Source organism: Sorex fumeus, unplaced genomic scaffold (genome assembly GCF_029834395.1).
Source record: "Sorex fumeus unplaced genomic scaffold, SorFum_2.1 ptg000315l, whole genome shotgun sequence".
Classification (NCBI taxonomy): domain Eukaryota; kingdom Metazoa; phylum Chordata; class Mammalia; order Eulipotyphla; family Soricidae; genus Sorex; species Sorex fumeus.
In genome coordinates, this window is record NW_026606372.1 from 53,802 (window position 1) to 197,980 (window position 144,179).

At 43.4% G+C, this 144,179-nt stretch overlaps 1 protein-coding gene across 1 annotated transcript; it reads left to right on the forward strand.

Moving 5' to 3' along the window:
• The first annotated feature begins 47,449 nt into the window (after window positions 1-47,449).
• Window positions 47,450-106,385, forward strand: LOC130018881 (cytochrome b5 reductase 4-like). Its single transcript, XM_056109557.1, has 16 exons — window positions 47,450-47,582; window positions 54,862-55,015; window positions 62,144-62,244; window positions 66,163-66,244; window positions 73,475-73,504; window positions 76,902-76,962; window positions 77,387-77,447; window positions 79,773-79,866; window positions 82,078-82,107; window positions 83,561-83,683; window positions 89,003-89,143; window positions 91,173-91,325; window positions 94,775-94,925; window positions 95,216-95,302; window positions 103,497-103,661; window positions 105,786-106,385. Exons 1-16 carry the CDS (start codon window positions 47,508-47,510, stop codon window positions 105,838-105,840), a joined length of 1,563 nt encoding a protein of 520 aa, XP_055965532.1. The 5' UTR covers window positions 47,450-47,507; the 3' UTR covers window positions 105,841-106,385.
• Window positions 106,386-144,179: the final 37,794 nt, after the last annotated feature.

The window sequence follows — 144,179 nt, forward strand, 5'->3', positions numbered from 1 at the left end:
ATATATATATATATAGATAGATTAATATTTTGGATCTAAAGTCTTAAATTTTATTCTAGTTTTACTGAAAGAACATAAATGTAATAACCAAATTTGTGTAGCTGAAAGAACTGGCCCAAATTTATATAGAAGTATTCAGTTTTCAGGAAATAATAAACCTAAGAAGAAATTGCCTAACCCTGAAATAACTTAAGGCATGAAGATCACGTCGCTTTGAGTTGCAAATACTGAGCTGTTTGGGAGTGGAGAAACAGATGCCCCAAGCAGAAGTAGAAACCGAGGCATCATCCATGAAGGGACCCCTTCAGAAAAGGAGAAGCTCCAGAATCTAAAGTTTATGATAAGAATGTGAAAGCACCTTCCAGAGTCCAAGAATTTCCCTGTGACAACACCCAGATTAACTTTTATGGATGCAAAGAACTCCAGACCAAGATAATTTGGAGGAACTGTTTATAATCTTCTCCCAAAAGCCGTTCATTGTCTGTTTTTTCTACTTTGGAGAAACTCATGGTCTCTCCTAAGCACACACCTCTCTCTTGAGCGTCTCTTTCTCTCTCTCTTTTTATTCTCTCATATTTCTCTAAGCAGATGTCTCTGCATAAAACTGTCTTCAAAAAAAGAAAATAAGGGGCTGGAGTGATAGCATAGCGGGTAGGGCGTTTACCTTGTACATGTCAGACCTGAATTCGATTCCCAGCATCCCATATGGTCCCCTGAGCACCACCAAGAGTAATTCCTGAGTGCAGAGCCAGGAGTGACCCCTGTGCATTGCCGGGTGTGACCCAAAAAGCAAAAAGAAAAGAAAAGAAAAGAAAAGAAAAGAAAAGAAATATTCAAATTTTGAACTGTCCAAAATTTATGCTATGACTTACTAGTCATAGCATAAATACTGATGACATTATAACAGTTTTGCTATAACTCATGAATACCAGAGGTACTGTAGCACTGTAGCAACTGTCCTCCCATTGTTCATCGATTTGCTCGAGAGAGCACCAGTAATGTCTCCATCGTGAGATGTTGTTACTGTTTTTGGCATATAGAATACGCCATGGGGAGCTTGCCAGACTCTGCCGTGTGGACGGGATACTCGCGGTAGCTTGCCAGCTCTCTGAGAGGAACAGAGAAATTGAACCCCAGTCGGCCGCGTGCAAGACAAACCCCCCCTACACGCTGTGCTATCACTCCAGCCTACCAGAGGTACACTGAAACAAAAGAAAGGATATTAAGTAGGTTGTTAACTTTTGGTGTGTACTATCCACAACAGCTGCAGTGAGTATCACCTAACAGTGATGGTAAGTTTTATACGTTTTCAGTATGTTCTTTAGTTTTGTTTTCCACAAAGGGGAAAGGCTAACCCAAACTGAAACACACTATATGCTCTCTTCATAGTGTCTACAGGATCTTTTGAGGCTAACAGTTATACACAATTTTCAGGCTCAGGTGAGATCTGTGGAATGAGTGGGGAGGGACAACAACGAAAATGGTTACAGTGGTTTTACAACAGCTAGTGTCCACGACTGCTTTTTTGATATGTAGGCTCCGATTCATTTTCTTAGATTGGTGCTTCCCATGCGGTTATTCTCATCAAGAGAGTTGGAGACCATTAGAATCATCATGTGGTTGTTCGAGAAAACATTCTAGGTAAATTACCTAGCTTCATTCACTAGGCTATGACCTGAACTTTTCTACTTGTTTCCTTTTCTGTGTAAATTGGTCACATCAGTAACTATCCCATATGATCATTAAATTGAAGGCACATTAAAGGAAAGTATTATGGGTTATGTAGCTTGTGGTAATCACTGAAAGTGTTAACTGCGATTATTTCTGTGATAGTGCTGGAAGAGAATGGGCTGTAGGAAAGTGACTTTTTAAAGCATTTTGCAGACATCATCCATTCACTCATTTCTTTCACTTAAAAGCAACACCTTGATCATTGCACTGAGTTCTCACCACATTGGCATATGCATTATGACCTTGGACGCAACACAGGATCTTGAAAAATCCCAACTATCTGAAGTTTATTTCTGATATTTCTGACCATTTTTTGCATTGTGCATAACAATGTTTCTCCCACAGCACCTGTAGTTCAGAACCACTCACCAAGCACACCTTTACAGGTAAAACCGTCACCTTCACAGTCTCCCACCAAGTTTTCTCTGTAACGTACCACTTCCTAAAACGATTTTTTGTTGGTGACTGGTTTTATCCATGTCAAAGGTGTTCCATTTTCTGCTGTCTTGGGGCATTGTATCAATATTTCAAATAATAAGTTTTCATTTTATTTATTTTAGTTTTGTTTTTTTAAGCTGGAGCGATAGCACAGTGGTAGGGTGTTTGCCTTGCATGCAGCTGACCTGGATTTGGTTCCTCTGCCCCTCTCGAAGAGCCCAGCAAGCTACCGAGAGTATCTCGCCCGCACGGCAAAGCCTGGCAAGCTCCCTGTGATGTATTCGATATGCCAGACACAGTAACAACAAGTCTCACAATGGCGACATTACTGGGCCCACTCAAGCAAATCAATGACCAACGGGAGGACAGTGACAGTAACAGTGACAGGTCACAGCCAGCAATGATCAGGTGATCCTGGCTCTGTACTCAGGAATCACTCCTGGTGGGGCTCGGGATAAGATGCGAGGGATCTTATAAGATGCCAGGGATCGAATTCAGGCTGACTGTGATCGAGGTAAGCACTATATCTGCTGTATTATTGCTCTGGCCTATGAGCTTCCATTTTATTATTATTATTATTATTATTATTATTATTTATTTGTGGTGCCAGAGATCAAAGCAGGGCTTCAAACATATCAAGTACTCTCCTACTTAGCCAATTCCCTGGTTTTTGTCTTTGAGGGTTTTTTTTTTTAATTTTTTTTTTTATTAGTGAAACACCATGAGGTACAGGTACCATGAGGTACAGACTTATAAATTTTTGTGCTTGGGTTTCATTTATACAATGATCAAGTACCCATCCCTCCACCAGTGCCCATCCTCCCCCACCACGGGTCCTAGCATCCCTCCCACCCCCCATCCCCCCCGTCCCATCCTGCCTCTGTGGCAGGGCATTCCCCCTTGTTCTCTCTCTCTTCTTTTGGGTACTGTGTTTTTCAAGAGAGGCATTGAGCTTTCATTTTAACAGAAGACTGGGAAACATACCATGCTGTTGCATGAAGGACTCTTCATGCTGAAATTTTGGAGCTCAAAGAGGACCCACAGGCTAAAGATGTTAGGGAAGATAAGATGTTCGGCACTTCTCAAGACAATCTGTGTAGAAATTTCTATCATTATATAAGGATTAATTTTTTAAAAAATATTTATTTTATTTATTTATTTGTCTTTTGACTGAATCACTGTGAGCTACAGTTACAAAACTTTCATGTTTGAGTTTCAGTCATACAATGATCGAACACCCGTCTCTCCACCAGTGTACATTTTCCACCACCAGTATTCCCAGTATCCCTCCCCATCCATTCCACTCCTCCCCCTACTTTTATGGCAGACATTTTTTCCTCTTACTCTTTCTCTACTTATGAGTATTATGATTTACCAAACAGATAGTGAGAGGCCCTCATGTTCGGTCCTTTATAGACTTTCTGCACACATCTCCTATCCTGAGTGATTCCTCCAACCATCACTGATCTAGTGGTCCTTGGCAAGAGGTTATGAGATCATCTTATAATCTCAGTTAATTCTTACTATTGAATCTACAAGTACTTTATCAATTAGTACACTGAGGCTTAGTAAGTAGGAATAGGTGAAGTGTTCAAGGTCTTGGAAGAATTAGGTTCAAACCAAATTTCACACTCTGGATAGGAGGAATAAACTTGAAGTGTGTCTGGAAGAATGTTTAGAAATAAATAAATAGGGGCTGGAGCAATAGCACAGTGGATCGGGTGTTTGCCTTGCTCACGGATGACCCAGGTTCGATTCCCAGCATCCCATATGGTCCCCTGAGCACTGCCAGAAGTGATTTCTGAGTGCAGAGCCAGGAGTAACCCCTGGGCATCGCTGGGTGTGACCCAAAAAGAGCAAAAGACATAAATAAATAATAAATAAATAAATAAATAAGAAGCAAAATAAATAAATAAATAAACTTGGGAGAGTATCTGAACTTCCTAAGTTGAGAAATTTTTTCAAGACCAGCGCAGCTTATAACCAAGTAAACTCCAACATGTAGTAAAGGCATGCGAGAGACAATGCACCTTTTAAGGCCAGTGGTGGTGGATGAGCCCTGCATATACAGATTGATAATCACTTTAAGAGTTACTCGAAGCATTGATATTTTATAAAGGAGGCTTTGGGGAACCCAGGTAGGTCATTAAAAGATTTTGTTTCCATTTTTAAAAAATTTTTAAGAGTAGGGGCTGGAGAGATAGCACAGTGGGTAGGGCATTTGCCTTGCATGTGGCCTACCCGGTTTCAATTCCCAGCATCCCATATGGTCCCCTGAGCACCGCCAGGAGTAACTTCTGAGTGCAGAGCCAGGAATAACCCCTGTGCATCACCGGGTGTGACCCAAAAAGCAAAAAAAAAAAAAAATTTAAGAGTACCTTATCATAATTGATCTGAGATCTAACTTCTGTCATAAAATGTCATTTCATTTGATTAACTAGTACACTGCAGTCAAAGATAACAGGTGAAGTTAGAGTTACATAATCTAATAGGAACAAACTCAGACTATGCTTCAGTGTTTCAGATCATTCAGGACATTCAAAAGCTTTGGAATAGTTCAGGTAAACAACAAGCAGATGCCTGTAACCAGTACTCTCCAAACCCACAGACTGACCAACTTGTAGGCCCCCAGAGAAGTGTCTATGCAATAATATCCACTACACAATGCCATGTTGGTGCTTCTGCCATAGGTTTCCCATTTGGTATCAGTACTGATAAAACTTTAAATTAACTCTCCCCTCTTTTTTCATTTTTGGTTTTTGGGCCACACCCAGCACGGTGCTCAGGGGTTACTCTTGGCTCTGCACTTAGGAAATCCCTCCCAACAGGCTCAGGGGACCATGTGGGACGCCAGGGATGGAATCCAGGTCAGTCAAGGGCAAGGCAAGCACCTTACCCGCTGTGCTACCATTCCAGGTCCTCTACTTACCTCTTGATTGATTACCCTGTCGCCTCTTTTTTTTTTATTAGTGAAACACCATGAGGCACAGTTATAGACTTACAAATTTTTGTGCTTGGGTTTCAGTTATACAATGATCAAGTACCCATCCCTCCACCAGTGCCCATTTTCCACCACCACGAATCCCAGTGTCCCTCCCACACCCCATGCCCCCATCCCACCCTGTCTCTGTGGCAGGGCATTCCCCTCTGTACTCTCTCTCCTTTTGAGTGTTGTGGTTTGCGAAAGAGACAATGGGTGACAATCATGTTTGGTCTAGAGTCTACTTTCAGCATGCATCGCCCATCCTGGGAGGATCCTCCAAACACCCTTTTTTTGGTGCTCCCCTCTCTATCTGTCTCCTCTTTAGATGATTCTACTATTGATTACATGATTTAGAAATTAAAATAACGTGTTAAAATAAATAGAGCATCACAATTTTCCTTCGACAAGGTTTTTAAAAAGAGGGGGTGGGGGGCGCAGATGCTGCCCAAGCCCCTGTGCTGGTTGTGTCCCCTTGGCCAAACACATGTGGCCCCTGAGCACATGTGGTGCCCATCTCCCCTTTTGAAATGTGTACTGGGGCTCTTTCTGCCTTTGGACAAGCTCTCCTCCTCTCTGGAGTCCATAACTGTTTCTCCTTCTTCTCCCTTTTTCCTTTTCCTCAAAAAGCCTCCAAACAAAATCTCTTTTTTTACTTCAATAAGTAAATAAACAAATAAATAGAAGGAGACTGGAAGTTACGAGGAGATTGAACTAGACAAGAAGGAAATCTTAACTCAAATATAAGTGAATGTTTGACTGTCAATGGTAACAAAGTGGAATTTACAGGACAAGACATTGTAAATCACAAGCAAAGAGAATCCAATGCACACTAGTGAAGAACAAAAAATTAATGTCAGCAACTATTCTAACGTACCACATTAGCAAGATAAAACTGATAGCTGGTTCTGTGTGGGAACACCAGTATCCCAGGTATTTGTGTGAGTAACACCTGCCTGTCACAAACCGCCTGAACGTTGTGGAGCGTTCATTAGCACAAACAGGCAGCCCTCCAACCAACACCAGAAACTTTCTGTTTACTTTAAAGGAAGTGCGAAATATAAACGTCTACCAAATCTGGACTACACAGCATAGCCTCCAAAGAGTTTGGTTGTGGTTTTAATTGTTTTCTTCAATGTATTTTGATAAAAACCAGAGAAATCTGAGAAAGAAAATGCTAAACTGACTTCATACTCTATATCCTATGAGTCAGGTCCTAAGAAGGGAAAAAATTGACAGGAATTTTCTTATCAAAGACAAGAACTCAATAATATCATAGCTTATAAAGCATACAGTTCAGTTTTGAAGGTGAGTGATTTTCAGTTATTTTTTTCCCTAATGGTCTCATCTTAGAAAAAAAAAACAACAACATACAAAAACCTCCTTTTGGCAAAGAATATTTATGTAAAGATGAGGTACTAATGGAAACAACTGGGAAGCATTTGCTGGTGCCAGGTCTGATATCTGGAGCATTTGTTTCCCAGAAAGTGTGGCAAGATTAAGTGAGCTTTTTCTTCCTGGGGATCCAAAATACAGATGCCTGACAATTGCTCCTGTTTCAGTAAAGAGCTTAATCAGAAATAGAACCCAACAATAAAAACAAAGATTCTTTGTAACAGAACATAGAAAGAAAACATCTTCTTACCAAAAAAAAAAATTCCTTGTCTTTTTTATGTATAAATTTTAAATATATTTTATATGAATACATACCTTTGTTTATATAAATAATTATATATAATCATATATATACATATGTATATATATATGACTGGTCATATTTAGCAAGATCAAACAGCTGAATCTATTTGACCTCCAAAGTTTTTATAAAAATACTTATGTACCTTTAAAATATTTATATGTATCTTTAATGATCTAATTCCAAATTTTAAAAAAGTCTATAAGAAAGGTTTTGAAAATTGCAGGTAGGCATTGGCTTTTCTAATTCTTGTCTTATTTAAAATACATTTTTTCTAAGAATAGCATCATATCAACATGCTCAATGGTTGGTTTGATTCCAGTCAAAAAAAAAAAACCTCTTTAATCATTATTTTTTTCTTTTACTTTTGATATCATTTTACTTTAACTATACTATTTTCTTATTTATAGTTGGAAAATATGAATGTTCTGAAGAAACAGAAAATGTAGAAGATTATTAGGAAATTAAAAGATCATCTAAATTGCATCCCGAGAATTAATAAACTTTAAATGTAAGTCTATAATTTTTAGTCTGTCAACATTTGTATAAATGCATATAAGTATATAATATTTCTTTATTGGTTTACTTACAAATTGAATTTAAACTTTTTTTTTCCTTTTGTGCTTTTTGGGCCATACCTAGCAATGTTCAGGGGTTATTTCTAGTTTTGCACTCAGGAATTAGTCCTGGTGGTGCTTGGGGGACCACATGGGATGTCGGGAATTGAACCAGGGTCGGCCATGTGCAAGCCAAACGCCCTACTGCTGTACTATCGCTCCTGCCTGAATTCAAACTTTTAAAGATTTTTTCATCCCTGCTTTCACTGAGCACAGTTAGACTTTAATGTAATTAAGTTTTCTTTGAGTCTAATATTCGAAATGACTCCATAGTATTATTTCCTAAATTATTTCAGGGTTATTGACCATGAGGATTGTTTCCAGTTGTTTTTCTTATGATTGACATACTAGTGAGGATTTAATACATAAATTTCTATTATATTTTCAATTAATTTTGATACTTTAAGAATCAGGCTGGAGCGATAGCACAGCAGGTAGGGTATTTACCTTGCACGCGGCCAACCAGGCCGACCCGTGCTCGATCCGTCCGCCCTCTCGAAGAGCCCAGCAAACTACCGAGAGTATCTCGCCCACAGGGCAAAGCCTGGCAAGCTCCCCGTGGCGGATTCGATATGCCAAACACAGTAACAACAAGTCTTGCAATGGAGACATTACTGGTGCCCGCTCGAGCAAATTGATGAACAACAGAGGACAGTGCTACAGTGCATTGCTCCTTTAAGAATTAGAATCGCTAAAAAAAAGTTCTTTTAAGATTCAGAACACACTTTGACTTTGCCCTTCTGAGTGAATAAGCCAGTGTAAATCGCATCCCTGAAGTTATGTGTGACTCCGTAGCCAGGTCCTAGGAGTCAGTAGTTGTTCAATAGCTCACATGTCGAATCTAGTGCCCAGGACTGTGGATAAGCCTCTGGCCCTGAGAAGATTTTTAATCCAGAAACAAACCAAAATCCAGGAACACAGTGTGATCGATTAGGGCCAAAATCCCTAATAGATCAGAGAGGACGTGAGTGTTGTCCTACAGTGCAGTTTCACTGGGCCTCTATTTTTTGTTTAGATTTCCCAGAAGCAAACCCTGAAACAGAGTCAAGTCTTCAGAAAAGATTTAGGTTCTTTTTCAGATTGGCTGAAGCTGTTCCAGGCTGTGATGTAAGATCTTTCTGACAGAAAGATCTAGGACCTCCTGGTCCCTTGGGGATGTTCTCTCCCCGCTCTGCTGACAATGTCATATAAAAGCACATATATAAGGTTTAACTTAAATCCAATAATGATATTATTCAATGCCTTCTTACTATTACCTCTGGTCTTATGATCACTTAAAAGCAGGGGGAAGAAGTATAAGAGACAGCCTGACTTTTCACTTTTGAACTTGAAGCCCAAACCAGCTGCAAATCACTTCATCAGATGAGACTGCTAAAGATTGCTTTTTGGGGCTGGAGCAATAGCACAGCGTGTAGGGCATTTGCCTTGCATGCGGCAGACCCGGGTTCAATTCCCAGCATCCCATATGGTCCCCTGAGCACCGCCAGGAGTGATTCCTGAGTGCAGAACCAGGAGTCAGCCCTGAGCATCACTGGGTGTGACCCCAAAAGCAAAAATAAATAAATAAATAAAGATTGCTTTTTTTTATACCTAAATAAAGTGTTTATGGAAAACTATATGAAATTAAATTACTCTCAATTGACTTTTCTCAATAACTATTGCCGTTTGGTTATTTCTCTAAACCTTGAATACCTAAATGATGAGGCTGGAGAGATTATGCAACGAACAGGGCACTCACTTGCCTCTCATGCAGAGCACCCAGGTTTCATCCCCAAGACCAAACATGGACCCCTACGCTCAGTCAGTCGTGCAGAGCCACGAGCTAGGTCTAAGCACTGTCAGGTGTGATACTCCTGCACACAAAGAAGGGGGAAAAAGACATCTGAGGGCTGGTTCATTCTGGATACTCCAGGAAAAAAATCCAGTTGTGGTCTTTTCCGGTTCCTAGAAGTTGCTGCTTTCCTTGGCTCTTCCTCCTTGGACTCCCACCTCTTGCTCCCATCATCTCCTCCCACTGTTTACTGCTCACCGCCTCTTAAAATAAAGTGCAAATAAAATTTAAGGCTTCAATTCATTTCTTTAAATGTTTGCATTGGTTGAGGTCTTGTGATTTATAATTCATAATACTGTTAATGATCGTTTCCCTTGTACATAATTTCAAGACCAAACCCATCCCCAGTGTACCCACCTCTCCCTCCCCTAGAATTCCAATTGCTCCTCCCTTTTCATGTCCCTCTCTCCCAACTCAGTTGTGTGCATCAGTTTTCTCATTGTGTTGCCTTCGGCCCTTTGCTACCTTACTGTTATCTTTAATTCCTACATAAAGGAGAGATTTTTCTGTATCTATTCCTTTCCTTCTGACTGACTTTATTCAGCACAATAACCTCTAGTTCCATTCATGTTCCTGCGAATTGCATATTTTTCTTTCTTGGTGCTGCATAGTATTCCATTAGGTATATCTAGCAAAACTTCTTGATCCATTCATCCGTGGTGGTCATTTGGGTTGTTTTCATACCTTGGTTAGTGTACTAAGTGTAGCGATCAACACTAGTGTGCATGTTGAATTGATGTTCAATTGAATTAATGTTTTTGTGTTCAGGGACAGATTTCAAGAAGTAGTATCACTGGGTCATGTGGGAGCTGTATTAAAGTTTCAATGTATATCTTTTGTTAGTTTTTTTAATTCTGAGTCTCACTGATCTGTGTTTTCTACATTCTTTTTGTATCTCTTTGATTAATTTTCCTGAGTTCTCATATATCACTTTTAATTACCTTTCTGAGTTTTCTTTCATTGCTTTGAGTTACTTTACTGTGAATTTTAAAAATTCCTTATGTGATAGGGAGATCTAATTTTTCATGTGTTTGAGGGTTCAGTTCTCTTTTTATAATACCATATTTACTTGAGATGTCAAATTTATTATGTGTTACATTTCTTTTATCTATATTACTGTTTTAAATTCATGATACGTATTTTTTTTAAATTCCTATCTGTATCAGTAACTATGAGACTTGAACAACTTCTTACATTTCTAACAGTGATGACATATAGTTGGGTTAGATTATGGCCTGTTAACTGTTTATTGTGGATACTAATGCACATTTTGAACATCAATTCTATACAGCAGTGGTTTCAAGAGTAATATTTAAACAGCCTATTTCATTTGGGAGACAGGCTACAATCTTTCCTGTCTGAAACAGTGCCTCTATCCTACCTTGCCCATTACTTGAGTTCAGTTGTCCCTTTGGATCTGTGGCCCCTTAATATACATTCAATAAACTCTGTTTTTCTAAGTCAGTGAGACAAAACTGATAGAAAAAAATTCTGAATAAAACAAAGTGGGAAGCGAGGTGGTGAAGGAATTGTACCATCACCTACCCTGAATAATTTTTTTAAAAAAATTTATTTTATAAGGTGGTTCACAATATTGGATTACAGTTAATGTTCAAGCACCAATCCCACCACCATTACACTTTCCCACCACCGAATTTGGGATGTTTCCATACCAAGCCCCGATCACTGTCCCAAAACACAACCGAAATAGTATATTTTGTATTGTCTGTTATGGAAAACTGTCTTATGAGGGGTCGTGCAGCTGCAAATGCGGCCGTGCGAGCCAGAAAGGCATTCACACGTACGTGAGACTTGGCTGAGTGTGTGGGGAGCGGTTGTGAGCAGGTCGGCAATTGGGTTTTGGAGGTTTTCGACTACCGGAGCTGGATCCCTTGGGGCGGGGAGGGCTCTCACCTACTCCCCTGCCCCCCTCTGGGGCACCCGGAGTGAAACAGCCTGGCGCAGAGTCCAGTGGCATGGCTATGGAGGGCATCATGTTGCTCCCATGTGATCTGGATGGTGGCCGATGAGGAGATTCTACTCTGGATAAATCTTAACTCCTATAACTCTACACTAATATGCTTAGCCAACGACTGTATTCAACATCCAGTGTATGTAAAGTGAATTAGAAACACACTTTTTGGTAGAATCAAATTGACAAAAGAAATGAGTCATGCTGAAAGTAGACTATAGACCAAACATGATTGCCACTCAATGCCTCTTTTGCAAACCAAAACACCAAATAAGAGAGAGAGAACAAAAGGGAATGCCCTTCCACAGAGGCAGGGTGGGATGGGGGGGATGGGGGGGTGGGAGGGATACTGGGACCCGTGGTGGTGGAAAATGGGCACTGGTGGAGGGATGAGTATTTGATCATTGTATAACTGAAACCCAGGCACAAAAATTTGTAAGTCTACAATTGTACCTCATGGTGTTTCACTAATAAAAATTTTTAAAAAAAAGAAAAAAAAAAAGAAATGAGTCAACGAATTTTTCTAAAAGTGATGTGAGGAAAATAAGTCTTCAAATTTCTACATCAGCAACTTTGCAGCAGTAGTCTTAACAGAACAAGCATACACGTGTCAGGTTATACTGTTAGGGCACGGATCGTGATCTCCCTTTAACGACAAAGAAACTCCAGAGACTGCAAACAGCAAGCAAGGTTTATTGTAAGACTGGCTAGCCAGGGTCAAGCCGCCTACACAGACACGCAGGTCAGTTAGGTGAGGCAAGACCCCGAACCTCTTCAAAGGGGATCTTATATAGGCCTTCACTGGCCGTTACAGCAAAGCCCACGCATTTCATAGCCAATAGATTTGTAACGACATATGCTTTCTTAACCAATCCAATTAAGGGTACATCACTTCTTAGCCTATAGATTCAAAGATCAGCATTTACGTACATAGGCATTGTGACTAGTGGGCATCAGGTAACTTGGACATTTGGTTATCACCTTGCTTCCTCTGATTCTCAGCCCTGCATTCCGGAGGTGGATAAGGGAAGAGTTCTTAAGGGAGGTAACAGATAAGGAGGGCAGGAAAGGGAGAGTTACTAATTTATAGAGTTTTAACTCTGGAATCTCCCTCAGGGTCCCTAGGGACCTAACATTCCTCCCTTTCTCTACTTCATATTGAGGAATCTTCCTCAGTGGGCTCTTCATACAGAGGAGTAATTTCCTCAGTGGGCAGAGTCCAGTATTGTTACCCAGAATTAGGAGGATTTTCAAGACTCAACCCAATTCTCCCAGGCCTCCCTTTCTCTCCGACGTTGTTCAAGGCCTTCCCGTAGCTTGGCCATGGAGTCTCTGACAACTTCAGTGTGGTCTGCATAGAAACCGCATTCTTCCACCAGATCAGTGCAGAACCCTCTGTTCTTGAGGAACAACAGGTTGAAGGTCGAGTCCTCTCAGGTTTTGGGAAGACTATCTCGGGCAGGGATGTTAGAGATTTCTCCATGCAGTCTTAAAAAGAGTTAAAGCAACAGAAACCAAAGCAACATTGGCCAATTCACACATTTACCCAATCATCTCTGTAGAATTAGAATCTGATTCTTACAAAAAGAAAGTTACAGAAACATGGTTTTCTCTCCACCTTCATTTTAAAACTTTGCAAGATAGCTTAACAAACCTGGCTTGTTCTTTTGCATAAACACAGTAAGATTAGAGAACTCTCCATTTGGGATACCCCATTATTTACTGAGAAGTCCTGGGGATCGGCTAAAGACAGGAGACACACCAATAGTGGCATTAATCTGATTTGGCACGTCAGAGCTACCCAGGCCTGGCCAGAAGATGTCCCACGACGAACTGGATGGCCTCGAGCCTTCGGGCCTCATTTTCCACAGAGATGTCCTGGCAGAAAGGAGTCCAGGGCTGGGAGAAATCCTGATTTCCAGGTTTTTCCTTGACGCTGAGAGTAGGCCCAGACTGAGATAGTCATTGCAGAGTCCTGGATTCCTCATTCTCCATAGCAGTGATGATTTCCGGTCTTTCCTTGAGCTGGCCTGCCTGTAGGGTCGCCCTGAGGTTTGTAGGGTACTTGAAACAGTACCCGTTAAATCCCTGCTCCTGTCATTTAGACAGATCCCCTGACTGTTCCCTGAAAGAGGGCTTTGGGGTCCCATAGTTGGTTTTTCCTGTCTGCATGAGGGGTAGACCCTATTACAGAGAGGAAAGACTTATCTGGATTTATGCAAACCAACATAGTGCCATGAAACATCAAAAAACATACTGAAGGTACAAAAGAAGAGAAAAGCAAGCATTTCACTTTACTCACAGAGATGTAATACACCCATTTGCTGTGGGTCCTAGTCAGAGAAGCTAAAATCTGTAGACATAAAGCATACCGTTTAACATGTTTTTCAATCCCACATGGAAAAACTTTAACTTCCCATTAATAAGAGCACTGTACCAGGAGTCCAGTGTACAGTTTAACATGTCTAATTCATTTAACCCCATGTCAAAAACCCTTGATGTCCTGCAACTTTTGAAAAATTCAATTATCTTAAGAGCACTATAACAGGAGTCCAGATAATCCGTCCAGTGTCTTTCCCGTAGATCTTACAAAAAGGTACTAGAACAATTCTGCATGTGATTTAAAGAGTTTCTTACAACAAAACAATTTGATCAGTTCCTTTTCTTTAAAACAACCTCAAACCTTCTACACATTCCTTTACATACATTCTGTAACTTTCATTCATTTAAAAATCAACTTCACTTTAACAGAATTCCTTTCCTTTTTTCTCCACTGATGATATCTCCATCCATTATTTTTCTGATTTATGACATACATCTATAGTAGTACAATGTACAATGTGATCTCCCAAATTTAGACACAAGTTACCAACCATCTCACTTAACATGACAAAGCTGTACTCTGCATTGCTATTTCAGAAGCATTAGATCAGTTCTATAGATATTCAAAAAGCCTTTAAAATGCTCACAATTAAAGCTCTTACAAGGTATATTCACTGGGCAAAAGATCACTTTACATTAGAAATTAACCAGGAGACATCTTAAAATTCTGATTCACAGGAAAACACAAATACAAAAAGATTAAAACACTCATAGATTATCATGAAACAGAAAGCATTTCACATTTAGGTACAAAGTTCTGTGAATGTCAGTACTAGGTTGATACCTGGAGACAAAGCTTGGCATGAAATAAAATTATCAAAATAATAGCATGCACTTTTAAGCAATAGACAGGCTGATTAACAGCATAGTTAGTAAAATTTCCCACATTTTCCATGCAATTCTCCATTCTCAGAAACTATTACAGAAGGCTGACATCTGAGGTGAACCCATTTTATAACTCTTAGTAGTTCTAGAAATTTTAGTTAACCAAGAGTCTCAGAGATCACATAGAACACTGGTAGGACAAACTTTGCAATCAATTTTATAACTCTAGAAACTCAAGTTTAAACTAAACCATTACTTTTTGAACCTGTTTTCATGTGTCATAGTTATTTTAACTCCTTCTAGGTCAAATATTCTAATCCAATGCAGATACAAATATGTACATTAACATAACAGCATAAGACCTATAAACAATCAATTTTTATAAAACACGATAAAACCTTCTTTGGCTTAATTTTAATAGTTCTTGTACCTTAATTATTTAAAATCATGAGCTTTCTATACCAGACATTTTTAACAATTCCACAAAAATACAAACATGCTTTCAGACACAGAAAAAGCCCTTTGGATTTTTTTTTTTTTTTTACCAAACTTTGATATCAGCATAAGAAAATATTTGAATTGCTGTGTGAGCACAAAAAGGATGGCGACAATCTATCTTTCCCACCGCCCGCGTTCGGTAGTTTCCCCCACTCCAGGGAGGTAGATGGAGATGGGCAAGAAAAGGAAGGAAATCTTATGGCCAGGCTGCTTGATCTTAGTTGCAGTTTATTCCAATCCTCTCTCCATTCACTCTCGTATCTCTTCTGCCTCTCCTAGCCGCCCATTCTTACAGTCTCATTATATCCCATAAAAGAAACTCAGGTTCTCTCAAGCATGTTTTCCCCTGTTCTCTCAGACCTCCTAGTAGAGAGGCCCAAAGTCTCATGGTACTTCTAAAGGGGCAATACAGTGATGTTATCAAAAGGAGAAAGAACATTGAGGCAGCAAAACATACACCTGCAGGCCAGTAATTTTGGCCTCCGAAAAGAAGATATAAAACCAAACTGAAACCTTTCCCAAAGACAAGTATCTGAGCTTTGCATCCCAAAGACTAGCCTGACTAGAGCTGGGAATCTATGTCCCAAAGATCAGGCCTGGCTAGCACCTGAGATCTGCTCTGTGAGATAAGGGAAGCTGCCTCTTGCAGTATACTGAAATTATTTACTGAAGGCAGTTTGAAAGGGAAAATTGTTTAACCTCATCCAAATTAGTCAGGACACTCTTCTAGGACAGATTCTCACTTAGCAGATCAACTCACAATTTACAATACAAGTTCAGTGTCCTGGAAGGATCTGATCTCACAAATTAACAGATTCTAACTAGGGAGAAAGCTGATTAACTGGCTAGGGAGCAGAGCATAGAGAAGTGGTAACAGAAAAACAAAGGAATGGAAGTGACTCAGGAGCACTGTGATGGGTGTAACAGGATAAACCTTAGCTCCTTGTGTCAAGGGAGAATGGACAGATCCAATTGTTATCCTATAAATTGCCACTGTTTAGGAAAATAAGGAAACTTCATTTTAATGGCTTCTGTACCTCTGTAGTTTGTAAAAGCGGCCTAATTTTTCATTAAAGTTAGCTGAGGCTTATAAGATAAGGTCTTGCTTTCTCTGAACTCTTATTTCACTTAAGTTTCAGGCTCTAGTTCCATAGCTCTTCTAGATAGTACAAGATTCTTAAGTTCAAAAGGATTTCAACTGTTAATCACATAATCATTAACGTTCTTCTAATAAGAAATCAAGATTGAGAATTCTGCTTTCTCTGTAGGCTCAAACTTCTGATAAGAAATCTTCGTTTAAACCTTGTCTAGCAAGTTCCAAAAACAACTGCATTCCTTAAATCACTGAGTTGCATATCACTGACTTCTCTAGAATTTCTACTTCTGATTTCAGCCTGGTCCCAACACTCTAGCGTTTCACATAGAGAGACAGATAGACAGACACAGACAGACAGACAAACAAGACAATGAACTGACTAAAACACCACACATACATGTGCACATATCTGTAGTTGATCGATCAATCTGACCCTTCAAAAAAAATGGCAGGGAGAAACTGATGGACTAAGAAAGGAAGGGACTGTCCCCAGGGCGAAGAACCCTTATCGCTGATTGGGAACTCTGCTCCCCATTTCCCAGTCTCCCGCTTGTTAAAAATGGGTCAAGAAAGCGCTTTTGTTGATATAAGCCGGCAAAATAAACTATGACAAAGATGTTACCATATTTTGGCCAAGGCTAGTTCTGAGGCAGGGAGCTAGTATCATGATCTTGCATTTTCCTGCCTCCTCTGCTTTGATAATCCTATTTCTTTTGTTACCTATGAAGATCTGACTGCAGAATGATCTGGTAATGCAAACTGCCATTCACTGTATATCCTTCCCAATATTCTAACTTACACTCAGGCCACGTGGTATTACAGAGGTCAACAAGATACCCCTTATCTAAACCATCTACTTGGAAGCTCTTCCGGTGTTTTAACGAGCAACCCAAAGGAGAATATTTAGGTACTGATGTAGAATTTCCCATATCTCGTAAGTGTCAGCAATAACCTATGAAAGGGAGGGAAAAGAAAAATCTAGGGTAGGATAAGTCCTTAGCATGCTCTCCTCCTAATAGTTTCTAGTGTTGTGGTTCTAGAGAGAGCACGGACACGACCACAACTGCATGCCAGCCCATCAGAAAAATCTCTCTTTAAAGGATGTCTCCTTTAGAGATTTCTGAGTCACCCTAGGAATCCCTGGGTCCTGCCTCCCGAGCGTCCACACAACCATGGCTTGCACATGTGGAGCCATACCTAGAGTGCCATGGGTTTCCAAGAAGCCTATTAAGGGGAGAAGAGAAAAGTTCTGCCTTTCTTAGCTTGCCACATATTCCAATGCTCCCTACTGACACTTTCTTCCACAAACTTCTTGCCTGTCTTTTTACCTCTTTTTTTTTTCTGCTTCACTTTGCCTAGGGCTAAACCTGCTGACTGCCTCCATTAGCATTTGAATTGACCTCTAGCTGATTCTGCTGGTTAGAATGCTTAAGAAAGGGATTTCTACCTAGAAATTGATCTGCCTTAGTTTCCCAGGATCTTCTCACTAGTGGGCTCTCCTCCCATACCTCCCATAGTGGACGGTGACGCGAGACAGACAAAGGAGGGGTGCCTCTTTGCAGAGACCATTCAGATGCTTGCCTGCCCGGTGGAGAACTTAGCCTTAGTGGTTCAGCGTTGTGACTTGCGACCGGTAGCTATACCAGTGCCACCATTGACCGTATGTTCTCCGTGGAGTCGCAGGCAGCCCACTCGAGCTCCGTGACTTTAGAGGGACTTTAAGAGTGCCAGGTCGTGGAGCTACAAAATCACGCCCGATAGGAGGACCTATCAGGGTGCTCAGACACACACACATTCACACAGAGGTTATCACATTCCTCCCCCAGTCCCCCTAGAGATTTCCAAGGGAGCATACCTTCACAGCAGATCTTCCACAGATTGCCTCCTTTATCCGAGCCACAAGGTTTGGAGAGAAGGAACCTCCTGGGGGCCAATCCACACCAAAGGAAGGCCATTCTGATGAACAATAATTGGCAAACTTACCTTTCTTGATCATCAAGCCCAGATTCTGAGCTTTCCTGTGGATCTCAGAGAAGTGATCAAGAATTAAAGCTTTGGGGGTCGATTGATTCTGACCCATATTAAACAATCTCAATAAACAGAACTAAGAGAAGGATAATAAGACAAATACACACACTAAGGACACACGCACAGATCACACTCCTGCACTCGCTCGGACCGGTCCACTCTCTCACACGGGTGCGCACCACACTCACCAGTCACCCTGGGACTCCCGAATATGCCCAAAGGGCGTGCACGTGATTTTCACCTCCGGAGGGTTCAGCTCTTCCAGGTCTTCTCCCGGCGCCGGATTTTCCAGAACAGATGAGGCCTCCAGAACAGACAGACGAGGACCCGAGGAAACCCTATGTCCCCCCAAGTCCTCCCAGTCAGGGTTGGCCACTTCCCTGCCGCGGTCCAGAACAGACGAGGCCTCCAGAACAGACAGACGAGGACCCGAGGAAACCCTATGTCCCCCCAAGTCCTCACAGGGTTAGCTACTTCCCTGCCGCGGTCCAGAAGGGGACACTGTCCCCCCACAGAACAGACGGAATATTCCCCAGAATTTTTTTTTTTTTTTAAGGCCTTTTCAAAACCCGCTCTCTGGGCCCGTTTGCCGTCGGGAGATCTCGCTGGGGCCTCCAAATGTTAGGGCACGGATCGTGATCTCCCTTTAACGACAAAGAAACTCCAGAGACTGCAAACAGCAAGCAAGGTTTATTGTAAGACTGGCTAGCCAGGGTCAAGCCGCCTACACAGACACGCAGGTCAGTTAGGTGAGGCAAGACCCCGAACCTCTTCAAAGGGGATCTTATATAGGCCTTCACTGGCCGTTACAGCAAAGCCCACGCATTTCATAGCCAATAGATTTGTAACGACATATGCTTTCTTAACCAATCCAATTAAGGGTACATCACTTCTTAGCCTATAGATTCAAAGATCAGCATTTACGTACATAGGCATTGTGACTAGTGGGCATCAGGTAACTTGGACATTTGGTTATCACCTTGCTTCCTCTGATTCTCAGCCCTGCATTCCGGAGGTGGATAAGGGAAGAGTTCTTAAGGGAGGTAACAGATAAGGAGGGCAGGAAAGGGAGAGTTACTAATTTATAGAGTTTTAACTCTGGAATCTCCCTCAGGGTCCCTAGGGACCTAACAATACTAACCTAGAAAGTGTTCTTTGTTCTGCTTCACTCTAATTTATCCAAAATTAACTCAGGATATCTGGAAATTTTGATCATACACACATCTTTGCCTCATTTGTTTGCAAAATCCTCTTTTCAAATGACGGTATAAAAGAACAAAGAGGTTTACTTGCTCAAGGACAAAGAGAAAAGGAGTAAAATGAAGGACCAGAAACTGACTCATCAGTCTGAAGAAAGCTGACACCTGAACCAGCAGTGGGAGAAGGCAACAAGCTGACTCACGCTGCAGAATCCTGCAGCACCTGGAGCATCAGAGGTTCACATCAGAGGAGAATGCAGTGAGGCTGAAAACAGAAGAATTCCTTGAAAGCCTGCATGTGCAGTGATTCAACTCTCTTTCCGGAGGAGACACATCAAGCAAACAGTCTTCTCCCACCACTGCTGAAAATTTAGAAAGGTCAACCCTGACAAGATGTGGAATTGAGGACCACGGGCACAGCTGAGCTGTGGGTGAAGCATTGTGCTAATGTGGCAGATGGATTATTATAAGGAAATCTTTTACGCTAAAACTTGCGAATCACCCATCATCATCATAGAAGTTAGACATTTCTTAACATTGACGTGCTCTTTGAGTACAACCTCTATTAACGCTCAACTACAAAATTATAACTTCAAGTGAGACCTGCCTTGCTCTTGGTAATCCTTTCTGGAAGAAAACGAACCCATGACCATGCACTGCCAACCAGAAAGAAAAATCTATTCTCCACATTAACACAGTCACCAGACACTGTACGTTCTATGTAGTTTTTCCAGTGTTATTCTCTAATTGGGCTGGAGCGATAGCACAGCGGGTAAGGCATTTGCCTTGCACCCGGCCGACATGGCCGACCCGAGTTCGATTCCTCCGCCCCTCTCAGAGAGCCTGGCAAGCTACCGAGACTATCTCTCCCGCAGGGCAAAGCCTGGCAAGCTCCCCATGACATATTTGATATGCCAAAAACACAGTAACAAGTCTCACAATGGAGACGTTACTGGGCCCGCTCGAGCAAACCAATGAACAATGAAAGGACAGTGCTACGGTGCTATTCTCTAGTTATTGAATTGTTTGGTTCAAATTTTAGCTGTTTTAGTCATTTACCTGCTAAGCAATTTTGGGCAGGTTACGGAATTTCCTAGATCAGTTTCATTATCTAAAAGAATAATGCTTCCAAATATTTGATAATTATCATGTACCTAGGATTTGTCTTGAAGTTCCATTTTAAAAAACCATTAAAATTAAATCATACTTCAAAACATAATTTCAGAACCATCATATAAGGGAGTGAACGTATCTCCTTCAAATTCATGCGTTCAAAGTATTAGTTTAAGTGCAATGTTGTTGGGCAGCGGGTCTTTGGGTCATATTTAGAAGTTGATGGTGGGACTTCTATTAGTGAGGGTTGTGTCCTTAGAAATGAGACCTCAGAGGACTCTCCAGCCCTTTCTCCTTTGTATGAAAAATACACATCTCCTTTGTAGATACGAAAAATAAGGTCCTCTGCAACCTAGGAGCAGGTCTTCACCAGAAACCTGGTACACTGACACCTGACTGCAGACTTCCAACCTTGTGAAGAATAAATTTCTGTTGTTGATAAATCTATCAGACTAGAATCACTTGTTATAGAAGTCTGAACATACTTCCATTACTAACACTTCCTTCGCTAAGCCATAGATTTTTAAAATTCTTTTTTATGCTGCATCGGCTATCAAACTGAATTTTGAATCATAGTATTTTTTTATTTTGTTAACCAAAGTAATTTTTCCTCAACTTCTAAAAATGCATGTAAAAGGAATAATGAAAGTAGAAATTCATCATTTTGAAACCATCATCTTGTTTTTGGCAAGATTCATCATTAAATGCCAAAACTATTGGTAAATATTTGGTGTGAAATAGCATTTACGTAGTCTCAAAGTATTCCCAATATCTTCTCATTAACTACAAAGGGAAAAGTGCATTATAGATGTAGACCTGGCAAATTCAGTACAGCAAATTTAACCACCAATAATAGGACAAAGCTACATCATGTACCCTGATTGGGAAACAGTGAAAAAGATACAATTGCACTGCTGACTTACTCCCCCAAATTTCTTTAAGCCAAATTAGTCATCATAAATATTAGATAACTTTAATTTGTGAGAGTTTCTACAGTATAATTAGTCAATTCTCTTAAATTAAGATCATGGGAGGCAAAAGAAAACTGATTAACAGTCACAATTAAGAAGGACTAAAGGAAATATAAATGTAATAATGTGTAATAGTCCTGGCCCCGAGAAATGGTGGTGGAGGTTCAGAGACTTTGTACACCAGAAGCATTAACACTACTATAACTACTGTAGCTTGATAATAATCATTGTCACTGTCACTATCCTCCCATTGTTCATCGATTTGCTCGAGCAGGCCCAGTAACGTCTCCATTGGAGACTTTGTTGTTACTGTGTCTGGCATATCGAATACTGTGTAAACACACAAAAAATAAAACGGCCGGCGGTCTTGCCGTTTCCCCACTCCAGGGAGGTCGATGGCGATGGTCAGGTGAAGGAAGGAAACGAGGCCAAGCTAGTTGGTCTTAGTAGCCGTTTATTACATGGAAGAGATGTATGTCATGGAGGCCTCAGGAATCCTCGAGCACGTGCGCCTTTGTTCTCTCCGCTTCTGTCCTCAGCCCCATCTTCCCAGGTTCTCTGATGCACGTGTCCCCCGGTTCTCTGGTGCACGTGTCCCCCGAGAGAGCCCTGGAATCTCCCTTATATAGATCATAGTACCTCTAAAGGGCGCAATATAATGATGTCATCAGAAGGAGTTACAGAAAGAACGTTGAGGCGGCAAACCATACATTGTTTCCTTACATCCGCAGGCCAGTAATCCTGGCCTCACCTTTTCACAAGCTACAAGTACTTAGATTAGCACAACAAAGACCAGTCTGCTAGAGCTTGGAATCTACATCTCCAAAAAAGCAGTCTCATCCAAGCTAGTCAGGACACACAGAAAACTGCTTCTAGGACGTGTTTCTCCTCTCCTTGTCCAAACAACATATAAGTATACATAATATTAATCATTTCGTATGGACACAGTAAGAAATACTTTGAGCTTATAGAATTGCTCTCCTAGGGCCATCTCGATCTCAGACTGCAGTGCTCAGGCCAGATATCTTTCCTATTCCTAGCAGCAGGGCCCTAGTCTCGTCGTTACTTTTGGATCATGACATCATTTGCCTATGATCAAACTCTTAACTTATAGTTAAGAATCGTGGCACCTTGGCCTGGCCCATCGCGATGCCAGGGTAGCACATAACTTACCGGCTTGCCCTGGTTCCATCCAGTCCCACGTCGGGACCCTGCCCTTGGGGTGCTAGGAAGTGAGGGCAACTGAGGCTTAAGTTGAGAAGGCAGATGCCCAGGAGTGAATAACATTCAAAGCCAATCAATTCCTAAGTTACAGAGCACATTAATTAATTGTCTTCCTGTATCTATACAAAAGGATATTGCATTAAGGTAAACTGCTCAAAAGACATAAGGAGAGGAGAAAGGCAATATTGACTTACAGTACAGCTTCAGTCTAAGAAGGATGAGACCTTACAAATTGGTTGGGAAAGAGAGCATAGAAGTGGTTACAGACTGACAAAGTAATGGGAGTGACTCGGGAGCACTGTGATGGGTACAATCTGATAAACCCAAGCTCCGTGTACTCCAACAGAATACGTCACGGGGAGCTTGCCAGGCTCTGCCGTGCGGGCGAGATACTCTCGGTAGCTTGCCGGGCTCTCCGAGAGGGGCGGAGGAATCGAACTCGGGTCGCCCATGTTGGCTGCGTGCAAGGCAAACGCCCTACCGCTGTGCTATGCTTGATAATAATATAATGTTTAAAAGACACTTGTATTAGAACAATTGATCACACCTAAATATTTACAGGAAATTAGATTATAATTATTCAATTAATGTAGAATGTGCAGATGTGCTGTGTTGGGGATATAAAATAAATTATCTTGGATTTTAGGATATTCTTCCTAAAGTGCTTAGAGTAAAGGGAATGTCATAATTCACTCTCAGGTAATTAAGAAAAACGTGGGTAAATAAACATGAACAGAGAACAATAAATCGAGGAGGGAATATTTAACAATTGGTGAAACTGGGTAAAGGACATAGAGGAGTTCTCGCAACCTTTTCAAAATTCTGAAATGATCTAATATGAAAACTTAGAAAACTAACATATTGCGTCTAAAAGATGGCTTCTTCTACACACTCTCTTCTGGCGCATTAGATAATAAATGTGAACTCAGAATACCATTTTAACTTCTCATCTACCTTTTTCAAACTTATAAAAATATTTCAAACCATACCATTGCTACGATCAAATGAAAGACAGAGCTAAATTCCTTAAACCCATTTATTCTGCAAGTATGAAAAATGATTCAATTATTTTTTATTCTTATAAAATTTCTTGCAGTAGAATCTGCAATAGTACAAACCAGCAACAAAACAGAAGTTACTAACTGCCAGGCAAGTATTAATCTAGTCATACTACTTTGTGAATAATCCTGTTTTTTAGTTAACCATAGCTTGCACACAATAAAGGTTATTTTCACAGATTCCCTTGCAGTGAGTTGTATGCAGAAACAAGAGTTAAATAACAAGGTGCTTCCTTAAACAACACCTCCTTAGCACTCTCAGTCACAAGTCCTTTTACTCTCATTTCTTTTACCATAATATTACCTAGAGTCTAAATACCACACCTTTCTCTCTAGGGTTTATCCTAAGCAGCAAAAAGCACAGTCCATTATCCAAGGGACATTAAGCGAGATAGTCATCAAGGAATGAGGTGGGAGTTTTAGAGAGAGTTCTGTGGATGAAGACCTGACAGGTAAAGAAGCTATTTGTATGAAAATCTGCAGCTTGAGTCTAGAGTGAGGGATGTCAGTAGTTTCAGTTTAGAGTACCGAGTTTCTGGGTAAAGAGCTACCTCACTTGGGTTTTTGTGCACCATTTATTGCCTGAGCCTCTAGTAATTTCTGAGTGCAGAGCCAGGTGTAGCTTCCAAAATACAAACAAAAGCATTTTTTTAAAAAAAAAAAAAAACAAAGAGCCACCTTACCTGATTTGTTAAAAAGTGACTAAATTTTCTGTGTTTAAAATAATTTTAGGGGCTGGAGACATAGCACAGCAGGTAGGGCGTTTCCCTTGCACGCAGCCGACCCGGGTTCGATTCCCAGCATTTCATATGGTCCCCTGAGCACCGCCAAGAGTAACTCCTGAGTGCAGAGCCAGGAGTAACCCAGGTGTGACCCAAAAAGCAAAAAAATAAAATAAAATAAAATAAAATAAGTTTTAAACCAATCAAGCAAAACCCATATCTCACTTGAGATGAAATGTTAAAAAAAAGGAAAATTAAAAGTTGGTTCTTGACTAGAAAAATCCATTATTCCAATCCTAGAACAAGTACATTCTAGGACTTATATTATCTAAGGATATTATTTTTATATATGAGAGAAAATAAACTTATGTTTCAAGTGACTAATTTGAGTTTACTTATGCATCATCAGACAAATGGTATTAATATTTTTAATGAGGGACTGAATTTCATTCAACTCATTTTCTCTATGAAGTTCTGGGAAAATTATCTTTTACATAAGGATACAGTCCATCAATATGTCTCTCAAGTCAAGCAGTGTTCAGTTGCAATTGATGAATGTTTTGGGATGAATGGAGATTTTTATACTAACAACTCCAAAATTTTTTCTATTATATTAAAATAAATTTTGAAGATAAAATTTAAAGATAAAAGAGATAAAACTAATTCGACATTATCTTATGATTGTAATTTGCTTTGAATGTCAAGTACATGTATTTCTTTCCCAATATATCTTACATAGTTAGTCTTCCACCTTTTCAAACTACAGAGAATTCTTTTTATGAGCTCAATTCAATGCATTATTCACTAATACATTATAAAACAAAGTGAATCAGCTAGCACAAGCTAAATTGTGGCATAGGAATAAACAATCCCTAAGTATCTTGAATACAGACAAAGGTTTACTTCTGATTGGCAGGGCCCTGCTGTTTTTGTTTTTCCGCTCAGACTGTTGGGATCTCCTCTACCCAGAGAGAAGGGAAAGGAACTTCTCAGATTTCCCATTTGTTTTTAATGCTTTCATTCAGAAATGAGACCTAGCACTCCCATTAACATATGATTGCTAAGGAAGTCACGTGGTCATTCCTGACTTCAGGGCAGACAGGAAGTCCACTCTGATATACCCTGGGGGCGAGCACAATAATTGAAGAACTCTGCTAATCTAATCGCTTAGTGTTTGATTGCGACTGAATTATGGAAACCAAAGCAAGTCTTCCCAAACGATTGTTGGTAGTCTAGTCTAATTATCTTATCTTGAATCCTGGTTCACTCAGTGTGAAGGACTCCTGGAGATTCTCAAGACTTCAGTTGTAAGGACTCACGAAATGCCTCCTTCTTTCCCAAATGTTTCTGAGATCTGATTTTCTTTATTCACTTCAACCAAGACAACATATTGCAAGAAAACGGAAACAGAGCAGACAAAAAACACCCTTTGTAATCTCTTTAATTCAATCATTATTGTCAGATATTTTAAAAAATTTCAAAAAAACTATGTTTAGGAAACAGCTTACTTTTATACAAATAAATATCTTATGTTAATATGTTGATTGTTACTTTTAAAGGAATAAATATTTATAATTAAAATTTTCTATCTTAAATTTTATGTAGTGAGTATTTTGTCAACTGAATCACAGTGAGATACACCGTCACTGTCCTCCCGTTGTTCATCGATTTGCCTGTCTCTATGGCTGATGCTCTCTCTCTCTCTCTCTCTCTCTCTGGCTCTCTTTCAATTTCCTTTGGGTATTATGGTGTTTGCAATACAGATACGGAAAGGTTATCATGAAAGTGATCATTTCTAACTGATCCCATCTCTATACTATCTTCCTATTGCCCCACACATACTTGTGGCAAGCTTCCAACCATTGACCATTTTTCCAGACCCTGTTTTTCTTGGTCTTGGCTATTAGTCTCATGTTATTTTTTATATATATCCCACAAATGAGTGCAGTCATTCTAATCTTTCCCTATCCTTCTGACTCATTTCATTCAGCATGATACTCTTCATGTCTGTCCATCTACAAGCAAATTTCATGACTTCGGAGCGATAGCACAGCAGTAGGGCGTTTGCCTTGCACGCTGCCAACATGGCCAACCCGAGTTCGATTCCTCCGCCCCTCTCGGAGAGCCCGGCAAGCTACCGGGAGTAGCTCGCCCCCACAGCAAAGCCTGGCAAGCTACCCATGATGTATTCAATATGCCAAACACAGTAACAACAAAGTCTCCAATGGAGACGTTACTGGGCCCGCTCGAGCAAATCAATGATCAACGGGAGGGCCTTTACCTTTACCTCAGTTTATACGGAGGCATATGCAACTCTAGTTTTTCCTGACATTTTTCCATTGTGTAGTTGCTTATCCATAGTTTCTTTATCCATCCGTCTGTTCTTGGGCACTCAGGTTGTTTCCAGATTCTAGTTATTGTAAATAGTTCTTCAATTAACACTGAAGTGAAGAGGTATTTTCAGCTGTGTGCTTTTGGGTCCCCAGGATATAATTTCCAGAAGTGGTCTTGCTGGGTCAAATGGGAGCTCAATTTCTTGGTTTTTGAGAAATGTCCATATTGTTAAACACAATCCACAGAAACATTTGGAACTTTTGGGGACCCTAACCATTTAAAAATTTGTTGAAGCAATTAAAAAATGATTTTTGTTGTTTGGTATTGGGGGTCTCACACTTTTTGTGCCAGGTGCTGGACTCAGTAATGAGGGGCCATGGTATGGATCAAACTCAGGACTTCACTCGTGGAGAAAATACAACTCATCAATGACCCATATCTCTTAGCTCTATGCTCCATAATTTTTATAAGTTTTGAGGAATTTTCTGACAATAAGGTTTGGGAAACACACTTCTTGGTAAATTTTAATTTAATCTTTCAAATAACTACTAAATAACTTTTCTCTACAGTGAAGGATTTATGAATCTAGTATTGAACAGATGTATATTCTTGGCAACTTTGAAATATACAGTTTATTAATTATAGTCAATAAGCTATACTTAAGCTTTAAGACTTATATATTTTTAACTGGAACTTAGTGCCTTTTGTCCTTCACCATTTCACATAAACTAACTCATAACAGTTCCACAAAAAGTGCGTGGATTCCTCTCCTTGGCATCTTCACCAAGATTGCCTTTCTGCTCAACAGTAGTTACTCTAGTTAGTGTCATTGTGGAGTTTTTTTCATATTTAACTGACAATTAGTGATGTTGGTCACAAACTCTACTTAAATTTTCAACTCATTTTTTAATTGAAGCGAGACTGTTTTGCTTTCAAGATGTATAAGTTCTTTTTTAAAATTTAATTATTTTATTCATTTATTTTTGCTCTTTGGGTCACACCTGGCAATTCTCAGGGGTTCCTCCTGGCTCTGCACTCAGGAATCACTCCTGGTGGTGCTCAGGGGACCATATGGGATGCTGGGAATCGAACCTGGGTCTGCCGCGTGCAAGGCAAATGCCCAACCCGCTGTGCTATTGCTCCAGCATAAGTTCTTTTTTTCAATGTTAACCCCCATCAGATATATGGTGTGTAAATATTTACTTGCATTCATTGCACTCAATGAATTCAGTGAATTCATTGCATTCATTCAAGTAAGTTGCCTTTTCATTTTCTTTGCCGTGCAGAAGCTGACACTTCATTTATTTTTGCTATGTTTAAATTTTATTTCAAATATAAATTAACACCACAATTGATATCAAAGGATTATAATATAATTTTTATTCTACTGGTTTTATAGTTTCAGATCTTATTTTCAAGAGTTTAATTCATTTTTTTTTAGTTTATTTTGATATATGGGATAAGTTAGGGGCTCAGTTTCATTCTTTTTTATGTGACTCTTCAACTTTCTAAACATAACATATTGAAAGAACTTCTTTTACCTACTGCTCTTTAAAAATAATTTATTTGATTATGCAGGTGTAGGCTCATTTCTGAAATTTCTATTCTGTTTCAGATTTTTGTGCCTGTTTTTTATTCTCGTATCATGCTCTCTTGATTATAATGGCCTTTTAACGTAGCTGAAACCTGGAAGCAGGATACTTCCAGCTTTCTTCTTTTTTTCCCTCAAGCTTGATTTGGCTAATCATGGTACTTTGTAGCTTTATACATACAAATTTAAAGATTATTTACTCTAGTCTGGACTTTTATTTTGAACAAAGTTTTTAATTATATATTCAGTTTCTTGCAAATATTTGGTCTGTTTCAATATTCTTTTTCTTCATTATTCAGTGTTCCTATGAACTAACCTATTTCTAAAAAATACATACTTTATGTAAGATAGCAACACGATTTCTATAACACATCAGTTGGGAGCAAAAAAAAAAATCAACATTATCTATTAGGATTTTTTTTTATCCCTGGAACCACTTTACGGTCCACTGAACACTGCATACAGAGATCTGAGCATAGAACCAGAGGTAAGTCCTAAGCACTGCTGGGTATAAACCCCAAAGTAATATATATAATGTTACTTTTAAATTTATTTTGCATTTTATGATGTTATATTTTAAGTAATTTTAATAGGCATTTATTGGACACCTATTATATTTCAGACATTGTTATAGGAATTTGAGAAATATTTAAAGAACACAAAAATAGGCAGGTAGTTTTCTTTTCTTGTGGTGTCTTTGTTTCCTTTTGGTATTAGAGAGATATGGGCTTCATAGAAACTGTTTGGGAGAGTTTCTGTTTCTTCAATTTCCTGGAAGAGCTTGAGAAGAACTGGAAATAGGTCCTCTTTAAATGTTTGGAAAAATTCACTAGTGAATCTGTCTGGACCTGGGCTTTTGTTTTTGGGAACACTTTTGATTGCAGTTTCAACTTCCTTGATGTTAATAGGTCTATTCAGGTACTCTAGATCTTTGTGATTCATCCTTGGGAGATTATAGGAATCCAGGAATTTATCCATTTCTTCTCAATTCTCTTGCTTCGTGGCATACAGACTTTTAAAGTAGTCTCTGATGATCTTTTGAATTTCTTTGGTTTCTGTTGTGATATTCCCCTTCTCATTTCGGATTTGATTTGTTAGGGTTCTCTCTCTCTCTCTCTCTCTCTCTCTCTCTCTCTCTCTCTCTCTCTTTCTTTGTGAGTATTGCTAGTGGTTTATCTATCTTATTTATTTTCTCGAAGAACCGCCTCTTGGTTTCATTGATCTTTCGGACTGTAATTTGGTTTCCATGTCGTTGATTTCTCTCAACAAAATACTAGCAAATAGAATTCAACAACTCATCAAAAAGATCATACACCATGACTAAGTGGGATTCATCCCAGGGATGCAAGGATGGTTCAACATTCGCAAGTCAATCAACATAATCCATCATATCAACAAAAGATAAAACCATATGATCATATCAATAGATGCAGAGAAAGCATTTGACAAGATCCAGCACCCCTTTATCATGAAAACCCTCACCAAAATGGGTACAGAGGGGATTTTGCTCCATATAGTTAAAGCCATCTACCATATAAACCTAGAGCAAGCATCATCCTCAATGGGGAAAAACTGAGAGCCTTCCCCCTAAGATCAGAGACGAGACAAGGATGACCACTCTCTCCACTGCTGTTCAATATAGGAAGTCCTTGCAATGGCGATTAGGCAAGAAAAAGATATTAAGGGCATCCAGGTAGGAAAGGAAGAAATCAAGCTCTCACTATTTGCAGATGATATGATGCTATACTAGAGAACCCTAAAACCTCTACCAAGAAACTTCTAGAAACACTAGACTTGTATAGTAAAATTGCAGGCTATAAAATCAATACTCAAAAGTCCGTGGCTTTCCTATACGTAAATAGTGAGAGAAAAGAAAGTACATAAGAAATAATCCCCATTCACAATTGTGCCCCAGAAAATCAACTACTACCTAGGAATTAGCTTAACTAAGGAAGTAAAGGACCTGTACAAAGAAAACTACAAAACTCTACTCAGGAAATAAAAGAGGATACAAGAAAATGGGAAGATATACCCTGCTCATGGATCAGGAGAATTAACATTGTCAGAATGGCAATACTTCCCAAAGCATTGCACAAATTCAATGCGATCCCTATAAAGATATCCCCATGACATTCTTCAAAGAAATGGAGCAAACACTCCTGAAATTCATATGGAACAATAAACCCCCACGAATAGCTAAAGCAATTCTTGGGAAAGAGAAAATGGGAGGAATCAACCTCCCTAACTTCAAACTCTACTACAAAGCAGTAATAATTAAAAGAACGTGGTACTGGAACAAAGGCAGAACTGCAGACCAATGGAACAGGGTTGAATACACTGACATCTCCCCTCAATCAGATGATCATCTAATCTTTGATAAAGGTGCAAGAAATGTGAAGTGGAGTAAGGAAAGCCTCTTTAATAAATTGTGTTGGCATCACTGGACGGCTACATGCAAAAAATGGGCTCAGAACTCTGCCTAACACCATGTACAAAAGTAAGATCAAGATGGATTAAAGACCTCAACATCAGACCAGAAACCATAAGGTACATTGAAGACAAAGTTGGCAAAACCCTCCATGACATTGAAGCCAATGGTATCTTCAAAGATGCCACACCACTGACTGAGCAAGTGAAAACAGAGATATATAAATGGGACTATCTTAAACTAAGAAGCTTCTGCACCTCCAAAGAAACAGTGACCAAAATACAAAGACTACAGAATGGGAAAGGATATTCGCCGAAAACACATCTGACAAGGGGTTGATATCAAGGATATACAAAGTACTAGTTGAACTCCACGAGAAGAAAACATCCAATCTCATAAAAAAAAAAATGGGGCAACGAAATGAACAGAAACTTTCTCAAAGAAGAAATTCGAATGGCTAAAAAGCACATGAGAAAATGCTCTACATCATTAATCATCAGACCAAAACAAAAATGAGATATCATCTCATACCAGAGACTGGCCCACATCCAAAAGAACAAAAGCAACTGGTGTTGGCGTGGATGTGGCGAGAAAGGAACCCTCCTTCACTACTGGTGGGAATGCCAACTGGTTCAGTCCTTTTGGAAAACAGTACGGAAGATTCTCAAAAAATTAGAAATTGAGCTCCCATTTGATCCAGTCATACCACTCCTGGGAATATATCCAAGAGGGGCAAAAAAGTATAGTCGAAGTGACATCTGCACTTGTTTGTTCATTGCAGCACTCTTTACAATAGCCAGAATCTGGAAAAAACCTGAGTGCCGAGAACAGATGACTGGTTAATTAAACTTTGGTACATCTACACAATGAAGTACTATGTAGCTGTTAGAAAAGATGAAGTCATGAAATTTACATACAAGTGGTACTACATGGAAAGTATCATGTTAAGTGAAATGACTCAGAAAGAGAGGGATAGACATAGAAAGATTGCATTCATCTAGGGAACATAAAGTAACGAAATAGGAGACTAACACCCAAGAATAGCTAAGATAAGGAGACTTATTCCATGACTTGGAGGCCACCTGCACGTGCTAGGGGAAAAGGCAGCTCAGATAGAGAAGGGAGCACCAAATAAAGGGAGCTGGGAGGATCCTCCCAGGATGGGAGATGCATACTGAAAGTAGACTACAGACTATAGACCAAACATGATTGCCACTCAATGACTCTTTTGCAAACCACAGCACCCAAAAGGCAATGCCCTGCCATAGAGGGAGGGTGGGATGGGGAGATGGGGGGTGGAAGGGATCCTGGGATCCATGGTGGTGGAAAATGGGCACTGGTGAAGGGATGGGTACTCGATCATTGTATAACTGAAACCCAAGCACAAAATTTTGTATGTCTACAACTGTACCCAATGGTGTTTCACTAATAAAAATTTTAAAAAATAAAGAACACAAAAATTCCTATTTTTATAGAAATTAAAATCTAATAGACATCTAAGCCACACGCTTTCATATTTTCCTTTTTATTTATTTATTTATTGTTTTTTGTCCACGCCCACAGTGATTGGTGGACCATGTGGACCATGTGGTGCTTGGTTGAACCCAGCGGGCTCCTGCATTCAAAGCTTGCACTCCATTGAGTTATCTTACTGGCCTTTCCCACCTTTCAATTTTTGGGGGGGCAATGGTTCTCAGGACTTATACCTCCTGGCTTTGTGCTCATAAATCATTTTTGGCAGAGCTCAGGGGGACCATCTGGGGTACAGGGTATTGAGTCTGGGTTGACTACGAGCAAGGCAAGTACCCCACCTGCTATGCTCGCTCTCCAGCGCCCCCTGCCCAACTTTTATATTTTACTCAATGAAAGCATTATAAATTTCCCTTACACTTGATGCTTGACTACCTAACATGCTCCCAACACTTCTCCCCTTCCCTCATCTTTGGATTTAATGTGCTACTACAAGATAAAAGCAAGAATGAATGAAAAACACCAATACCACATAAAAGCAATGGGAATACGTTTCCGTATTATCCAGGAAATAATAACCGACAGAAAAAAGACACTTGAATGAGGTTTCCATTTTGACTGTGACCTTATGTCGCCCGCTCTTTTCCATGGGCAGGGTGACCTCACCTAGGGTATGACTTATTCTGTACTTAGAGACCAAGGCGAGAAGCAAAAGTGTGAAGGAATGAAGCAAATACAATGACTCACAGCTGCTTCTGCCACCACTTGCCTCCTGGATAACGCTGGTTTTGCTTATACAAAAGTAGGGCCAAGTCTCAGTTCATACTCGTGCCTTTTTTCATGATTTTGTGAATATTGTTTAAGGTATACTGCATATCTGTTTAGCTAGCTAGCTTGCTTTTAAAAAAGACTATGTACATGTACACATATACAAAAATATGATTCTTTCTAGAATTATTTATCTGTTTCTGAACGATGTCAGAATCAAATTTCATTTTTCATTTCATTTCATCATCCTGTTATTCGTCGATTGCCTCGAGCAGGCCCCAGTAACGTCTCTTTCATCCTAACCCTGAGATTATATTCAAGGCTCTTTAGGAGAATGAGACCCATCATTGTTACTGGTATTTGGCATATTGGGTACGCCACGGGGAGTTGCCAGACTCTGCCCTGTGGGCAGGCTACATTCGAGAGCCTGCAAGTTAAGAATCAAATGTTATAGATATTTTTTGGTTTTCAGACAGAAAATAATATAGAATATAGAATCCTAAATATAATATTTACAAGGGATCTATTTGGAGAAATTGGCTGTACTAAAATTGGTAGTGATGATTGCATAATTCTGCTATTTACTAACTTACCTTAATATGTGCAGTTAAAATGGCTGAATTATGTGGTATAAAAGCATATCTTAATATGAAAACTTTAACATGATTTTAGAAGATTAGTTTCTAATCATGTCTTGGTCAGAAAAACTATATGCCCAGTCAAAGTCAAGCCAACTTTAAATGTTTCCTAATTTGGGGTTTTAAAAAACTTGTACCTTTGATAGAAAAGACACTTCTTATAGAATTTGCTTCAAAGAAGACATTCTATTTTTACCGGTCTCTGGTACTTTCAAGAAAGCACAGTTTCTCTGAGGCTCTGATGGAAGGTGCTAGGGCAAATTCTTCAGGAAAGACCATGTTAGATCTGCAACAAGAAGCTAGGCCTCCTCTCTGAAGCACAGCAACTGTCAGATCTTACCTAGTAAATTCCCCACTACCCCTGATTTGTCAGAATCCAGTACTTCACACTAAAACTGTTTATCAAAGTAGCTTTTATATCACTTTGACTTGGGATTTGATTAAGGAGAAAGCCATGGGCTCGCGTGACTAGGAATTTCATTTTGCATTTTTTGAAAGATAAACACATGAATGTAACTGAAACTAGTAAGTTAGAACACATTTTTTTTCTTACAATGGTCCTAAACATCTATAGTCAACATTTTTTGCCTATATGATTTCATTTGAGATAGTTAATATAATAAAATCTGTTTTTACCCTAAAAACATTCAACTTTTAGAAATTCAATTCCTCGTGAAAGGTGGCATTTCTATGCTTCACACATTTGAGAATCTTCCCAGGTTTAAGATAAAGATAACAGTTGTGGTAAAAACTGACTCAGACCCAAGCAGGGCGAGCTCATGTTGTTTTAAACTAAGAAGGTGCTCACAGATGGCTCAGAGAGAGATTTAGCAAGTTTGTGCTAATCACACTCATACATGGGAATATCTCCTACTGAAAACAGCCAGACTTCATTGTATCCCTCAAGTCATTCTCTTACTTTTTGAATGATCACAATGAAGTATAACTAGAATATTGCACTTTAAAATATCGTTATACTTGGATTCATCCTATTAAAGTTGAATATTTAAATAAAAAATATTTTCATGCTAGCTTTGTGCAAAAAAATATAGTTATATCTTAAAGGTTTCACATTTAGACATTTTTAAAAGTTTGTGATATCCCTAGTAGGTTAATTTCTTATACATAATAAGTCACATAAAATAAAATTTTATTTTATAGAGAAAGGAAACAAAAACAAACAAATACTGTCCACCCATTGTTCATCGATTTGCTCAAGTGGGCCCAGTAACGTCTCCATTTTGAGACTTGTTACTATGTTTGGCATATTGAATACATCACGGGTGAGATACTCTCGGTAGCTCTCCGAGAGGGGTGGAGGAATCGAACCCGGCTTGGCCAGGCTGGCTGCGCGCAAGGCAAACGCCCTACCACTGTGCTATCACTCTAGCCCATAGAGAAAGGAAATATAATTATATGCTTAATATAAAAGACTAATCTTTTTCCTTTATGAAACTGTTTTCACCACGTTTATATCTGACTTTTATGTTATTCACTAAATAATTTTAACATTCTGTATTATCCAATAAACAGATATCTCTGTGTCAGTCACTAAGTACAAGGCACTGCATGAGTATCATCTGAGAGTACAACATAGAATAAAACCTGTTTTTATTCTATAAAGCATATTATTTTTAGATTTCATAGTGCATGCGTTCTATTTGGAGCATAGAAAATGACAAATACATGAAGAAAAGAATTGCAGAACTGCTAACCTGCTGTATAAAGATTAGAAGAGAATTTAATACAAAGTAATTCAAAGTGGTCTCCTTTAAACAGGACAACAAGGGAAAGCATCTAAGAGAAAACCGTGAAACTAAGAGTTGAGGGAAAATTATTGAGAAGTATTTTCAAATGATCTATAAATCATTCCTACTACAGTCAGTCAGTATATACAAAATCATAACAGAAACCATCGACCTGAGCCGGTTGGTTCATAATATCAGTGGGAGTCCAGACAGCTGGTATGGTGGCTATTCCAGGGAAGGACAAACATATTTTTTTAGGACAAACATATTTAATAGTATTTTTTGTCACAGCTGTAGGGCGTTTGCCTTGAGCGCAGCCAGCCCAGCAGAGCCAGGTTCGATTCCTCCGCCCCTCCCGGAGAGCCCGGCAAGCTACCGAGTATCTTGCCTGCACGGCAAAGCCTGGCAAGCTACCCGTGATGTATTCAATATGCCAAACACAGTAACAACATGTCTAAAATGGAGACGTTACTGGGCCCGCTCAAGCAATTCGATGAATAATGGGAGGACAGTGACAGTGACAGTTTGTGACTTGTATTAATTACTTAAACTAAATAACAATTTATGTATAAAATAAAATTTATATTATTTAAATATGCATACAGACCAATTTAATTGGAAGCCAAATTTGACGCAAGTATTAAATTTAAAAGGTGATGCACAATAGCTTTAATAAGGTTTAAAAAGTGCAGTTGTATAAAATTAGATTGACTATTATTTTTTATGAAAATATATGGGAATATATAGAAGACAGCAATTTAAAAATAAACCGTTAATGAGTTTGTATAGTTAACAATGTCACCAATTCACTTAGAACCTAAGGTTCTTAAGATCTACTAATTAACTGAAAAAAAAAGTACGAACAAGTGCAAACTTCATAAAATTCTAAATTTTATTCATCGTTCTGTGTTTTGTTGTTGTTTTTGGGGGGGCCACACCTAGAGGTTCTCAGGGCTTGATCCTGGCTCTGCACTCAGGGATCACTCCTGGTGGGACTCAGGGGACCGTGTGTGGTGCTGAAAATTGAACCTGAGTCTGCTGGTGCAAGGCAAGTACCTTATATGCTGAACCATTGCTGTGGCCCCACTGTTCATTACTCTTTGAAGCCTAGATGATATAATATAACATGATTCTCTGAGAATCTACTTTTTGGCCTACTACCCACTTCTCTGTTTTTGCTGAAGCAGTTCCAATTTTGTGCAGATATCAAAACTTCAACTGCTTTTGGAAAAACTAAATTCTCTGTATTCCAGATAAGTTAAATTGGCCCTGGCCACTGTAGGCGTCAGCTTCAACATTTGTATAAATAAGTGATTTAAGCTACCGAGAGTATTCGATATGCCAAACACAGTAACAACAAAGCCTCCAATGGAGACGTTACTGGGCCCGCTCGAGCAAATCGACGATCAACGGGAGGACCTTTACCTTTACCTTTACCTTTAAGTGGAATGTATGCATAAAGGGGAGATTTGGGCTCGAATGTTTTAATATTTCCAATACTCCATATCCATATTTTTTATTTTAGCTAAATCTGATCCAACATAAATCTTGCTAGATATTTATTGGTTTCCATTTTTCCCTCCTAGTAATAAATTCCCTTTTCACATGTTTGAGACAATGTTTTATGGATTTATGTCACATCTTCACATTATAACTCTCCTTCCCCAACACCAGAACTAGGGAACTTGACTAAATGTATTTCTTCAACGTTCTCATACTTGGATTACTATCATCCCTGATGTATATTTTCCAAGCACACCAGAATCCTTCCCAGGGTTACTGATCTCATTTCTTCCTTCCTCCCAGGGGACCTCCAGCCCTCATCTCATCCCTTCTCTCTAAAGGCCTGTTGTTTCCTGACTTAGAAATATCTTAGAAACATTCTCCTGTTTTTGCATCCCAAAACAAAACCTCTAGAGTCCCTCCTTGAATCCCTTTCTCTCCATTCTCCCTGGAAAAGGGAAGACTCCGCTCATTGTCTTCATTTCTTAACGATTTTCAGTTAGTCTTAGTGAAAATGGCTGCACCCATTAAAGTCATCTATAACCCCTTGTTTCTCAAACTCAGTTAACCCATGACCTCTTATTTGTTACAACAGACTTTCCATCCAAATTGGAATTCGTTCTTCCCATGTTTACACCCACACAAATGCATCAGATGACGACCCCCAGACCTTTTGTCTCCTTCACCATTTTTCCCTTTCACACTCTTACTTTACAATGAAATAGTGCTCTTCAGCGCTCTGTCCTTGGTCCTGTTTCCAATGCTACATTTCCCTGGGAAAATAAACCAACTCCAAGTACCTTAATCGTGGTAGGTTTTTGTTTTGTTTTTATGATTTCTACATTTCAAGCTTCAACTCTAAGCTCTCTGGATAGAGTAAACCTCCAGATGTTTTATTGCTGGATGTCCCCTGGATATCTTCTCCTTCTAGGTGTTCCCACGCTTCTGAAATTTATTAAGTATATTTCCTTCCCCTATTATGAATACTGACAATGTTCCAGAGCAAAGAGCTTCTAACCTTAAATGAAGATGATATACAACATCTTCCACCAACCAAAGTGGATATGTGGCAGGTGAGAGAAACAAGCCTTTTATCTTAAGCTATATTTTAGTTATTTATAAAACTATATTATACAGCCAGATTGGGTTTACTAGAGATCCAAAACTAAATTCTTTGATTTAAATCTTTTTTGTCAATAGTCCCTGTGAACTATTAACAGGAAAATATAAAAACATCTCACCTGTTCTTCCTCAGTTTCTGTTTTCTGTGTTCTTGATCTATCATCTCCTACTCATTAAACAGGCTAGAAACCTGGGCACATGTCTGGAATCCACTTCTGAGTCTGACGCAAGTGAGGCAGAAGTGGGGGTGTCAGGTCTCTGTTCTTTGTAATTCCCAGTTTCTTCAACATTTTCAAGAATGAAAATATTTAGTATTAAAGATGCTCAGACTCAAAGTTGGAAAACAGAAAAGTCTATTGGAGAGTAGAAGAGAAAAGAAAAGGAGCTCCACGACTGTGGAAGAACTTAGTACAGGACTAAGCTAAAAGTAAGTTTTGTATAGGCCTTTTAAAAAGCCCTTCTCATCAATCAACAAGTATCACAGAGAACGAAGAAGGAGCGTGTGGGGAATCTCTACGGTAATCACTCTGGTTTATCTTTCTGGTCACCTGCCTCCAGTATTGTCTATTGTCTTAGTTTCCCTGAGAGCCTAAGCTCTGGGGCAAACTTTAAAGATGAACAATTTTTGACTCTCTGTTTATCAGAAAAGCCCCAGAATTTGCAGGGAGTCAAAAGTATAGGATGGGGCAGCCAAAAGCAGGACTGCTCACAGCAGTTGGCATGGGTAAACTGAAGCATCCTCTTTGAATTAGTCCACATTTTGTGATTGAAGCAGTTTTGTAGATTCCCAAGTACTCAATAAACTCTTTCCCTTATATCTTGTATGTACATTATATTATTTCTTGACTAAACTATGATCTGCTTGTCTCAAATACCAATCTTCTCTAAATCTGTATTTTACACGACTGTCACAATGTTGAATATATTTTATAGCAAACATTGACCATTTTACACGCCTTTTAAAAATCTTTCACCAGCCAGTTCTTACAAAATAAAGCAAAAATGCTTTATCATGGCATGTAAGGCTTTTAAATAATCTAAGCCCTTTTTATCTCCTTAGCCAAGTCTCTCCTCCAGCAATACCTAATCCTAGGAGCACTATTCCTTTCCTTACACCCTAACACTATGCACTTGCGCATACTGTTTCCTGCCTGATTTTTCTAGCTATTCCTGAGCTCCCCTGCCCAACACACACACACACACACACACACACACACACACACACACACACACACGCGGTGGGGCCAAGGAAGATAGCTCAAAGAACTGTAGTTCATGCTTGACTTCCTGGTGGTCCAGGTTCAATTCTTTGGCACTACAAGGCCCTCTAGCAGTACTGGGAATGACACCCTAGCACTGAGCTGAAAGCAGTCCTGGAGCACTGCTGAATGTAGCCCCAAGACAAATAGACAAGGTTTTCCTGCTAGCTCCCATTGGACTTATTAATGCCCCTCCCTGTTCTATTTGTCTGCTTAAAACATGCTTTATTATTGAAAATGGCACTTTAAAAAGCTTTGCAATGGTCACAGTGACTGTAATATTCCCTACTTGGCGATTTACAGAAACACAGAAAATACTTGTGGAAAATGCTTGTGCAAAGGTAAGTCTTTTTAGCTGTTAATAAGGGCTAATTTTTTTTAATAGCTTAAGATTTATTGCGAGAGGCTGGAGCAATAGCACAGCTGGTAGGGCATTTGCCTTGCACGCCGCAGATCCAGTTCAATTCCTGGCACCCCATATGTCCGCCCCCCGCCCTAGCACCGCCAGGAGTGATTCCTGAAGAGCCAGGAGTGACCCCTGTGCATCGCTGGGTGTGACCCAAAAAGACATATATATATATATATATATATATATATATATATATATATTGCAAGTTTACTATGCACCATTCTTACTTTGGACAACCTGGCAAGTTACCGTATGTAACCTGCCCACATGGCAGAGTCTGGCAAACTTCCCGTGGCCTATCCAATATGCCAAGTATCAGTAACAGTGATGGGTCTCATTCTCCTAACCCTGAAAGAGCCTTGAATATGGCACTTTAAAATCTCAGGGCTAGGATAAAGGAGACGTTACTGGTGCTTGCTGGAGGCAATCAACGAACAAGGGGATGATCATGATCATGATCATGATCACTATGCACCAGGCATTAAAGCAACCATCCTACAACATAATCCTTTATTTCTTGTTATTGGTGTTGGCCTAACAATATTTCTAGGGCATTGAGCCCTGACCAATGTGCCAGGTGTGGCTGCCCAACCGAAAAAAAAGGAAAGATGAAAGGGTAACTCGTCTATTTAAAAATCAAAAAAAAAAAAAAAATGAACAACCCTCTGTAAAGAATCCATGTTGGTAATCCATCTATAATTTAGCCCAAACCAGGCCATTATTCTGTTTCACCAGCATCTCAGCTTTTTAGAATACGGGATGCCTATGCCAAAGACCCCCCAAAAAAAACAAACCCAAAAGTCGTGAGATGGGGGTAGTGTGCAGCAGCGGGCTGGGGCTCTCGATTTGTTTTGCCAGCAATCAACCAGCCACTTGGCTCCCCCAGAAACACACAAACCGTGCGGAAACCCTCGCATTCCCCCCTCCTCGGGAAACCAGGCTGCTCCTGGCCAAAGCTGCCCGGGGCCCTCCCCGCCCTGCAGGCCATGTGTCGCAGAAGCCTGGACACTTGGCACCAATTGCCCCCCACCCCGGGCGCCCGGGCCATCTGGGGGCTGCACGCGCTCCCGCCGGGACCCCGCGGTGCCTTCGCGCGCTGCCTTTTTGCTCCCGGGGGCGGGGGGCGGCGGGCGGGCGGGCATAAAAGGGGCGCGGGGGGCGGCCGGGCGGCGCGGCCAGGCGGGGCCGGGCCGGACCGAGGGAGCAGCCGCCGGAGTGGCCGGGCCATGGACAGCGCGACGCGGCCGGAGCGCCCAGCGGCCGCGCGCTCTGGGTAGGCGCCTCCCGCCCCGCTCGCTCCGCGCGCGCCTCCCCGGACCCCCGCGCCCCGCGATCGCGCCCCCGGGCCGCGCTCCTCTGACCGCCCCCTGCTTCCCCTGCTCCCCTCTCCCCTCCCCAGCAGGTCGGCGGGCTTCTGGAGGCCCTGGCTGGACACTCCCGGGGACGCCCGAGGACGCGCGCAGCCCCGCGCCCCGCGGGAAGTGAGTGCGGGGCGCCCCGCGGGTGGCACCTCCCGGGGACGCTGCGCCCGGGCGGGTCGCGCCTGCCTGCCGGGGTGCGGCGGGTGCGCCCGGGGACGTGGACCTCCCCGGGAGGGTGCGGAGAAAGAAACCCACCACCCCCAGGACTGCTCCGGGCAGCGCGCGTGCAGTTTCTGCGGCGCGGACGCGAGGGCTGACCCCCGGCTGCTCTCCTTTCCCGCAGGTGCCCGCCGGCCCCGGGAGCGGCGGAGCCCCCCGAAAGCTTCCCCAGTACCGACACCCGGTCAGGTGAGTAGTGAGAGGCTCCCCGAAAGGCCTTCTGCACCTCCACCCCACAGCCCAGTTCCTGAGCGAACGCTGCAGTTTTTTTCCTTGGGAGGAGGAAAAACAAAAAACCCAAAGACCTAGGTTCAAGGTTATTTTATCCTCCCTGTTCCAGAACCCGTGAACTCTCGTTCAAGGAGGTACCAGGATGAGGAGCTAGAGATGTGTAGCAGAATTTCGATGCTCACAGGGCAATTTTAAAAGTAGGAAGCCTGTTTCCAATGCTAAAGGGACCGAGTGAAATTGATTTCACTAGAGGCTCTGTGACTTACTGCCTTGGAACCCGTTAGGAAGAAGTTGTGCAGTACAGCAAACGAAGCTTTGCAGATTGGAGAAGAATAATATTTAGTGAGAAGTGTGGAGAGGACTAGGCGATCAAAAGATATTTAAGATATTTGATATGCAGTGAGGGCCTCGTTTTCTGTTGAAAGCCACGGGAGGAAAGCCTTTCCTTTGGATCCTTGTAACTTGATTGCGGTGCCAGGTTACTTCTGCGGTTTGTTTGCTTTGGAAGCTGTTTGGGTGAAAAGCCAAAGGATGTTTGTAAAGTCTGTGTCTGTATATTTAAGTAGAATGTAGCTGTCATTCATTTTCTCGCGCGTTTTGACTCATAAAGGACAGGGAAGATGAGGAGGGTCCTGCGACAAGGATGTGATGAGGTAGACATTCTTCCGTTTATGAGTACTACAGAACTGTGAGTTGTCTAAATCTGCAAGAGGGAGGTCCGAAGTTTATCCTGGGTTTTCTGGGATGGGGTGATGCGTCTTGAGGGCAGTCAGGATGGATGGTAGCAGGGAGAAGGGCAGAAAGAAATGGGACACAAGAGATGCAGAATGGTACGGGTAGAATTTTGTGCTGATCCGGTATTTGGCATTGACACCCACAGACTTTATTTTGTAGAGGATATAGGGAGGGAAGAAGGAAGGTTAAAGAATTTTAACCAGTCAAGTGGTGTAATCAGATGTATGTTCCAGGGAAAATCACTGAGGAGATATATGTTATAGGCTTGGTTTGAACATGGAAAGTAAAATTAGAAATTATTTTTGTGGTACAGGCAAGAATGTTAAGGAGCCAACGCCAAGACATTGAAAGTAGAAGTGGGTGCAAGTGGGGAATAAGTTTGCTGATAATACACTGGGCTTATCATGTATTGAATATGAAGAAGACAGGACAGGGGCCCCAAGTTTGTGGCTGAAAAAGGTGATGCTATACTATGGGATAGAAATGAGGACTTGAGACAGACTTGATGGCAATACAGCCATCTACTTTTCATTCTTTTTTTTTCTTTTTTGGGTCACACCCAGCATTGCACAGGGGTTACTCCTGGCTCTGCACTCAGGAATCACTCCTGGCGGTGCTCAGGGGTGCTGGGAATGCTGGGAATAGGGGATACTGGGAATAGGGGATGCTGGGAATGGAACCCAGGTCTGCCGTGTGCAAGGCAAACGCCCTACCCGCTGTGCTATGGCTCCAGCCCTTCATTTTTCATTCTAAATGGGATTCGAAAGTATCCAAACAGCTGCATAGGTCACGGGCTCAGCGGGAAGATCCCAGTAGAAAATACAGACTGGGGAGCTTTAGGTAAGTGAACAGTTGGGGAAATAATGGCAGAGAGTCAGGTTGTCCCAGAGAGAGAGAGAGAGAGGAGAGATTTTTCACTCTTGCTAGAATTCTGGGGGAAGGTCAATTTCTAACCTCTGTGCAAAGAAGGAGCTGGCTGTGGAAGGAGACTGACAAGAATCATTCAGATCAGAGGGGTAACTCAAGAAAGTGTGGAGTTCTAGAGGGGAAATGACCAATTAAAATTCTGGCTCAAGGGGCTGGAGCTATAGCATAGGGAATAGGGTGTTTGCCTTGCACACGGCCAACCCGGGTTCGATTCCCAGCATCCCATATGGTCCCCCGAGCACTGCCAGGAGTAATTCCTGAGTGACGAGCCAGGAGTAACCCCTGTGCATTGCCGGGTGTGACCCAAAAAGAAAAAAAAATTCTGGGCCAAATGAGATAGTAATAATAATAACAATAAACAACAGTCTTCAAGTTTTGGTAATTCCAATGGCACATAAAGAGTGAGTTATTTGCCATATTAGCGGTTTTCCTTTTCCTGGGCTACTGTAGTAGTTTATTTGTACCACTTTTTTGTTGCTATTGTTATTGTTTTGGGTCACATGTGGTGATGCTCAGGGGTTACTTCTGGCTCTGAACTCGGGAATTCAGAGCAGTACTTGGGGGACTATTTAGGATACCCAGAGGATTGAACCTGGACCGGCAGTGTACAAGGCAAGCAGTCTACTTGCTGTACTGCTGTTTCAGCACTATTTTTACCACTCTTAAGTTTATTTTTTTATTATTAATTTCTAACCTATAAGACTGCATGCTTCAGTTCTTTTCATTTAGCTCTCAACTTCTTGAGGCCAGAAAACATGATCTCTTCATCGTTGAATTATCAATTATTCCTGGCACAACAGATGATTACAATATATATTAATTAACTAAAATATTGATGGCTACTTATCTAGTCTCAAATCACAAACATTTCTTTTTACTGATTTTGCTAGAAACACTTATAAACTTCATTAAACATGAAAGCTTTGTAAGTGTAGCTCACAGTGATTCAATAAAAAATAAAAAACCAAAAAGCATATATTTTTAAAAATATGTAGTGTATTGAACATATAACCTTTTCATTCTTAGAACTATTTATATACTCTATTATATATTTTTTTACATTGGGTGCTATTAATAATTAAGTGACTATATCGTAGTCAGTGATTCAGCCCTAAATCCCATTTTTTCTTTACCATAGATGAAAAGTGAAAGACTAGATACATATTTGTCAGAAAACTTTAATTTGGGGATAATTGTGCTTATGTGCAGAATTATTGTAGAAAGTCAGTATCATTCTCACAATTTCAAGTGGTACTAAATTTACATGGGCTGGGAAAGGGGAGAGAGATGAAATTAAGTTGGAATTAGAGGTGGTCATTCTATACCTGAAATTGGGTGTACCCAGACAAGCTATATGTTTACTTATTCTCATGAAGAATTAGTGGGTTTCTTTAAAGAATATTTTTGCTTTATCCTTTTGTTTGGATAAAGAAACAAAACCAATTCCTTATACTTTGTCAAGAATAATCCATGAAAGCTGATATAGAATTTTCACTCTCTTAAAAGGATGTATTTATTCAAATGGATAAACCAATTGTTAAATATATCACACTCTTGAAATTTGAACATTTCACGAGTAGAAGGATTTTGAACCCAAAAAAGTAAAATAAATCGTGTTGTATGCTTCTTTCAGACTATTTTGGCCAAAATCAAAGTGTTATGATTACTTATATCAAGAAGCAGAAACTCTACTGAAAAACTTTCCAATTCAAGCCACAATTTCTTTTTATGAAGATTCTGATAGTGAAGATGAAATTGAGGAGCTGGTCTGTGAGAATGAATCTGATTAGTTACTGTTAATAACATTCAAAGCTTGTAAGGTTTAAATATAGTGTATAAATGTATCATAATACTTAAATTATTTGTATATAATTTATTAATAAAATAAAATATTTTATAATTGCTATAGTAGTTTGAACTTCTTTATCCATACACTATAATTCAATGATACAATTTATAGTCACCATTTACAAATATTTTGGCTATATTTTCACCACTTAGGGTTTACAAAATATAGTTTTGATCTCTTTGTTTTAATCTCTTTAGTTTTGAAATCAAATTACAACTTTATCTTTAATTTATTACTCATTTCTTTTTTAGATAATAAGGTATATTTGATTTTAAGCAGTTTCTGAATTCTTACATATTTTCCAGCAGATATGTATTTGTCAGTTGAAGAATACCTTAACTCACTGAAAATAGAAATAAACTTTAGGCTATTTTAGAAATCTTGAATGAATGATGAGTCAAGTAATTCTCACTTAAACAGTTTTCTGCTGTGCTTAAATGCAATAGAAAAAAATAGTTTGGATGTTCACTCTTGATGACTACACAGAGAATTCCAGATTAAAACAGAGTGTTTAAATGGGAATGATTTAAGTTGTGTCAAAAAAAAAGGGACCGCAAAAAAAAAACAGTATTTGATAGTATTTTTCTATTTTTGTCTCAGTGGTAGTTACTAAGGCATTTATTTGCCAGTTATAAAACACAATACCTTCCTAAGTTCTGGTTTCTATTCCTTTTAGGCTTGTAAATTCTCAGTGATGAGCTTTTCTTGCATAGATTTATAGAAGGCATCATCGATTAGTGAAAATAGGAACACTTTGCAAGTAAAGGTTACATACTAAATATGGTAATAAATTCTATTAGCTTGAATCTAAGCTTTTCACAATAAACGTCATAACTGCATAAATACTCCTGATAGGCTCCAGGACCACATGGGATGCAGGAAACCTGGGTCAAGCCTGCATCACTCTGGACCTAGATCGCTGAGTTACTTTGTGAGGAACGTTTTCCATACGAACCTGACTCATTTTTTGTTTCCCTGCTAAGAAACATTTTCCCAAAGTCTAACTCTTAAACATAGCTGTTCAATACTACAATTCGGGGCGATTTCATTTTTGACTTTCAGGGAAAGTAGAATGAGGAGAAAGGAAATAGGAAATTTGAAGAGGGGAAAGAACTTTTCTAAAAAAAATTAATTAGTGAAACACCGGGCTAGAGCGATAGCACAGCGGGTAGGGCGTCTGCCTTGCACGCAGCCAACATGGCCGACCCGAGTTTGATTCCTCCGCCCCTCTCGGAGAGCCCGGCAAGCTACCGAGAGTATTCGATATGCCAGACACAGTAACAACAAAGTCTCCAATGGAGACGTTACTGGGCCCCCTCGAGCAAATCGATGATCAACGGGAGGACCGTGACCGAGGACCATGAGTGAAACACCATGAGGTACAGTTGTAGACTTACAAATTTTTGTGTTTGGGTTTCAGTTATACAATGATCAAGTACCCATCCGGCCACCAGTGCCCATTCTCCACCACCAATGATGCCAGTATCCCTCCCACAACCCCCCTCCCCATCCCCCCATCCCCCCATCCCATTCCTGCCTCTGTGGCAGGGCATTCCCTTTTGTTCTCTCTCTCCTTTTGGGTGCTGTGGTTTGCTTAAGAGGCGTTGAGTGGCAATCATGTTCGGTCTATAGTCTACTTTCAGCGTGCTTCTCAAGAGGGGAAAGAACTGTCACTGGAGCAACAGGAGACAGTTCCATAAGGATCTTTTGGTTTGATTTTGTGGCCGCATCCAGCATGACTCAAGGCTTACTCCTGGTTCTACCTCCAGAAATCACTCTTGGAGGTGCTTGGGGGACAGGAGGTGGTGTCAGGGATCAAACCCGGGTAGGCAACGTGTGAGACAGCCACCTTATCCGCTATACTCTATCACTGCCTCCCCGGAGCGAGGATTTCTTAGAGTGAAGTTTTCTCTTTGTTTGCCAGTCACAGCCCACAGGAGTGACTGCATTTGGCACTGCAGTTCTCTAGAGGCTCTTTGCAGTGTATGACCTCGTCCCTTTAAGCAGCTTCGGAGCAGCAATCGGCCTGCCTCGGCAGCCAGCCGTTGCCTGTTTCAGCAGCAGCATCACAGAGTTTGACAGACAGACACCTGGAGGTCAGCACCGAGGCGGAGGGACAGCTGCGCCTCCGCCAGCGCACCGAGGAGCTGTCCCGGCGCCGGTGCTGAAGCTCGCTCGGCGCGCAGCACGCCCGGAAGCCGCGCGCCTTCTAGCCCCGCCCCGGCCGGAAGTCGCGCGCCTTCTAGTCCCGCCCCGGCCGGAAGCCGCGCGCCTCCTAGCCCCGCCCCGGCCGGAAGCCGCGCGCCTCCTAGCCCCGCCCCGGCCGGAAGCCGCGCGGCTCCTCCCCGCGGCTCCGCCCCCCGCGTCCTCGACGTCGCGACGCGCTACGTCACGGCGCGCCTGACCCCGGGCGACCCCGGAAGTGGGCCGGGCGCTCGGCCGCTGCCCGGCCTGGGTGCCGGAGTGGCCGCTGGCTGCTGCCCGCGCGGCGGGGTCGGCGGTGGGCCCCGGTGGGGTCCGGCCCAGGGTCCAGGATGCTGAACGTCCCTTCGCAGTCCTTCCCGGCGCCCAGTTCGCAGCAGCGAGCGCCCTCGGCGGGACGGAGCAAGGTGAGCGGGCCGGGGGCGGGGGGCCCCCTGGGACCTCGGCACCCCGGCACCCTGGGACCCCGGGACCCCCGCACCCCGGCACCCTGGGGCCCCGGGACCTCAGAACCCCGGGACCCCGGCAGCCCGGAAACCCGGCAGTCCGGGACCCCGGCACCCAGGGACCGCAATATCCCAGCACCTAGGGACCCCGACACCCCGGGGCCCCGGCGCCCCGGGACCCCGGCCAGCGCGTTCTCTCCGGCCCCTCTCGGACCAGCTGCCTGGAGCCCCCGCAGCCCTCGCGCCCCCCGCCCTTGCCCCCGATCCCACCCTGGTCGCGCCTCTCCCAGCCCCCGGGAGCCCCCCGGGGTCTCCCGCCCACCTGCTGGTCCTGTTTCCCCCCATCCCTTCTCCCGGGCTCCTTGCCTCTGCCCCCCACGCCTCTCCCAGTGGACTCTGACGTGCTGGGACAGTCCAGGGTCTGATCTTAAGTCAGGATCTGTGTCCTGTGCTTCACCCCTGGAGAAGCACCTGGGGACCAGAAGGACTTCCTTTTTCTTTTCTTTTCTTTTTTTAATTGGTGAAACACCATGAGGTACAGTTGTAGACTTACAAATTTTTGTGCTTGGGTTTCAGTTATACAGTGATCGAGTACCCATCCCTCCACCGGTGCGCATTCTCCACCACCACTGATCCCAGTATCCCTCCCACCCCCCCATCCCACCCTGCCTCTGTGACAGGGCATTCCCCCTTGTTCTCTCTCTCCTTTTGGGTGCTGTGGTTTGCAAAAGAGGTATTGAGTGGCAATTGTGTTTGGTCCACAGTCTACTTTCAGCATACTGAAATGTTGGGAGGATCCTCCTAGGATGGGAGAAGCATGCAGAAAGGCTTCTTAACCGACCTGCAGGAAGGGTTGGCCCCCGCGGCCACCACCGGGATCTGGATGTGAGCATCCCTCCAAGTGTAGGGGGCCTTGGGGAAGGAGAGGGGATGGGACAGAAACCCTGCGAGCCTCGGTCAGGGTGGAGAACACATATCTCAGTGATATGGAGTGTTTCCATCCCTCTGACACCTGCTGGTTTCATCACCGGCTTTCCCCCATGTACCTGCCGATCTCGAAGCTCAGGTGACAAGCACCCGCTCGAAGTTTGTTAGGCTAGCTGCTATAGGCGACAGGTGGATGCAAATGTATTGGTAGACTCGCGATATAGAATAAGGAGGCCTTATTTTCGTTGCAGCATGAATGTTACTGGCTCCTCTGACGTGTTGATTTCTTGTTCTGTGACCACAGCTTCAGTTTTGTTTTTGAATATTTGACCTACTTGGGCTAGTGTTTTCCTTCATTTCAGGGCTTCTTCATTTAGGTCTTTTTCATTTTAGACAGTTTCCTTTTAGATCAGTTCAACACACTTTTTTTTTTCTCCACCATAGACTTGGAGATTGACTCTTGATCATAATTCTGGCTTCAGACGTCTGTAGCTTTCTTTTCAGAAGTGGAAAGCCCAGATACCCTGATAATGTGGCTGAGGTTTTATTCGGTACTTAAAGAAACCACGTAACATCTAATTGTTCTAGGTGCTATGCAGGCATTGATGAGATCTTTATAGTGATTCTACAAAGGGGCTGCTTTGTTATCTCTGTTTCACAGAAAAAGGAACTGGTTAAGAAATGTGGCCTTTCACATGAGAAAATGCTCTACATCATTAGTTATCAGGGAGATGCAGATCTAAACCACAATGAGATATCATCTCACACCACAGAGACTGGCCCACATCCACAAGAACAAAAGCAACCGGTGTTGGCGCAGATGTGGGGAGAAAGGGACTCTCCTTCACTGATGGTGGGAATGCCGACTGGTTCAGCCCTTTTGGAAAACAGCACGGACGATTCTCAAAAAATTAGAAATTGAGCTTCCACTTGACCCAGCAATACCACTCCTGGGAATATATCCTGGAGAGGCAAAAAAGTACAGTCGACATGACATCTGCACTTGTTTGTTCATTGCAGCACTCTTTACAATAGCCAGAATCTGGAAAAAACCTGAGTGCCCGAGAACAGATGACTGGTCAAAGAAACTTGGTACATCTACACAATGGAGTACTATGTAGCTCTTAGAAAAGATGAAGTCATGAAATTTACATACAACTGGTACTACATGGAAAGTATCATGCTAAGCGAAATGAGTCAGAAAGAGCGGGATAGACACAGAAAGATTGCATTCATCTGGGGAACATAAAGTAACAAAATAGGAGACTAACACCCAAGAATGGCCGATACTAGTACCAGGAGATTTACTCCATGGCTTGGAGGCCAGCCGCACACCCTAGGGGAAAAGGCAGCTCAGATAGAGAAGGGAGCACCAAATAAAGGGTGTTGGGAGGTTTCTCTCAGGATGGGAGATGCGTGATGAGAGTAGACTATAGACCAAATATGATTGCCACTCAATGCCTCTTTTGCAAACCACAGCACCCAGAAGGAGGGAGAGAACAAAAGGGAGTGCCCTGCCACAGAAGCAGGGTGGGTTGGGGAAAATGGGGGGTGGGAGGGATACTGAGATCAGTGGTGATGGAGAATGGGCACTGGTGGAGGGATGGGTATTTGATCATTGTATAACTGAAACCCAGGCACAAAAATTTGTAAGTCTACAACTGTACCTCATGATGTTTTACTAATAAAAATTTAATATATATGTAGCTATGCAAAAAAAAAAAAAGAAAGAAATGTGGCCTTAGACCCTTTAGACTTGATATGCTGTGACACCAGCTGTAAAATTCAATTTTTGCTCTCTATGTCATCCAAGTATGTTGTTTCCTCTTTGGCAGTTGAATTGTTGTCCAAGCTAAATGTGGAGAGAATCTTTGAATTAGAATATGTGTTGCCACCTCTTTTCCATTAAGTGATCAGTTGCGCCCTCATTGTCCCCTTAAAGTAGAAAACGTAGAGGCACAGATATGGTGTCTCTTAGTATCCCTGATTAGCATGATGATGACGATCTCCCTTAGAGTTCCATCGAGATGTGGTTTCTGTCTTCAAGGACTCTTAAGCCTAACAGACAGCATAGACTAGTAAATAGGCAGTTATAAATGCTTTTCGACAGAAAAACAGTGTTACTGTAATCAGGAAGGTTCTAGAAATGTCACTGCTCCGTGGGGCTGACTTAGCAGCGAGGTAGTAGTGGAGCAGTTCCACTGGCCTGTTTCCTGAAGCTTGCGAGATGGTTGGACTCAGGTCCTCAGAGGAACCATTTGGCCTTCTGTTCACAGGGAGTGAGCTTTAAGTTTTATTTCTTTTTCTCTGGGCCACACCCAACTGTGCTCAGGGCTTACACCTAGCTATGCACTCAGAGATCACCCCTGGCAGAAGCAGAAGACCATTTAGGGTACCAGAGATAATGCAAGACAGGTGCCTTACCTTCTGTACTATTGCCCTGACCCCTGGAAGTGTTTTTTATAGGGAACAACGGTATATAGCAAGGACGGACTGCAGAGGGGTGGGCCTAAGTGATTAAGCTTTCAGCCTAACTTTATCTTGGGCATTTGGGAAAGGACTGGATGAGGACAGCTGCTCCTGCCCTGAGGAACTAGCTGGTTTCTAATTTTCCATTCGGTTCTAAATTTCTTTAGGGCTATTATCATATTTAATTAAATAAATATTAAACAATGGGAGGACCGTGACCGTGATTATCATACTATTATTATTATTGTGGCTGCAAAGGGGTTGAAGTCAAGGCTTCTGGAGGAAATCATACGGGTGTGGTGGGGGGGGGGCACCGGGGCGTTGAGGGGAGGAGGTTGATCCTAGCAGAAGTTTTGGAGTCGCTGGGGTGTGTCTGGGAAGAGCAGGACTAGGAAAACAAGTCAGAGCTCCACCCAGGCTCCGCTCTTATCTCAACATCCAGGAAAATAATTTCCAGAGAGTGTGTGTGTGTGTGTGTGTGTGTGTGTGTGTGTGTGTGTGTAAATATATGTGTGTGTGTATGTATATATACATGTATATATATATATATATTTACAGTGAACTTAATTGGTTTTGTGCAGGGGTAAAAAACAGAAGTGGGAATCCCACAAAATCAAAAAAAGGAATATACATCCCCAGTAGGGATGTGGGTGATTCCAAAGTGAACGTTCCACGACTTGCTCTTGTAATTGCAGTGTCGGGTTTAGAGTGTTTTCACGAACTGCTTTGGTGCAGGGACTCTTAGATGAGACTTCCTTGCTGGGATTGGTCAAAGATCAAGGATTTTAAGCCTTTTCAGGTGATCAGCTTTTAAAGCCTTACCGAGCCTTCGCTCCTGCTGGATTGTCTGAGTGTCAGCTGGGGTCTTGAATCGTCTTAGAGTGGTGCTTGGGCTGGTTTTAAGTCTGATTGGGTTGTTTTACTCTTGAGCCCCGAGACAGGGGCACGGCAAAAAACAAAAAACAACCCCCTCAAACCCAAAAATCCTTTTCAGAGCACGTCTTTATTTGATTTCTTGCGAACCCATTGCCAGAACCCCTCTGCCTGCTTGCCTCAGTTTTGTGTCAGGCAGGAAATCAGTTCCAGCTTAGCAGAATTTTTTTTTTAATTATATTTATTTATTTTTTAATAGTAAGGCACCATGAGGTACAGTTGTAGACTTACACATTTTTGTGCTTGGGTTTCGATTATACAATGATCAAACACCCATCCCTCCACCAGTGCGCATTTCCCACCACCACGGATCCCAGCATCCCCTCCCCCCCCAGTCCCTATCCCACCCTGCCTCTGTGGCAGGGCGTTTCCCTCTCTCTCCTTTTGGGTGCCATGGTCGGCAAAAGAGGCATTGAGTGGCAATCATGCTGGTCGACAGTCTACCCTCAGCATGCTCTCCCATCGTGGGCGGATCCTCCCAACACCCTTTATTTGGTGTTCCCTTCTCTTTCTGAGCTCCCCCTTCCCCTAACATGTGTGGTTGTCCTCCGGGTCATTGAGTAAAATTCCTAGCAGAAATATTTCAGGGAGGGGACAAAACTTCAAATATTGATCTAGTGCAGCAAATTATGGCCATATCATGAAGGAGCTGGTAAACCGCTCTAGGGAATTTAGAAATATTATAAGTCATGTGGGTCTTTATTTGGCAGAAGGGATGAAAGCACTCGCTGAGGCCTCTTTTATAAAGATCCTAATCCCAAGGGCCCCGTCACCTACTATAAACCCTATTTCTGATACTGTCACTTTGGGTATTGGGGTTCAATTTATGCATGAATCCGTGGGGGAACAAACATTCAGCCAGTAACAATACATTTCCTTGAATGTAGTTTTACATTCCTGTAATACTTAGGTTGCCGACTAGTTATGCCTGTTAGACAACCAAATCCTACAGAAGGATCTTGAAACTGCTCTACAAGGTTGTCTTAATTGGTGAAAATATTTGTGATATATTTTTCACCTAAAAGCCTTCAAATTGTATTGCATAAATAAGCAAACAAAAAATACACACACGCGCGCGCGCGCACACACACACACACACACACACACACACACACAAAAGTATACCATTATTAAATCTTCCAGGCAGGGTAGGCATTTTTTTTTTCCCCACAAAAGGCCAGGTAATACAAATTTTGACAACCACATAAGACTTTAGTCTCTTCACCACTACCATGACATCTGTTAATTTCCACCAGCTATTTATATTTTCCTATTTCCTTTTCAGGTATTTAATTTTTTTTAAAGCATTTGAGCCATATTTAGTGATGCTCAGGGGCTGTTCCTGACCCCGCTTAGGGGGGTGGTCTCTGTTGTGCTTGGGGGACCTTGTAGTGCCACCTACATGCAAAACCTGTTCTCAAGTCTCTTATATGGGAGTGGGAGGGTGGAGCAGCAGATCAACTGGTAATCTAAGGTTAAGCTAATCAGTCATTTTAATCTCACTGCCTGAAAAGGGATGCAATGAAAAATGGATAATGGGCTGGAGTGATAGCTCAGCGGGGAGGGCGGGGAGGGCGTTTGCCTTGCACACAGCCGACACAGGTTCGATCCCCAGCATCCCATACGGTCCCCTGAGCACCGCCATGGGTACTTCCTGAGTACAGAGCGAGGAGTAGCCCCTGGGCACCACTGGGTATGACCCAAAAAGCAAAAATAAAATAAAAAAAAGATAATGGAGTGGCTGGGGGTGGGAAATATTAACAAGAAACCCCCAGCAAGACTACCCCATCCTCCTCTCGCCTTTCCTTTCTCTCTCTTTTTCTACTCCTCCTTCCCCTCTCTCTGCTCTCCCCCTCCCCTCTGTCTCCTCTCTCTCCACTCTCTCCTTCTTGCGCCTATGCCCAGACAGACAGGGATCTTACACGAGCATCCAGCCTTGGCCAGAGACTAAGGGAATGAAAGACATCAAGATACATACAGTCTCTGATGCTGTGGTACAGTCCCTGCGAGGACCAGTGATGGGTTACAAAGCTCAGGTCACAGTGTTCCCGGGATCTGTCGGGCAGATTTCGGATCAAGAACACAGACACTGGAGTCAAGAATGGTGTAGGAACAAAACTAGGTCATGAAGCATTAGAGATCAAGACATTTGGATCTGCCAAGAGAGAGCCACGGCATGAGAGATACACAGGAGGGACCCAGACCCATGGTCTTAAACTGTGCAATGATCTTTGACTTTTTAAGCATCTGAGTTTTACATTCAGATGCTCTCATACAAAGATCGTGAACTCACAAACTCAGGAATAAATTCACTTTTGCTTTGAGCTATCTCTCTTGGTCCCTCTTTTTGTTTGTTTTTTGACTTTTTTTGGTGGTGGGGGGCATACCCAGAGGTGCTTGGGGCGTTACTTCTGGCTCTGCACTCAGGGGCAGATTACTCCTGGCCGACTCAGGGCACCACATGGGAACGCCGTTCCTGTGTCAGCTGCATGCAAGGCGAGTACGCCACCTACCGTACTATTACTTTCGTCCCACTTTTTACATTTTTGAGGTGAAGGAGTTTTGGCCCAAGTTTGTAAGTGAGTAAGTAACATTTCAGAGGCAGAGCCAGACTAAAATATGTTTGCACTTCAGGTTCAGTCCTCTTACTGCTGTACTATGATAAGCTTGGGATTCACATTATGCGACAGAATTTTCAGTCCTCGCCTCATAGACCAGGTATTTTGTATAACATTCAACTTATAAAGATGCTATAGCCAAAGTGATTTTTACGACTTCCAAAGCTGTCAGGAGATTTGTAGAAATGCGAATAAGAATAGTGACGAGCCCCAAGATCAGGAGCAGGAGGTGGAGGGCGAGAAGGCAAGTAATTCGAAGAGGTTCCGCTAAATCCCTCCCTTTCCCTTCGTAGGTCCCTCTGAAACAAGGCAGAAGCCTTATGGATTGGATTAGATTAACCAAAAGTGGAAAGGATCTGACAGGACTAAAGGGAAGGTTAATTGAAGTCAGTGAAGAAGAGCTTAAAAAACACAACACAAAGGATGATTGTTGGATATGCATACGAGGTAGGTACTCTGTATTATGTTCCAAATGATCTCGTGACCGAGCCTTCGAGCTGTAATGCTGCATAGTCTAATGGTTCCATGATATGGTACTATGACTCGCAACTGGAGCGAGAGCACAGCGGTAGGGCGTTTGCCTTGCACGCAGCCAACATGGCCGACCCGAGTTCGATTCCTCCGCCCCTCTCGGAGAGCCTGGCAAGCTACCCATGATGTATCCGATATGCCAAACGCAGTAACAGCAAAGTCTCCAGTGGAGACGTTACTGGGCCTGCTCGAGCAAATCGATGAACAACGGGAGGAGGGTGACAGTGACAGTGATAATGACTCTCAACTAGATATAGAATAAGATTAGCTTTATAACAGACAATAAGTTCTGAATTTGGACAGTATTTGTAGCTGATTTTCAACGTGTCATTCCTATAGTGCATTCCCTCTGAAAGAGAACAAGCTGCTGTCAGGCAGTTTAGCACCTAGTTTAATTTAATTGACAGTTTGATTCTCCTAATAAGTGTTGTGCCGTTCAGTAATGCCTTGTTTCTATAGAAGAATGTTTCTCCTTTGCCCTTTATAATTGGAATAAAGAGAAACAGTATCTCAGTGTCAGAGCAATAATACAGTGGGTAGGTGTCAAAAACTCCGAGGGCAGCCGGGGGGGGGCCCCAACGGCTCTTCCCCGGCCGCCCAGGTTCTGGGTGGGCCCGGGCCGCTCACCCAGCCAGGGTGGCCCGGGCAGACGGTGGGTGAAACGTGGGCCAAGCTGGTTGGTTGATCCGTTGCCGTTGATTCCATCCTCCCCACGTGCCTGCCCCAGTCTCTCTGAGCCCCCCATTCTAGTCTCACGCTGCCCCCATTCCAGTCTCCTTCTGTCTCTCCCACTCATCTCTCCGCGCTCCATCTCGCAGCCTGGCACATTCTCTCTCTCTCTCTCTCTCTCTCTCTCTCTCTCTCTCTCTCTCTCTCTCTCTTCTCTCTCTCTCTAGCTCTCTGTGATTATCCTTATATCCTTAAGGTCACTGGTTTAATTGTTACTTCCAGTCTGCTGCTGAATTCTGCTATTTTGTTGTTTGGCTCCTTCTGTTTTGTCTCCTTTGATTCTTGAATTTCTTCTCATCGTTTTTCCTTCATAGAAATTCTCTTCCAGGGGTTTCCTCAGTTCAGTGATCAAGAGTGTTCTCTGAGCCCACCCTCTGGAAGCGTGGCCAGCTCTGATGTCCTGTGGGGCTTTTCTGGGCTTGTGTTCCCATCTGTTGGTGCAGCCACAAGTCCTCTGCTCTTTCATTATTCCCGGTGCCTCATGGGAAGTAGGGGTGGAACTTGTAGTTCCCGGTGTTTCGAGCAGCAATCCAGGGCTTCCATTTGCAACATCAGGCTAGCGCCTAGGACTCTCTTCGTTTCTGCCAACCACAAATGCTTTGTGAGCGTGGCTTAAGTGTTTGCAAGATCACTTGCATTGCTGGAAATGTTAAACGAACAGACCAACAATTACCACAATCAGCTCTGAATTGAATACGTTAATGGTGCTGAATTATATAAGCACGAAGATGTAAGAAACATTTTTTCAGAAAAATAGAAAATGAGGGTTTAGTACCAGCAGACGTAGACTACAAGAAGTTCTAAAGGAAGCCCATCAGTTTGATTTTCTTTTTCTTTTTCTTTTTTTTCAGTTTGTTCCACTTAGTTTGTTTGTTTGTTTCTTTCTTTCTTTTTAAATTTATTTATTTATTTTTATTATTATTGAATTGCCGTGAGATAGTTACAGGCTTTTCTGTTTGGGTTACAATCACCCAATGATCAAGCACCCACCCCTCCACCAGTGCATATTCCCCACCACCAATATGCCCGATATACCCCCCATCCCCACCCTCCCCCTGCCTCCATGGCTGACATGATTCCCCAGAATCTCTCTCTATTTTTGGGCATTATGGCTTGCAATACAGACACTCAGAGATTATCATGTTTGGTCCTTTATCTACTTTCTACACAAATCTCCCATCTCGACCGATTCTTCTAGCCATCATTTTCGGAAGCTCATCAGTTTTAAGGGTAACGATAGCAGATGGACATTGATGTCCTTAGGAAACGATCACTGGATCACTTGTCATCCTGTTACACATCGATTTGCTCTAGCAGGTGCCAGTAATGTCTCCATTCATCCCTGTCGTGTGCTAGTGTAGCCCAGTGGCATCTGCTCGCTCCAGGGACATGAAGAGCCTCAAACCGATCATTCAGGGTCTTGACGAAGAAGTCTGACCATCTCGTAAATGGGCAGCCAGACGATCTTTTGACGTCTCATGGAATTCAGTCGGTAATGGCTCAAGTTCAGCAGTTGTTTCCAAATCGCATTACATGTCCAGCCATCTGATTTTCGATGCTTTGGCAAACGAGGCAGCATCCCTGATTCTTGATGACGGAGGTCGGAACTCCGGATTCTTTCTCTCATTTGAGTGATAGGTTAGCGCTTACTCTGCCATCTTTCTGGCCTGAATAATCACTTTGAAAAGAATGCTAAGAAGCAAACATTTACAACTAAAATAAAATAAAATAATTCTTTTTTTTTTCTTTTTTTGGTCACACCTGGCAATGATCAGGGGTTGCTCCTGGCTCTGCACTCAGGAATTACTCCCGGCGGTGCTTGGGGGACCATATGAGATGCCAGGGATCGGTCCTGGCTCAGACGCGTGCAAGACAAATGCTGTACCGGCTGTGCTACCACTCTGGCCCCAATAAAATAAAATTCTAAAATATATTTGGTTAGCCCACACTAAGGCAGGGAAGAAGGAAAAGACACACAAGCAGAAAACTTGCTAAGGAGGAAGACTAATATATCGTCTCAATTCCACATTAATATCTAACATAAGTATAAATAGACTAATCATTCTAATCAAAAGATAGTCTGCATGTAGATGTGTATCAGGATATAACTATATGATTTCTGTAGAGATGCACTTAAGATATAGAAGGATGGAAATAAATGTGAAGAAAACAATTGTTACTAAGTAGGGCCGGAGCGATAGTACAGTGGACAGGGCATTTGCCTTGCACATGGCTGACCTGGGTTCGATCCCTGGCATCCTATATGGTCCCCCAAGTACCGCCAGGAGTAATTCCTGAGTGCAGAACCAGGAGTAACCCCCGAGCATCTCTGGGTATGGTCCAAGAAAAGCAAAATAATAATAATAATAAGTAGTAGTAGTAAGGATAATACGGTTGTCCTATGTTAATCTATGATAAATACTACCAGACAAAGGCAAAGATTACTAGAAATAAGACAGTTTGCAGTGTTGTAAGAGTTCATTAGTGAGACAGATTATGACTATTCACAAAGCTTTGGAATAGATGAAGCAAAAAGGTGCTGAAATATAAAATGAAAATCCACAGTAGTTATTTTACATATCGACACACTCTGTCCTCGATTGTTACAACTCAAATAAAACGGGTAAAATAAAATACCAAAGATAGGGGCTGGATATAGTACTGGAGGGACTGCACCTTACCTCCAGTACTCTCTCTCTGTCCCCTTCAGTGTTCTTTGCAAGAAGTATTGTTTTAGGTACAGAAATTACTTGTCGTGGCTTGTAACTCTGCAGAACATCTTGACAGTGTTGAGGTGGGAATCTCAGGGACACCTTTTAGAATTCGACTTACTGGGACCAGAGAGACACTCTAAGAGTTAAGATGCTCCCCTTGCACACAACCAGCCCTGATGCATTTCTGCCACTAGCTGTGGTCTTCCTAGCACCTCTAGGAATTGACTTTTCAGCATAGAGTCAGGAGTAAGCCCTGAGCACTGCCGGACGTGGGCCCAAAGCAGAAATACTAATAGTGACGTAAAAATAAAATGTGCAGTGTCTCGGTTGAACACAAGATGGCAAAATAGTCACAGCATTTGCAAAAATGACCTGGGTTTTTCAGTATAGTGGTACTACGATGCCATTATAAGAACATTATTTTCCCCCTTAATTTTTTTTAAGTTAGCAATCTTATATGCAGTCAACAAAAATTCATTTGCTGTTTATCACTGTGTGCCAAGTATTTACCTCTGGTTTTCAGTTTCATACTTCACTGTTTACCATTGCGGAGTGTATTTACTGTGGGAATTTGGAGTTAAAGTTAATTTTAAATCTTATTGCAGAAATAATCACTTTTGCATATCACATTGATTCTGACTTTTTGGTTTTAAGATCTCTTTTAAAGTTTTTTTAAGGGCCAGGCCAGAGCAACTGTACTATTGTACAGTGAGTAGGGCGTTTGCCTTGTACATGGCTGACCCGGGTTCAATCTTTGGCATCCCATAACGTCCCCCAAGCACGACCAGAAGTAATTTCTTAGTGCAGAGCCAGAAATAATGCCTTAGCATCGCAGGGTATGATCCAGAAAGCAGACACACACACACACACACACACACACACACACACACACACACACTACACATGTACTCTCTCTCCCCCCTCCCCCCTCCCCCAACTTTTTTAAGGACCTTGGATCTTAAAGAGCTTTTGTTTATGCACGATTCTCCCCTGGCCTGGCCCTCTCCTTGGTAAGCTTAGTTCTGTAAGACCAGTTCTAGGTTCTGCTTCCTTTGAGCCTTCGGTATTCCCATTATAGTTAGTGATTTTATTTGTATTCCTCATTTTTGTCTGTTTGAAACGGGGTAAGAAATGGTCTTTGGGTTCATAGTGATCAGTCTTAGTCAAAGAAAAGTAAGAGATAGCAGAGGCATTTGAGATTTGAGGCATTTCAAAGATTTCTGTGCTCATCCCAGATAGCTGTTATCAGTGTTTCTGTTTGTTGCTGAAGGAAACAATGACATTTCAGCACATTAGATGATCGATCCTGTTTTAGATTTCATGTTCCTGAGAAACTGAACTACAGTGAAAGCCTGATTGCAGACGAAGTTAGGAGCTCCTATATTTGCAGGGTATTTTGAATGTCTTAAAAAAAAAAATAACTTGGCATTTGTACATTTTGGAACATTAAATAGGAAAATGCCTCCTAAATTTGGCGATGTGAGGTTTATGGGGAAAGGAAAATGAGGAAACTCTTCAGTACTATGTTGTTGTTGTTACTAGACGTATTTGCGTGGATGCCCAAACTTACAAGGTTTACCTCCATTTGTGCCTGTTTTCAAGAAGTTTTATAAAGAAATCTGGAGTACACTGGTAGGAACATTACAGTACTTTTCTTAATTCTGAAGTTCAGGCTCTTCTTCCGTTCCAGTGTTATTGTATAGGGTGAACACTTTTAAGTCACTGTGGTCACTTGAATGCCTGGAAGTCATCAAATAATCAATAGTCCTCCATATAAGGAAGTTCGTTGTTCTCAGTGTACTCAGATCCTTAGGGTAGAATTACTCTACGGTCTAGTTTTGATTTTACTTGTTTTCAGTTTTGCAGCCACACCTGCTGTGCGCAGAGCTTACTCCTGCCTCTGTGCTCAGGGGTCACTCCGGGCTGAGTTCGGGAGAGTCATATTTGCTGCTTGGGATCGAACCTAGGTTGGCTGTATGCAAGGCAGCACCTAACCCCCTGTACCATCTCTCCGGCTCCAGTTCTTTTAAGCAAAGGATTTTGTTTTGTTTCGGTGCCACGTCCTGAGATTTCTCAGGTCTTACTCCTGGCTTTGCACTCTGTAATCACTCCTGGCTGTGCTTGGGGAACCATCTGGGATGCTGGCGGTTTGGCAACATGCAAGGCAAGTGCCCTACCTGCTGTATTATCTCTCTGGCCCCAGGGATTTTTTTAAACAGAATAAAAAACACTTCCTTTGAAACGCTGATCATCAACATATTTCTTTTTCTGTGTTGGTCCCCGTTCCTGTTTTTTAAGAAATACAGTTAGGTACATGCACAGATGAAATAAATCTATTAAAATCAATATTTTTAAAAGATAAAATGTGTATTGAGATGGAAACAACGACCCTTTTCCCTGGGGCTGCTGCAGACAACCATTAGCTGGCTTTCATGGAACAGGCCCCAGCGGTCAGTCACCGTTGCTCAGCCCTTTCTGAGACAGCAGGCGCGACTGCTTCTCCCCTTCCCTCATCCAGTTCTTTCTGAGGGCAGAGATAGGTGATAGAGTGGAAGTATTAGTGTGTTGTGTTCATAGATCTGTTCTTCAAGCATTAGTGCGAGTGTTTCGTTCTTCCCTTCTGCTTAGAGGACGTTCATCATCGATCTTCTGTTTTTCTGCACATCTTGTGAGCAGAGCTGCTGTCTTTGTACTCGATAGTCTTTTTAGGGTTGTTTGCATAACCTGTGGCCCCAACAACAGACAAGGTAGCATCTCCGTTTAGAAGAAAAGACTGATCTAAATGAACGTAATAAAAATGATGTGTCCTCCCAGAAAGGACAGGCATACTTCCTGCCCGTTATAAAAGATTCCCATTTCCAAAGTTCTCGCCTGACGCATGACTCACTGAGTATACAGAGGTTATCTTGTCTGCTTTATATATCTCTGCGGAAATGGAGTTCCAGGAAACACCTGCAAAGGCTAACATTCTGGGCACGAAGTTTTGTTTGTTTTTGTTTGAGGGCTACATCCACAGTTGTCTGGTCTTCCTACACCTAGTTCTGTACTCAGGGATCACTCTGGTGATTCTCGGAGGACCATATGGGTTGCCAGAGATTGTACCTGGACCACATGCATCCAAGGCAAGCTCCTTGCTGGCTACACTCTAGCTCTGGTTCTCTCGTCACCACTTTCAGGGTGGTGTCCTACTGTCCTGTGCTTCTGAAGCAGGAGCTCAGATTATCTGCCAGGACTCAAAAAACAGGCAGACTATGATTCGTTTGTAAGGGTCGCATATGATCGCATCTCAGATACTTTTTATTCTTAATAGTTTGAAAAAAATCATGATTTGCTCAGTAAGATTATTGGTAAAGGTGTATTTATTTATTTATTTATTTATTTTGCTTTTTGGGTCACATCCAGTGGCTCACACACTCAGGAATTACTCCTGGCTGTGCTCGGGGGACCAAATGGGATGCTGGGAATCGAGCCCAGGTCAGGCTACCCTACCCACTGTGCTATCCCTCCAGCCCTGGTAAAGGTGTACTTAAACTCCTGTTTCTAGTTTGCTTCTTTTCAAGTAAGTTCCTTTAGGATATTGTTTCTCCTTGCTTTGCAATAGGGCTTGTTTATAACGTCAGTCCATATATGGAGTATCACCCTGGTGGAGAAGATGAGCTGATGAGAGCAGCAGGAGCAGACGGAACGGAACTTTTTGATCAGGTAAGAGGTGGAAAGTGAGTCTAGCCATTACGAAGAAGCAGCCAGGGCTCTTGGATGGAGCAGCGTGGCATGTGTGAAAAATAACTGTAATCGCATAAAGTGCGGTTAGCTTGAATTTTTGAAATTCTGGAGAATGCTTGCAAATAACAGCCATTTATTTCATTTGCCTTTGAATTTTATAAAGTTTCAAAGGCGGTTTAAACCGACTACGACAGTGCTTCTAAGGGCTTGAAGCCACCTCTTGTGGCAGGTGTTTATTTTATTTTAGTTGATTATGGTAATAATTATGATTAGATTATAGGAGGCAGGGGTGGTTAGAGGAAAGAACAAGCCATGCACCTTTTCTGTGCTTTTTCTTTTCTCATTTGTGTTAATAGATGAATAGATAATATAAATTTTCTAAGGCAGCAGCAGAGAACCTGTGTGTATGTGTGGCTGTCTCAACTCATATGTGAATTACTTATTTCCCCTTACTAAAAACAATTAGTTCTATTTAAAAGTTACCTCATGTATATTGCCATCAACTGCTGAACTGTGAGTTTAAAAAAAAACTCTTCAGAAGAAGAGACACTTGCTTTTGCCTCTCACATCCTTTGTTTTGTACTTCTTGGTAGTTAACTGTGTTGCCCTACTGAGTTTATATTCTTTGAGGCACTTGAATGAGATTAGGTTATATTTATAGTTACTATCTCATCAAAAAGACACTTGGTACCTATTCCTTCAGTTTCTCCTACATTTTAGGATGTATTTTTTGACCACGTTGCCAGAAATAGAATTTGTCTTATCTTTAAATGCGGGCACCTTTGTACTTGGTTGCATTTGCTGAGAGTGGCCGCATCCCATTGATTGTTAATGTCTTCCTGGGTTAGCGATCTTATGTTTGCCCATTGGTCGGAATGCTTGGGAGATTATTGGGGAATTTCCTTTGTCATCTGATACTGGTTGATCCTAGAAGTGTGCACCAAACAGAAAGATTTGAGAACATTTGCTTACAAAGTTTACTGCTATCCTCCTCTTTTTTTATCTTCTCTGTACCCTCTTTAGGCTGAATATATGGACTCTTGCTCCTTTTTCTTTGATTTAAAATTTTTTGACTATCTTGATGTCCTGGAAACTGTGGTGAAGCTTCTCATCTTTCAGTATTTGAAAAATTTAATCTTTCCCACGCTACTTGAGTTGTACACACAATATTAAGTAATCTCTCCGTTATCAGATTTCCTTCTCTAATTTTTCGCCTAAGCTGAGTTTCCAGAAGTCTGATGGGCGGGGCCGGGGTATGGCCCAAGTAGTAGAGAGTGTGTTTATTACATGCTTCCGCCTCAGCTGTCCTGTTGCCCCCCACATTGCCAACATTGCCTCTGTCTAAGGGCACAGCTGGGCGTGGCCTTCACAGCAACAACAGAATCCTGTGCTTAATGAGTACTTGATAGCCTGTTGACCTATCAGCTCATCGTATTCTCTGTAATCGCAACTCATCTTCCCTTTGCTCCCTTTCCTGTTTGTGGTGGCCTGAACATGAAGACAGAAAGCCTCTTTGCTTTGACTCCTTATACCCCAGCATTCAGTTACTGGAAACATTCTGCAGTGCTGTCTTTAGACATTATATCATCTGGTATCTAATCACTGCCTTAGATCAAACCAGAATGATCTTCCTTAGCCCAGATTTTCTAATACTGTCCTGATATCTTTGGTACTAATTAAGGCACTATGTCAGCTGGATTAGTATTCTAAAAAAAGATATTTTTTTTAGCACCTTGTTCTATGACTGTTAGAGACTTAGTTTAACTGTGAAATATAATTAAAATAATTCATCTGACATTTGAAGCCCCCCAAATGCTCTATCAAGGTAAATATTTTCTATAAGTAATTTGCTGTGAGCAAACTGAAATCCTTGCCATTTTTTCCACCAGTTATATGTACTGAAGTCTGGCTTTGTGATTGAGAAATTCCAGAACTTTGCCTTTTTGATTTCCTTCATTTCCTGAATTAAAATTGTACCAAATCCCATACATCTGAGATAATCTGCTGTATACATTAGTGAATGATTTCAATTAATAAATAAGTATCTATTTATACACATTTAGTATATGTGCTGCCGAAGCGAGCACATATACTGGGCTGGAGCGATAGCACAGCGGGTAGGGCGTCTGCCTTGCATGCAGCCAACATGGCCGACCCGAGTTCGATTCCTCCGCCCCTCTCGGAGAGCCCGGCAAGCTACCGAGAGTATCCGATATGCCAGACACAGTAACAACAAGGTCTCTAATGGAGACGTTACTGGGCCCGCTCGAGCAAATCGACGATCAACGGGAGGGCCTTTACTTTACTTACTTTACTTTATACATATAAATATTTTTTACATATTTGCTGTATTACTGTACATTTATTTACTCCAGAGTATATGATTACGACTCTTACAGAGTATATGACAATTACCTTAGTGATTTTTGTTGTGCTTTGTTGAGTAACATATTATCATATTCCTTTACTGATCATTTATAGTTGGCATTTAGGTTGTGTGCAATATTTTCTAAAATAAATAGCACTATGATGACGATCTTGGTACACGCATATATGTGTGCAAATATTTCTTTGAGGTAAATTCCCAAATTACTTCGTACAAAAAGCAGCTATTTAAAGTTTTCAATGCATATTGAAAAGTTGCCCTTCAGAAAAAAATTTTTTAAGTTTATTTCCACTGGTAACTTTTTCAACAAGTGCTGTTGGTTATTTTCTTCGAAGTGACAGTCTCGGTTTTTCATTTTCAAGAAAATGTCTGTCAGATATCCCTGTCTGAGTAACCTGTTTGTTTATGGGTCGTTAGGTCATTCTTTTAAGTGGGTTTTAAAGAAAACTGTCCATTTGAATTTGTAAATCAAACAGTTACCAAACTGTTTTTCCTCTGGACTCTCATTTTACTTTGAAAAAGTATTTTTTGAGGACACACCGTTTTTTCATACTGAATGTTAAAAAAGATAAAGTAAAAACCTGTAACAAGGCCTGAGATTTTTATTTATTTATTTATTAGTAAAGCAGGGTGGTTTTTATTGAATGAAACTTGCTTAGGAAGATGTGAGAGGAGAGAAAGAGGGGAAATAATGTTTTTAAGAGACCACACGGGCTTTTCCAGAACGGAAATAAGTGAGCCAAGAGACATCGAGATAAGCTAGCTAGCGAGGCTGGTTTCTGTAGGGTAGTGGTTATCACGTTCGCCTAACAAGACAAGCTAGTGAGACACACACGCAAGGAAGAACAGGGACTTGAAGAGCAAGCCCAGGGTTGAGATTTTCTTTTATTTAATTAGTATTTTCCCCTATATCACAAAACATATTCTTTAATGAAACCCCTGCCTCTTTGTGTCCTCTGTTGGTGAAGATAATGATTTTAGTACATTTTGATGAGTGCTAAGATTCCCTCAATTTTATTGTTGACAGTGCAAATGTCAGCACTGTGGAAAAGGGGGAAAAAAAAACACAAAAAGACATAATCCTCGTATTATCAAAACCTGAGGCCCCCTGGATATCTGAAAGAGTGTCCTGAATTTCTGGAAAGCTCTAGACAGTAAGTCGTCTAGTATGTGGTGTCCCAGAAATTTTCACACTGATTGACATACCCTCCCTGTTTTTCAGAAACAATTGCCCAATCCCTTGAAAATCCACCTTCTCTAAGGGAACTAACAGAATGTGGCCTGACATCATGCTGGGTCATTTCAGCGTCCACCGTCACCCCACCCGTGTGCGTGCGCGTGTGTGAGCATGTGTGTCTGTTACGTGCGTGTTTTCACTGAGTTTCAGAAGACTGTTTGAGTAATCCCTGCCCACGTTGCCTATCAGTTCCTGTTGGCTAATTCAGTCTGATGCTTAACTTTTCAAATGTCGTATAGTTAGTTATGATGTTGTCATTTATTTTCTGTGTCAGGTTCATCGATGGGTCAATTATGAGTCCATGCTGAAAGAATGTCTGGTTGGCAGAATGGCAGTCAAACCTGCAGTTTGTAAAGGTGAGTGGTGCCAGTCTTGAGCTGCCATTGTGTGCCAGGATCCCTCCACGGATCTCTCATTATCCCATGGGATTGTCCTCCTGCCTGCCTCCCGAAAGCCCTTAGATTATAGTTCTCTTAAATATATCTCAGGGTTGTTCCCATTGGACGTAATCTAATAATCCCTTGCTTTGTTTCTTTATACTCTTAAATGAGTGCAGTTATCTAGTATTTGTCCTTTTCTTCTCAAGAGTCATCTTTTCTTATAGCTGAATAGTATTCCATTGTGTGTGTATATGTATATGTATATATATATGTATATATACACCATACATAAATTTTTTTTAGCAAGAACTAAAAAGTTTTATATATTTTTTCCCTCCTTTTTAAATTGAATCTCCATGAAATACACAGTTACAAAATTGTTTGTGACTGGGTGTCAGCCATACAAACACCACAATTTCTTTATCCACTCATCCGTTGTTGGGAACTTGGGTTGTTTCTAGTTCTTGTAAATATTATAAATAATACTGAATTGAATAAAGATAGGCATATGTCCTTTTTGATTAATATTTTGTATTCTTGATTTAGATAATGCCAGTAGTAAAATTAATTACAGGGTCAAATTATTCTTAATTTTTTGAAGATTCTATATCATTTTCCAGATGGTTCCACCAGGAGTGAATTAGCATCCTTCATATGCAACGACTCCGCAAACGTTTAACCATTTCTTGGCTTTTTAGTATAGTGTCAGTGATGTCATTCTGATTTGCATTTACTCAATGATCAGTAATAATGTTTTTTCCTCAGACCTGTTGATTGTCTTTATATCAATTTAGAGCCCAGAATTCATTTATGATACAGGGCTCGATGTATGAAGTGGAGCAAGGAGGACCTCTTCAACAAATGGGGAAAACCCAGTCACAAAAATGAAACTAGACTTCATGTCATACAGAAAGGTTAATTGAAAATGGATTGAAGACTCTGACATGACCTATTTGTATAAGATACATGGAGAAAAACATACACAGAATTCTCCAAGATTTTTTTTTTCCTGAATTTAGAAAAGATTTTATTAAAAGGATAGAAGGCAAGAGAGGAGGGCAGAGAAGAATTCTTCAGACCAGAATCCCTCTCCAAGAGGTTAACCTCAGGTGTGATCTTCACTGTGACCCTGCTGGTTAAAGCAAATGAAAGTAGAAATAAACAATGGTACTGCATCAAACTTAGAAGCTTTTGCAAAACAAAATAAATGAGTCTCAGAATTAAAGACTACACTAATTAAATGAGGCTCCAAATTAAAGACCTCACACTGAATATTGAGGGAAAATATTCACATATTACACATCAGAGGACTAATAATCCAGAATACATCAAACATTCCCATTAGTAATAGCAAACAACCCCATCCTAAAATTGGGAGAAAAGATGTAAAGATAGTTTTTCAAAGATACCATAAAGATGGACTTTGACAGTTTTAGACATTTGATAGTAGTGCTTTGTTGAGTCCTGTACTGTGGCAGAAAGGAGCCCTAGTCATTTCTTTTGAATAACTTCTTGGGCTTACCAATTAGGAAAAATTGGTTTGTTCAGCCATTCTTCTATTTATGTAGTATGCCGACTTTTGTAATTCGGGGTGTATTGCCAGGGCCTTCATCAGCAGTATGGAAGCAAAAGAGGCTTACCTAGATAAGCAAGACAGGTTTCCAAAGATTCTTGGCTTTCCTATCTTTGGGCCAGTTTCTATGTCTGGGCCTCAGTTTTTAATCTTGACAATAACTCAGCGGGCTAAGAATTGTCACAGTCACTGTCCTCTCGTTATGCATCGATCTGCTCGAGCGGGCCCAGCAACATCTCCGTTGTATACTTTTACTGTGTTTGGCATATCGAATACGTCACAGGTAGCTTGCCAGACTTTGCTGTGTGGTCGAGATACTCTCGGTAGCTTCTGGGCTCTCCGAGAGGGGCAGAGGAATCTCACCTGGGCCAGCCTGGTCGCTGTGTGCAAGGCAAACGCCCTACCCACTGTGCTATCACTCCAGCCCCCAGGACTAAGAATCAGAGAGTGAAAAGCTTCTTACACAGTGCATATGATACTCAAAAGGGATTATTATCTTTTCTTCTTCCAAAAAAGAGGGAGTGGGTAGACTTGGCCTTTCACCCCAATCAGTTGTTCAGACCAGTTAAACAACTTTCCTAACACATGGTCTTTCAAAGCCTAACTAGTCTAACACTAAACTTCCCCCAGGAGTTGAGGGACATTCCTCCCGCTTTCCTGTGAAGTAACCTGCTGTGGTCATGATCAACTCTCCCGTCTTAGTGGGACCTTGTGCTGTTGCTGTGCCTTAGATGTGCACTTCTGGTAGTGTTGTGTACCGGCCTTTGAAACCCAGGGGCAGCAAATGCCAGTTAGGTGTGCACAGACCAGCAGGCCACAGGCCATTCCTAGAACATGTTTCCCACCAGACAGGGAAGTTGCCAGAGCTGGGTCTGTTGTGGATTCTGCTTGTGAAGGTGAGGTCCTTGACGAGACTCCCTTTGTGGAGGGAGCCGTCACTCTGGTGGCAGGGCAGAACCCTGTCCCTCACCCTTCCGCAGGCCCCTTCGCCTTCTTTCTTTCTGGCAGAAGAAAACTCTGGCCTCTTCTGAGTTTGTTTCTTCAGTGTGAAGGAACCCGACTGTCCACAGCAGCGTCGCTAACAAAACCAGGGAGCAACGTGTGTGTACTGCAGAGACAAACACGTGTCAGCTTGTTGGCTGATTGGATCTGCTTTCTAGTTTTTCAGGGAACGTTCAGATGCGAGCTCGCTGAAAGAATGTTTGGTTTTGCTCAGAATAAATTTCGGCTGTCTCTGATAATCAGAGTCATGCTGCTGGAAATTTTTCCAAACCAGTTTCCTTTTGTAACCCAATCGCTTTTTCTCTTAATTGATTCCTAAGTTCAGTGATTCACTGCCCGTAGAAGATAGGATCTTGACTAAAATTTCTCATTTTCTAATTTTCCCTCATCCTGAATGTCATGTATCTTATTTACACAATCTGTACGAAAGGTCATACGTTCTTTGGGAACACCGTTCAGAGTAATCAGAGAGCATGCCAGGGTCCCTAGGCTTCTGTTTCATAGGAAACATGAAATTAGTCAAAGGGCTTTGCTCATTTTCTTCCTTCCTCCCTGGAAATGAAAAACAGATAATCCTCAAAATGCTTGACCAAGTTCAAAAACACCATTGAATGTGAGCGTACTAGTTCACAGGGAAGTCCCCTGGCACCCAAAATTTGGAAAATGAAAAAAATTAGACGGACGACACAGCAGTCTGTAGTGACGAGCTAGCTCTACGTTCTCTTTCTCTTGGTACTAGGAGAGTCACACAATAATTGTAGTGCTTTGGTATAGTAATACCAAAATAAAAGCACACCTGGCGTGCTTAGAGCATGCTCTTGATGGTGCCCTCTGGCAGTGTGCGGGGTGTCATTTGAGGGCTGGCCATTGAACGTGGGTCTGCTGCATGCAGGGCATGGCACGCACCTTCCTTGCTGTACGACCTCTGCAGCCCCTTCGCAGTAAATTTAACGCTTAGATGATAGAAAATCAGATTTGCATCAGTAAGTGTCTGAACTCTGCGAGTTGCTGCATGTGGCTTGAACTCTTGCTGTTCTGGGACTGAATCCAAGTGCACTTGGGGGCTATTCTTGGAAGTCGGAGGGACTGCGTAGGCTGGAGATTGAGCCAGGGCCGCCTCTTACAGTGCATGTGCTCTGGTTTCTTGAACCATCGAGAGTTTTAGCCCACGGCGTGAACTCCCGAAGGTCTGCATGATGAGTGATGGTTGGTGTCTTGTCTGCATTTGCCTTGTTTATGAGGTATGATAGGGGAGAGGAAAGAGAGATTATCTCAGAATTTGTAACCACAGCCCTGTTCGTATGAAAATTGAGAATTCGAGTACACTATTGGAATGGTCTCAGAAACCAAGTCAATAAATGGAATGGTTTCTCATGACTTGTTTTCAGGTATGTCTACAAACTTTTAATGGTGGGGCACATTTTGAACCTAAAACGCTGAGAATTCCCACAGGTGTATCTCAGAAGAGTCTTTAATGCAAAATAAAAAAATAAGATAAAACATAGAAACAATAACAAGATGTGACTCCCAGAAGTTCATTATTCATATATATGATTAAGATTATATGTTTAATATGTTTGGGACAATAAGAATACTTAATGATGCCTAGCTTATATTTTTTATTTGTGATAGGGTAAGTAGAAAAAGAAAGAAGAACTACAAAAAGTAGCCACGTACAATTGACAGAGAATCAAATAGTAGTTCTAGAAATAAGAAGGATCTGGTGTGAGTCAGTTTAGGCATAAAAGTAGTATTCATTGAACTCAGAAATGGCACAGAAAATATCGAGGGAGAAAAAAGAGGGGGAGAGAGGGAGAGAGCACTAATAGAGTAATAAGATCTAATATGTAAATGTTTCCAGAGTAAACTGATAATGATCGAGAAGCAGTGGCAGCACGTGAAGGGACAATGCCAGATTTTTCCAGAATCATTAGACCACAAATCCTTAAAGTCAGAAAGTTCAGATTGCAAACAAGATATATAAAAGAAATGCCTAGGTAGGTAGTTCTGTTTAAGCTGCAGAGCAGGAAAGACAATGAGAAGATCTGAAAAACAGCCAGAGACACGCAGAGTTTGGAAGCAAAGCAAGTGCTCTCTGCTGCTGAGTTATGTCTCCAGCCCGAGACTAGTATTTTGAGTGCTGAGAAAAATTTAAACAGCTTTAAATTCCATACAAAGATGGAGCAAAGATACTCAGGCCTAAGACCCACCACAAAAACCAAAACCAAAAACATAACACAAATTGAAGAGAACGTGCATGGGGAAAATTTCAAACTAAACCCGAATCACAATGAATTTAATTATTGTTATCACCTGGTTCAGAGGAACGCAAACACATTTCTAATCCAGAGTGAAAGGTGAACTCTGAGGTACTGTGAATTCACAGTGGTGGTGCTCAGGGCTTATTCCTGACTCTGCACTTAGGGATCACTCCTTGTGGGGCCCATGGGACCATATGGGCTACCGGGAATCAAACCCAGGCTGACCGCGTGCAGGCAAGCACCATGCCCTCTGTACTCTCCGCTCCAAAACCTTTTTTTTTTTAACGTTTCTTTCTAGTCCTGATATTGATTGCTATGCAGCATTTTTGCTGAAAGAACACACCTTCCCTAGACTTGCCTGAGTTCAAATCTCATTTCTGCTCATAAACCCTTTAGCTTTTTTAGGTGTCAGTTAAGAGAATGGAGTGTTATTCCTCTGCAGAAAATGGAACTTGAGAATAAAATATCTTAATATTGTTATGGGAAGTTTTGCAGATTACCCAGTGCATAAGAAATGACAGAGGGTGCTCGTAGTACAGTGCTGTTACTACTCTGGGTCCCGTGACTCTTTCGTTGCTACAGTGCTGAGGTTTCTTATAGTTCTGCTCCTTTCTGTTTTCCTAGAATAATCAGATCCATACTAGCCTGTATTGGGTGTCTGTGCCATGAAAAGATGGTTGTTTCCTGGCATATCCTATATTTATCTTATCGACAGGGCATGTGATAATGGGAATATAAATGTATCTATCACTAGAAAGTCCATTTGGATTGTGAAGTTTTGCTCTGTTCAGGTCAGCAGCGGTGGGGATGAGGTCAGTGAGTATACTGAACTTTATACTTTGACCTTTTTCATTTCAGAATCCCTGACTCCACCTTTTTTGGGGTGACCTGCCAGACTTGGAATAGAGAGATCTGAAATTGGTATTTTGTTAACACAGTGGTAGGGCATTTGCCTTGTGCACAGCCAGCCCGGCCGAGCCAGGTTCGACTCCTCCGCCCCACTTGGAGAGCCTGGCAAGCTACCGAGAGTATCTCGCCTGCACGGCAAGGCCTGGCAAGCTACCTGTGACGTATTCGATAAGCCAAACACAATAACAACAAGTCTCACAATGGAGACGTTACTGGGCCCGCTCGAGAAAATCAATGAACAACGGGAGGACAGTGTTTGTTTTGTTGGCATTCTCACAGTCGGGTAGTTCCCAAAGGATAGATAGTTCACAGCTTCTCTGGTGTTTTCTAGCATGGCATGTGTGTCTGGAAAGAAAAGGAAAAACTATATAATACTAACTTTGTTATCAAAATAGATATGTTTTTATGATCTTGTTTAAGACAGTGCTGTGGTTTGTTCTATACTCAAAAGGTATCAGTAATGAGTAAAAGGAGAAACATTGAAAAGGGAGGCTCTAATTACTGATTATTTGTGTGGGACACTCTATTGTGTGAAAAAGATGAGGTAATTTTTACCCTTTGCCCTTATTCTTACTCCTTGTTGTCATTATAGTAGCCCAGTAGCTACACCTGGTTATTTCGCACTAGAAATATGACTAAAATAAGATGCACAGCGAGTTTGAAATGCATACTGGATTCCAGAACTTAGCATGAAGCAAACAATATCAATATGTCATGGTTTTTATATTGATTGCATGTGAACATGATAATATTCTGAGTATATTTTGTTAAATTTGTTAGAAATAAAATTTGTCTTATGACAGATGAGTGAAGTAAAGATAATTTTGAATCTAATTGATTGGAAGTCAGGAAATAAAAAAATTAAAAGCGTTACTGGGGATGTAACTCTGGTAGAACACATGCCTTTGCATAGATGAAATTCCAAATTCAGTTTCTGGCACCAGATGCCAGCCTCTCCAACCACCTGCCTCCCAGAATGGAAAACTTTGGTGTAAATTAATTACCTTTCAGTCTACTACTTGGATATTATGTTAGCGTGTCATCTTTTAAGTTTTTGACTTCAATGAAAAAGAATGTAAAATATCTTTTTTTAGATTTTTAAGATGTTTGTTTCATTTGTATAGCATAATTTAATAAATTCTGTTAATTTTGACTAGTTTCGAATATGATGACCTGGATAAAACATACAGTTCAAGAAAAATGACCAAAGGAGTAAGGAAGAAAAAAAAACCCAAAAAACATGTAATGGTGTAATGATTATGTAATGCAAACGCCTGAAGGAATGCCTACCAGTCTTTAGATATGAAACTTACGTGGAATATCAGCTGTTTGTTAGCTCAATATGTCTCCTCTGATTTTAGAAGAAGGATGTTGAATAAAAAAGAAGTCTTGGTTTGAAATTAATTGAACTTACTCTGACATTTTGTATTATCTGACTTTTTTCCTAACTCGCCGTTGCAGACTCTCGAGAGGAGAAGAAAGTCATAAATGGTAAGTCGTATCAATTTAAAGCCCACGCTGAATCCTATTCAGATGAATTGCATACAGTGTCATCAGAGTCATTTTGGATATTTAGATATTTTGCATATGAAACGTGACTTAGAAAATTTGACAGAAAGTTCTTCTGACATAGACATTATTCTCTTCTGTGACAACTCTGACTCGTTTCCCCCTGTCCTCACTTTGAATCCGCGTTGTCTGTGAAGGACGAAGATTTATCTGAGAAGTGCAGTTGAGGTGGTTTTGATCACGAGGATGTAACAGAGTATAATTATGCCGGGCCAGTCTCCCACATACCTATTCAGATCACTTTGTGTATGTGCAGCTGTGAACCACAATGTTAAGTGACACGTAAGATACAAGAGCAAGAGTGAGCAGTCACGGCCCTCCTAGCAGGTGTGCGCCCCTCTGGTATTGGCATGCAGGTGTTGAGTCACTTCTTTATCTGCCCTTCTCTGGGATCAACATTTCTGGTCTCTTCAGTCTTTCAGGTATGACTTGAAATCATGACTTCCGCTCCCTGCTCCTCCAGTAGGGGATGGCATAATGGTTAGCGTTGACCTATATAATGCAAGCAGATGCTCTACTTTTTTTTTTAATGGAATCCTTGTGAATGACAGAATGACAGACTTATTCAATCTTAATTTTCACGTGTACAGGATCCCAGCACCAGTCCCTTCGCCTGTGTGCCCTCCACCGGTGTCCCCACTTACCCTCTGCCCTCAGCCTGCCTTATATGGCAGGCACTTCTCCCCTCCCCAGTGCCCTGGTGGACCCTCCCAGAGCTGATTCAGCCCCACCCCCATCCCAGTGGCCAGCTTTCTACTGAAGGCCACCAGTTCTCCTGCTCCTGTTTCTTTTGCTTTGGGCACTTGTTCTTCCCCAGGCAGTTTCCTCATCTCCCGCATCCAGAATGAGCGATGATCAGTCTGTGTCTGTCCTTGATCCTCTGATGAACTTCACAGAACGTGATCCTCTCCAGACCCATCCACAAAGCAGCGAATTGTATGATTTCATCTTTTCTTAGAGCCGAATGGTACTCTGTTGTGTATATGTACCATAGCTTCTTTATCCATCCTCTGTCCTTGGACATTTAGCTTGTTTCCAGATTTCGTCTCTTGTCCGTAGTGCTATAATGAACATCTGGGTGCAGATGTCTTTCTTGCACTGTGCTTTTGGGCCAAGGAGTGAAATTCGTGGGTCGTATCAAAGCTCAAGTGCTGGTTTCTTGAGGAATGTCATATTGTCTTCCAAAAAGGCAGAGTCAGTTGATATTCCTATCAGCAGTAAATCTGGGTTCCTTATTCCCCAAATCCTCAACAACAACAATGCTGATTGTGAGGGGGAAAAAAATAGAATCAGACATGATAGAACTGAAGAATTTGATAGGTGAAATGAAAAAGTCACCGGAAGGCCTCAGTAGCATAATAACAGCAGCTGATGACAAAATTAGTGGAGCTCCGAGATGAGACACAAAATCTCTAGACAACAGCAGAAGATCGGGGGGGGGGGGGGGGGGAAGCAGCTCAAAATAGACGGACAGGCGAGAGAACTTTGGGAGAAAATCGAGAGGAGCAGCATGAAGATCACCAATACCCCTGAGGACCAGGGAAGCAACTCTGACGAAGAAGAGTTTCAAAAATGATTGCTGAAATTTCCCAGAGCTGAGAAGTGCACGCACTCAGATTAAAGAGGCCTGAGGTGTACCAGTTAAATGAGAACCACTGGTATGAAGTACTGAAAACAGCAAGATCAAAGAAGGAAATTACATACTATCTCTCTAGCCCTTTATCAGATAAAGTTCATATTAATTATTGAAGTCTTGTCTTATAATTATGTATGTAGTTCAGTGGTAGAGCATTCTTTAGGTTTACGGCTAATTAGTTCTTAACTTAGACCTTATTATGTCATATCGTTGTTAATTTAAGAATTAAGTGTGTTCTGCAGTTACATGGGAAGAGACTCTATACACGGGAATAGACTCTGCCAAACTTCTGAGCTTAAGGCTCATGGTCAGCTTCATCAAAAAACAAACAAACAAAATAAACCAAACAGCTGTGTGACTCTTGGTGCTTACATTAAACTTTTGTTTAAACAGGAAATTCTGCAACTAAAACAACTTTTGAAAGTTTCTAATATTTTCAGAAGTCTTTTAGTAGCAATATGTTTTGTTTTTACTTTTGTTTTCTTAACTAAATCTTAGAGCTATAATGTACTGATACTTATATACAAGATCTCTGGAGTCCTGTGTCTTAGAGTTTCCTAAAACAATTTGAAAACCGTAGCTTTTGTAGATTTTTCAAAAAAAAAAATAAACTCATTACTTTTGGTTTATTACTATTAATTTTTCTCATTTTACATTAGAACTGTAATGCCTATAGAGTTAGCTGGGCAAAACAATCACGATCACGACCATCCTGTTGTTCGTCGATTGCCCCGAGCAGGCCCCAGTAACGTCTCCTTTGTCCTAGCCCTGAGATTTTTAAAAAAGTGCCACATTCAAGGCTCTTTCAGGGTTCGGAGAATGAGACCCATCATTGTTACTGGTATTTGGCATATTGGGTACGCCACGGGGAGTTTGCCAGACTCTGCCGTGTGGGCAGGTTACATTCGGTAGCCTGCCAGTTTGGGCAAAACATCCAGATCAAAAGAAAATGTAGCTTACAAAAATGCCATTTCTGGAAAGGTCACATATAATCAGTAAGCTAATTGCAATATCAGACATTGAAATAGTGGTCACCCAAAGCTCACATCACCGAAACTTCAGCAGCATGTTAGTGGTAGCCTATAGAATGTCTTAATGGCCGAAATTGAACAACCTTCACACTGTTTCCTATGTGGACACTTTTTTGTAAGCTTGTTCAGCAGTTCTTCATAACATACAATACGAAATATATTATTTCGGTTGTGTTTTAGGACAGGGATGGAGGTTTGGGATGGAAACATCCCGAATTTGGTGGTGGGAAGGTGTAATGGTGGTGGTTTTGGTGTTTGAATATTGAGTGTAATCAAACATTGTGAACGAACATAAAATTTAGAATTTTTTAAAAATTTAAAAAAAAAGTAATGTGGAGTTCGTGCCCAGTTCAGTCCTCTTAATCAATGGCTGAATAAATAGCAGTGCTCCTACATTATAAAAAAAAAGAAAGAAAGAAAGAAAGAAAGAAAGAAAGAAAGAAAGAAAAAGAAATAGTGGTCATCCTTGGGGGCAGAGTGGTGAGTGGGAAAAGCATCAGGAAGTGTCAGCTACAAGTGTTTTACTGGATGAAAATTCTCTGTGTGGTCGTACATTTGCGATTTATGTCCTTCAATCTTAATTCAGGAAGCGTAGTAAGAAAGAACGATGCCTCTTAGGTTAACTGTGGCTGTTCTGTTTTCCTTTTCAAAGGCATGCTTCCCAGAAACCCAGGAACAGATAAGTGTGCCAAAGAAGGCCCTAGTTCTCCAAGGTATGCGTTCTTGTTTTATTTTTAAAAAGCTAAATCAGTTCGACATCAAAAATTACGTTCTTTTTAAAATAAAACCACTCTGATTTATTACTTCCTCGATTAATCATGCTTCAGGGTCCAAGCACTTGTAGTGTCTAGTTTATCAGACACTTGAGAATGAGCCGCACTGTAAACACGAACTTAAGTTCGACCCATTTTAAATATCAAGGCCTTCTTTTAAAAACAACTCAAAAATATTTGTTGTGACTATAAGATAAATGTCCATGGTAGAAAACTTGGAAAATATGGAGAAATACGAAGAAAGCGATCAAGTCTGTTGTCATCGTCGCAACTTAATGTATCTTTTAATATAAAGATGATCTGAGTGTTTTGTTAATGGGCATGGCTGTTGATACGATTATTGTTTTTCAAATATGTTTTTTAGCTACGACTGGTTCCAAACAGATTGCTCAGTCACCATTGCCATCTATACCAAACAGAAGAAGGTAAACGCGTCTCTGAAATTCAGAGCTGGAGGGGAGGGAAGGGATATAAGTGCTCCATAAATGTCACTTCTGTCAGGGACTTTGTTGTATTAATTTATTTGTTCACAGAAGCTCTGTGATGTGACTCCTTTCATAATCTCTGTTTTACTTGTATCAGAGAGAGCAAGGACTTTACTGGGAGTTGCGGAGTAAGGAACAGATCTAGGAGTTTGGATTCAGGCATGCCGGCTCCAGGATACGTTTATGCAGCCATGCTCTAGTCAGCCTCTTAGACTACTGTTTTATAGTGATTTTTTTTCCCCCCAGCATAGATTTAAATAGAATTCCAATGAATTTTTCCATAAAAGCTCATTTCCCTCACATAAACGGGATTTGAATGATAGAAGAGACTGCTGTTGCGATTAAGTTAAACCTTTAGTGGCACTCAGATTTCTTTTTGAAACTATAATTATAATTAAGGAGATAATTCATTTATGAAATTATTTAACTTTGGGTGCCTCATAGTTGTAGAAATTAGGGCTGCTACAGTGGCCCAGAGAAACTTCGCTTTTATGGGACTTAAAGTCCAACTCAGATGCCAGATAAATAAGCAGAGAGAGAATTTAAAACTTGCACAGGGGCTGGCGTGATGGCACAGCAGGGAGGGCGTTTCTCTTGCACGCAGCCAACCCAGGTTCGATCCCCAGCATCCCGTATGGTCCCCTGAGCACCGCCAGGAGTAACTCTTGAGTGAATGAGCCAGGAGTAACCCCTGTGCATCGCCGGGTGTGACCCAAAAAGCAAAATAAAAATATATATATAACTTTTGCACAGTTGGGGCCAGTGAGCTGGCTGTGAGGAGGGAGCCCCGGCCTCACATGCTGGAGCTTCAGAGTTCTGTTCCGTTTTGTTTTGGTTTTTGGTTTTTTGGGTCACATCCGGTGATGCACAGGGGTTGCTCCTGGCTCATGCACTTAGCAGTTACTCCTGGCGGTGCCCAGCGACCATATGGGATGTTGGGAATTGAAACCGGGTTGGCCGCGTGCAAGGCAAATGCCTTCCCCCTTCCCCACTGTGCTATCACTCCAGTCCCCGAGCTTCAGATTTTTTTTTTCTTTTTGGATAGCTAAGTTGCTTTAATTCTTTTTTTTTTTTAAGTTTTATTTATTGAGTCACCGTGAGAACAGTCACAAAGCCTTTCAGTTTAAGTCTCAGTCATACAATGATGAAACACCCGTCCCTTCACCAGTGCACATTTTCCATCACCAAGAACTCCAGTATACCCCCCCCCCCACACACACACACACCCCGCCTGTGTGGCAGAGTTCCACTTTATCTATGTTGATCACATTCAATATTATGACTAGAACCCCAACATTATTATTTGGAATTTTCCCCAACATTCAGACCTGCCGCAAAGACCTCATTAGATAATTTGTTTTCTTTTGCTGATCATGAAGCGCATATGACGTCATGTGGCCTCAATAGCGGCCACGCAGAGCTTCAGAATTTTGATCCTGGGACCCCTGGCACCCCATGCCCCCCTGAGTGTTGCTGGCAGTGGCTCTCAAGCACTGCAGTTGTGATTTTCATGGAATACCCAAACACTTCCAGTCCTGGAACTGATACGATTTTCACATTTGAGAAACAGTGTAGATTTAGAACTCGTTGTGAGAACTAGAAATTTCTGAACATTCCTGGTGCAGTAGCAGACCCATATCTGAAGCCAGTGAGTTCCTCTGGCTCAGGCAGGATCATTTCACCATGTCACGGGACAGCTACTATTTATCTGATGGAACCAGGAAAGCCCAAGGCACTGCCTTCCCCTTATTCTGCTCCCTCTCATTTTAAGCTCATTGCCTGAGTGGGTAAGGACTGCCAGCGGGCTCAGTTTCTGCTTGCAGTAACAGTGAGATACCAGGGCTAAGGGAAAGGCCAGTGCATGGAATGTACTCAGGGTGGTGTGCAGATCATAGGTACTAAGATCAAAGCTACGTAGAAAGCCCATGGTGCTCAGGGCTTCTTCCTGGCTCTCTGCTCCAGGATCACTTCTTCTGGCACTCAGGGGCACCATATGCAGTGCCAGAAATCAGATTTGGATTAGCCAGGTACAAAGCAAGAACGTTAGCCGCATATCTCCAGTCCGCTAAGGTAGATATTAAGTACACATATGTAATTAAAAATGATATGTGCTTTGGATTGTATAAGAGAGAGAGAAAACAGAACTGATGTTTATTTAGTTTCGTGGTTCAATGAATGTCATGTGAATGTCTGCTGATTGTCTTAAAAGTGTGGTTGTAGAAATTTGGAAAGAAATTACAATTTAATCTTTCTCTTTTTTTTAAGGATGTCAATTTAGATTCAATAATAGTTGATCATAAGGACGATTCCTTTAGAGCAGAAACAATTATCAACGATTATTCATATCTTATACATATTAGTAAGTATTTCATTTGTTACTAGCTTCAAGAATAAGCAATTTTTTATAATTCTGTGTGATTATTTTTCAGTATTAAGAGTATCCGATTCTTTACTAATATTTAAGTGTGGCACTAATTTAGGGAATGAATTTTTTGTGTGTGTGGTTGTCTTTATCACTTTTGATTAGGCTTTCCTAATATTTCTTCATGGTACTGAAAGTGCCAGCCGATGAAAATCTGACTTCATCTTTCCTAAGTTTGAACCACGAGATGCAATAAAATTGTCGATAGTGTGATCTATTTGATGACTTTGCTTCGTCAGTCTCTTTTGCCTGAGCTCGTCAGACAACTCCCAGCAACCTGTGTGCCCTCCCTGGTCCTGCCCAGCACCCAGCGCTCGGTTTGTTCCAGCAGCCTGTCTGTCTCCTTCGGGTCTTCGGGACGTCAGAGCTGCCCCCGAGGAGTCTGAACAGTGGAGTTGCTTTGTCACCCTCAGTTGCTTGTCCATGAAACATTCGCTCTTGTCTCTTGTGATCTCAGGACGTCAGTGTGAAAACCTAGAATCAGAGTTTCCAGACCTTTAATCACTTGCAGCATAATGAATTGACTCTATGGTGTCACCCTTTTTCTGGGGGAGGGGGGGGGTGGGAGGGGTTGGGGATGAGTTGCATAGATATATACTTTAAATTGGAACATCACCAAAGATATGCCACTCTTTTCTACCTTTATAAAGGCGATAGAATTCTAGTTAAAAAGAGGAAAAGGAAACAACAAAAATTCAAGATTCAGAAAAACCATCTTGGTAACTGTTCTTAACGCATCATTCTAACGTGAAACTGTTTCGTTTACTTCTGAATATTTGAATATTTGGTTGAAACTCTCCTAGACGGGAGCACAGACATTCTCCTGGTCTCAGCTGGCTCAAGATTGAGCTGACCGAGTTACTCTGTTAACGAAGTCAACCTTCAGTTCTCAATTTGACGAGAAGAGATAAATGATTTCCGACATTCTCTCCCCGCTTTCCCCTTTCATTAGCTCAACAAGTCTTGAACTTTAAGCCTCTCTCCTAGAAATGTATCCAGTTCTCTATTTCGTTAGTGGAAGATCTCTCAGTTTCTTGTAGGAGAGTTTTAGCCAAATACTCAGCTACCTAGAAAAGTAGACCTTTTTCATCAGCACTGTCATGACTTTTCCACAAGTTAGAAATCTCTGTTGTGGGCTGGAGCAATAGCCTAACAGGTAGGGTATTTGCCTGGCAGGCAGCTGACCCGGGTTCGATTCCCAGCATCCCATATGGTCCTCCAAGCACTGCCAGGAGTAATTCCTGGGTGCAAAGCCAGGAGTAACCCCCGTGCATTGCCAGGTGTTACCCAAAAAGCCAAAAAAAAAAAAACAAAAACTGTTGTAAGCTTTTGTCTTTTCTGTTTCATATACTCCATGATTTATTTTGTTCACATTGGTAACTAACTGTATTATTCGCACTTAATTTTTTAAAAAAATCCACAATCAATATGAACTTCTTGGTTGCTAATATTGAAACAGTAAAGAAAAAATACAATATGGTAAGTTCGAAATAACTGTTAGTCCTTTGAAATTTAGGCCAGATGTTTGTAAAAATATGTCCTGCATCCTCCCCTTGGAGTGAAAGTTCCATCAGGTCAGGGATTTTTCTCTTCTGCTAACACCTACCTAGTGTTGTTGTGTCCTTGACACCTACCTAAAAAGCATGTGGCACAGAGATGCTCAGGATTTTTTTTCAGCTCTTTCTTCTTCCTTTGCTCCCTTCTTTTTTTTTTTATTATTATTATTTATTTATTTATTAGGGAAACACCATGAGGTACAGTTATAGGCTTACCAATTTTGTGCTTGGGTTTCAGTTATACAATGATCAAGTGCCCATCCCTCCACCAGTGCCCGTCATCCATCACCACGGGTCCCAGCATCCCCCCCCACCTTCTTGACTTGTAGAATTGTCAGTCTAGAGCATAGTTGACCTAGTTTAGTTGTTGACTTATCAAAGATAAATGAGGGGAAAAAATGGAATAATATATTATCTATAAGTTGGCTCTTTATTGTGTAAAAGCTCTTCTAGTCTCACAGTGTTTTACTTTTCCTGAGAGATCCAAAATAATGCAGAAAAACCATTTAAAAACCATTTACATTTTCTAATGGTATTCATAGTTATATGAGTTAAAGCAGAATTTTCAACCATGTGTGTTTTTCTTTCCCAGAACTAAGCCATGAGATTGAAGAATTTTCTGGTAAGCTCCCCCCAAATAATCATATGTATGATTGTGGTGAAAGAATAATCATATGTATATATGATATATATGATTTTATATGTGAGCTATATAGGAGATATCCTTCCCCTACTCCTGACATGCAGCTTGTAGAAATAAACTTACCCAAATGTTGGCAGGGCATGAAATTATGAATAGTGCTGTATACAAATGCATGGTGTGGATTTTACATAATCGTTCAGGATCTGAGGCTTTCATGAAATAGTATTTCCTGAGGGTTTTTTTTTTTTGTGTTTGGTTTTTGGTTGCCTGACTGGTTGTTTTTTTGCCTCCCAGGACCCTTTCAAAGTGATTGGCAGCCAGCCGGGCTGCTGTTCCGAGAGGTGCTTTTAGGGGGGGCTGTGCTGCTTCTGGTGACCTGAAACCCCTGGCAGTGCTCAGAGCTCTAGGGCTTCACACAGTGATGGTCACTAGACCAGAGCTGGGTCAGCTCACATACAGGCCAGGTGCTTTAACCCCTGTCCTGTCTCTCTCGCCCCTGCTTTTTTTTTTTTTTTTTAAAAAAAAGGTTTTTATTGAATCGCTTCAAAAGATAGACCATTACCAAGCTGTTGTTAAACATGGGTGGTGGGATTTGTACACTGGCGAAGGAAGAGGTGTTGGAACTTAATATGACTGATACCCAATCTAACACCATTGCGACTGATTTTTAAGAAGTTGCTAAATTGTTCCTGAGTTATGTATTTGTGAGGTAGAACAGAAATCGTTTTCTGCAGACAAAATACGTTAGGTTTTAAAATATATAAATTTCACAAAAATATGTAAATCTATATTTTGTGATCTGATACGATTTAAACCGTGTTGATCATTCACAGTTAAAAAGATTCACGGCTAAGAAGCTTTTAATTGTAAAAGATGTAACTGCACTCTGCAGGATCCCATTCTCCTGAGGCTTTTTTGTTATTGTTAATAAAGGTTAATAAAGCTCAGTATTAAAGCTCAGATCAACCACACTTACTTAGAAAAACCCGTTGATACCAACGAAGAAACATGAGGAATAGAAATTGCATTTGCTTTTGCGAGTCCACTTAATGCCTGATTTGTATGTGACAGCCTTTGTGTTTTAAGTTGCCCTTTGTATATTAGTTTGCGTGAAATGTGTGAAAATCAGCACACGTTTGTTATTTTGGCGAGTAAGTACTCACAGCCTTATTTGTTAGTGATGGTCATCTTCTGTATCACACCAGTGTGTTTGAATTGCTTGAGAAAGATGAGCTTTGAAACTTCCTTTTGGGTTTGAAGCCACCGTCAGCATCGTGTGCTTAGGGGGACACGAGGTGCCTTGAACCCAACCCTGCATGTAAGACATCCATTCCAGCCCCTTGAGCGCTGTCTCTTGCTCGGGAGACTGGCTTTGACATGAACTCATATATCTGTTGTCAGTAAACACAAATGAAATCCATTTTCTTTTCAGTGCGAATTGTTGAGGTTGTGGGGAAGATAGAGATTGTCCTCAAGAAAAAAGAGAAGACTTCTTGGAAGAGTCTTGGCCATCCCCTGGAAGCTCATAATTCATTTATTCCAAAGAAAGATAGAGGTTTGTACTGTTATTATTTCGTGGCGTGTGCTCATGATCCTGTGTTACTGGCACACGGATACCAGAATTCAGAAGGCCGCTGTGGGATCAGCCAAATGATCCTTGTATCCCCCTCTAAGAAGTACAAACGGGGTGTGTGTGTGTGTGTGTGTGTGTGTGTGTGTGTGTGTGTGTGTGTGAGTGAGAGAGAGAGAGAGAGAGAGAGAGAGAGTTTCTTTAAAAAATAGAAATAGATTTAATTTCAGACTGTCTAAACAGCATGGCTAAGCCATTGACCTTGATACTTGGATGAAGCTCCCTTGTGCGAAACTCTTGAGACTTTCCCAGCCCTCCATTCCTTCAGGTTTCTGGTCTTGTTTTAGTTTTTGTGTTTACTAAAGTAAGATCCACTGTTTTGGGGGAGGGAGGGGTATATTTTGTCTTATTTTTTTGGGGGGTTGCAGTAGGCCATACTTGGTGGTGCTCAGGGATTACTCTTGTTTCTGTCCTGAGTATCACCCCTGGTGGGCTCAGGGGTACAGGAGATTATTTTTTCTTAATTAATTAATTTAATTATTTTATACTTACTTATCACTGAGATAAAATGGTTTGCAGTAGTGTTAGTTTTACACTCATGTTAATGTTTGTACTTTTGATATGCAGTGGTTTTGTCCCATAGCTATCACCAGAGTGCCCAAAACCCAGTATACCACTGTCCCTTGGTCCCTTTTCTCCCCTTGTTTTTAGTTTTATTTTGTTTCATTTTACTTTGAGATTTGTGTTGTGCTGAGTTACTTATTTCTGTTCAGTGACTTCTGTTCTCATGTTTGACTTCTAAGAATGCTTTTGATTTCTGTTCTTTTATCTTAGCATCCTATTCTTAGTAGTTTTGCCTGTTCTTTTAAAAACTACTTAAATTAATTAAACTCCTAATTCCTTAGGAGTTTTCTTTTGCCTGCATAACTGCAAATGTGGTCCCTGGGGGGTTTTTTTGTTTGTTTGTTTGTTTGTTTTGTTGTGTCTTTCTTATTAAATACTTTCTTTGGATGTGTGCTAATCCCTGACTGCCTGCTCGTATTTAAATTTAATTGAAGAATCTGTGCCTATTAACAGTAATATTACTGTGGCCGTGCTGCACTGTTTCTCTGGGAAGTCTGGAAATGATGTCTATGTTTTCTCACAATCTCTGGGCGAATTACCTCCTTGCAACGAAGAGTTCGTGTCATCTAGGAAAAGAGGACTGTAGTGTCCCTCCCATTTCTGACCACTAGGGGGCAGAAAATCCCATGTCCACATCGGTTTATTCTTCACTTCCTATTCCTCATCTTAAGATAAGCGCCCACTGGGTATTCTGAGTTCCAGCCACCTGCTTTGTCAACTTCCAGAGTTTGTTGCTTTTCCTTATTTCCATGTTTCTCGCTCCTTGCCGTCTTGCATCTTTAAAAATAGCCAAATAGAAACATCTTGACTCGTTTTTTAAAAGCTTAGAATAAATTAACTAGCTAATTTTCAGGGTATCTTCTTAAAATATTGCCAGTTACAAAAATAGATTTGTGAGTAATATTTTAACTTTCACAGAAGCATCAAGTAGTCTTATTTTTAGTATCCATTAATTTTAAAGGTTTATTTTAGGTGTGAAATAAAAAAAAAGTTGTAGGTTATTTTCCCATGTGGAAGAAAGAATATTTAAAAGCATGAGACTGAAGAATGCATTTATATAAAGAAAAAAAAACAAAGAATGGCAAGTTCACTGGTATAAGTTGAACACATTTAAAGGATTGGGAACAGATATAGATGGATTTGGCTCTGAATGAAGCCTTCGAAGTCGGTTAATATAAGTGACATTAGGATGGCTTTGAAAGAACATTTTCACGTCCTAAGAATAACTTTCCAGGCAGAGCTTCAAGTTGTCTGGGTATTTGTTACACCTGGCGATTTTCAGATTGTAGAGAATGAAAAATGTAAGCTATGTGTAGGAAAGGTTAAATAAATTCATTTTACCGGAGCAAGAGGTCTGAAATGTGCACAGGCAAAGAGAAAGAACGTGGAAGAGGGATGGTGTGACCTTGTGGATTAGAAGAAAACAGATAAAAGGCGGTGAAAATGAAAAGAGATGTTATTAAAGTTGAACCTCTCGCTCTGAAATGTTCTGACCAGTGATCGAAAAATCACAGCAAACCAGATAGAAGCCAAATCCAAGAAGTAAATGAAACTAGAGCCGCAGCTGACCTCCATTTAGAAGTTCCTAGAATGAATCCTGCTCACGTATTCTTCCCTGTAATTTCCTGAGGCTTTCTGTGAACTCTTGGCCCTGCCATAAATTTCTGCCTGAGTCAAAATTCACTGTAGTTGGCTCTGGCTTTCCTGCCTAAAATTGAAGCTATGCACATACTTTTCTGTGAATTAGGTTTTCATTTTGGAAAATATCTCATATTAGGGTAAATTTTATTTGATGAAATTGGCATAGGTAATTTCTTCTTTGGCCATTGCTCTTTTTAAATCATGACAAAAGCTAGCTTTTTTTTTTTTCCACTAGCAAAGCTTGCTTTATGTCATCAATATGTATTTCTGATTTTTAAGATTGTAGCTTGTTGGCTTCCTCTTACTGAACTTTTTTAGCTAAAATAATTTATTTGAAAATTAGCGTTAAATTGAAGGAGTTTAATGTGATGCTTTCTCATGTGAAATCTATAAGTTATCTAAATAACAGATTCAAATATAGCAAAGAACTCTGAGAAGAGAAAAGCCTTCATTTTTACGTCTAGTTTTCATGTAGTAGCTGATAAATTACAATGGATGTATGGCACTAGATTAATATAAGCTGGAAGTTTTTGATAACTTTGTCTCCTCAAAGATAAAGATTACAAACTGCGTGTATGTCCACACATCCCTGCTCCCACCGCAAGAACTTGTTTAGTAGAAGTGTAGCACAGTCTTCCCGTTGTTCATCGATATGCTCGAGTGGGCGCCAGTAATGTCTCCATTGTGAGACTTGTTACTGTTTTTGGCATATCGAGTACCCCATGGGGAGCTTGCCAGACTCTGCCGAACTTGTTGAGTAATGATCAGAAATTCATAGATAACTAATTGGGCTGCAGTTTCTTACACATCCTAAAATTTTTGTGTGATTCCGATTGCCCTTTATATTAGGACTTCCGTTACCAGGTGAAGGTAATTTTAATGGTTTGTGAACAACTCAGCACGTGAATCAAGATACGAAATTATAAGATTTTTAGAGACTGTGTCTTAATTTGATGTGTCAGCAGCCACTTCTAAGCCTTTATAAATACCTGTAGTGAGTGTACAACTGCCTTGTTAATTTAGGTAGAACTTCATGGAATAACCGACATTTACCTAATGGCTGGATTTGTGTGATAGCACAGCGGTAGGGCGTTTGCCTTGCGCGCAGCCAGCTCGGCCGAGCCAGGTTCGATTCCTCCGCCCCTCTCGGAGAGCCTGGCAAGCTACCGAGAGTATATTCAATATGCCAAACACAGTAACAAGAAGTCTCACAATGGAGACGTTACTGGGCCCGCTCGAGCAAATCGATGAACAACGGGAGGACATTGTGTTTCTAGGTAAAAATTTTCTAGGTAAACTGACATTTGCCTAATTTTCTAGGCAAAAGAATTTTTACCTAGAAAAATCATTTGCCCTATTAGGGCTCTTAGCTTCAGCTGACCTCTCTCTCTCTCTCTCTCTCTCTCTCTCTCTCTCTCTCTCTCTGTCACACACACAGAGTAGGTAAAGCAAAACTGATTTAAGATTTTATTTGCTATATTAAAAGATAGCAGAAGGCAAAGAAATTTGAGTTCAGATAATAGTATAGACCCTTCAGTATAATATAAGGTTGGCTGGGTGCTTACAAAATTGAGAGGAACCGTGGAAATGTTCCGTGTCACTGAGTGATGTCTGGCTAAATGTTATGTTTCAAGGGTCCCGTGGAGTCTAGTCTTTGAGAAAGACGCCTCTTCTCCCGCTTACATACTAATCTTCAGCTTTAACAAAATCTCCCAAGTATAGTCGAGATAATAAAACATCAATATAATTCAGGGACTGAAGCAATAGTTCCGTGGGTGCTAGGGTGCTTGCCTTACATGGTTTCCCTGGCATCCCATGTGGGTCCCTGAGCCCTGCCAGGAGCAGTCCCTGGGTGCAGAGCCAGGATTAAGTCTTGAGCAGCACTGAGTTTGACCTCAAACACCCACTTACTCACACCAAATATATATGCAAATCAGGAGCACTTTTAACAGTACCAGCTCAAAATAAACGTATACTCTCAATTTAATAATGGTTGTTTTAAATCACAAAGGAAAGTAAATGATTTTTGAGCATTAAAACCATTCAGTGTTTTTTTCCCAATGTGTCGGGAGACTGTAACCATAATCGTTTATCATTCTTAGTCTTTAAAAGTATTTTATGTGTATTCTTAGACACATATAAAGTAGTTTCAGTAACAGTTGATAAAATTGTATAAGGGAAGCCTCTCAAAATTTGTGAAAATACTGGGTAATTCAAAATAAATAACACAAGCAGTCAGGCCACAAGATATCCTTCTAGAGTTCATACTCTTTTCAACGCTGCACTGTGGAATCCCAGAATTCCCTGTCCAGGGGCTAGAGTGATAGTACAGCGGGTAGGGCATCTGCCTTGCACGCAGCCAACCCGGGTTCGATTCCCAGCATCCCAAATGGTCCCCTGAGCACCACCAGTAGTAATGCCTGAGTGCAAACCAGGAGCAATCCCTGTGCATCGCTGGGTGTGACCCAAAAAACAAAAAAAGAATTCCCTGTTGAGATGGCCTCCTGTGAGTTTCTGTCTGAGCCAGTGGATGAACTTGAACATTTGGATTAGGTTTCGAGAGAACACACGCAAAGAAACCTAATGTGTGTTTATTTTATAAAGGTATTTTTTAAATTATGCAAGTTTTAAAAATATATTAGAAAAGGAAACCACACTGTAGCACTCTCCTCCCGTCGTTCATCGGTTTGCTCGAGTGGGCACCAGGAATGTCTCCATTGTGAGACTTGTTACTGCTTTGGGCATATTGAATAGGCTGCAGGGAGCTTGCCAGGCTCTGCCTTGTGGGTGGGAGACTCTCAGTAGCTTGCCGGGCTCTCTGAGAGGGGCGGAGGAATGGAACCCAGGTTGGCCATGTGCAAGGCAAACGCCCTCCGTGCTGTGCTATCTGATCCATTTGTAAAATGTAGAGGCCTTTCTTTCCGTGGAATTTAAGCTCACTGATGAGCAAACTAGAATTGCGCGTTCCTTCGTGGGTCTAGTGTGGCCTTGTTCTTTTAAATATATGCATCAGTAAAAGAAAAATGTACTTCTTCCTAGGTTTGTATTACAGAGACTGTCAGTTGATTTCCAAAGAGCGTGTTACCCATGACACAGAACTTTTCTGCTTGTTGCTGCCACCAAGCTCTCATCTCCAGGTGCCAATTGGGCAACATGTTTACTTCAAGCTAACTATCTCAGGTAAGTTTTTTTTTTTTAAAAAAAAGAAAGCTTTGGGGAAATCGTTTTTTCTTTGATAAGCATCTCAGAGCTGTACTTCTACCTTTTGGAAGAACATCTAGATTATGAATAAATATTTCCAGGCGCTAGACTTGGTGATAACCAAACGGAAAGTTGTGGATAACAGAGTTCTGTGTGTTGGAGCAACAGCCGTTCTGTCTGTTGGTCAAGAACAAAGACATCTCCACTCGTGCGAGAGATGGTCGTCGGTGTTGTGATTTGCATCCAGCAAAGCCCTGACTGTCGGTCGTCAGAGAGTGCACAGAGGAAATGTCGTGTTTACAGCAGCTAGAAATCCACACAGCATCTCATGCTAGTTACTTGTGGTTGTGTCATTTATGTAGTGAAAATCACACAATTCACAGTATGTGATTGTAAAAGTTATTTCCTGTGTGCACCACCAGAAAGAAAAGCCCTGCAAGTTAGTGGCTTCTGAATTATTTTTTTATTTTCATCTCAAAATTACCCTTTATTTTAGATATCTTTTTTTTTAATTTATATTTATTATCTATCTGCTTTCGGAAGTGCGAAGTGATATATGTATATGGCCTGGTGTTTCCGGCAGGAAGTCCAGCAGACTACCAGGCAGGATTTGGTAGTTTTACTACCAAATTACTATATCACCGTAGCATTTTTCTCTTCCTTCTTACTCATGCTCTGTTATCATTTAGTATCTGGTATTCTCAGTGCAGTGATTATCAGTGTATTGTTAAAAAAAAAAAACAGATGGAGAGCTGGACTGATAGTACATCAGGTAAAGCATCTGCCTTGCACGTATGTTATCTGGGTTTGATCCCCGGCGCCCCATACTGCCCCCCAGGAGTGACCCCTGAGCACAGAGCCAGGAGTAAGCCCTGAGCACCACTGGGCATGGCCCCAAAGCCAAAAGCAACGATAAAAACAAAAATAGATAGTTTAATTTTGTATATGTCAAGGAGCCATGTATAAAATTTTGGTCTTTCAGATATGTGTAAATTCCTATTTCTTTGGAATTTGATTACCTAAAATATTGCATTGGGCTGGAGCGATAGCACAGCGGGTAGGGCGTTTGCCTTACATGCAGCTGACCTGGGTTCGATTCCTCCACCCCTCTTGGAGAGCCTGGCAAGCTACCGAGAGTATTTTGCCTGCATGGCAAAGCCTGGCAAGCTACCCGTGACGTATTTGATCTGCCCAAAACAGTAACAACAAGTCTCACAATTTGCTGAGACGTTACTGGTGCCTGCTCGAGCAAATTGATGAACAACGGGAGGACAGTGCTACAGTGCTAAAATATTGCATGAATTCTGCTACTTTTTTACCCACTTTTAGTATTATGCTGTAAGAAGTAATTGAATTATCATTGTTTTCAGACACAAATCTACATATAAAAACATTAAAGCAATTCAAAATATATAAATTAAAAGGTAAAACTTTTCATTTGCATGTACTGAAGTCTCATCTTTGTTCAGCACTGTTAAAATATTGATCTGTAGGGGTTGAGCACATTTATCGCTTTGAGTTCACAAGCACCACTGCATGTGGCATCCTTAAGAATTTTTTTTATTTGTTCTAATTAAAATATGTAAATATTTTCCTATATCTGTGGTATACCTTTGATGCCATTGCAGTTTATATATGATAATGGAGTTGATGGCTTAATGGAGTTGATGGCTTAAAGTTTATCAATGTTTGCCACCTATTAAAAACAAATTACTTATCAATAATTGACTTGTTAAAGTTATTTCAGCTGGCATCTGAGGGTGTAACTTAATGTGTACCTGTCTTTCAGACGCAATCCCTAGGTTTGATCCCTGGCACTGTCAAAAACAAAAACAAAATTGTTTCAGAACATGTACTTAGAGTTTATGGACACATTCATGCATATAGGACTTAGAATTATATATGCTATCGTTGTATCTAGTTCAGATAATGTGCTCATTGCTTCCTAAAATGTATGTTTCATTTTATTCAGAAGTTTTTAGAATTAAATTTGTCGTGATTTTTTTAGGTAAAGAGATAGTGAAGCCATATACACCTGTGTGTGGTTCCTTACTCCCAACGTCCGAGGAACCAGTTCTTCACAATGACAAACACATCTATTTTTTGATCAAAATCTATCCCACTGGACTCCTCACACCAGAACTTGATCATCTTCAGATTGGTTAGTATTTGTGTGTGTGTGTGTGTGTGTGTATGTTTTGTACTAGATTGGATCACATCTTTGATACTGTCCAGGTTGTCTCCATGTAGGGGTTGAACGTCTTAAACGCAGAGTATCTACAACCAAAGTCCTGTTCTCTTTATCTCACTCACCCTGCCTATTCTTATGCCTTCTTCTGTGTTAGTTGCATCATCACGGTTTGTTCTTGGCCCAGTCGGACGCTTGAATCATTCTTAGGGCCTCCCACTTTTCTCTCCCAGCCCCTCTGCCAACTACTAAGCTGCAGTTAGCCTGCTTTCCAGTCACATCTAAATCTTTTTTCCATGTCTTTATCACCAGTATAGCTCAAGCTGTCGTAACCCTTTCTCTCATCTTGTCCTCTGACTGTTCTCCCTCGGCTGCCTCTAGCTGGTGTCTGTCTCTGTTTTTCTCTGTACTTTCCAGTTCTTTTTTCCAAGCTACCCTGATGATAGATTTAGTCTATTACTTTTCAGCTTTGAAAGCCCTTAGGGGTCCCCATTATCCAGCTGGTTATTTTTTCTCTATCGGTGACATCACAGTGACAGCAAAAGGTCGAAAACCACTGCTCTGCATGACCTATAGAATGCTCTCTCCAACTTCATCTCCTGCTGTGGAAGTATTAGAACTACTCAGTTTTTTTTAAGTCTGTTATTTTTTCATAGACACATGAAATTTTTTTACCTAGGATGATGCTCAGCAATCTTTTCTTTACTCCTCACATGCCATTTTTCTTTTAAAGATACAGGCTGAATAGTACTTCTTTTTTGAAGCCTCTCTCTTTTCCTCTGAACTCCCCAATAATTAACACTTTGTTGAGAGCTCGTAGATGAGAATAATGTGTCTTCTCTATAAAACTTTGAATCAAAGGGTAAGGATTCTTATCTTTCCACGCCACACGCAGTGTTAATTGTTGTAGAGTGGGCTCTCAATAAATGTGCTTGGAAGAATTAGTAAATGGACTATAATGGATTATAATTAAAGACTTATAGATTCTTCATCCTGTTCCCACAATTGTTTTCTGTCTTCAACCTTTCATTCGCTACCTTTGCCAAGAATGAAAGTGCTCCTCCCCCAAGACAGCATTTAGCAGTAACACCAAGTTAAAACTGAAGTGGATTATTAAATTTGGAAAATAATTACACTCTAAGTTAAACTTAGATGTCTATACATAATAGACGTGATTAGGCATCTATGGCTAAATTAAGCAGAAAACAGTATAAATATGAACATCAGTAATTTTGCAGTACCCTAGTGAAGGTTATCTTGTGAAGGTTTGATATATGATTGTGGTATCAAGTTCGTTATCGGAATTATCCAGGCAGTTCGCTCCACCAACTAAGAACGGCCATGTACCACCACCCACGGAATTGAGAAAGAGCCATCAATCTGTCAGTCCTGTCCGTGCCCGGGCCGGGTGAGGTTTCCCGTGTTGTGTCAAATTAAGCCGCAGGCTCTACTCCCGGTGGTGCCCTTCCGCCAATTCCTCTAAGTTTCAGCTTGGCAACCATACTCCCTCCGGAACCCAAAGACTTTTGCCTGCGCAGCAAAGCCTGGCAAGCTCCCCGTGACGTATTTGAGATGCCAAACACAGTAACAACAAGTCTCAAAATGGAGACGTTACTGGGCCCGCTCGAGCAAATCGGTGAACAACAGGAGGAGAGTGACAGTGACAGTGTGGTAGCAAGTAGAAATTATTGACTGTGTTTGTAGACTATAGAAATTGAACCGAGTATAGAGGAGAATTAGCCAAAATAGAGGCTCCCACATTTAAACCTGAATCCGCCACCCTCTTTTCAAACAAACAAACAAACAATACTCTGGAACCCCCTGGAAAACTACCTTCTGTAAGCGAATACAAAAAGTGCCCTCAAATTGCACCTGAGTTTACAACTGATTATTGCAGCACCCTCTAGGGGGCAGTTGCCTCCACTTTGGGAAAAACTGGCCGAGCTAAAAAACAAAATAAGTGTGTTTTCAGTTTTTTCCCAAGCTCTAGACATGGCACAGATTCTTTATAATTTAGAGGGTTGTATACTGGTGTGTAGTGATAATTCATGAAGCTTTCTCATGTCCTAAATGAAGTACACTATAAAATTGTCTGTGTGTGTGTTTAAACCCTTTGTTCATCAAGTAACTTTCATCTGAGGACTTTGATCTTTAAAATGTCGAATAAATGAGATGCCCTAGATAGAGTCTAGTCCAGGTGGCACGTTGCAGATAGCTTGACTCAAAATCACCAGCTGATCTGGCCTGTCATTTGTTTTACTTTTTTTTCCCTTCATTTTTCAGTAATTTATTATTTTTTTTATTCAATCACCATGAGATAAGAGTTGTAAAGTTGTTTGTGATTGGGTTTCAAACGATACAGAATTCAGTATCATTTTTAAATATCTTTTTGACTTTAAAGTTATATCTGACTATAACTAGACATATTCGTATTACTCGATAGACTTCAATGCTTACACGCAAGTCCAGTATTCATTGGTTTTATTAGCACCAGATATCTTGCCTGAATCCAATCTGTCCTGTGACTCAAAAAAGGTGAACTGTGAATAAAAGTTACCAAGTTTATTGAGGCATCTTCATTAAACAGTCATTAGACTTTTTTTTAGAGTATTCTCAAACTTTCATTTTCCAACCAGAAAGAATATTCTGCTACTTTCTAATACTGAATTCATCAATTTCTGCATGGTTCATAGTATCCTACTGTGGACAAGAAAGGAAAATGTATGAGGATCCAAGAGTCAAAGTCAGCTAGGCAATTTGGAATTGATTTTTGAACTACGGACAGCTTTTTTTTAAAAAAAAAAATGTTATGCTAAAAATTTAATGAAATGCCTTGAGAAATTTCTCTCCTTTGAGTAGAGTTAAAATCAACTGAACTATACAGAATGAATTTTTCAGGCATTTCGATTCTTTGTCATAAATACTCCAAGTATAGTTTTTGATCTTGCTTTATTTTTAGAGGAGTTAAATTCAGAATGACTTTCCTTGTCTTTTCATAGATTTCATGGGGATAAAGTTAACACATTGCTAGTGTAAGATTCAAGAATACGTTCTACTTTCACCTACCAATTTTATTATTATGGTTAAAAATATGTACATCAAGCAATCAACTCTTGATAATGTGTGATTCTTGGCAGAAGTATGTAAATTAGATGGCTCGAGGAAGTTTGGGGAAATAATCTGGGTAACCGAGACTTTAAAAAATCTCATTTTTAAATGATTATAATGATAATAGCTAAACAGACTTGAGAGTCTAATGGGCACTCCTAAAACTATATGACTTAAAGACGGAGCTGTATCTGAAAGTCAAGCGTTCCCCCCACCGTGTATCCATGTTTGCCATGTTTGAGACGAGGTAGGTACAGCCTTCTCAGTTTCCCTGATTTTTTTTTTTCTGATTTAGTTTATATTTCATTGTTTAGGAGATTTTGTTTCTGTAAGCAGTCCTGAGGGCAGTTTTAAAATATCCCAGCTCCAAGAATTAGAAGATCTCTTTTTATTGGCAGCTGGAACAGGCTTCACACCCATGGTTAAAATACTGAATTATGCTTTGACTAATATACCCAGTCTCAGGTATGTAATTTTATCTTTAATTACTATCTTTTGTGAGACTGTTAGATTAGTATAAGGTATTCTAAATTGATTACTCGGTAAATCTTAAAAGACATGATCTCTTCCCTCATTCTCCATTTATTACTCTGCCTCAAGTTCTGGCTGTTTCATTGACTGTATTATTTTAATTTTAGTACTTTGGGTTACTTAATTGGCGCTGAAAATAAAGTCATACTATTTTATTTTTAGGCTTTGCATCCATGCATATTTTAAATGTAATTAAAATAGAGTGTTTTTAAATTTTTTTTAAGGAGAGCGAAGCTGATGTTCTTCAATAAAACAGAGGATGATATAATTTGGAGAAGCCAATTGGAGAAATTAGCGTATCAAGATAAAAGGTATTAAAGTGATGCTCTGTGTTTAAACATTCATATGTGTGGAGTCAATCAGTCTGGGCCTGTGTTAGGAGTTTTAATTGATCTGGAAACTTATTGAAAGAAGAAATAAACTAATCAGTTCTTAAAAGGTAAATAATGCACTTAATCTCTCCACCTGCAATGGCTACTATTTCATAAGTCTGACATGACATCCATCATCCATATGTCAATAAATTATATACTGGGTTTTATGTTATTTTTTAATGATTTGGTCTCATTCACTGGATTCACTGGAGCAAATTTGGTAACACTAGGTATTTTGAGGGCATAGATCAAATTTTGTAAGCTAGTTTTCTGGAGCCTTTAATATGCTAAACTCTATTGGGCGTGGTGAAGGCAGTCCTTATTTATGCTTAAAGATTTTCCTTTTTGTTTACATTAACTCTCATTAATAATTATATCATCAGTGGTTCCCACAATGCACTTTAGAAAATGCCAATATTGGTAATGGAAAAAAGCATGAGGCAAGATAAACTTAGTGGTACAGTAATGGCAAAACATTGGGAAAGGATTTCTATGTTGTGCTAAAAAAAGAAAAAGAAAGGCCTATCACGCAAGAGATTAAAAAGCGTTTGAAATTCTCATCAAAATAGTTAGGAAAGTGAATTGGACCGGTTAAAATGTTTTCTAAATCGTTTCTGTGATCATTCAAAGTTATTTCTATGAAACTCGAGGCTTCCTAGGTCACAGAAAATATCTGAAGTATGTTTATAATGGAGGTGAAGTGAGAGAGCTCTAGGGCTCAGCCGATGCAGGGACTGACTGACTGCAGGGCTCTTGGGTTGAGTTTGAGCAACCGTGTTCAGAAAGAGGCGCTTCCATGGTTTCTTAGAGTTTTTCTTTCTTTTCTTCCTCCTCCCTTTAATAGTTTTCACAAATGAAGGCTCTCTGGAGTCACATTTAATTAGCCCTTCAGTATTTTCACATACTTAAAACATAAGATTTGTTATGTTTACATAGTTATATGGCAACTTAGAGTATAATTTAAGGAAATACAAATGCCTACGTTATGGGGTATCTTGTTTTTGTTTCTTTGTTTTTGGTTTTTGGTTTTTTGTTCTTTTTTTTTTTTTTTTTGCTTATTGGGTCACAGCCAGCCGATGCTGATGCTCAGGGGTTACTCCTGGCTCTGCTGCACTCAGGAATCACTCCTGGTGGTGCTTGGGGGACCATATGGGATGCTGGGAATCGAACCCGGGTCAGCCGCCTGCAAGGCAAATGCCCTACCCGCTGTGCTATTGCTCCAGCCCCCTTGTTTTTGTTTTTACTGATTTTCAAAGTGGAAAGTTGGAAGCAGCATTCGTGAAAAATCCCAGAGATCTAAGTTCTAACTTTTGTTTTATCTTTCGTTACCCTGAATCATTTTTCGAAACTTACTTAACTTTCTATGTCTGTCTCTTTATCGCCAAAATAAAATGAAGTCATCTTTCCTCCTTGCCTCATATGCTGTTGTGAAGATTTGAGAAAATAGTTTAAATGCTTTGAGAACTGTGAAATTCTACCTCAGATATTTGAACTGTATTATTGAGGCTCTATACACGTGTTCTATTGCTATGTTAACTATTTGGGCTCCTATTTTTTTTAAATATTTAATATGAAGAGAAATAGCTAGACTTTTCCTTAGCATTTTAAAAGTTATTTCTGGCAGCTTTTGTGACTTATACAAGAAATGAGCTGGCTTTGTACTTTTGTCAAACTTTAGTCTTAAAAGTTAACTTAAGGGGCTGGAGTGATAGTACAACGGGTAGGGAGTTTGTCTTGCACTCGACCAACCTGGGTTAGATTCCCAGCATCCCATATGGTCCCCGAGCACCGCCAGGAGTAGTTCCTGAGTGCAAAGCCAGGAGTAACCCCTGTGCATTGCTGGGTGTAACCCAAAATGGAAAAAAAAAGCAAAGTTAACTTGACACTGTAGTTAAGTTTAAGTTTAATAGGAATTACCCTTGACTTAAGAAAAAATATGTCGGGGCCGGAGCGATAGCACGGCAGGTAGGGCGTTTGCCTTGCACGCGGCCGACCCAGGTTCGATCCCTGACATCCCACATGGTCCCCCAAGAGTGCAGAGCCAGGAGTGACCCCTGTGCATCTCTGGGTGTGACCAAAAAAAGCAATAAATAAGTAAATAAAAAGCATAACCCTTTAAAAATAAAGTTTATAACATTATTTTATGTAAATAGTAGAATCTGTTGATGGACTGAATTTTCCCCCTTTGTAAAATTCTTACATACTTACATAGGGAAATGCATAGGGAGAAAAATGACCCACAGTCCTGCCATCGAAAGACCTTTCATTAACAGTACAGTGTGGATTTTATATTCTCCCACCCTCCATCCTGTTCAACCCTTCTCTTTTTCTCTTTCTCACACGTGTGCACATAATGCGTTTACATATTACATATTTTTTAAATATTGTCACGGTATACTTTGAGTAATCATATCTTTCATTTAGTATATTGTGCATGCTCAAAGCACATAAAACTCTTTTTTTTTTTTTTTTTTTTTTTTTAGCTTTTTGGGTATATAAAACTTTGAACCAGTGATTCTCGACCTGAAGTGATTTTGTCCCTCTGTTGCCCAACACTCCATGGAGCATTTATATTTGGAGACATGTTTGATAGTAAAAACTGATGACGGTAGTTCTAGTGCCTAGTTGGTAGTGATTAGGCCTTCTTCTAACATAGACCAGTGCACAGCTTTAGGAGGAATCCTGCACTGCACTGATTTCTGCCGTTGTTCATCGATTTGCTCGAGTGGGCCCAGTAACGTCTCCATTGTGACAATTGTTACTGTGTTTGGCATATCGGCTACGTCACGGGTAGCTTGCCAGGCTTTGCCGTGCGTGCGAGATACTCTCGGTAGCTTGCCAAGAGGGGCGGAAGAATCGAACCTGGGTCTGCCAACGTGCAAGGCAGGCGCCCTACCCGCTGTGCTATGGACAATTTTTTTCTTTTTCTTTTTTTTTTATTTTTTTATTTATTTTTTTTTTTGCTTTTGGGTCACACCAGTGATGCTCAGGGGTTACTCCTGGCTCTGTGCTCAGGAATTACCCCTGGCGGTGCTTGTCAGCCTATATGGGTGCTGGGGATTGAACCCAGGTCGGCCGCATGCAAGGTAAATGCCCTACCCACTGTACTGTCGCTCTGGCCATCGCGGGGGGGGGGGGGGGGGGGGAGATTATTTCTGATCCCCCAGTTTTGCAGTTAGAAAAAGCTGAGCTGGGCTGCGGGGCGGAGGGGGGGAGATTATTTCTGATCCCCCAGTTTTACAGTTAGAAAAAGCTGAGCTGGGCTAACGTCATGTGATTGAAGACCTTGAGTGTAATTCATGCATTAAATACAGTGCTGCTGACCTATATTGCCTACAGGCTCTGAGCCTAATGACTGCGGAGGGTTTCAGTTCTCTGGTTTCACGTAGATAGAGACTCAGTAATGCTTTAACTCTGGTTCAGAGAGCCAGAACCAATGATTCCAGAAGCATAAGTAGACTGAACATTGTGTCTGAACCCCATTGCACATGCGCGCCAGTTACTCAGAGTGAAACACTGCTCTCTGTTCCTCCAGGATATTCTCACATTGCTTGTTTCTTGGAATGTATTCTTGAGATGTTGATGTGTTCCCTCTAAGGAGCTCTGTGATTAAATAAGTTTGAGAGGCAATGTGTACTGTATCACCTTCTTGAAGACTTGAAGATCTGCTTTGATTTTAGAATTTTCAAGACTTGGAGAAATGATGAGGAAATCTCTTTGCCTTGTTTTAATGCAGTCATCCTAAACTCATTTGATTGCTTTTTTTCCCCACGAGCTACCATTAACATCTGGAGGAGCGTTAGTATTTTATGACTCATTTTTGAGAAATGTTTCCGTAATGTGTATATATAATCTAATTTTAATCCCTAGTTGTTTGTCTTGTGAGTTATTTTCCCATGAAGAAATAACAATTTTTCTGCTGTTCTTTGAATTTTACTTTATTGAAGAAACCAGGAAAAGCTAGGGCCTTACATACTCTAAAATATTTTGTAGATCATGCTGTACCAATGGAGCTTTATAAAGCGAAAGGTTGTAGAGCCAGTTTTTTTTTTTTTAAGGAGAATTGACACGCAAAGATGTGTCAGAGGCTATTAGAACTGTGTTTTACATAAGAAATAAAAGTGCCTGTTCTGGACCGGCAGCAGTGAGAATGGGAAGAGAAGGACCCAGAACGATAGTATAGCAGGTAGGCCGCTTGCATTGCAAGCAGCTGGCCCAGATTTGAACCCTGGAACCTTACGGGGTTCCCCGAACTGCCAGGACCAGTCACTGATTGCAGAACCAGGAGTAAGCCCTGAGCACCCCCCAAAAAAAACAAGTTGGGGGAGAGGGAAGGACTTACTGGAAGGAAGAAGATGAGACTTTGCTTTGGAAGCTAGGTGATAGGAGGAGAGGGAATAAATTACTGGGTGACTTCTTTGATTTAGATGGAATAAGCTTGTTTTTGGGCAATAGCACAGCGGGTAGGGCATTTGCCTTGCACGCGGCTGGCCCAGCCAAGCCGGGTTCGATTCCTCCGCCCCTCTCAGAGAGCCCGGCAAGCTCCCCGTGGCGAAGTCGACATGCCAAACACAGTAACAAGTCTCACAATGTTACTGGGCCCACTCGAGCAAATCGATGAACAACGGGAGGTCAGTGCGGTGCTGAGTTTGTTTATATTCCAAGACTCCGCGTCTCAGGTCTGTTTTAAGATGGATTTTGATGTTCATCTACTGTTTGCATCCATTCCCATTTAGAGAACATAAGCACTCATCAAAAGGAGGTGGATGTTGATGCTTCTTCCCCTCTCTGCTTTCTTCTCCCACCGACCCCTGCACTCACGCACTTCATGGGTTTGTGGGTGCTCTTAAGTTTTTCAGGAAATTTTTCAAGAGTGATGTTCCTTTCTGCCACCTTTGAAATACAAAGCCAGAAAGAAATTGCAGGACATTTACGAGTGTGCCCCCCACTCACCCCTCAAGTCTGAAATTACTTGCAGTCAGTTGATCTTTATTCAGAATAATACAAGAAGAAAAGACTCTAGACGCCCTCTGTATCTTAGAATCAGAAATCCTTTGACATATCCTTTAGTCTTCTCAGGGAATTGTTCCTCTTCCAGTTCAGGCTCTTTCCAGTCCTGCAGAAGAGGCGAGCTCGGTAGTATTCTCTCTGCATTATCCTTAAAAATTGCACCGACGGTATCTGTTTAGATTTTCTGTTGAGTGTTGGAAAGTCATGCCGAGAGACTGTTGTGCAGACGAACAGGGGAGGTGTGAGTGTATGCCATTTGTGTAAGGACTGCAGCTTTTTAAGCTCCTGGAGGAAAAGAAAAGTAGGAATGTTTGCAAATGAAGAGATGCCATTATTGACTTATATATCTCAGCAATTTAATCCAGTTATAGACACCTTGGAAATAGAATTGGAGGAAACTGTCTTTCATTTTTAATTTAAAAGGTTGTTGCTGTCTCTGTTTAATTTGTCTGTGGATCGGGGCCAGAGAGCTAGTACAAGGTTTAAGGCACTTGCCTTGCCTGTGGCTGACACTGGTTTGATCTGTGGCATCACGTATGGTCCCCTTGAGCATAAACCCAGGAGTAATCGACTCCTGAGCACCAGCTAAAAAATAATAAATTGGCTGTGTGAAAGCTGCAGCTTCTCACAAGTCCCTTTTGGAAAGCTAATGGAAGGTCATGGCCCTTTTCTCCCTCCCCCCCCCCCCCCGAGAAAGATGCACTGATACATTCACATACGATTTTTATGATTTCTAGGTGCCAGAATATAGCTGTCTTCTTCTGAGCACAGTTTTTCCTTTTAACCATACAGCTTCTTTGTCAATAAATTCCTTTATTCACACAAGTGTGTTTTGCATACTTTCTTTGGATCAGGTCGGTATACAGTGTTATCAGATAAGGGCCCTGCTTTTATGGAGTAGTAACTGAACAATCTGGGATTGTATAAATCGTCTCAATTTTCAGTGATAGGAAAAAATAAATTAGGGGAAGAAAATCATTTCATTTTTCATTTCATCATCCTGTTATTCGTCGATTGCCTCGAGCAGGCCCCAGTAACGTCTCTTTCATCCTAGCCCTGAGATTATATTCAAGGCTCTTTAGGAGAATGAGACCCATCATTGTTACTGGTATTTGGCATATTTGGTACGCCACGGGGAGTCTGCCAGACTCTGCCCTGTGGGCAGGCTACATTCGATAGCCTGCAAGTTTGTCCAAAGTAGGAATGAGACAATAAGATGTCATGAAAAAGTTTTGATAAGGAAGAAAATATGGGGACAAAAGTGCTGTCTGCACAGGGTGGGTTTGTATCGCCTCTGAGATTTAAGTAGGAACCTCTAAGGTAAGAAATAAACCGTAACGATTGTGTAAGGGTGCTGGAGAGAGAATACGGTTGGGCCGGGTGCTTGCTTTGCCTTGGATTCGTTCCCCAGTCACCTGGAGTGACCTCTTGAGCATCACTGGGTGTGGCCCCCAAAACAAAAACAATTGCATAGGAGGATTTGGGTGGGTGGGAGGGGTTGGGGGCACACAGCTAGACCAAGAATGCATAGGGCTTCTCTTGACGAGAAGTATCCCTTTCGCTCCTGGCTCTGCACTCCGCGCTCCTTCCTGGCAGGCTCAGGGAAACTTATGTCATGCTAGGGCTTGAACCAGGGTCAGACGTGTGCAAGGCAAGAGCCTTTCCCAGCGTTCTGTCTCTTCAGCCCAGTGTACAGGGTTTTTGATGTGAAATCAGATTGTTAGAATTATAAGAAGTCATGTAGCTTCCCACTTGATTCTCACTTGATTCCACAGGTAGACGGAGGAGTCCCTGTGCGTGAGAAGGGGCGGGTTCTCTAGTCCCATGGTGCACTCAGTGGGTCTGCGTGCCTGGGCCAAGCTAGGAGACGCCTGGGTATCATTAACCCAGCGGCAGCAGAGCGGGCTGGGGGCAGCGCATCAGCCAAATTTGGTTTTGCTCTGTTATTTCTCCATCTCACGAGGCAAATATCCCTTCAACTCTTTCATGAGATTGAGATTAATGTATAGTTCTTTCTTTCCATTCCTGAGAATAATGTCTGTTACCCATTGGGAAAATGTTTTAAGAATGCATTTTCCCTGATGCTGGTGAAACTGGAATGAATTGTGTTTGCTCAAAGGGAGCAAAGGGAGCAGATGCAATGTGGAATGTTGAAATTTCTGTGACTTTACCTGCAGTCATCTTGACAGGTTGCAAAGCTGTGGGAAGAAGTAGTCTCTAGTTAAAATGTGAAACTTGGAGTTGGAGCAGTAACACGGTGGGTAGGGTGTTTGCCTTGCACGCGGCCGACCCGGGTTCAATTCCCAGCATCCCATATGGTCCCCTGAGCACTGCCAGGGGTAATTCCTGAGTGAATGAGCCAGGAGTAGCCCCTGTGCATCGCCAGGTGTGACCCAAAAACAAAAAATAAAATGTGAAACTTGGTTTGATGGGCTACTTTTTCACTTTAATTCTGTACCCTTTATTTTTCTTTCCTTCGTGTTTCTATACTGTCTAATACCTCCTGTGTGAGGGCCACTAAGATACACAGTGTTAGCTAAAGCAGTTACGGATCTCATGGCCTAAACTGAGGAAGGCAGACGCCACCAGAGCAGTCATCGCTGTAATCAGATGGGCCACAGTGCGGTGCTGCTCTCTCTGCGAACACTGTTGGTGTAGCTGTATGTGGAATGGGGAGATGGTGAGCTGAACTTACTGTGCAGCACGAGTTAAAGGTCACACGGGCTCTTGGCTATGGGGTTCCAGACCTGACTTGTTGGAGAGGTTTGCGCCTGAGATCAAACTGTCCATGTTACTGGCAACTACTCTTGACTGTGATTTATACAAGCACATAATTCACAGGAACATGGTGTTCTCTGGGATCCCTGGGGCTTGCTTTCTAATGAGTTCAATAAGAAATGCCGAATTACTGTTCTCAGAGTAGTTCTTAGAAGAGTTAAAGTGTAGTAAGTAGAGTTACGAGTGTGTTTGTGTTAAATCTTTGCATTGATTCTATTCCAGTATTTTTCTAGACCATCTCAGTCTTTTATATTAATTGTTCTGGGGGGGGGGGGGAGGAGATGTTTTAGTGAAGTAGAAACATGAGAATAATAAGTTGTCTTAAAATGTTTCTTTTCTCTAGATTTGATACTGAATTTGTTCTCTCAGCGCCTACTTCTGAATGGAATGGCAGACAGGGACATATTTCACCAGCTCTTCTTTCTGAATTTTTGAAAAGAAGTTCAGAGGAATCCAGAGTCCTTATCTGCATTTGTGGCCCACCACCATTTACAGAGAAAGGAGTAAGGTTAGTGGGAATGTGGTAGGAACAACGGGTACCCAACAACAGGAAACGGAAGTCTTCTTTAACAGACCATTAATTTCATCCCTAGCACTTCTGAGTCAACCAGTCTGTACTTGGATAATCTGTTAGATTAAACTTTTTTCATTCTGACCCTTTCCAAAACCTGAGAAATTTTTAACTCCAGGTATGTAGGTATATAACCTGAAGTACATAGGATATAAAGCAGGTCTGCAAATCCAACATCTACTAATAATAAAGCCAAAAAAACCCCAAAAACTATTTTAAAGCCCACCCAAAAAAAGTTTTTAATGATTTTGGGGCTTCCCCAGAAGTTCTTTGGCTCAGGGATCAAATCCAGGCATGAGGAGTAACCCTGCTACCCTTCTGTCTCCATCTCTTAAAACAAACAAAGTCTGAGATCCTGTACAAGATAGCAGGTTAAGAAGCAAGGTGTAATTTCTTTGCCAAACAAATTAGCAAAATTTTAAATCTTGTGCAGATGAAGAGTTTTGGTGGCCAGGATATAGATAAATTAGATAGATGATAGATAGATAGATAGATAGATAGATAGGTAGGTAGGTAGGTAGAGATATGGGCACAAAGGTAAAATATAACCAGTTCTGGTCTCTGCTAGTGACTAGCCACATGAACGTTTTCACAATTTTATTTGGGGCATTAGATTAGAATTAAACTTCTTCCACCACAGTTTTATTGCTATAGTATTAGTAACATAGAATATTAATGATAGTTTGAAAAAAATATTTTAGAAAAGAAAGGCTAAGAGCTGTACTGTCTTAGAAGTTTAACACTTAACAGATCGCAGCATAACAGCTCTTTCAAAGATTGTAATCAAACTCCTGTTAGTACTGAACTATAGCATCAGGGAAGGAGCGTTAATAATGTGTAAAAGAGTAATATGGAAACTGCCATGAGGCAATCCATATTACCGCAATTATTTTTCATTTTCTTAAAGAGGATGGGGGGCTGGAAAGATAGGACCGTGGGTAGTTTTGCCTTTGCCAACCTGGGTTCAGTCTCTAGCCCCCTAAGTAGGGCCACTTAGTCCTGTTTCCATGGGCTCGGGAGAATTCCCTTAGACAGCCACCTCAGAGAAGTGGATTCTTTTGTTGTTTTGTTTTGTTTTGTTTTGGGGGCCCAAACCAGTGGTGCTCAGGGGTGTCTACTGGCTCCGTACTTAGAAATCTGTCCTGTCGCGCTGGGGGACCATATGAGGTGCCAGGGGTTAGAACCTGCATCAGCTGCAGCAAAGCAAGCACCCTACCCCATGTCCTGTCTCTGGCTTCAAGAAGTAGATTGATTTTCTCCCCTGGATTTTGGGCTTCCTGTTGGTTCCCTGCAAGACTGTGCCCACGTCTTTACAACTGGAATCTTCCTGTGTCATTGAATATGTAATCGTATGCAGTCTTCATGTGTAATTCTGTTTAGTATGTAATTCAGCAGAGGACAGCAGAGCTGAGATCTTAAAAGTTTCCCATTTTCAGTCTTGCCTCTTGTCTTTAGAATTATTTGTATTTCCTCAACTTGACCTCTATGATAGCTTCTCTAGTCTCTGCTAGCCAACTTGCCAAACTTGTGTAGGAATATTACTCGTCATCCTATGTGGGTCCTGCTGTTATTCACCCTTTGACATGCTGCAAACAGCACGTACCGTATAAATATTAAAGTAGGAATAGGAATGCAACAAAATTAAGACCGGGAGGTTCTCACAAAAATCTGACCTTTACCAACAGATTAACTGAAGGACTGAGAGATGGGAAGGGGATCTTACAGATTTTAAGGTGCTTCAGGTGCTTTAAAGATTGATTTAAGCACCTTAAAATTTTAAGACTTATTACTCCTGCACGCTGAGAAAACTTCCATTGAGTCTTGATTCAAATGCTTTAAAATGATGGCATTTATCAGACAGTTAAACACTGGCTCTATACTTGATGACATTAAGAAATTATCACATTTTTTACATGTTATAATTGGGGGATGGTTAAGTACATAGAAATTGGAAAATAGAAAAATAGTATCTATTATTATAAAAGTATATTATGTCTGTGGCAAACTTTGATTTTTTTTTAAGGAGCATTTTCCTTAAGAAATACGTGCTTTGTTTTTCAGGTTGCTGCATGATCTTAACTTCTCTGAAGAGGAGATTCATAGTTTCACAGGATAACGGAGAGCGGCCACTGTACTTAACTGTTTATCTAAATTTGTGATTGTTGAGGGTTTTCTAAGCAACTTTTTTGTGTATCTTGGAAGGTTCACTAGAATCCAGGCTTCAGTTTCTTAAATGAAATCAAATGTTCCTACAGTATAGATAACTCGTTGGTTTATTTTGTACTGTAACTTATTTTACTACTGATACTTGACCTGGAAAGTCAATCATGGCAGCAAATACATACAGGATTCTTTATGAGGAGTCACAGAGTCCTTTGCCATTTAAACTTTATCACTGTCCTACAGTAAGCTCTTGTGTTTTATGATATGATAAATGATCATTTTTATCACATTTCTATGCTATAAAATGTCTTATTAGCAATACAGATTCAATTTTACATTGCACTGTCAACTCAGGAAATGATTGTTTATGTCCTTGTTATTAATATGAAAACATGGAATGTTGAATTTACGTGATCCAAACATTTTGTGTGTACACAGTGTTGATACGAAGTAAATAAAAATACACCTAAGCACTTTTTAATCATCGTGTTAAAAATGTATTTGAATGCAACCGTTGCTAAGGGAAAAAAATGGAATCGCCTGTGTATGTAGTGGGGCCACCCCTGGGGGGCGCAGAGCTCGGTGCTGGAGGTGCTGGTGGGACCGGATGTGTTGCGGGGGATCAGGCAGGCTCAGCGGTATGCAGGGCGGGTTCCTGAACTCCTGTGCTATCTCTGGGGCCTTGTCTAAGGGAAATGGAAAAGAGCAACAACAGAAGATGCAGAAGAAAATTCATCTATGAATGATTAGGTGTGTTGGGCAGCTGAAGAGACGGTGGTGCCAACTATTATGTTCTTAACTAAAATCGGAAGCATCGAAAAAGAATGAAAGAGGCTGGAGTGATAGCACAGCGGGGAGGGCGTTTGCCTTGCACGCAGCTGACCAGGCTTCGATTCCCAGCATCCCATAAGGTCCCCTGAGCACCGCCAGGGGTAATTCCTGAGTGCCAGCCAGGAGGAGCCCCTGTGCATCACCAGGTGTGATCCCAAAGCAAACCAAAAAAAAAACAAAAAGAATGACAATGAAACCTCTTGCCCGAGGGCCTAAAATAAATCATTTGGTTCTGTGGGGTGCATTCCATGTTAATTCCTTTGAGCCCATCAAGAGTGTGAGGAACTCTGTCTTCAGTGGGTCTGCTTTGCCCATGGCGATTTAACCCAGAGCCCACCTGAGTGGTCTGTGTGGGTAGCTGACTCATTCTCCCTTCCTGCTGCTGTGTGCAACCTTCAGATACTTTCCCGTCCTGAAATTGAGCAAAGGGTATAAGAAAGTCATTCTGAGCCTTCCAAGAGGAACCACCGTTGAGCGCAGGATTCTTCATGGACTGTATCTGTGTTGTCAGCAGCACAGAGTTTGAGGTTCTCCAGTTTCCTGTAGACGATTTTTGCTAGATCTCTGTGGAATGATGGAAACACCCAAGAGGAACACAATATGAATTGCCTCGAGTTACAAACACCCAACACTCACGAAGCTCCTATGTCACATGCTCCGTTAGAAAGTCCTGTTTTCCTGCGACTCCCTCTTCTGTGGCCACGTCTGCCCTCATCAGCACTGGCCCAGGCAGGAATCCCTCTCAAGCCCACTGTGCTCCTCTGCTCCTGGTAAACTACAGGAACGTGCTCCCAGCCCTGCTTGCAGTCACTTCCCTTTTGCTCTGAAGAGTGATCGAGATTTTTCTAGACAAACCTGACTGTAAAATATCCATTCATTATACCTCAGCCAACAGCTTCATTTTTTCTGGGTTTTTTTTTTTTACCCCTTTCCCTTTATTTTTTCCTAATGATTATAAACAAACAAAATGTTCTTTCTATTGCTCTCGTTTCTTCTTCATTCCATATATACATAACGTGTGTGTGTGTGTGTGTGTGTGTGTGTGTGTGTGTGTGTGTGTTGGGCCACACCGACTGTACTCAGGGCTTACTCCTAGTAAGCTCAGTGAGCTCAGGGAGAACTCAGGCCAGAACCCAGGCTCACCAGGAGAATTGTGAGCTTGGAAGAACAAGTGGGGGGCCAGGGATGGAATCCCGGTTAGTGTCATGCATGGCATGTGCCCACCTACTATCCCACGGGTCCCTCTTAATATACAGAAAAGAAAGTCTAAGCATTTTCTGAGCCATTACGTTAATAAATCCCAAATTACAGTCCCTAATGTGAATCAGTTCAGTTTTCAACATCCAGTATCCTCTTGGACTTACATAATGTCCTCAACTAGTCTTTTCCCTTGATTATTTCTCCTCAAGTCAGTTCGTTCTCTTGAATCCTCTGAACTCCTAGCCCTTCTGGAGGCATAAGGTATTTCCTTCTCTAATCTGACTCCTATGTCCAGCCTTACTGACCTCAGCTAGCTAAGTGCAGTATTCCAATAGTTGGTCTTCCTGGGGCAGTCTCGCCAAAATATATTCTCCTTTCCAGTGTGTTCTAGAAGGCCCTGTTTAAAAAAAAAAATTCTGAAATGAGCCTAAGGGAATTTTCTACAGGGCTTCCTTGAATATGGTCTATGTGGTGGGGCATAGAAAACTTTTTTGTTTATTTGTTTTAAAATAATGTAGGAATACTGCTATTTGTTCAGCCATTGATTAAGCTGATTGAATTGGGGGCATGAACTCCACATTACTTTTTTTTCAAAAAATTTATCACCGTGAGATAGAGTTACAAAGCTTTCATGTTTGAGATTCCCCCACACCATGATGGAACACCCATCCCTCCACCAGTGCACACCTTCCACCACCCACATCCCAGTCCTCACCTTGCCTCTATGGCAGGTAATTTCCCCAATATTCTCTCTCTGGGGCTGGAGTGATAGCACGGCGGGTAGGGTGTTTGCCTTGCATGCGGCCAACCCGGGTTCGGTTCCTGTTTCCCTCTTGGAGAGCCCGGCAAGCTACCGAGAATATCCTGCCTGCATGCCGGAGCCTGGCAAACTCCCCATGGTGTATTCGCTGTGCCAAAAACAGTAACAAGTCTCACATTTTGCTGGTGTCCCTCGAGCAAATTGATGAACAAGGGGAGGACAATGCTACAGACGGTGCTACTCTCTAATTTTGGGCATTATGTTTTGCTCGAAATTTCCCACCACCATTCAAGCCTACCTGCCAGGGGCAGACGCTAGATAATTTATTTTCTGTTGCTCATTTGAATAGCATGAGAGCTCCCACGACCACAATTGTAAATGTAAATTTCTAGAGTGTAAATGATTGGGTTCCAAGACATCTCTGTATGGCACTAATCCATTTTGGGATTCAATTGGGAGTCTCTGGACCAGGGCTGTTGGTGCACTAGGATGGAGCCCTGAGGCAAATTGTGGGTGAGACAGCCAGTGTGCTGGGAGGGCGGGGACCCAGGGAGGGACAGCCCAGGTCCTCTGCCACCATGCAGCCTGGAGATTCAGTCCTGGAACCCACATACCTGGGCCTTGCTTGTGGAAACTCTTGGTCACTGGGATTCCATCTGGTGTAGGCGGGGAGACTGCACCTGCTCCATCTGGTCTGCCCCAGTGAAATTGGCCCGGTATGGGGCCCAGAGAGATCTCTGGCGCTGTGGTGTTTTTGTTTGTTTTTTGTTCTGGAGAACCACACCCTGCTGTGCTGCTCAGGGATTCCTCCTTAGCCAATGGGGGACCACACGCCAGACAAGTGCCTTACCTACTCTACATCTTTCTGTTCCCTGTAAGTTATTCTTGTGCGAAGAAATCAAAGATTTATAATTACTTATTGGCCAGGAGGAAAGGAAATTACACTGCCATTTTTGTTTAAGGAGTCTGCATGCCTGCCTTTTTTTTTTCCCCAACGTGGATAGGCATTAGCTTTCTACTGCTGTCAAAACAAATTACTTCATACTCAATGACTCAAAAACAACTCAGCCATTTATTATCTTATCATTCCATGAGTTGGCATTGTGGGGCTCAGCTGATCTGCTGAAGGCCTCAGAAGGCTGGATTTAGTAGGACGGGGCTCTTCCCTGGAGGCTCTGAAGAAGAATCAGTCGATGGGAGAGTTCAATTCCTTGTGACAGTAGAATGCGTTCCCCATGACCTTTCCAGTCTCTGTTTAGAAACGCTGCACACATGCCTCCTGTCAACTCTGGGCCCTCCAGCATTGCTAGATCCGATCCCTCTCAGGCTTCACCTCTTATTGAATTGCCCTTCCACTACTTTCTCGTCTCTGCTGCAGAAATCTCACTTCTTTTGAGGGCTTGCATGATTAGATGGGGCCTACCTTAGTATAATCTGTTATAATTTTATTTGGTGGGGGTGGGGGGAGTCCTCACCCAGCTTAATGCTGGCTCTATGCTCAGGGATCACTCCTTGTGAATAAGTTGATTTTAAAATTAACTATTCAGCTGCATAGTCCCTTTGCATCTTCAATATAATTCAAAGGCTTCAGGCTCTATAAGTTATTGACGCTTTCAGAGAGGGCATTCTGCCACTGTCATCTATAAAGAAGACAGATTAGCCAACGTAAGCTAATTTGGTGGAGGTTTTTGGCCTTAGTTGGCCAAGGTAAGATCATTTTTTTTTTCAAACTACTATTATGGGTTCTCAAATTTTACTTAAATGTAATAGAACATGGCAGGAGTAAAAGGATTTCTTTTACACATCACAATACCAAACTAGCACAAGCTAGGCTACTCTTTCCTACTTATGGTCTACCCTTCTCTGCTGAAGAAACTTGTCCTCAACTAAATTGGGCCTGCATCTCTTGCTGGCATTAGGTCTCACCTGGCAGATGAGCCAGGATAATGGGCCTACAAGAATAGAAAAGAATTTTCCTTTTTATGATAGATTGAAAAAAGAAAGCGACACCAATCCTAGTCTTTGGGTGTCTTTTTGTTTTGGTTTACCTATAAACAATCTTCGTCCAGAATTGCCAGTTCCTCATGCTTCCAAAGAGAATGCCAGAGCGATCTAGTATGCAAAACCTTTCTTTGTTAAGGGTTTCTAGCTGCCACTGACTCCATACCGAAAGAAGGCACTATACCTCGTCGTGACCTGCCAAGTTTGGGGTCCTGATAGTAAGCAGTGTCCGCCTGGGAGAGGCAAGCAGAGAGGATCCACCAAGCTCATAACTTTTAGAGGTGTCTGAGAGGGAAGCATGCTACTGTCCCCTCCTCAGATCATGGTCCAGTCTTTATGGATATGTTCTTTCTCTTCAATGAACAACTTAGCTGGATCATATGGTAACCCCACCTTTACCTCTTAATATTAAACTCATTTTGTATAGTTCACAGTGGTAGGGCATTTGCCTTGCGCGCAGCCAGCCCAGCCGAGCCCCTCTCGGAGAGCCCGGCAAGCTACCGAGAGTATTCGATATGCCAAACACAGTAACAAGAAGTCTCACAATGGAGACGTTACTGGGCCCGCTCGAGCAAATCGATGAACAACGGGAGGACAGTTTTCTTGTTTTTCTTTTTTTTTTATATACTTCTCCAGGTCTTGTGTAGTAAAATATGCTAATTAGATCATCCTGCTTTAGAATCTACTGTTTGAAACTTAAGAAAATGCCAGTTTTTTTTTCCAAACTGATCATACCATTTTACATTTTTTTTTTATTTATTGAATCACTGTGGGAAAGGTTACAAAGCTTTCAGGTTTATGTCTCAGTCATGCAAATATCAAACACATTTCCCTTTACCAATACTTATTTTTTACCATGAAGAACCCCAATAAAACCCCACCCCCCACCCCTCCCCGTCCCTGTGAGGCAGATGAATTCTAGTTAACACTCTATCTGCTTTGATTAGATTCATTGTTTCAATAAAAGATTCACCACTATTATTTAGAGTTTACCCCCCCCCCCCAAATCAGACATGCTGAAAAAGCATTGTGAAGTGATTTGCTTTCTACGGCTGGGTTCAAGAATTAAATGTTGGTTTTGGATTTCTGCTATTTTACCTATTGACCCTGGAAGTATTTCTACTGAAAGTCAGATAGTTAAGAAATTGGTTTCTGTGTTCTGGAGTCGTGGCCGTGCTGGAGAGCCGCTCGCGGTGGGCAACTGGTGGCCTCGGTAGGGCGTGAAGGGCGGAGCGAAACGCCCCCCTTCCCATGAGGCTTTAGTCACCCCCACACTCCCGGCTCATACCTGCTGTCCACAAGGCTCCCATGTGGCCACCATCTATCTTTCCAGAGAGGAGAGGGCGAATGGGGCAACACCCTTTCCCCTCCGGCAGACTTGATGGCCTGGATCAATGCATAGTCCGTTCACTTTTCTGCTCCAAGCTGCTGGGTTCTGCATTAAGTCCTTGTGCTTCTGGGGCCATGGCTGTGCTGGAGAGCCGCTAGTGGGGGGCAACTGGTGACCTCGGTAGGGCGTGAAGGACGGACCGGAACGCCCCCCTTCCCATGAGGTTTTAGTCGCCCCCACACTCCCGGCTCATACCTGCTGTCCACAAGGCTCCCATGTGGCCGCCATCTTTCTTTCCAGAGAGGAGAGGGCGAATGGGGCAACACCCTTTCCCCTCCGGCAGACTTGATGGCCTGGATCAATGCATAGTCCGTTCACTTTTCTGCTCCAAGCTGCTGGGTTCTGCATTAAGTCCTTGTGCTTCTGGGGCCATGGCTGTGCTGGAGAGCCGCTAGTGGGGGGCAACTGGTGACCTCGGTAGGGCGTGAAGGACGGACCGGAACGCCCCCCTTCCCATGAGGTTTTAGTCGCCCCCACACTCCCGGCTCATACCTGCTGTCCACAAGGCTCCCATGTGGCCGCCATCTTTCTTTCCAGAGAGGAGAGGGCGAATGGGGCAACACCCTTTCCCCTCCGGCAGACTTGATGGCCTGGGTCAACGCATCGTCCGTTCACTTTTCTGCTCCAAGCTGCTGGGTTCTGCATTAAGTCCTTATGCTTCTGGGGCCGTGGCTGTGCTGGAGAGCCGCTCGTGGGGGGTGACTGGTGACCTCAGTAGGGCGTGAAGGACGGACCGGAACGCCCCCCTTCCCATGAGGTTTTAGTCGCCCCCACTCCCCCGGCTCATACCTGCTGTCCACAAGGCTCCCATGTGGCCGCCATCTTTCTTTCCAGAGGGAGGAGGGCGGAAGGGAGCAACACCCTTTCCCCTCTGGGCAGAAATGATTGCCTGGATTAACGCATAGTCCTTTCACTTTTCTGCTCCAAGCTGCTGGGTTCTGCATTAAGCCCTTGTGCTTCTGGGGCTGTGGCCGTGCTGGAGAGCCGCTCGTGGGGGGCAACTGGTGACCTCGGTAGGGCGTGAAGGACGGACCGGAACGCCCCCCTTCCCATGAGGTTTTAGTCGCCCCCACACCCCCGGCTCATACCTGCTGTCCACAAGGCTCCCATGCGGCTGCCATCCTTCTTTCCAGAGAAGAGAGGGCAAATGGGGCAACACCCTTTCCCCTCCGGCAGACTTGATGGCCTGGATTAACGCATAGTCCGTTCACTTTTCTGCTCCAAGCTGCTGGGTTCTGCATTAAGTCCTTGTGTTTCTGGGGCTGTGGCCGTGCTCCAAACTTAACTCTGACTTTCAGGGAGAAAGATTGGGTGGTTTACTTCTCATTGATCACTTTGTATATAGAGAGATTATGCTGAACACTTCAAAGATGGCGCTGGGGGGCGGGCTGTGGGCGTGACTTCCGGAATCAGAGGTTACCTGGGAGGTGTAGTCCGGCAGATTTGAGAAAAAGTCCTCGTTCCCGCATACTCGAGCTGTGTTTGTAGAGGCTTCTGGTCACCGGGGTTCCATCTGGGGGAGGCGGGATGCGGCACCTACTCCATCTGGAACTTGCGGGTGATCTCGGCTCTTTTTGGAATCTGTTTTTTCTTTTTTTTTTTCCTCCGGGATCCCGCACCCTCCATGTGTTCTTTCTCTTATCACCATTTTACATTCTTACCAGAATTGTATGAGACTTTCACAGTCCACGTTCTCACTGTACACAGTGCAGTGTTACCTGAATTTGAGATTTGAATTTGCCTTTGTCTGATGGCTCAGTGATGTTGGACACATTAGGCTGTTCAAATCTTTTGACCGTTTTAAACAGTTTGATGCTGGTGCCGCAATTTGTGTTCATTAAACCACATTCAAGTGTGAGCCACCAATGGTATATGCTGGCATCAACCTGTTCTATTGAATTGCTTTTCTTGTTACTGGGTTGTAAGCATTCTTTAACTGTGCTCTTCACAAGCCATTTTTGTTGTCGTTCCTTTATTTGGAGACCTGTCCTCGCTCAGCCCTTAGCAGTCACTCAGGGGACCACACATTGTCTAAACCCAGGTGCTAGGATGCAAAGCATATGAATGAGTCCTTTGAGCTATTTGACTGGTCACCAATACTTCACCAAATATGTTTTGGGATTATTTTCTTCCAATGTGACAGAAGGTACTGGCAGAGGAACAAAGGCATGCAGGTATGCGGGTCCCGGGGCTGAGATCTCCAAGGCTGCTCGGATCGGGGCTGAGCATCCTCCACCCAGATCCTCCAAATTCCAGCAGGCAGGGGTCACACCCACCAACTGACCCCCTGGTGCCGTGTAATCCCATCAACGGCCAAGACCCAGAGACTATAAAACCCATCTCTCGGAAGTGCGTGGCTGCATTTGTGGCCGTGCGACATCTTATTATCTCATTCTTGCTTTGGACAACCTGGCAGGCTACCGAATGTAACCTGCCCACACGGCAGAGTCTGGCAAACTCCCCGTGGCCTACCCAACATGCCAAATACCAGTAACAATGATGGGTCTCATTCTCCTAACCCTGAAAGGGTCTTGAATATGGCACTTTTAAAAATTTCAGGGCTAGGACGAAGGAGATGTTACTGGGGCCTGCTCGAGGCAATCGACAAACAACAGGATGGTCATGATTGTGACAGAAAATCATTTGTGTGCTTTCCCTGTTTCAGGCAAAAGTGAACTCAGAGACAAAAATCAACTGAGACTTGACCAAAATAGAAATCCGTAAGAAATGTATGGGAGGCAGCTATGAAGTATGTGACCAAACTCAGAAAACATTTTGGATGTGGAGGGGATGTCTTGGAAGACAGGCAGCTCAGGTGCAGATGAAACACCTTCAGCTCTGTTTCAATGGGAAACGTCTTCATTCATGTCATAACTGAGGCTGAAGCCGTAAGGCAAATAAGAACTATATCACTTTGTGTAATCATGGGTCACTAGCAGGAACAAACAATTTACATGCTGCAGTAAATTTTGTCCAACCCTTTGTAGCAACTGGGCACTTGGAGTTAAATCTGAAAATGAGTTGGCGACTTTTTCTCTGGATTTCACAGAGTTTGTGTTCTGATTTCCGAGTTTCTCACAAGCGACCTCAGCTCATGCTTATTAGAACAGCAAGGAGAATGTTTTCGCTGTCGGGTTTCCTGGGGCCGCCTGTGTTAAGTTCATTACAATTCTATTTCCTCTCATTTAGAAGATTCTGAGAAAAGCAATTGTTTCTTCTCAGAAATGGCTCTCTAAGCATGCCTAAGGGAAAGGCAGCTGAAATGTTTGCTAAAAAATATTCAGGTGTCTTTTGGGCTGAGTATTTTTTTTCAGATATAGCTGATATTTATGCAAAAGAGTATTGCAAGGCAATTCTCTAAAGAGCCACATTCTTGTGCTGTTTAGAAATTATAGCATGCCTCAAAATCTTTCCCTTCGTGTTTTGGGGAGTGGGGGTGGGGAGAGTGGTTTGAGCCATTCCAGGGGGTGCTCAGAGGCTTCTCCTAGCTCTGTGTTCAGAGGTTGCTCCTGGGAGTACTCAGGCAGGGGACCATGCAGGGCTGGGGTTGAACCCGGACCTTCTGCTTGCAAAGCGTTTGCTCAGCCCATTGCACTCTTCCTCCAGACCCTTAGTATCCTAACTCTTAGTATTCTAACTCTTGAGAGAGATGGAAATTCTGCCCTGTATATTGTTAATGGAGAGGCTCTCCTCACTCAGGAAGGAAGTGTCAGGGGAAGCAAAGACAGACTTCCTATCCTCCGTGGGATTGTAAGAGAGTGAGGCTCAAACGTAACAAGCAAAGACACCACCTGCTCACTAACTAATAGAGCCCGAGAGCTCAGGCCTCTGCACTGGAAAAAATGTGAGATTCCTAGAGGCCCGCATACCCGCTCAGGCTGCAGAGAAAGGTCTTAAAATTGTGTCCTGCCTCAGGATATTCAATAAGACATAAAGCAAAGTTCTTCTGGAACATTGGTTTCACTCCTAAATATTCTGCTTCATATTGGCCTAGGAATCTTTTTTTGCCTATGTTTTTTTTTTTGGGGGGGCGTCACACAAAAATATTCAGGTATCATTCCTGCTTATGCTCGGGGGGCCATATGTGGTGTCAAGGATCAAACCAGGGTTAGCCATATGCAAGGCAAGTGCCTTAGCTTGTTTCTCCAGTTCAGTCATGAAGTTTTCGAAATACAGTAGTTAATATTTACATCGTGCTTTTTAACTGGCAAAGCAATTTCCGACAACCCTTCAGAGTTTGCTCTAAATATTTAACACCAACTGTAGCACTGTAGCACTGTCCTCCCGTTGTTTATGGATTTGCTCCAGCGAACCCAGTAATGTCTGTGAGACGTGTTGTTACTGTGTCTGGCATATTGAACACGTCACGGGGAGCTTGCCAGGCTTTGCCGTGCGGGTGAGATACTCTCGGTAGCTCGCTGGGCTCTCCGAAAGGGGCGGAGGAATCGAACCCAAGTCAGCCGGGCCAGCCGCATGCAAGGCAAATAAATGCCCTACTACCAAAAAACAAAATCAAAACAAACCTCTGATTTGTAGAATTTGCTGTTTTCTGTGGGATAAATCCTTAGGTCCAATTTGGCTGGGAAGACAAAATCCCACTGACTCAGTGAGGGCACTTAGTAGGTGCTTTGTACATGTCTTCATTGATTACTCTCAAACCTACTGGCTGAAGTCTGCATCACACACTCCTAGAAAGGTTGCAGAGAAAAGAAGCAATCTCAGCTGGGGCTTATAAGACTCAGTTCCTCAGGCTCATTAACATGCCTATGCAGACAACTGGCAGGAGCTTTTGTAAACTTGCCTGCCAGGTCTTGGGATTGAGAAACATCCCGTCTCCTGAAGGAGCCCTCCAAGGCTTGTTTTCTGTCCTATGAAATCAGTAAGAGGCACAGTAATATCAGGTCAGGTGCACTCTTATTTTTTATTTGTTTATTTTTGCTTTTTAGGCCACATTTCACAATGCTCAAGGGTTACTCCTGGAGAGAACAAAAAGGAGTGCCCTGCCACAGAAGCAGGGTGGGATGGGGGGTTGAGGGGGGTGGGAAGGATATTGGAATCAGTGGTGGTGGAGAATGGGCACTGGTGGAGGATGGGTACTCGATCATTGTACGATGGAAACCCAAGCATGAAAATTTGTAAGTCTACAACTGCACCTCATGGTGTCTCACTAATAAAAATTAAAAAAAAAAAAGGTGACTCCTGGCTCTGCACTCAGGAATCACTCCTGGCAGTGCTCCAGGGACCATATGGGATGTTTGGGTCAGCCGAGTACAAGGCAAGTACCCTACCTCTATACTATTGCTCTAGCCTCAGCTCTCTTATTTTTGTCTAAACCTCTTAAAAATTACTGGGAAAGGAAAGGAAAAATAATGGTTGCTTGGAGCTGGTCAGATGAGCTAGTATGGACAAAACTCTGTCTCTGATTAGCCAGTGACTGCGGGCAATTGTTTTGTTTTGTTTTGTTTTGTTTTGTCTTGGTGCCATGACTTTCTCCTTAGAATAAAATAGAAGAAGAAACTAAATTTTTTAAACAAGAGTTAAGTTTTTTCTAAGTTGAGAAACAGGGAGTAATTAATAAGATACCATTTATAAATCATTCTTTTATACTAGTGTGTGTTATAAATTCTTCAAAACAGATTTGAGGCACTGTTTAAGTTTGTTTTTGGATCACACCCAGCAGTGCTCAGGGATACTCCTGGCTGTGCGCTCAAAGGTCTCCTGCTGGCTCAAGGAATTGAACCAGGGTCAGTCACATGCAAGGCAAGCAGTTTACTCACTGTAGTTTGTTAGTATTTATCTTGTATAGTTTGATGTTATTATGTTAAGTACATATGGGCTGGAGCAATAACACAGAGGTAGGGCGTTTGCCTTGCACACGGCTGAGGCCGACCCCGGTTCAATTCCTCCGCCCCTCTTGGAGAGCCCGGCAAGCTACCGAGAGTATCCTGCCCACATGGCAGAGCCTGGCGAGCTCCCCGTGGCGTATTCAATATGCCAAACACAGTGACAACAAGTCTCACAATGGAAACATTACTGGGCCCGTTCGAGCAAATCGAACAACGACAGGACAGTGCAGTGCGACGTTGTACTATTATTGCAGTAAATTGTACAATCAATTCCTGCTGTATTGCCTGTTTATCATTGTAAAATGCCCATTTTTACCTCTTCTATCTTTTTAAACTATGACTAGCAGTCTATGTTCTCTCTTAGAAGTGTATTAATTCCTTCCTTTTAAATTTATCCATAGGTTTGATTTGCCAGTTTTTATCCTTTCACTTTAAGTCTCTGCATTTGTAGCTTAAGTGAGTTTTTCATTCAGAGTTAGGGTTAGCATTTCATCCATCTGAACACTCAATGCCTTTGTTGTGTTTACAGTATGGGCCATTACTGATGTATAAGTACCTGCTTCTTATAATGATTAGTGTTCGGATTCTCATTATTTCATTGTTCAATTTTTTGTGTTCTTTTTTATTTTTTAATTTTCAAAAGAAAGCTATTTGCAAACTATTTTTGTAAGAGAAGTATAATCGTGGCAAGTACTTTAGACTTTTATATCTGTCTGTGAAGGCCCTATTATATCCCTGATATCTGTTAGGAGTCTTGTAGAATATATTAATCTTAACAGATAGTTTTTCCCTTTGACTTTTTGGGTCTTCTCATTCACTCCTGGCCTAGAGTTTCTGTTGAGAAGTCTGGTGAAAGCTTGACTAGAGTCTCTATACAGATGCCTTCAATATGCTTCTTTGTCTTCAGTCTTAATTGTGTCACAACTTTAAGTCTTGGTGCAGGTCTCTGTGTACTTGATGGCCAATAAGTTCATGGACTTGCGCATTCAAGGCCATCTCCCAGTTTCACCAGTTTTCACTGTTTTCTTTAAATAAGCATTCTTTTATATTCTCTGTCTCCCCCTTCTGGATAACTGACTGACCTACTTTGCTTTTCCTAATGGACTTGAATTGTTCTTGTGATGTTACTTCATTTTCCACATCTTAATTCTTCCATTTTTTTTCTACCTGTGCATTGTCAGGGATCACATTTAGGTTGGCTATGAGAAAGGCAAGTGCCTTGCCAGTTGTTTTCTCTCTCCATATCATACCCAAGTGATTAAAAACCTTCTTCCTAATGGGGAATTATAAGTTCCCATGCTGCAGAAACAGCTCAATGGACTGAGCATATGCTTTGCATATAGGAGGTCCAGGTTAGATCCCTGAAACCATATGATTCTCTCAGCACTGCCAAGAGTGACCCCAGAGACTGAACTAGCCCCTGAGTACCACCTTGTGTGGCCCAAATCTATGAGAGAGAGAGAGAGAGAGAGAGAGAGAGAGAGAGAGAGAGAGAGAGAGAAAGAGAGAATATAGAACAAGCACAAGCTCCACATTTCAGGAAAGTTTTTCATCTTGTGATGTCACATTCCCCTGCTGTCTCAGTTTCCCACATGTGATATAAATTTTGTCCTCCCTCTGCATGTCCCTGCTGTTTCTATCACCTACTCTAGACACAAGCTCAACATTTCTCTCCACCCGCCGCTGTTCAGTGAAGTGTGAATCCTCAGTGTTCCCTCCAGCACAATCTGTGTTGATCTCTGGGTGGTGAGGGTGTGTTGGTCTCAACCTGTGGGGCTCTTTACATGTCATCTTTTGGATCAATTTTTAGTTGTTTTCTTGGGAACAGGGAGAGAATACTGTCCCTCTGCCATCTTACTATTGCCTTTAAAGTTTTTATTTTTGTAGATGTGGAATTCAACTTGCTACCATTTTGTTTTATTTGGGAGTTTTTGTAAATGTTTATAAATGAGATTGGCATGTTATGCTCATTCACTTATTATCAAAATGTGGTTTTAATACCACACTACTATCACTCATATTCCATATCTCACAGCAGCCTTTCACCATCATTGTTATTTTAAGGTATGATTTCTGTAAGAGAGAAATCTGTTCCTTCAACAGTTGGTAGATCTGCTTTGTAAAACAATTTTTTTTCACCTTCCCTGATACCATAGGCTATTTTTATATTCTGTGCCTTCCTTTTTTTTAAAAAAAAAATAAACAATTTATTTATTCAGGAATCATCCCTGGCAGTACTTGGGGGACCATATGGGATGCTGGGAATTGAACCCAGGTCGACCTCATGCAAGGCAAATGCCCTACTCACTGTGCTATCGCTTCAGCCCCATTCTGTGCCTTTCTTATCCTAAAAAGACCACTTCCACAATGCCTACCACAGACTGGAAAGCTTTAAGACAACAGAAAGGCATTATTCATAGTTTTGGAGATAGAATGGCTGAGACACCAGCAAGGTTGTATTCTTTGAATTTCTGGTATAGAGCCAGTGTCTTTTCACTGTGTCCTCACCTGGCAGAAGGAGCTAGAGATCTCTCTGTGACTCTCCATGGATAATGCATGACCCCATTCATGAGTGCTGCATCCTATGGCTAAGAAACACCCAAAAAATGTTCAGCTGCCATGAGGATCACCTTTTGGGTTTAGAATTTTATTATATTAATTTTACAGGAACAAAAACATTGAGATCATTGCAGGGGCTCTGTAATTTCCCCCAACCCTTGGAATAAGTTTAGCTAGCATAGTTCTCTAGAAGATGGTTTATCCATTTAATTTTCTTCTAATTTACTGAAAAATTGGTTTAAAATATATCGTGAATCTTTAGCATTGCTTTTATATTTGTAGTTAAGGGCATTTTTTCTATTTACAATTTACTGTTCTAGTTCATTGATCCTTTCAAATTTTTAAGTACTATATTTCTTTTTTTCCTGCCAGACATTTGGATTTCAATATTATTACCTTTGCTCTTCTGTGTATTATCTACGAACTGTGGCAGATTTACTGTAACTCCTGTTCTTCCTGGAACTAAGGGGCACAGCCTGAGAGAAGAAAGAAGAAAATGTTCTCTTCTTGAAATGATATTAAGCCAAGAAAAATATGGCCTGGCATTTCCTCTGAGAAATCTAGATTCAAGTTGTTCTTTAAAGGGAAAGTTTTGAAACCCTTACTCGGAACTACTTGCAAAGTCCAAGCAGGCATATTCTAGGAGAACATTCTGAGAGAATGTTAATGCTATTTTTTTTTATTACATAACAAATTTCTCTGCCATCTTAGAAGCAAAAGAAAACTCCTTTAGATTCTGTGATTTATAGCAGAACCCATAAATGCTCCATTACAGAATGACCGTCAAGGGGGAAGGAAATTTGAAAGTAATGGCTACATTTATTTTCAAGTCCTTACGGCTAACATTTTGCCTGGCTGAGGAGCTCCAACACACATACAACCAAGACCTACACAAAGGGCAGGATTTTCCCTGCCTCCAGCTTCTGCGAACCCATCAGAGCAACTCAGTGCAAACCCAGAAGAGTTTGTTCTTGTGCCTTTTTATTGTTGTCCACAAATTTGATGCTTGGAACTCCTGATATCATCTGAATCTACTTTGTTCTAGTACTACCATTTCTCAGCATAATCAAGTTTTAAATCAAGAGGCTTCTGGCTTGACAAAATGTATAAATATGCAAAGCAATACTTGTGTTGCAAGACAATGAATAAAACATCAGATTATAAAGCGTCCTGAGAGAGAAAGACAGAATCACTCAACTTTAAGAAATAACAGGACTCAGGGGCTAGAGCACAGTAGATAGGGCATTTACCTTGCATGTGGCCGACCCGGGTTTGATTCCCAGCATCCCATATGGTCCCCAAGCACCGCCAGGAGTAATTCCCGAGTGCAGACCAGGAGTAACGCCTGTGCATTGCCAGGTATGACCCCAAAAAGCAAAAAAGAAAAAAGAAAAAAGAAGAGAAATAACAGGACTCCTGGAAAAGGAGCAGAAGCTTAGACTATAATGCGGATTAAGTTTCTTTTGTAATGGGCCTGACTGGGACAAAGAGGTGTGAAGTAGTTGGTGGGGTTGTATAAAGGCACTGAGGCCAGGCCAGGAGGAAGCAGTGCTCCTACCTGCCAAAACACCTGGTGAAGAGACAGGAGGAAGAGGAGGAGTGTGGGATGTGTGACGAGACATATCTTTGTTCATTGGATCAGAGATGCCTTCAAACTCTGAGACTTACCGGTCGGAGGCCAGGGACCCCCAGCTCAGCCAGAGTCACTGGAAACAAAGCCATCTGCCCCCCATCCTGCCTGAATGCTTTGCCACCTCTCTGTGCTCACGAAACACAGGTCTGGAGATATGATTTCTGTCTTTTTCTACGCCATGCAATCTGTTGAACTTTTCTCCTTCTCAAAGAAGTATCAGCTGAGCAAGACCAGGTGGAGGCTAACCCAGTCATGAAACAAAGCCAAGTGTCAGGAATGGGAGGCTGATGGTAGTCAAGGTGACTGACCAGCAGGATGGCCTCAACAGCAGCAAGTATGGGCGCTAAACATTCTATTGAGGAAATGGTCTAGTTCAAAATTGATTTCAGGGCTGGAGCAATAGCACAGCGGGTAGGGCGTTTGCTTTGCACGCGGCCGACCCGGGTTTGATTCCCAGCATCCCATATGGTCCCCTGAGCACCGCCAGGGGTGATTCCTGAGCACAGAGCCAGGAGTAACCCCTGTGCATTGCTGGGTGTGACCCAAAAAGCAAAAAAAAATTGATTTTAGAGCTCTTGCCATAAGAAATCTAAGAACACTGTATTAGGACTTACAAATGTTCACCTATTTCTACGAAGATCTTAAGCTGACTTTCACTGAAGGACTGGTAAACACTGGCAAACACAACCCAGTGTGTTTCTGGGACAAAGGGACAACAGTGAACAGCCCATGGCTGACTCCTTCACAGAGAGAACTGAGATCCTCAGCATATGTGGTAGAGCGCTTTTACCAGTTACATTTCATCTATTCCTCATAAAGCCTATGATCTGCCTTGTATCGATGAATACATATCACTTGACAGATGGGGATGGATCTAGGGGAAATTTGGTTGGGGACCAAACATGTTCCTTGGCCTGTGAGTGTAACTTTCAGACCCAGAAGCAGCGCTTTTGTTTTCTTAAGGTGAGGTGGTTTACAATCGCATGGATGCTTATCCTTTTTGTCATGCAGAGTTTCTACACTACCAGCCATCTCCACCTTTGACCCTGGGTCCTTTCTGGCCTCCCTCATCCTCTTCTTATTTTCTACTCAAACCCACCCCTACTTGGTAATCTCAGGTCTGGTCAGAGCCTGAGGGTTTGTTTTCATTGGGAACTTTATTAGTTTGCTTGGTTTCTTTATATGCCACATGTGAGCGAGATCCTTTACTGTCCTTTATTCTCTCTGACCTATTTTGTGTAACATGACCACATATACTTTTTTTAAAAGGTAAAGGTAAAGGCCCTCCCGTTGTTCATCGATTTGCTCGAGCGGGCCCAGTAACGTCTCCTTTGGAGACTTTGTTGTTACTGTGTCTGGCATATCGAATACGTCACGGGGAGCTTGCCAGGCTCTGCCGTGCGGGCGAGATACTCTCGGTATCTTGCCAGGCTCTCCGACACCATGAGGTACAGTTGTAGACTTACAAATTTTTGTGCTTGGGTTTTGATTATACAATGATCAAACACCCATCCCTCCACCAGTGCCCATTCTCCACCACCATGGATCTCAGTATCCCTCCCACCCCCATTCCCCCCATCCCACTCTGCCTCTGTGGCAGGGCATTCCCTTGTGTTCTCTCTCTCTTTTTGGGTGTTGATGACCACATGTACTTTCATCCAAGTTATAGCAAGAAGCAAGGTTTCACCTTTTCTTACAGCTGATTCATATTCCATTGTGTGTATGCATATATAAATGAAGCAGACACACATGGGTTAAACATGGGATATACATATATATATCCATCTTCTTGGATCATTGTTGAGCATCTGAAGATCTAGATCTTTGAATTCTCAGTTTCTGTTCCTTTCCTATTGTGTATCAGGGTTGGAGAATGTGAGGACGAGGCGAAATGGGAGCTTGAATCTGGACAGAATCATTGATTGGACATCAGGCAAAACTGGTTGATTTTGTTGCACTTACATCCCTTAGCCAACGTCAGAGAGTCAGGATAATTGATAAAGTAGGTGGGGAGGACAGTCACAGATGGCAGAGTACAGGAGAACGTGAGGGACAAAGAATCAACAGCAGGGCTTTGTTTCTTCACCTCAAAATAATTTGCTCGATTTGCTCGAGCAGGCCCAGTAACGTCTCCATTGTGAGACTTCTTGTTACTGTGTTTGGCATATTGAATACTCTCGGTAGCTTGCCAGGCTGTCTGAGATATTTAAAAAATGGTTTCCTAGGGGCTGGAGCAATAGCACAGCGGGTAGAGTGTTTGCCTTGCATGCAGCCGACCCGGGTTCGATTCTCAGCATCCCATATGGTCCCCCGAGCACTGCCAGGAGCAATTTCTAAGTGCATGAGCCAGGAGTAACCCCTGTGCATCGCCGGGTGTGACCCAAAAAGCAAAAAAATAAATGGTTTTCTAGGCTACTTGGAGAACTTGAAGAAATGGATTTACTTCCCTTTCAAGCCCTGAGTGAATTGAATCTGAGATTGCCTCGTCTGCGGAGCATGGGAAGAAGGTCCTTGTGCTCAGTAAGAGAGATAGGGGCTGGAGAAATGATTGCCTTGCACACAGCCAACCTGGGATCGATCTCTAATACCAACAGGTGTGAGCCCTGAGCATAGTAGGATTGGGCATGCCTCCCTTCAAAGAAAGAAGGGAAATAATAAATTTATTTTTTATTAAAAAATTTATTATTTATTTTTTGCCTAAGGCAGAAAATGAAATTTAATGATCCTTTCTTTAAAGAACATAGTAAAAGGAAGGACCTATATTAGAAACATTTAAAAAAAACAAAGAGTTCTTATGGATTTGGTAATTGAGTTGGTTATCACAAGGTAGTAGAAAGTTGCTCAGCAAGCTACTTTGGAGTCTTCCCAGTTATTGGTACTCAATAAATAATACTCCACTTGACAGTAAGTAAATGGCTTCCAGTCTCTTTAGGCATACACAGACACAGACACAGACACACAGACACACACACACACACACACACACACACACACACCCCTCTATTGGTTTGTAAATTTGCTTAATCTCCTCATTTTATCTCTATAGCTTTCACTTAATCACTTAATCACTTAACTTCCCGTTAGTCGGCGATTTGCTCGAGCGGGCGCCAGTAACGTCTCCATTTGTCCCTGTCGCGTGCTAGTGTAGCCCAATGGCATCTTTTCGCTCCGGGAACATGGAGGGCCTCAAACCGATCGTTCATGACCTTGACAAAGAAGTCTGACCATCTGGTAGGTGGGCGGCCACGCGGTCTCTTGACATCCCGTGGAATCCAATCAGTAACAGCTCTAGTCCAACGGTCATCTTTAAATCTCATTACGTGACCAGCCCATCTGATTTTCGACACCTTGGCAAATGAGACAGCGTCCCTGATTCTTGATCATCGACGGAGGTCAGAACTCCGGATTCTTTCTCTCATTTGAGTGAAACGTGATATTCCAAGCATAGCTCTTTCTATTCTTCTTTGGGAGACCTGAATAGCGTTCTCATCCTGTTTGCGTAGGGCCCAGGTCTCTGAGGCATATGTTAATGCAGGAAGAACAGTGGAATCAAAGAGATGTGCCCGGAGCCGGAGGTTCTTCGTCCTCTTAGCTATTTCTTCCACGTTCTTGAAGGCGTTCCAAGCCGCTCTCTTCCTCCTGCGCAGCTCGGGTGCCAGGTCATTTGTCATGTTGACCTCTCGACCTAGGTACACATAGCTGTTGCATTCGGAGATGGTCGTTCCATTGAGAGCGAATGGGGCGTCAGGAACAAGGCTGTTTCTCATAAACATTGTCTTCGTAAGATTCAGCTGTAGTCCTACCTTTCCACACTCACGGTCAAAGTCGGCCGGAACTCTCTGAGACCTTGGACTCCAGGCTCGGCGGACCCAGGGACAGAGCTTCTCTGCTTGCTCCCACCACCACAGGTGACAAAGGGATTCTAATCAGGAGCCCCACCCTACCCTGCCCTGTCTGCTTCCATCAACCACCCAGGGATCGAATTGTGCACAGGAGACCCACCCTACCCAGATAAATACCCCACTGGCAGACTTCCACTCTCGACACTACTTCCACTACCCAGCCGTCGCCACACTCCAGGACGCTTTCCGGACTCGCGCGGCAGCTCCGGCCGAGACCCACACACAACTGAAGACCCACAGAACAAGGTAAGCGGAACTCTCTGAGACCTTGGACTCCAGGCTCGGCGGACCCAGGGACAGAGCTTCTCTGCTTGCTCCCACCACCACAGGTGACAAAGGGATTCTAATCAGGAGCCCCACCCTACCCTGCCCTGTCTGCTTCCATCAACCACCCAGGGATCGAATTGTGCACAGGAGACCCACCCTACCCAGATAAATACCCCACTGGCAGACTTCCACTCTCGACACTACTTCCACTACCCAGCCGTCGCCACACTCCAGGACGCTTTCCGGACTCGCGCGGCAGCTCCGGCCGAGACCCACACACAACTGAAGACCCACAGAACAAGGTAAGCGGAACTCTCTGAGACCTTGGACTCCAGGCTCGGCGGACCCAGGGACAGAGCTTCTCTGCTTGCTCCCACCACCACAGGTGACAAAGGGATTCTAATCAGGAGCCCCACCCTACCCTGCCCTGTCTGCTTCCATCAACCACCCAGGGATCGAATTGTGCACAGGAGACCCACCCTACCCAGATAAATACCCCACTGGCAGACTTCCACTCTCGACACTACTTCCACTACCCAGCCGTCGCCACACTCCAGGACGCTTTCCGGACTCGCGCGGCAGCTCCGGCCGAGACCCACACACAACTGAAGACCCACAGAACAAGGTAAGCGGAACTCTCTGAGACCTTGGACTCCAGGCTCGGCGGACCCAGGGACAGAGCTTCTCTGCTTGCTCCCACCACCACAGGTGACAAAGGGATTCTAATCAGGAGCCCCACCCTACCCTGCCCTGTCTGCTTCCATCAACCACCCAGGGATCGAATTGTGCACAGGAGACCCACCCTACCCAGATAAATACCCCACTGGCAGACTTCCACTCTCGACACTACTTCCACTACCCAGCCGTCGCCACACTCCAGGACGCTTTCCGGACTCGCGCGGCAGCTCCGGCCGAGACCCACACACAACTGAAGACCCACAGAACAAGGTAAGCGGAACTCTCTGAGACCTTGGACTCCAGGCTCGGCGGACCCAGGGACAGAGCTTCTCTGCTTGCTCCCACCACCACAGGTGACAAAGGGATTCTAATCAGGAGCCCCACCCTACCCTGCCCTGTCTGCTTCCATCAACCACCCAGGGATCGAATTGTGCACAGGAGACCCACCCTACCCAGATAAATACCCCACTGGCAGACTTCCACTCTCGACACTACTTCCACTACCCAGCCGTCGCCACACTCCAGGACGCTTTCCGGACTCGCGCGGCAGCTCCGGCCGAGACCCACACACAACTGAAGACCCACAGAACAAGGTAAGCGGAACTCTCTGAGACCTTGGACTCCAGGCTCGGCGGACCCAGGGACAGAGCTTCTCTGCTTGCTCCCACCACCACAGGTGACAAAGGGATTCTAATCAGGAGCCCCACCCTACCCTGCCCTGTCTGCTTCCATCAACCACCCAGGGATCGAATTGTGCACAGGAGACCCACCCTACCCAGATAAATACCCCACTGGCAGACTTCCACTCTCGACACTACTTCCACTACCCAGCCGTCGCCACACTCCAGGACGCTTTCCGGACTCGCGCGGCAGCTCCGGCCGAGACCCACACACAACTGAAGACCCACAGAACAAGGTAAGCGGAACTCTCTGAGACCTTGGACTCCAGGCTCGGCGGACCCAGGGACAGAGCTTCTCTGCTTGCTCCCACCACCACAGGTGACAAAGGGATTCTAATCAGGAGCCCCACCCTACCCTGCCCTGTCTGCTTCCATCAACCACCCAGGGATCGAATTGTGCACAGGAGACCCACCCTACCCAGATAAATACCCCACTGGCAGACTTCCACTCTCGACACTACTTCCACTACCCAGCCGTCGCCACACTCCAGGACGCTTTCCGGACTCGCGCGGCAGCTCCGGCCGAGACCCACACACAACTGAAGACCCACAGAACAAGGTAAGCGGAACTCTCTGAGACCTTGGACTCCAGGCTCGGCGGACCCAGGGACAGAGCTTCTCTGCTTGCTCCCACCACCACAGGTGACAAAGGGATTCTAATCAGGAGCCCCACCCTACCCTGCCCTGTCTGCTTCCATCAACCACCCAGGGATCGAATTGTGCACAGGAGACCCACCCTACCCAGATAAATACCCCACTGGCAGACTTCCACTCTCGACACTACTTCCACTACCCAGCCGTCGCCACACTCCAGGACGCTTTCCGGACTCGCGCGGCAGCTCCGGCCGAGACCCACACACAACTGAAGACCCACAGAACAAGGTAAGCGGAACTCTCTGAGACCTTGGACTCCAGGCTCGGCGGACCCAGGGACAGAGCTTCTCTGCTTGCTCCCACCACCACAGGTGACAAAGGGATTCTAATCAGGAGCCCCACCCTACCCTGCCCTGTCTGCTTCCATCAACCACCCAGGGATCGAATTGTGCACAGGAGACCCACCCTACCCAGATAAATACCCCACTGGCAGACTTCCACTCTCGACACTACTTCCACTACCCAGCCGTCGCCACACTCCAGGACGCTTTCCGGACTCGCGCGGCAGCTCCGGCCGAGACCCACACACAACTGAAGACCCACAGAACAAGGTAAGCGGAACTCTCTGAGACCTTGGACTCCAGGCTCGGCGGACCCAGGGACAGAGCTTCTCTGCTTGCTCCCACCACCACAGGTGACAAAGGGATTCTAATCAGGAGCCCCACCCTACCCTGCCCTGTCTGCTTCCATCAACCACCCAGGGATCGAATTGTGCACAGGAGACCCACCCTACCCAGATAAATACCCCACTGGCAGACTTCCACTCTCGACACTACTTCCACTACCCAGCCGTCGCCACACTCCAGGACGCTTTCCGGACTCGCGCGGCAGCTCCGGCCGAGACCCACACACAACTGAAGACCCACAGAACAAGGTAAGCGGAACTCTCTGAGACCTTGGACTCCAGGCTCGGCGGACCCAGGGACAGAGCTTCTCTGCTTGCTCCCACCACCACAGGTGACAAAGGGATTCTAATCAGGAGCCCCACCCTACCCTGCCCTGTCTGCTTCCATCAACCACCCAGGGATCGAATTGTGCACAGGAGACCCACCCTACCCAGATAAATACCCCACTGGCAGACTTCCACTCTCGACACTACTTCCACTACCCAGCCGTCGCCACACTCCAGGACGCTTTCCGGACTCGCGCGGCAGCTCCGGCCGAGACCCACACACAACTGAAGACCCACAGAACAAGGTAAGCGGAACTCTCTGAGACCTTGGACTCCAGGCTCGGCGGACCCAGGGACAGAGCTTCTCTGCTTGCTCCCACCACCACAGGTGACAAAGGGATTCTAATCAGGAGCCCCACCCTACCCTGCCCTGTCTGCTTCCATCAACCACCCAGGGATCGAATTGTGCACAGGAGACCCACCCTACCCAGATAAATACCCCACTGGCAGACTTCCACTCTCGACACTACTTCCACTACCCAGCCGTCGCCACACTCCAGGACGCTTTCCGGACTCGCGCGGCAGCTCCGGCCGAGACCCACACACAACTGAAGACCCACAGAACAAGGTAAGCGGAACTCTCTGAGACCTTGGACTCCAGGCTCGGCGGACCCAGGGACAGAGCTTCTCTGCTTGCTCCCACCACCACAGGTGACAAAGGGATTCTAATCAGGAGCCCCACCCTACCCTGCCCTGTCTGCTTCCATCAACCACCCAGGGATCGAATTGTGCACAGGAGACCCACCCTACCCAGATAAATACCCCACTGGCAGACTTCCACTCTCGACACTACTTCCACTACCCAGCCGTCGCCACACTCCAGGACGCTTTCCGGACTCGCGCGGCAGCTCCGGCCGAGACCCACACACAACTGAAGACCCACAGAACAAGGTAAGCGGAACTCTCTGAGACCTTGGACTCCAGGCTCGGCGGACCCAGGGACAGAGCTTCTCTGCTTGCTCCCACCACCACAGGTGACAAAGGGATTCTAATCAGGAGCCCCACCCTACCCTGCCCTGTCTGCTTCCATCAACCACCCAGGGATCGAATTGTGCACAGGAGACCCACCCTACCCAGATAAATACCCCACTGGCAGACTTCCACTCTCGACACTACTTCCACTACCCAGCCGTCGCCACACTCCAGGACGCTTTCCGGACTCGCGCGGCAGCTCCGGCCGAGACCCACACACAACTGAAGACCCACAGAACAAGGTAAGCGGAACTCTCTGAGACCTTGGACTCCAGGCTCGGCGGACCCAGGGACAGAGCTTCTCTGCTTGCTCCCACCACCACAGGTGACAAAGGGATTCTAATCAGGAGCCCCACCCTACCCTGCCCTGTCTGCTTCCATCAACCACCCAGGGATCGAATTGTGCACAGGAGACCCACCCTACCCAGATAAATACCCCACTGGCAGACTTCCACTCTCGACACTACTTCCACTACCCAGCCGTCGCCACACTCCAGGACGCTTTCCGGACTCGCGCGGCAGCTCCGGCCGAGACCCACACACAACTGAAGACCCACAGAACAAGGTAAGCGGAACTCTCTGAGACCTTGGACTCCAGGCTCGGCGGACCCAGGGACAGAGCTTCTCTGCTTGCTCCCACCACCACAGGTGACAAAGGGATTCTAATCAGGAGCCCCACCCTACCCTGCCCTGTCTGCTTCCATCAACCACCCAGGGATCGAATTGTGCACAGGAGACCCACCCTACCCAGATAAATACCCCACTGGCAGACTTCCACTCTCGACACTACTTCCACTACCCAGCCGTCGCCACACTCCAGGACGCTTTCCGGACTCGCGCGGCAGCTCCGGCCGAGACCCACACACAACTGAAGACCCACAGAACAAGGTAAGCGGAACTCTCTGAGACCTTGGACTCCAGGCTCGGCGGACCCAGGGACAGAGCTTCTCTGCTTGCTCCCACCACCACAGGTGACAAAGGGATTCTAATCAGGAGCCCCACCCTACCCTGCCCTGTCTGCTTCCATCAACCACCCAGGGATCGAATTGTGCACAGGAGACCCACCCTACCCAGATAAATACCCCACTGGCAGACTTCCACTCTCGACACTACTTCCACTACCCAGCCGTCGCCACACTCCAGGACGCTTTCCGGACTCGCGCGGCAGCTCCGGCCGAGACCCACACACAACTGAAGACCCACAGAACAAGGTAAGCGGAACTCTCTGAGACCTTGGACTCCAGGCTCGGCGGACCCAGGGACAGAGCTTCTCTGCTTGCTCCCACCACCACAGGTGACAAAGGGATTCTAATCAGGAGCCCCACCCTACCCTGCCCTGTCTGCTTCCATCAACCACCCAGGGATCGAATTGTGCACAGGAGACCCACCCTACCCAGATAAATACCCCACTGGCAGACTTCCACTCTCGACACTACTTCCACTACCCAGCCGTCGCCACACTCCAGGACGCTTTCCGGACTCGCGCGGCAGCTCCGGCCGAGACCCACACACAACTGAAGACCCACAGAACAAGGTAAGCGGAACTCTCTGAGACCTTGGACTCCAGGCTCGGCGGACCCAGGGACAGAGCTTCTCTGCTTGCTCCCACCACCACAGGTGACAAAGGGATTCTAATCAGGAGCCCCACCCTACCCTGCCCTGTCTGCTTCCATCAACCACCCAGGGATCGAATTGTGCACAGGAGACCCACCCTACCCAGATAAATACCCCACTGGCAGACTTCCACTCTCGACACTACTTCCACTACCCAGCCGTCGCCACACTCCAGGACGCTTTCCGGACTCGCGCGGCAGCTCCGGCCGAGACCCACACACAACTGAAGACCCACAGAACAAGGTAAGCGGAACTCTCTGAGACCTTGGACTCCAGGCTCGGCGGACCCAGGGACAGAGCTTCTCTGCTTGCTCCCACCACCACAGGTGACAAAGGGATTCTAATCAGGAGCCCCACCCTACCCTGCCCTGTCTGCTTCCATCAACCACCCAGGGATCGAATTGTGCACAGGAGACCCACCCTACCCAGATAAATACCCCACTGGCAGACTTCCACTCTCGACACTACTTCCACTACCCAGCCGTCGCCACACTCCAGGACGCTTTCCGGACTCGCGCGGCAGCTCCGGCCGAGACCCACACACAACTGAAGACCCACAGAACAAGGTAAGCGGAACTCTCTGAGACCTTGGACTCCAGGCTCGGCGGACCCAGGGACAGAGCTTCTCTGCTTGCTCCCACCACCACAGGTGACAAAGGGATTCTAATCAGGAGCCCCACCCTACCCTGCCCTGTCTGCTTCCATCAACCACCCAGGGATCGAATTGTGCACAGGAGACCCACCCTACCCAGATAAATACCCCACTGGCAGACTTCCACTCTCGACACTACTTCCACTACCCAGCCGTCGCCACACTCCAGGACGCTTTCCGGACTCGCGCGGCAGCTCCGGCCGAGACCCACACACAACTGAAGACCCACAGAACAAGGTAAGCGGAACTCTCTGAGACCTTGGACTCCAGGCTCGGCGGACCCAGGGACAGAGCTTCTCTGCTTGCTCCCACCACCACAGGTGACAAAGGGATTCTAATCAGGAGCCCCACCCTACCCTGCCCTGTCTGCTTCCATCAACCACCCAGGGATCGAATTGTGCACAGGAGACCCACCCTACCCAGATAAATACCCCACTGGCAGACTTCCACTCTCGACACTACTTCCACTACCCAGCCGTCGCCACACTCCAGGACGCTTTCCGGACTCGCGCGGCAGCTCCGGCCGAGACCCACACACAACTGAAGACCCACAGAACAAGGTAAGCGGAACTCTCTGAGACCTTGGACTCCAGGCTCGGCGGACCCAGGGACAGAGCTTCTCTGCTTGCTCCCACCACCACAGGTGACAAAGGGATTCTAATCAGGAGCCCCACCCTACCCTGCCCTGTCTGCTTCCATCAACCACCCAGGGATCGAATTGTGCACAGGAGACCCACCCTACCCAGATAAATACCCCACTGGCAGACTTCCACTCTCGACACTACTTCCACTACCCAGCCGTCGCCACACTCCAGGACGCTTTCCGGACTCGCGCGGCAGCTCCGGCCGAGACCCACACACAACTGAAGACCCACAGAACAAGGTAAGCGGAACTCTCTGAGACCTTGGACTCCAGGCTCGGCGGACCCAGGGACAGAGCTTCTCTGCTTGCTCCCACCACCACAGGTGACAAAGGGATTCTAATCAGGAGCCCCACCCTACCCTGCCCTGTCTGCTTCCATCAACCACCCAGGGATCGAATTGTGCACAGGAGACCCACCCTACCCAGATAAATACCCCACTGGCAGACTTCCACTCTCGACACTACTTCCACTACCCAGCCGTCGCCACACTCCAGGACGCTTTCCGGACTCGCGCGGCAGCTCCGGCCGAGACCCACACACAACTGAAGACCCACAGAACAAGGTAAGCGGAACTCTCTGAGACCTTGGACTCCAGGCTCGGCGGACCCAGGGACAGAGCTTCTCTGCTTGCTCCCACCACCACAGGTGACAAAGGGATTCTAATCAGGAGCCCCACCCTACCCTGCCCTGTCTGCTTCCATCAACCACCCAGGGATCGAATTGTGCACAGGAGACCCACCCTACCCAGATAAATACCCCACTGGCAGACTTCCACTCTCGACACTACTTCCACTACCCAGCCGTCGCCACACTCCAGGACGCTTTCCGGACTCGCGCGGCAGCTCCGGCCGAGACCCACACACAACTGAAGACCCACAGAACAAGGTAAGCGGAACTCTCTGAGACCTTGGACTCCAGGCTCGGCGGACCCAGGGACAGAGCTTCTCTGCTTGCTCCCACCACCACAGGTGACAAAGGGATTCTAATCAGGAGCCCCACCCTACCCTGCCCTGTCTGCTTCCATCAACCACCCAGGGATCGAATTGTGCACAGGAGACCCACCCTACCCAGATAAATACCCCACTGGCAGACTTCCACTCTCGACACTACTTCCACTACCCAGCCGTCGCCACACTCCAGGACGCTTTCCGGACTCGCGCGGCAGCTCCGGCCGAGACCCACACACAACTGAAGACCCACAGAACAAGGTAAGCGGAACTCTCTGAGACCTTGGACTCCAGGCTCGGCGGACCCAGGGACAGAGCTTCTCTGCTTGCTCCCACCACCACAGGTGACAAAGGGATTCTAATCAGGAGCCCCACCCTACCCTGCCCTGTCTGCTTCCATCAACCACCCAGGGATCGAATTGTGCACAGGAGACCCACCCTACCCAGATAAATACCCCACTGGCAGACTTCCACTCTCGACACTACTTCCACTACCCAGCCGTCGCCACACTCCAGGACGCTTTCCGGACTCGCGCGGCAGCTCCGGCCGAGACCCACACACAACTGAAGACCCACAGAACAAGGTAAGCGGAACTCTCTGAGACCTTGGACTCCAGGCTCGGCGGACCCAGGGACAGAGCTTCTCTGCTTGCTCCCACCACCACAGGTGACAAAGGGATTCTAATCAGGAGCCCCACCCTACCCTGCCCTGTCTGCTTCCATCAACCACCCAGGGATCGAATTGTGCACAGGAGACCCACCCTACCCAGATAAATACCCCACTGGCAGACTTCCACTCTCGACACTACTTCCACTACCCAGCCGTCGCCACACTCCAGGACGCTTTCCGGACTCGCGCGGCAGCTCCGGCCGAGACCCACACACAACTGAAGACCCACAGAACAAGGTAAGCGGAACTCTCTGAGACCTTGGACTCCAGGCTCGGCGGACCCAGGGACAGAGCTTCTCTGCTTGCTCCCACCACCACAGGTGACAAAGGGATTCTAATCAGGAGCCCCACCCTACCCTGCCCTGTCTGCTTCCATCAACCACCCAGGGATCGAATTGTGCACAGGAGACCCACCCTACCCAGATAAATACCCCACTGGCAGACTTCCACTCTCGACACTACTTCCACTACCCAGCCGTCGCCACACTCCAGGACGCTTTCCGGACTCGCGCGGCAGCTCCGGCCGAGACCCACACACAACTGAAGACCCACAGAACAAGGTAAGCGGAACTCTCTGAGACCTTGGACTCCAGGCTCGGCGGACCCAGGGACAGAGCTTCTCTGCTTGCTCCCACCACCACAGGTGACAAAGGGATTCTAATCAGGAGCCCCACCCTACCCTGCCCTGTCTGCTTCCATCAACCACCCAGGGATCGAATTGTGCACAGGAGACCCACCCTACCCAGATAAATACCCCACTGGCAGACTTCCACTCTCGACACTACTTCCACTACCCAGCCGTCGCCACACTCCAGGACGCTTTCCGGACTCGCGCGGCAGCTCCGGCCGAGACCCACACACAACTGAAGACCCACAGAACAAGGTAAGCGGAACTCTCTGAGACCTTGGACTCCAGGCTCGGCGGACCCAGGGACAGAGCTTCTCTGCTTGCTCCCACCACCACAGGTGACAAAGGGATTCTAATCAGGAGCCCCACCCTACCCTGCCCTGTCTGCTTCCATCAACCACCCAGGGATCGAATTGTGCACAGGAGACCCACCCTACCCAGATAAATACCCCACTGGCAGACTTCCACTCTCGACACTACTTCCACTACCCAGCCGTCGCCACACTCCAGGACGCTTTCCGGACTCGCGCGGCAGCTCCGGCCGAGACCCACACACAACTGAAGACCCACAGAACAAGGTAAGCGGAACTCTCTGAGACCTTGGACTCCAGGCTCGGCGGACCCAGGGACAGAGCTTCTCTGCTTGCTCCCACCACCACAGGTGACAAAGGGATTCTAATCAGGAGCCCCACCCTACCCTGCCCTGTCTGCTTCCATCAACCACCCAGGGATCGAATTGTGCACAGGAGACCCACCCTACCCAGATAAATACCCCACTGGCAGACTTCCACTCTCGACACTACTTCCACTACCCAGCCGTCGCCACACTCCAGGACGCTTTCCGGACTCGCGCGGCAGCTCCGGCCGAGACCCACACACAACTGAAGACCCACAGAACAAGGTAAGCGGAACTCTCTGAGACCTTGGACTCCAGGCTCGGCGGACCCAGGGACAGAGCTTCTCTGCTTGCTCCCACCACCACAGGTGACAAAGGGATTCTAATCAGGAGCCCCACCCTACCCTGCCCTGTCTGCTTCCATCAACCACCCAGGGATCGAATTGTGCACAGGAGACCCACCCTACCCAGATAAATACCCCACTGGCAGACTTCCACTCTCGACACTACTTCCACTACCCAGCCGTCGCCACACTCCAGGACGCTTTCCGGACTCGCGCGGCAGCTCCGGCCGAGACCCACACACAACTGAAGACCCACAGAACAAGGTAAGCGGAACTCTCTGAGACCTTGGACTCCAGGCTCGGCGGACCCAGGGACAGAGCTTCTCTGCTTGCTCCCACCACCACAGGTGACAAAGGGATTCTAATCAGGAGCCCCACCCTACCCTGCCCTGTCTGCTTCCATCAACCACCCAGGGATCGAATTGTGCACAGGAGACCCACCCTACCCAGATAAATACCCCACTGGCAGACTTCCACTCTCGACACTACTTCCACTACCCAGCCGTCGCCACACTCCAGGACGCTTTCCGGACTCGCGCGGCAGCTCCGGCCGAGACCCACACACAACTGAAGACCCACAGAACAAGGTAAGCGGAACTCTCTGAGACCTTGGACTCCAGGCTCGGCGGACCCAGGGACAGAGCTTCTCTGCTTGCTCCCACCACCACAGGTGACAAAGGGATTCTAATCAGGAGCCCCACCCTACCCTGCCCTGTCTGCTTCCATCAACCACCCAGGGATCGAATTGTGCACAGGAGACCCACCCTACCCAGATAAATACCCCACTGGCAGACTTCCACTCTCGACACTACTTCCACTACCCAGCCGTCGCCACACTCCAGGACGCTTTCCGGACTCGCGCGGCAGCTCCGGCCGAGACCCACACACAACTGAAGACCCACAGAACAAGGTAAGCGGAACTCTCTGAGACCTTGGACTCCAGGCTCGGCGGACCCAGGGACAGAGCTTCTCTGCTTGCTCCCACCACCACAGGTGACAAAGGGATTCTAATCAGGAGCCCCACCCTACCCTGCCCTGTCTGCTTCCATCAACCACCCAGGGATCGAATTGTGCACAGGAGACCCACCCTACCCAGATAAATACCCCACTGGCAGACTTCCACTCTCGACACTACTTCCACTACCCAGCCGTCGCCACACTCCAGGACGCTTTCCGGACTCGCGCGGCAGCTCCGGCCGAGACCCACACACAACTGAAGACCCACAGAACAAGGTAAGCGGAACTCTCTGAGACCTTGGACTCCAGGCTCGGCGGACCCAGGGACAGAGCTTCTCTGCTTGCTCCCACCACCACAGGTGACAAAGGGATTCTAATCAGGAGCCCCACCCTACCCTGCCCTGTCTGCTTCCATCAACCACCCAGGGATCGAATTGTGCACAGGAGACCCACCCTACCCAGATAAATACCCCACTGGCAGACTTCCACTCTCGACACTACTTCCACTACCCAGCCGTCGCCACACTCCAGGACGCTTTCCGGACTCGCGCGGCAGCTCCGGCCGAGACCCACACACAACTGAAGACCCACAGAACAAGGTAAGCGGAACTCTCTGAGACCTTGGACTCCAGGCTCGGCGGACCCAGGGACAGAGCTTCTCTGCTTGCTCCCACCACCACAGGTGACAAAGGGATTCTAATCAGGAGCCCCACCCTACCCTGCCCTGTCTGCTTCCATCAACCACCCAGGGATCGAATTGTGCACAGGAGACCCACCCTACCCAGATAAATACCCCACTGGCAGACTTCCACTCTCGACACTACTTCCACTACCCAGCCGTCGCCACACTCCAGGACGCTTTCCGGACTCGCGCGGCAGCTCCGGCCGAGACCCACACACAACTGAAGACCCACAGAACAAGGTAAGCGGAACTCTCTGAGACCTTGGACTCCAGGCTCGGCGGACCCAGGGACAGAGCTTCTCTGCTTGCTCCCACCACCACAGGTGACAAAGGGATTCTAATCAGGAGCCCCACCCTACCCTGCCCTGTCTGCTTCCATCAACCACCCAGGGATCGAATTGTGCACAGGAGACCCACCCTACCCAGATAAATACCCCACTGGCAGACTTCCACTCTCGACACTACTTCCACTACCCAGCCGTCGCCACACTCCAGGACGCTTTCCGGACTCGCGCGGCAGCTCCGGCCGAGACCCACACACAACTGAAGACCCACAGAACAAGGTAAGCGGAACTCTCTGAGACCTTGGACTCCAGGCTCGGCGGACCCAGGGACAGAGCTTCTCTGCTTGCTCCCACCACCACAGGTGACAAAGGGATTCTAATCAGGAGCCCCACCCTACCCTGCCCTGTCTGCTTCCATCAACCACCCAGGGATCGAATTGTGCACAGGAGACCCACCCTACCCAGATAAATACCCCACTGGCAGACTTCCACTCTCGACACTACTTCCACTACCCAGCCGTCGCCACACTCCAGGACGCTTTCCGGACTCGCGCGGCCGCAAGCGGCCGCGCGACACATCATAAGACACTAAATACCCGTCTTCTGGAATTGTCGTACCATATTTGATAGGGTTCAAATATGGTAACACCTACAAGGGTGATTAGAGGTCACCCCAAAAGCCTCTATCCCTCTCGGAAAGACTGGCAAGCTACCGAGAGTATTCCGCCCGCACGGAAGAGCCTGGCAAGCTATCCGCTGTGTATTCGATATGCCAAAACCAGTAACTACAACTGGTCTCATTCACCTGACCCTGAAGGCTTCACCGACATGGCAGCACTGAGAAGGATGAGAAAGGAGAGGCCGACAAAATCTCAAGGCCGACCTAGGCTGCCACAACGAAGGAAGACAAAAATGATCGTCTGTACTTTCAATGCACGTACGCTAGCATCAGATGCATCCATCGAGGACCTGATGGTACAAGCGCGAATGATCAAGTACGACATCATTGGTCTGACCGAGACAAGAAGACACGAATCTCACCATGCCGTTTTCGACACTGGAGAAGAATTGTTCCTCGGAACATGCGATAAAAGAGGTGTTGGAGGCGTCGGTGTCCTTGTCAACACAAACTTGGCCAAGAGCATTGATTCATTCGAATGCCTAACAACCCGAATCGGACGTTTACATTTGAATAGATGTGGCTCACTGCCTGCAGTTTCTATCTTCGTTGTCTACGCACCAACATCTCATTATGATGAAAGAGAAATCGAGAAGTTCTACATGGAGCTAGAGAAGTTCTATAAAGAAGACCACACCTTCTACAAGATCATTGTGGGTGATTTTAATGCCAAGATAGGACCGAGAAGATCAGCTGAAGAACTTCACATCGGAACCCATGGCCTAGAATGGAACGAACAGGGTGAGAGACTGTCTGAGTTCATCATGTCGACCAAGACCATTCATGGTAACTCACAGTTCCAGAAGGCAGAATCTAAACGATGGACATGGGAGTCTCCCGGTGGACGATTCCACAACGAAATAGACCACATCATATTCAATCGACGGTTTTGCCTGACTGATGTCGCTGTTGTCCCAAAATTTCGAACGGGATCGGACCACCGTCTCCTTCGTGCAAAATTCTACTTCACAGAGCGGGGAGAAAGGGCTGCAAAGTTCAAAAAGAGAACTCCCAGAACGACCACCAACATTATAATGGCAATGATTTTTAAAAAAATTTTTATTAGTGACACACCATGAGGTACAGTTGTAGACTTACAAATTTTGGTGCTTGGGTTTTGATTATACAATGATCAAATACCCTTCCCTCCACCAGTGCCCATTTCCCACCACCATGGATCCCAGTATCCCTCCCACCCCCATCCCCCCATTCCACGCTGCCTCTGTGGCAGGGCATTTCCTTTTGCTCTCTCTCTCCTTTTGGGTGTTGTGGTCTGCAAAAGAGGCATTGAGTGGCAATCATGTTCGGTCTATAGTCTACTTTCAACATGCACCTCCTATCCTGGGAGGATCCTCCAAACACCCTTTATTTGGTGCTTCCTTCTCTATCTGAGCTGCCTTTTCCCCTAGAATACCCGGCTGGCCTCTAAGCCATGGATTAATCCTCCTGGTACTTATCTCGGCTATTCTTGGGTATTAATCTGCTATTTTGTTACTTTATGTCAAATGGAAATGATTTTTAAAGTCTAACAAGAACACCTAATATTAAGAGAATATTCTGAAAATATTCTGAGTTGTGCAGGAGGAAAAGAGCTGCTTGGAACGCCTTCAAGAGCATAGAAAAAATAGCTAAGAGGGTGAAGAACCTCTGGCTCCAGGCACATATCTTCGATTCCACTGTTTTTCCTGCATTAACATATGCCTCAGAGACCTGGGACCTACGAAAACAGGATGAGAATGCTATTCGAGTCTCCCAAAGAGGAATCGAAAGAGCTATGCTTGGAGTATCACGCTTCACTCAAGTGAGAGAAAGAATCCGGTGTTCCAACCTCCATCGACGATCAAGAATCAGGGACGCTGTCTCGTTTGTGAAGACATAGAAAATCAGATGGGCTGGACACATAATGCTATTTGGAGACAACAGCTGGACTAGAATTGTTACCGACTGGATTCCACAGGATGTCAAAAGATCGCATGGCTGCCCACCCATGAGATGGTCCGACTTCTTCTTAAAGACCCTGAACAATCAGTTTGAGGATCTTCATGTTCCTGGAGTGAGCGATGCCATTGGGCTACACTAGCACGTGACAGGCATAAATGGAGATGTTACTGGTGCCCACTCGAGCAAATTGATGAGTAACGGGTTGTCAAGTGAAGTGATCAAGTGATTCTGAAAATATAGTGAGCATAGAGAGTAGCCAGAACTTTTATTTATTATTGGTAGGATTCCTCTTTGGGAATCTGGAATTCTGAACTCCGTCGATGGTCGAGAATCAGGGATGCTATCTCATTTGCCAAGGCATCGAAAATCAGATGGGCTGGACACATAATGAGATTTGGAGACAACTGCTGAACTAGAGTCGTTACCGACTGGATTCTACAGGATGTCAAAAGACTGCATGGCCGCCAACCTACCAGATGGTCAGACTTCTTCGTCAAGACCCTGAATGATCGGTCTGAGGCTCTTCGTGTTCCTAGAACAAGCAGATGCCATTGGGCTACACTAGCACGTGACAGGGACGAATGGAGACGTTACTGGTGCCCGCTTGAGCAAATCGATGAGTAATGGGATGTCAAGTCATCAAGTGATAGGTAGGATAGTAAAATGATCAAATCACTTTGAAAATTCTTTGTTAGTTTCTCATAAATATGAAATATAGGCCTCTCCTATCACCTAGTTTATTCTAATCCTCAATATTGAAGCAAGAGGAAAAACCTTCTTAAAATTCTCATAATAGTTTTATTTTTAATAGCTCAAACTATAAATCCTTAAAATGTTCATCTAATAGGAAAAATCACAGAATGCCCATACAAAGGAATTCAGCAACAAAAATGCTACTAATTCACCTAACAACATGCATGAGTCTCAAAAACAGTATTCTAACAAAATAAACCAATGTGCACAAAAGTATATTTGTATGAATCTCTATATATGTGAAATTCTAGAATAGGCAAAATCCATTTTACTGATAAATGGGGGAAAATGATCCTCCTTGGGGTTAGGGATGAAGGATTAAGCGTTGATTGAAAAAGAAATCTAAATTTTCCTAGCACAACGCAAGTGTTCTCTAACTTGGTAAGTTGTAAGTTACATAACTGGTTGCATTTGACAAAAGTCATGTGACTGTGTTGAAGAACAACGTTTCACAGAAGGTGAAATTAAGTAAAGGAATTAAATCGATAAATAAGAGAAAATAAGAGAAATTTCTTCTTTGCCTATCTCACGTGAGAATCCAGGAGATCACACTTTGTAGTTAGTTGACTAGATCTTCCTGTGTAGTGCGAATCACGAATCACGACCATCCTGTTATTCGTCGATTGCCTCGAGCAGGCCCCAGTAACGTCTCCTTCATCCTAGCCCTGAGATTTTTTTTAAAAAGTGCCATATTCAAGGCTCTTTCAGGGTTAGGAGAATGAGACCCATCATTGTTACTGGTGTTTGGCATATTGGGTACGTCACGGGGAGTTTGCCAGACTCTGCCGTGTGGGCAGGTTACATTCGGTAGCCTGCCAGTTTGTCCAAAGTAGGAATGAGATGATAAGATGTCATAATAAGATGTCGCGCAGCCGTGAATGCTCACAAACTGTGTAGTGCAGTGTCCAGGAAAAGGCTGAGGCGTGTAGAGCTCCACTGTCATTTACAGCGTTGAGAGTGATTCGACCTCCTTGGGCTCCTTGACTAACTGCTCTTGACCCACCATTTCTAGTAGAGGCTAGAACAGCTCCTAAGCGCTAAGGCCCCCAGGGTCCATCTGTATGGGGCCTACTGTGATGGCACTTCTAGGAATGGCTTCAGCTTCATCCTGCATGCCCGGTGGCCACGGGCCCCAGAGGGAACCAAGCTCCACAGCCCCATCGTATTTGACAAGTCTGGGTAAATGGCTCACTAGACTTTTCTAATGTTTGTAGAAAACAACTTCATTTTTTTTAAATTTTATTGAGTCACAGTGAGATAGTTACAAGATTTCATGTTTGGGTTATAATCACACAATGATCAAACACCCATCTCTCCACCACCAATATCCATGGTATACCCCCCCTTTTCCCACCCTCCCCCTGTCTGGTAAAACAACTTCATTTTCTTTAGGACTTTGTAAAAAAAATGCTCTTTCCCCCCAATCAGAAAACTAATATATCTATTCTGTTTAAGTGTTGATCAACCCATGAGGACAAACTTCTTGTGTAGATTGAGGACTAGGCCAAACCCCCGAAACAAACACTCATGGCCTCCTGTTTCTAGAACTCTTAATAAATATTTGAATTTACGCTTTCTCTTCATTCTTCTCATATGATCATTTGAATGTGATGAAATAAGAAGACAAAAACATACAAATCCTGGGATTTGGGGTGAGGGTGAATTTAACAGATGCCAACTTCAAAATTTAGGCTATGGATTCCTAAATGTAATTGGTCCTCTACTCCAAACACCCTGCCCTCAAAAGTCCACTTAGACAGCTTGTCTTGGAGACGGCTATGAGAGAGCTTCCTGCATGACCAACAGAATTTTATTTATTTAATTTTAATGGGCTTTTTTAAGAGGACTAATCAAACTTCCTTTTTGTTCTGGAAGGAAAATTGATTGGTTGCTGTTGGTAGTTAGAAATATATAGTTCTGAACCATGCCTAAATGTTCACAGTTTGTTACCTCGTATCTGGGGTAAGAGTATTCTCTTCCTGGGATTCTCTTCAAAAATATAAATGTTGGGGCTGGAGCGATAGCACAGCAGGTAGGGCGTTTGCCTTGCACGCAGCCAACAGGGCCGACCCAGGTTTGATTCCCAGCATCCCATATGGTCCCCCGAGCACCGCCAGGAGCAATTCCTGAGTGCATGAGCCAGGAGTAACCCCTGAGCATCGCTGGGTGTGACCCAAAAAGCAAATAAATAAATAAATGTTTCTTGCCAACTCTGTATGACTCAGCCAAAAAAAAAAATCAGCAAATGCCAAGAAGGTCAGAGGATCTGAGAGAGATGGCCAGAGCCTGAATCCCTGCACCAGGCACTCTCATACTCCCACAAGCGCCCCTTGAGCAGCATCTTGGGAATAAAGCAGCCCACTGAGGGTGCCCCAGGGACAGGCTCCTGTCTCAGTGTGATGGGGGCAGGTTGTGGGCCATCTCGGCCACAGGCCTGCCCACCCTCTGTGAGGAAGTGCACCACAGTCACTGTTGGGTCCAGATCAGCTCTCGAGCACTTTAACCTGAGGCTGCTGCCCTGATTTTGTGTTTGATTTCCATGTCACCACTTTACTT

Coding starts and splice junctions, on each gene's coding strand:
- LOC130018881 (XM_056109557.1), top strand. CDS start 47,508: ATGCTGAACGTCCCTTCGCAGTCCTTCCCGGCGCCCAGTTCGCAGCAG. Junction 66,245..73,474: donor CAAACCTGCAGTTTGTAAAG/GTGAGTGGTGCC, acceptor TCGCCGTTGCAG/ACTCTCGAGAGGAGAAGAAA. Junction 89,144..91,172: donor CTTCAAGCTAACTATCTCAG/GTAAGTTTTTTT, acceptor TGATTTTTTTAG/GTAAAGAGATAGTGAAGCCA.